Genomic DNA, 144,179 nt, shown 5'->3' on the forward strand with positions numbered 1-144,179 from the left:
AGGCTAGTAAGAAGATGGTCTTACTGAATTAGATCAGAATTGGAAGTGACCTCAGAGATGGTAGGATCATTGATTTAGGAAAAGGAAAGTCTTAAAGATCATATAATCCATCCCCACCCCCATTTTAGAGAAGGATTTGTTTTGTAGAAGTTATATAGGTAGAGACTTGAACCCGAGTCCTCTGATTCCCAATCCAATGGTCTTCCTCTAGTCCAAATCATACCTGAACAAGAATCCTTTGGTTAAAAACCTTAAATGGTTATCCAGATTAAGCTCGAACATGTTTAGTGACAGGTGATTCACTACCTCAGAGTCAGTCCATTACAATTTCAGAAACTTCCCCTCTATCTAGCCACAAGATGACAAGAGGAAGAGATCTGAGAAACTCCCTAGCCCTGCTAGTACCTGGTCAAGAATTTCTCCAACAAAATTCCACACCCCCCAGTAAGCCCAAATCTGACTTCCTATAACTTTCCACTGTATCTATTTCTATCCTCTGGGACCAAACTCAGGTCTAATTCTTCTCCCATGTGACAGTACTTCAAAGACAGCTCTAACATCTCTCCCATCACTTCCCCAAGTTTTCTTTTTTCCAAAGTGTATCAGCAATGCCAGCAAACACTTACACAAAGCTAAACAGCCTTAGTTCTTTCAAACAGTTTTTACACGGCCTAGTTTCTGGTCCCCTCACCATCTTTGTCACCCTCTGGACAAGCTCTAGTTTGTCAGTGCCCTTCTTAAAATGTGGTGTCTGGAACTGAACATGTACTTGAGATGTGGGGGAAGGAGAAGGATGAGTATTCCAGGGACTTGTTCTGCCCAAGTCAAAAGGAAGTCACTTGCTTCATAGAATCTCTGAATTTCGGAGTTAGAAGGGATACCAATCCCATCCGAATCGAATCCAACCCCTCCCCGAAACATGAACCACGTCTCTAACATCCCTGACAAATAGTCAGACTTCCTCAGTAACCCTTGAAGTCCAGAAAGCATCCTCTAGCCTGAGGCTCAGAGAGGAACTGGGGCAGACTGAATCCAGACATCTCAGGGAGTCTGGGAGAGTTGGGCTGTTAAATCATTTGGTGTCCTAGAGGACACCGGGAAGACCTAGGATTACGTTTCTTTTTTGGGTAAGGCTTTATTGATGTGTTTTGTTTTTTGCCCCAATCTAACCATTTGTTCCTCTCCCTCTGCCCATTTAACCCTGTCTCATGGTAACCGTGTCTGAAATGATAGATGACCTTTGGTCCAAAGAAGAGGGAAGTATGTTTTGTCATCAGTTCTCCTGGACCAAAGTTGCTCATTACAATTAATCAGACTTCAGCTACCTTTCAGTCTTGTTTTTCTTTACATTATTATGGTCCTTGTGTGTCCTGGACTGTGGTTCTGCTTAGTTCATTCTATCTTAGTCCTCATGAAACTTCTGGGCTCCATTTGTAAAGTTCCTCTCCCTACTTTTTCCTAGCAGTTCTATAAGACGGATGTAGCCTCTAGAGTCAAGTCAGGCCAACAAGCTTTATTAAGCATCTACTATGTGTCAAGCATTATACCAAAGACTTCTAGAGTAAGTAAACTATAAACTGGAAATACTAGACTAGACAGAAGAAACATGGTATTTTAGATGGTCAGTGAGGTCTAGCTTATAAAGCCATGCATTTCCCTCTTCCCACTTTCTTGCTAGATTTCATCATACTGGTCACTCCCCCATGCCCAACCACATTGTCTCTTTAGTATCAAGTCTACTTAGTTCCCAGGGTTGTGACAGAGGCTATACCCCTCAACTAGAATGTGGTTGGTAGAGAAAATGATCTACAGCCTGCCTTCAGAAAGCATTCCCTGTCCCTAAAACCTTCAATGGCTCCCCATCAGCTTCAAAATCAAGTCCAAGTTCTTTAGCCTGACATTCAAAACCTTTCAAAACAATCTTCATTCATTCATTAAACATCTGCCAAGAGCAAGGTACTATACCAGGTGTAATACAGGATGCAAAGTTGTAAAAAAGACAGTTTCTGTTCTCAGGGAGTGTAGAATCTGCTCATCTGGACATAACTTATTTCTCCAGCCTTATCTCCCAACACTTCCAGGATATACTCAAATACTCTTAAAATAAACTACAAGACACTTTAGAGAATCATCTCACCAAATCCCTTTATTTAGCACATGTAGAAGTGGAGACACAGAACAATGCTTTGGCCAAGGTCACACAGTGAATCACAGGACTAGAATGCAGGTGGCACAGTGCCCACCTTGTGTTCTGACATTGTATTCTCAAATTAGCCCTCTGCCCCAGGAGGGTCAGTATCCTCACTGCCTCATGAATGAATGACCCTCATTTTGCACTCCCCCACTTTTTATAGCATCCTTTCTGAATCTAGCCCACTTATCTGAATCCAAGTTTGGGTAGGGAGAAAGGGGAGAGGATGGGACTCTGGGGTGTGAGTGTGTGTGTGTGGGGGGGTATGTTGTATGCATTATTCTGCTTTTGTTTTTCCAGTGTGCAGCCATGCCATAGCTTTGGCCCCAGTGGAGTCATATACCTGAGAATCCATGTGATTCTGAATCAGAGTTCTTTACCTGAGTTATAAATAGAACTCCCAATGATTGGCCAGGGAGGTGGGGGTGGGATCAGAGGAGCACTCATGCTGCTGGAAGGGGGGGACTCATCAGCTCTGGGACTGGAGGTGACTGCAGCTGAAGGGCTGCTGGGGGCTCCTGGTGGAGGGGGATGGCAGGATGGGTCATTCTGGGGTCACTGGAGGGGAGATAAGAACTGGGGCACTGGTGAAGGGGAGGAGATATTGGTGATATAATTTCCCTTTTTTCCCCCCACCATTGAGTAGTGAAATAGAAATCTTGCTAGATCGAAATAAAGAGTTTTTAAACTACCCTGTCAAGAGACTGGGATGGGAGATAAATGGAAGAAAGTCTTAGACTCTTATCTGCTCCCTCCCTCTGCCACTGACCTTCCCTCCCCTTTCCCATTAGAGCTAGCTTTGAAATTCCTGCTGTATAGGAAGCCCCTTGACTTTCTGGGCTTCCCTCCCATCTCTGAGCTGCACTCAGACAGTCTCACTAACAGGCAGCCAGATCCAGGGCTCTGCCCCAGAGACTGTGCCCCAGAAAATATCCAATGGAAAGAGGTTACATGGCTTGCCACATTCTTCTAGACAGCAGTTTTGGTGAGATCAGAATGAGACAGCTAATGCTTGTGTTCATGTATTTTGTTTCTCTGTGTGTCCACATATCTCAGTATTTTAAAGCCCTCTCTTTCATGGACTTTATGAAAAGGCCCTTAGAGAGTATCTGGTTCAAACTTCTCATTTGATAGAAGAGGAAACTGAGGCCCAGAAAGGGGAAGCCCCATGGTCATATAGCTAGAGAGTTCCAGAGTTGAGATTCTAATCCCTAATCTAACACTTTTCCCACAAAAACAATCACCTACTTCCTTTTATCTCATGCATTTATATCTATCAATGAGGCAATATTATGTAGCAGATAGAGAGCAAAACCTCAGTTCATTTCTTGCTTTCAATGAATATTATCTCTGAGATCATGCTTAATAAATGTTACAGAGTAGGCACCAGTGGCAAAAGTTTCTATACTAGGGATTGCACCATACAAGTGAAATAAGTCATGGGTCTAGACCAAAAACTCTTCATTCAAACCATGTGTTCCTTCATCATCCTTCCATCCTAAGACTGCTAGGTGGACAAAGAATAGACTACTAGACGCAGTGAGTAAAGTGCTGGCCCCGGAGTCAGAAGGACCCGAGTTCAGTTCCGGCCTCAGACATTTAACACATACACACACACACACACACACACACATACACACACAAAACTAGCCGTGTAACCTTGGGCAAGTTACTTAACCCCAATTGCCCTCCAAAAGGGGAAAAAAAAATAGACTACTAGACCTGAAGTCAAGAAGAACCTCTTTCAAGCACAGCCTCAGATACTTGTGAGCTGTGTGGTAGTGGGTAAGTCTTTTAACCTCTGTCTTCCCCAATTTTCTCCTCTATAAAATGGGGATAATAATAGCATCTATCTCCTAGGGTTGCTGGGAACACCAAATGAGATACCTTTTATAAAGTTCCTTGAAAATCCTTAAACACTGTATAAATGCTATTATTATTGAAGTGATTAAACTTAACCTTTTCTCTCCTTGACTTCTCAGACTAACTCTATTCATCTCCAGTCACCCTGATCACCCCCAACACACTCCAGATTCTTCTTTATACATTTACTACAAAATTCAATTCAAAGAGCATTTATTGTCACGTAATATGTTTAAAACAAGTGTTAGAGGTTAGAGGTAGAAAGATAAACACAACATCATTCCTTTCTTCAAGCTTAAATTCTGCAGAAAGTATGCTGCCTAGACACAGATCAGGAAGTTCATTAATTGCCAAACATTTATTAAGCACTGCTATGTGCCAGAACAACAATGTACCAGGTGATGTTCTAGGTGTTGAAGATATCAAGACAAAAAAAGAAAGAAGGTTATACTTTATCATGGAAAGTAATCTACATATATAGGTCTATACAAAATAAGTAGAAAGTAAATGCAAGATTACCTCTACAGCTGGAAGGTAATAGCAGTTAGGGGAGCTGGATCAAGAAAAGCTTCAAGTAGATGATGAAGACTTGAAGAAGGAAGTAAAGGATTCTAAGAGGTAGAAGTGAAGAGGGAGGGTATGAGAACAGCCATTGCAAAGACATGGAATCAGGAGGTGGAGCATGTGTGAGGAACATCCAAAGGACCAGTTAGATTGAACTATACAAGGAAGCTTGGGTGTAAGAGTGGAGAGAAGGGCTAAAGTCAGGCTGTGAAGGTTTAAATGCTAAACCAAGGAGTTTATATTTGATCCTGGAGACAATAGGGAGCCATTGATATTTTTTTCTAGTAGGATTATCAACCTTTTTGGTCTCAGCACCTATTAATTATTGATGACCCCAAAGAGCTTTTGTTTGTGTGGGTTATACTACTGATAGTTACCACATTAGAAATGGAAATGTCTTAGTATTATTATGAAAATAGCTCTGACCACATAGACTCCCTAAAAGGGTCTCAAGTTCCCCCAGAGGGTCTCCATACCACCCTTAGAGAATCTCTAGTGTGGTGACAGGGTCAGACTTGCACTAACGGAAAATCATTTTGTTAGGCAAGAGGAAGATGGATTTTAGTGAGGACAGATTTGAGGAAGGGACACCAAGTAGGAAGCTATTGCAATAATCTAGGTAATAGGTGATGAATATCAGTGATGGTTATATGCAGAGTGGAAAGAGACAAGTAACAAGGATATTGTAGAATTAAAACTGCCAAGATTTTGGTAACCGATGGGTTATTTGGAGTGACTGAATGTACAGAGTCAAGAATAATGCTGAGGTTAAAAGCCTAGGAGATGGTGCAGGCCTGTAGCTGAGGAGAGATCAGTAGTATAGATCTGGGAGTTGTCTGCCTAGAGATGACCTCCATGGAAACTAATGAGGCCACCATGGAAGAAAGTATAGAGAAAAGAGAGAAGAGGGTCCAGGACAGAGTCCTGGAGCACAACTTCCATTAAGGGACACAATTTGGAGGGTGAACTAGCAAATAAGACTGAAAGGGATCTGTCAAAAAGGCAGGAGAACTGGAAGATAACAGTGTCACAAAAATCCAGAGAGGAGAATAGTGAAAGTTTTCAATGTAGAGAGGTCAAGTGGGATGAGGACTGAGGAAAGACTTATCAGTTCTGAGAATTAGGAACACTGGGTACTTTAGAGAGGTCAATTTCAGTGGAATGATGAGGTCAGAAGCCAAACTGAAAAGATTTAAGAAGAGAGTAGAAGGAGAAGAAGTGGAAGCACTTATTGTAAATGGTCTCAAGGCATTTGGAGGAAGCTATGGGGCGATAGCTTAGGGTCTAATAAAATAGCCTATTTTCTTTTGGAGGTTGGGGTGACTTGCCCAGGATCACATAGCTAGTAAGTGTCTAAGGCTGGATTTGAACTCAGGTTCTCCTGACTTCAGGGCCAGTACTCTATCCACTGTGCCACCTAGCTGCCCCAAGTGAAGCTGTTTTAAACATGGGGACACTTACACATGTTCATAAGTATCAGAGAAGGAACCATGAGCCAAGAAAAGATTAAAAATTAGAGAGAGTGGATGACTGAGGTGTTAACCCATTAGAAAAGGTGGGCAAAGATGGGACCAAGACTACATATAAAGGAATCAGCCTTAGCAAGGAGAACAGCATCCTTATTGTCAGAGACTACTGTAAAAAAAAGACAGAAGAGAATGATGTGATGGGAGTTTTGAGATGAAGAAAGTGGGAAAACAGGATGCTAATGGCTTGAGGAACTCCTGAAGAGAGAAATTACTCTTAAGTCAGCAAAGGTCAAGAAGTGATGAAGTTTCCTTTCATAGAAACTTGAGAGTATGAGAGTAAGACTTGAATAAGAGTGGGAGTAGGGTGCCCTCTGACTTTGTAAAGAATAAGACCCCTCCAGTGTGGGCATAGGACAGAGTCATGCTTATGGTAACATCAGGTTGAGTGGGACCCATCCAGTTCCTTTCTTATCAAGATTAGTGTGTCCACTCCTGTGAAAGTGTTCCTCTGTATCATGTGTATGTCTTATCTACCCTATCAGACCTGGAACTCCCTAATATTGGGATCCACATCTTGTTCATACATCCTGGGGCTCCTGCACATTATTCTTTCTCTTGATCTTTCCCTGAGGTGCTATTAAAAGGAATTTGATGGTCATAAGGAGTTGAAATCCTGGGACTTGATTGAAGTGAAATTGGTTATAGGAATCAGAGCTTGAAGGAACCTCCAAGAGATGATCCAGCCCAACCCCTCCATTTTACAGAACATGAAACTAAGGCCAGAGAAGGGAAATTACTGACACAAGTTAATAAGTAAGAACTAGGATTCAAACCAAAGTCCCCAGACTTCATATATAGTGCTCTTTCCATGGTATTACATTCCTTCTACAGCAGCTAAACAAACATTAATGTCATCTCCAAATACAAGGTAGTATATAATTAAGTACTAAATTGGGTGGTTCAGACAATAAGTACTGTAGGAGGCCAATGATGAAATAAAATAAATAGCTTTATTGAGGCACCGAGCCCTAACCCATCCCCCTAATCAGAGACACCAGAATCTCTGCCTCTTGCTTCTCTTTCTCCTCAGAATCACAGATTCTCCAAATGGAGGGTGAAGCCATTTAAGGCCAAACCACACCAAAACCACAGATCTGCTTTATTGTGGGGAAATAGGAAAAGACACAGTTCTTATCCTTGGGGAGCTCCGGGTCTAGCTGAAGAGACACGGGTGCACACATATGAAGCAGACGATGAATCTCGGGCACCGTAACTATAATGATAACTGACATTTATGTAACATCGTGAGGCTTGCCCAGCACTTAACATACATTATCTCATCCTATCTTCACAAGAGGTATCCCTATATCTGTTATGTTATGTAACAGAGAAGATCTGTTCATGGGCATGTGACCAGTAAGTGGTTTTGAAATTAGTTTTGAACCTAGGGCTCTTCTCCAGTGCTCTAGCCTCTGTCCTCTGCCAATGCAGTAACAATAATAATATTTACATAATGCCTTTCAGAGTACAAAATGCTTTCTTCAGAGCAACCAACTTCTTCAACTAGCAGGAAAAACAATGGATTTGGAGTCAGGGAACCTGGGTTTGAACCCTGGCTTTTCTACTTATTAGTTGTGTGACTATGGGAAAGTAACTTCTCTTTTCTGTGCCTCAGTTTCCTGAGCTGTAAAATTAGGAAGTTGGACTAGATGATTGCTAAGGTTACTTAATTGATAATTGCTAAATCCTGTGAAACCTGTGAGGTAGGTAATTTAAATATCATTATCCTCATTTTATAGGTGAAGAAACTGAAACCCAGAATCTCATACCTAGCAAATGGCAGAGCCCTGACTGAAAAGCAAAACAAAAAAAAATCTCCTGACTTCCACTTCAATGTGAAATTCACTTGTGTCAGATCAACCTTTTCCCACCCAATGGAGTTACTGTATCTTTAGAAGATATATGAGTTGAATTTATGATTCACATCTGAATCATGTAAGAACTACCTTATTCTAACTATTCTAGGTCCAATGGAAATGTGAGCTTTTCACTCAGTAAGGTCAACCAAATTTATATGGATCTTGTAACCCTTTGTGAGCCTGGAGGCAAAGATTTGGCTCTGGACAACACAGTTGAATAAACTAAGGCACACAGTTCTTGACCTAGCAAAGTCAAGATAATGTTCACAGTGGAACTTAGAACTTTGATTCCTATCCCCATGACTGATTCCTCAGCATTCCCTATGGCCTCTCTCCCTCAGTGTCCAAGGGGTTTGTTAAGCTCTTGGTGGGTGGGCAAGGGAGGGAAGGAAGTGGTCCTGTGGACTGATGATGAAAAGGACACCATTAGAATGTGAGCTCATTGCAAATCGCAATTGTTTCATTCTTTGTACTTGTATCCCCAGTACCTAGCATAGTCACTAGCACATAGTAGGTATTTAATAAGTACCAACTGATTCATCGATAAAGGTATTAACATTATAGATTTAGAACTGGAAGGGACCTTAGAGAGTAATTAATCCAATCCCTTCACCTTATAGTTGAGGGAATGGAGGATCAAAGGGGTAACCTGACCAAGGTTACATAGGTAGTAAGTGGCAGAGGTAGGTTTTCAACCAAATTCCCTGACTCCAATCTCATAATTTCCCTCATGCACCTATTCTCCTTACCTTGGGTCATTGTGTCTAGTGTCTGACTATTCCCCTACATTTCCTACAGTCTCTACTTGCAACATTCCTCTTACCCTGCCCTTCTCTGGTCCATCTGTTTTCAGTGACTACTTGAATAAAGCATGTGAAAAGAGAAGTTTATAGTCTGCACAGAACATCAGTCTCATTCTATGGATGAGAGATTTATATTTAGAGCTGAAAGAAAAGTTCTAGTTAATTTCCTTTATTTTACAGATGAGGTAGCTGAAGTATCTTGTTTCACACAGGTAGGAAGAGACAGTCAGGATTTGAACTCAGGTCATCTGACAGTGTTGGTTTCACACCCTCACCCCCACCCCACTACACCACACTGCCATCTTTAGCAAGCATAGTGCTTAGTTTGGGCAGACATTCATAAAAATCTCCCAGTGCCTAACACCTCACAGATTTTCCTCCCACCCAGGACTTCCCTTAATTATCGTATGTGTCTATGTGCCATGGAGTGCTGGTGTTTACATATGAATATGTGCAAGTATGTATTTAATTTTCCTTTAGCTAGTGGAAAGTACACTGGATTTGGAATCAGGGAACTTACTACCCACTTTGGGCAAGACGCAAGCACCCAGGACCATAGTTTCCTAATCTGTTCAAAGAGGGGATTGGGCAAGAGTATTTCTAAGGACCCTTTCACTTCTGAATCTGTGCTTCTATGAACTTTTAATGAACAGATTCTTCTCTCTTTCCTTATCATGATTCCTTGTAACCTTGACACATTCTTGAGTTCATGTATATGTGTGTGCGTTGAATGTTATGAGAGTGGGTGAGCTGAAGAAGGTTGTGTCTGAATTTCTCAGCCTCTATACTTACTTTCTCTCTCTATTCCCAAATTTGTCACTTCCTGCATCTTCTCCAGGCTGTTTGTGGAAGGAGTAGGAGTTAGTCAGCAACCTTAAAAGTGACCTGCAAGCTGAGTGAGGCCAGACACTTCCTCTCCTTTCTTGTTCCTCCAAAACCCAAGGACCTTTCACTTGAGTCAGACCTAGAGATGCTTGGACTCTCACATTAAAATGTCACTTCTTTATTTTTGTCTACTCAGTACCTCCTTCCATCTCTCTCTCTTTATAACTGATCTGCAAGCCTGTGTCCTCCCTGCTGGGCCCTGGGCATGTGGGGACTGAGACAGGCCACCTGCCGACCAGCCTTCCTGGAAGAGAATTGCTTGTCTTGGGCTCAGGGTTGGCACCAGGAGCCTAGATCTCCACAGCCCAGCTGGTGTCTCATGCTGTTTCAGGCACCATGAAGAGGAAAGATGGTGACCTCTCAGCTCTGTCTGTTGCTTCCACAGAAAGTCAGAGAGCACATTCTGACCTGAATACCCACAGTGGTGGTCAGGGGTTCTCTGACTTTGTTAAGAATAAGGCCTCTGATATGGAAATGCCCCAGGCTCAGAATCATGTTTATGGTGGAATCAACTTGAATGGACCTGCCCATATGTCCAGTCTTTCTTGTCAAGATCAGTTTGCTTTCTCCTTTCACTCTCCAGGGAAGTATTCAAAGGAAATAGGCATTCAAAGTATTGTGGAGTATTAACCCACAATAGTTGTGGAGTCAGGGTGAGGAGGGAGAGGGAAAAGGAGAAAAATTTGACTAGGCATCTTGCTTTCTGCACATAGATTTCCCCATATTCCATGAAACTTTGTGAAAGTACCCCCCATGAGCCTTAATTTCCATATATGCTGTTGTACTTGGTCAATTTCAAAACATCTGGAGATTGGGTATTTCTAACTCCATAAAATGCCACCCATTCTTTTATCCTGGGATATGACTCTACTTATTGGCAAGTAGAGAGATCGAGATCTATTTTCCTGGGAATCTCTTGGCTTTCTTTTTCCCACCTTTTCTCTTCCAAGCAAGACTAGCTTTTGTGCATAAGCAGAATAAATGGGTGCTTGTTTGGTATAATTTAAGAGGGACCCTATCACTTAACCTCTCTCTCTCTTTCTCTCTCTCTCTCTCTCTCTCTCTCTCTCTCTCTCTCTCTCTCTCTCTCTCTCTCTCTCTCTCTCTTTCTCTCTCTGTCTCTGTCTGTCTGTCTGTCTCTCTCGCACACACACCCTCTATCCTGTTGCCTGAATCATCATCACTAGAAGGTACATTCCTTTGAGTCTTGAAGGCTCTTCAGCCCCCAAGAATCCCATACCAGAAAGCAGATACCCTTAGAAGGAGGCACACCATCATTATCCATTGGTGCTTTAGGGCATTACTTGATAGTCAGATGAACATGTTGGGTTGTGTGGAGGCAGGCAGCAAAATGGAATAAGAAAATTATGGAATAGGAATAAAGTAAAGATCAAGATCATTTATTTAATTTGTTTAGGGAACTCTCAGGACTTCCTCTACCAATTTAACTTGGCACCTTCTCTGCAACTTGCAGCTTTAGAAAGTTGCCTATAACACATAGAGGTTAAAGTCACTTGTCCAACTTGTATGTGTCAGAAGGAGTACTTGAACCTGAATTTTCCTAGCTTTGAGGCCAGCTCTTTTCCCACTGTGGTACTCTAGCCCCCTTATATAAGTTTACAAAACTTTAAGGTTTACAAATTGTTTTATGTGCATTACCTGACTCAACCCTCATAATAGCCTTGTGAGGTATGTAGTGCAAGGTTTTTTATCCTAATTTTATGGGTAAGGAAACTAAATTCAGTAAATTTAAGCGACTTACCCATAATTTTATAGCTAAAGTTTGTCAAGCAGAAATTCTGACTCCAAATTCAGTGCTTTTTCTACTAAAGCATAAGCTAAGGATAGGGTACCAGAAAATGAACAATTCCCATCCCTTCCCTTACCCCTAAGGGGAGAGGTGAAAGAAAAACTTGGTAGCCTTGATTTCCCAGCACTGACCCTGAGAGTCAGAATGATTACAAGTGCTGAGCACTGTGTGCTGTCCACGGTGCTGAAACAGTGTTTAGTTAGCAGCTCCCTGAGCAAGCCTGCCTCACATCCATGGAATGCTGTATTTGTTGAAGGGAAAGGATATGAGACATTCACAGGGACTGACAGAAACTCACTAAACCTTGGTTTGTTCAGCCTTGTTCTAAGGTTTCTTAACAGCTACTGAATGTTTTTAGATTAAGTCAGGAAACTATGCTTACTGGGTCCAATTAAAATTCATACTGTCTAACCTGAACTGGACCTATACTATTGTGCAGTAGACCCTTTTATTCATTACCAACTGACTCTCCTTCACACTCCCACCAGTGACTATTCCTAGACCTTCCTCTCAGGCCCCCAGATCCACCACGCTCCTCTCTCATTTTCAGCAGATAACCTTGCCTCTTAATTTACTGAGAAGACAGAGACTATCTGTTGCAAGCATCCTTATTTCACACCCATGCATCAGAATCTCTCTGTCTTCACTCATCTTTTCCTCTGTTCTCAGAGGATGAAGTGAGTTTCCTTGCCAATCCTAATGTATTTACTTGCACCCTTGATTTTACTTGCTCCTGTCTATTCTGGAAGTGTCTTCCGTTGATCATTACCCATCTTCAATTTCTCATATTCTCCATCCTTCCCTGCTGCCTAAAAACATGGTCAGATCTTCTCTAAGGTTAAAAAATAAATCTTTGACCTTGTCATTCCCTCCAGCTATTATCTCATACCTCTTGTCTCTTTCACTGCCAATCTTCTAGAAGAAAGTGTCACTTTAAACTTCTGCCTCTACTTCATTACAACTCATTCACTTCTCATTCTCTTGTAGTTTTTGAACCTACTGCTCTACTGAAACTGTTCTCTCCAAGGTTTCCTCTTTGGGGTAAAACAGAATGAATTCTTCTCTGTCCTTTCCCTCCTTGAACTTTCTGCAGTGCTTGACCATTCTTTCTTCTGGATACTTTCTCCTATCTCCGTTTCCTTTACTCCTGGTTCTCCTCTTACCTCTCTGATCATGTCTCTTTCAATTATTTTTAATCATCTTTCTAACCTTAACTGTGAGTGCTCCCTATAAGTGAGTCTTCAACTCTCTTTTCTTCTCTTTTTATTATCCACTTTCCCTTGGTAATCTCATCTGTTCTATCTGGGTTCAATTGCTACCTCTACACAGATAACTTTCAAGTTTAGATAATCCAATCCCATTTTTTTCCTCCAAGTTCTCATCTTTCATCTATAGCTGACTGCTGGACAGCTCCTCCTGAGTGAATTGTTTCACTGTCGAATTCAGCATGTCACAACTTAAACTCATCACCCTTCCAAAAATTCCCAACTGCAATAGCTCTCAAAATCTTTCCCTCTTTTATTTACTTAAATTCTCACAACCCTAGAACCAAGCCCTCATCACCTCTAGCTTGGATTGTTGTATGAGCCTTCCTGTGCTCTCCCAGACTCAAGTTTCTTCCCAGATTGTTTTTCACAAATGAACTAGACTATGCTTCACAAAGGCTGCTGAAATAGCATGACTACGCCTTTCTCTTTCTCAAAAACGTAGTGTAGTTCCTTGTTACCTACATTAATACAGATTCCTTAGTTTAATCATTGAATGAACTTTACAATAAGGATCCAATTTATCTTTTTAGCCTTAATTCACATTCCCCACTTTAACAAATAATACTTTCTAGACACATAAGACTACTGGATGTTGACTAATTAAAACAGATAACTCTTAGATAGAGCTAACTATGTGCCAGGCACCATGCTAAGTGCTTTACAATTATTATTTAATTCGGTCCTCACAACAACATGAGATTCTTCACATCCTCAGCACCTCCTATGGTACCTTGTAGGCATAGTAGGTATTGTCCAATTGGATTGAAAATGATCATAGACCAGAGTCCACCCAAAGGTTTCTTGAAGTCCGTGCTTCTCAGCCTCTCTCTTACATTCTACTTCCCACTTTTCCCCTCCACAATTCCTCTTCTCTGGTTTGATTTCTCCACTGTTCCCTGAACCTCACATGCTTATTCTTTACCTTCAAGTTTTTGCTTATTATGCCTCCACTGTCTAGAATGTTTGCTCCCTTATACTACTCTATGTCCACCTATCTAAATTTTTCTTGTTCTGCAAGATTCAGCTCCATTAAACTTCCAGATTACATAGTGATCTTTCCTCCCATGAGATCAAGCACTTTGCATCTTTACCACTCATCTGGAAATTGATCACTTCCTGCTTTGTGACAATTCTTATATTCTTGCCTTCTTTTGTTATTTCATTTTTCAGGCATGTTAATATTATTTTCTTAACTGAGTTATAAGCCCTATAGGAGCAGGGGCTGTATCTTCTTTTGCTTTGTATTCAAAACAGGGTCTTGTGCATAGTAGGCAAACAGTAAATATTGATTTATTGATCAGTTGTTTGGAAAAATGGTAGGCAATTGTTTTTTCTCTCCCTCAAAAATCTGTTCATAAGACCTTTGGGGAAGACCACAGCTCTGCTCAGCAGTTGTGGCTCCACCTCCACTGCCAGTCTTTTTTATCCATCCTTTAAAAATGCTATCCTCAGCAGCAGTAGTGACAGCAGTAATACAAGTATGCTCACCCTGTGCAAAGCATATAAATTGTCACTTGGTGACCTGACTTGAATGGGTTTGAATAGAGCTATCCAATCTAGGAGTCTCTAATAATTTCTGTGAGGTGCAGGGAGCGTTTGTATAGTCCTGCCTGTGTAGTGACTCATGGACTGTGCAGGAATTCTGACAGACATCCTCTGGGAGGGTAATGGTACCAGTGCATCAGCGTGCTAACCACGTTGTTTGTAAACCATCACAGGCACCCCAGCTGGGGCTAAAAATAACCCCGTGGGCATTTGAGCCTCTTCATCAAAAACATTATGTTCGATGCTAGAAAATGGGTATTTTTGCATCATGTAATTTGGTTTTATGAAGACCACGAAATGCAAACATTCTCCTATTAATTACTGTATCGACTTTACTCTGTAATTGAAGGATCTGGAGCTGGGGAAAACAGAGAAACAGGATGGAGTAGTGGCCCTGCCAAATCCTGCCTTCTCTTCCTTTTTCTATCTTTCTCTCTCCCTCCCATCCTCCCCTTTTTCTCTCTCCCTTCCTCCTTCTCCCTCCTACATTGCCTGCTCTTTCTTCCTCTCTTTCTTATTCTTTCTTTCTCTTTCATGTTAATTTTAGAAGCTACCTTAATACTTTTTCTGTACTAGAGTTGCGTAGATATCACAAGGCATATGTGTGGTGGCCTCACTGAAACCTGCATTGTGTCAATGATTCTACCTAGGATAATGTTGAAGACAATCTCTCTCTCTCCCTCTGTGTGTGTGTGTGTGTGTGTGTGAGTGTATACACACACACACACACATATTTATATATGTATATTTGCCTTTATGTTTATGGATTCCTGTATGTATATATGTGCAGGTATATATGCATATGTTAATATGTGTGTGCTCTTATTGGTATATGTATGTGATCATGGATTTTTCCATGTGTGCATGCATGTATTTGTCTTTGTGTGTCCCTGTTTGTATATATATTTGTGTGCAATCATGTCTATGTTCCTGTTTGTTTGTATGTATCATAATATGTATTTTTGGTCTTGTATGCTTGTGATTGTCTTTATATATGTGTATAAATATATGCATACATCTGTGCATGCTAGCACATGGCTTTGTATGTATGTTTATAGGCTAGAATGTGATGTTAGACAGCCTCTTGTGGACTGAGAACATTCCTTTAGGGTTTGCATCTCACTGACAAGGGAAATGGACTGTGATCTCTGAAGGGAGCAGAGGGGAAGTTGAGGAGAGAGCATTGTGGTAAAGTGACAAGCTTACTTGACTTAACAGGTCAGGAGCATTGGCTGCTATTCACAGAAGTGCAGAATTTGGAATTAGAAGGGACCAAGGTTTTGTTTTTCTTTCCTTTTTCATTGTGGGGGGAATAGAAAATAGATTTTTGTTAACTGAAAAAAATAAACTTGAAAAATTTGTGAAAAATGTAAAAGTCATCTTAATGAATTTTTAAAAGAACTGAAAGGGACCCCAGAAGCCACTTAGTCTAATCCATCTCTGAAGAATAATGTCATCTACATCTTGGCTCTGTGAATAACTTAGTGCAAGAGCACTGTCCCTTGAGATAGAGGACCTGGGTTCACAGTCTACCTCTGGTGCTTACTTCCTGCCTATGTGACCTTGTCTAAGTTATTTAATTTCCTTGGGCCTCAGTTTCCTCAACTATCAAATGAGAGTTTGGGGTTGTATGGCCTCAAGACCTTTTCCAGCTCTGGATCTTGGATCCTGTGAACAGTCTTCACTGGATTCACAGTTTTCCACTGGATTCCCTAATCCTCAGTTTCCTCATTTGCAAAATGAGGTAGGAGATAAGATGGTTTCTGAGTTTCTGGCTTTGGAAGTCAGTAGTCAGGAACAAGCATTTATTAACAAGTGCTTACTATGTACCAGGCATTATGCTAAGTGCCAGAGATACAAAGAAAAACAGAAAACAGGGCCTCAAGGAATTCAGCATTCTAATGGAGGAGAAAGCATGCAAATAATGGTGTACATGTAAGATGTATGCAGAGTGGAAGTTAATTTCAGAGGGAAAGGTGCCATATCAGGGCAAGGGTGGGAGTAGGGAATGACAAAGAGGGGCTTCTCCAAGAGGTGAAATCGAAATAAGTCTTGAAGAAATCTAGCAAAGCCAAGAACAGAGGTGAAGAAGGATATCATCCCAGGCATGGGAAGTATGTAGGCAAGGCCTAGGGAGATGGAATGTCTTATGGGAGCAACAGCAAGTAGGCAAATGTAGTTGGATCATAGAATATGTGGAGTGGAATAAGGTATAGCAAGACTAGAAAATGTAGGAAGTGGACAGGTTGTGAAGGGCCTTACATGTCAAATAGAGGGTTTTACACTTGATAGTAGAGAGAATATGGAGGCACTGGAATTACTCAGTTAAGGGAGAAGTAGGTGTCATGGTCAGACTCACTTTGGCAACTGAGTGGAGGGTGGGTTGGAGTAGGAAGAGAGTAGAGGCAAGGAGCCCAACCAGAAGGCTATCACAAGAGTCCAGGTGTGAGAAGATGAAGGACTGGTTTTGGAAGGAGTCATATTACATGTCCTCTCTGTTCCTCATTCCCTCTTCCTACTATTGTAAGATGAATTGTTATAGAAAACCAAACACTAGAAGACTGGTTTTGCCCAACTTTGATTATGGTGGGGTGGGTGGTGGGAGGATCTTGTATGTAGCCAGTTCTTTTCAGGGTCAGAGGGAAAGACACCTTGCTAGTTCTGTAAAGCTCCTTTTTTATTTCTTCCCTGCAACAAGGAGATTCATGATGGCTGAAAGGTTATTTTTTACTGGGGAAAGACATATTAATTTCTCCCAGGCTTAGTACCTTTATAAGCTATTGTGTAACTGTCCAAATTAATAGCATGAGGAAACTGCACCATCATTTCATGCCCTTCACACCAGTGTCCTGGCCCAGAGCCACCTAGCCCTGGCAGGATTTCTAGGGCATGGTTGGGCAAGCCAAGATGCACATAGTTAGAAGTCAGAGCACTTCTCAGGTGCAGCATATGTCCATGTCTGTTGGACCCATGAGCTAGCACTTCAGTCAGAATGTAGACAGAAATACTCAGGATATAGACAGGAAGCCAAGACCTTTGTCTCCTTAAACAGTTTGCTGTGTGAATTTGATTAAACTACTTAGTCTCTGTGCTTCTCCTACAACATGAAGCTAATAATCTATGACAATAGCCTTGGCTTTGGGGTATTGTGAGACAAGTTAGTAGAAGATGGGCTCCATGAGTGTTTTGAACTTTCAGGAAACAATGTTTGTTTGTTGCTTTTTGGGGGGCAGTTGGGGTTAAGTGACTTGCCCAAGGTCACACAGCTAGTTTTTGTGTTAAGTGTCTGAGGCCAGACTTAAACTCAGATCCTCCTGACTCCAGGGCTGGTGCTCCATTCACTGTGCCACCTAGCCGCCCCAACAATGTGTTTTTAATGGAAAAGCAATGTGGTACGATGGAAAGAGCCATGGCCTTGGAATCTGAAGACCCAGATTCAAATCTGGACTCTTCCATTTAATAGCTGTGTGACTATGGGTAAGTCCTTTATCCTCTGCTAGGGATATATAAAAATATAATTGGTTATACATAATATGAGATCAACTCTGCAACAGAGGAAGATTACAGAGTTCTTTACATTGAGATTTGACCAAAAGTATCTCCTCTACTGATGCCTCAAAATTTTACCATCAGTGCTTCATAGTTCAAAGAATAGTAGGATCCTCTAACTCATAACCTCACTATGCTGCATCTTTGAGAGTTTATTACCCAGCCTCTGCTCAAACACTTAGAATAACAGGAAGCTTATTACCTCATGAGGAAGCTTGTTAGATAATCACGTTGTAAAGTCACAGAATCTCAGAAATAGAAGGAACCTAGGAGGATACATTTAAAGTTGTGAGAGACCTTTGAAATTATCTAATCCAACTCTCCATTTAACAGATGAGTAAACTGAGGTTCAGAGAGGTTTAAGTGATACAGGTAATTAAGTGGAAGAGCTGGGATTTGAGCCCATGTCTTGTGACTCCAAATATAGCATTCTTTTTATTAGCATGCAGCATCACACCCATACTTGAACAGAGAAGTCCCATCTACAACACCCCTCAATAATCATTCAGTCATCACTAGAAATCCCCCCGTGATGGGAAGTTTCCTCATATTGGAATTCAACCCATTTTAACCTAGCAAGACCTTTATAGATCCTAATTCTTTTACCCAACATACTGGCTATTTTATTCTCATTCTGACACCTCCAGATGTTAAGAAGTTTGTCTTTTTCCTGACATCAAGCCTCAATCTACTTTTCTGTACCTTCTTCCTACTGTTCCTGATTCTGCCCTCTGGGGCCATGTAGTATGTCTAAATTTTTTTTCACATCACAGCCCAACATACACTTGATGATGACTATCTTGTCCCCACTATGTCTTCTCTTCTTTGGTGCTTTCTTTGCATTGAATCAGAATCTTTGTAGTCAAAATATCCCCTCCTCTTTAGTACATTAGGTTTCCTTGCATAACAGAGCCTCTGAACATGTCAAAGTGTTATATCAACCTTACTGCTTCTAGAGTCTCATCTCACCTCTCTTAGACCCACCCAAGAACCTGGCCAGACTGTGGAAGTCCATCATTGGATCTATCCCTCTGTTTTGTTTGTACTGAGCTCTTTGGATTCCTGTCAATGACCCTACCTGCCCTCCTAGTCATGCTTTTGGGGATATTTTTTTCTGAGATGTTGCCCCAACAACCCTACTTATCGTTTCAAGTTTCCTCATATTGGAATTCAACCCATTTTAACCTAGCAAGACCTTTATAGATCCTAATTCTTTTACCCAACATACTGGCTATTTTATTCAACTTCATGTCATATGCAAATCTGAAAACCATGGCATATGTATTTTCATCTAAATCATGGATAAGAATATTGAACAGACCCCTGAGACACTCCGCTAGAGACTTCCCTCCAAGTCCACTCTGCTAGCCGTCTGCTTCTAGGCTGTGCCAAGTCTTTAGTGTATCTGGAGCCAGTATTCTTAGACCACTCTGCCCTTTTGGTCTGGGACAGGATGACATGGCTCCCAGGACCCTTGCCATATTCTTCTCCCTCTGCTAAATAAGCTTTAGTTTGCCAGCACAACTCTGAAAGTATGATGCCCAGAATAGAAGTTCTGTGCTCCTATACTGCCTTCAGTTTTTTGACATCTACCTTTCCACAGTCCAATTTACAATCAAGGGAATCCTAAATCATATTTTTTCCCATAGGAAAAATTGAGCTAGGTCTTCTTAGGGCAGGCATGGTGATGATGCTGTGGGAAGATCGCTGAGCTTAGGTCCAGAGCTATTATTTACCTGTGTCACTTTGGACAAATTACTTGGTCTCTCACTTTAAAATGCAGACCATTTCCAAGGTAAAGGGGTATAGTGATAGATTGCTGAACTTGAACTCTGGATGATCTGGGTTCATAGTCTTACTTACTAGCTCAGTGACTCTGTGCGAGTCACTTAATCCTTTCTTCCCCGCATTTCCTCATTTGTAAAATGAAAGGATTGGACTCAATGGCTACTAAGATTTTTCCAAATCTAAATTTATCATTATCTATTGTGTATTTATGCATCCGGTTTCTTTTTGGTCCAAACTAATTTGCTATGTGACCTTGACCAAATTACTCTAGACCTCAGTTTTCTTATCTATAAAATTGGAGAGCCAAACTAGACAATAGATAATATTCTTTCCAGATCTAAAATTATTAGATTCTGGAGCAGGTTCCAGGACTACACCCTGCAGTACACCACTAAACCCATCACCAGATTAGGTACTGATCATTTAATTGACTCCCTCTAGGTATGGTTCTTTCAACATCCCTGATTCCACCTTGCCATATTGTTATCCAAACTACAGTTTTCCATATTGTCCACAAGGATATCAGAGAATCATCAGAGGCTAGAGTTGGGACCTCAAATGACCTTCAGTTCCAACCCCTCCCTGAAGTGTGTATCCCTGAATATCATCCCTAACATATGATTATACAGCTTTACCTCAAAGACTTCTAGTGATGAGGAATGGCCTTAGTACTCAGCCAGAACCTTCCAAATCTGGGCAGCTATCACCATTAGGTTCTTTCTTTATGTTGTTAAAATCTACTTCTTTGCCTCTTCTACCCCAATAGACCTTAGTTTTGCCTTCTTGGGTCAAATGTAACATGTTGGATTCTTCTCTGGGACCACCCTTAAATTATTTGAAAGCACAGATCATGAGGTCTTGAACTTTCTTATTTCTAATCTAAAAACTCCAGATTTCTTCAATGAATCCTCACTTAAGATGAAGTCCCTTCAGTCACTTTACTCTGAATTTTTTTCTACCTTGTCAATGCTCCTCTTAAAATGTGCCAGGCAAAACTAAAAACTATGTTATGGCTGTGGTTTGACCAAGGCAGAGTACAGGGGAACTCTTCCCTCCCTTCTTCTAGACATCAACCTTAGGTTAATGAAACCTAAGATTATATGAGGTTTTTTTCTTTTCTGCCTGGGTAATTCACTGACCTTTCAGTCCTCTGAAACACCCACATCTTTATCACCTGACCTGCTTTCTAGATATGTCTTTTCCATCTTGTATTTATACAAGTGATTTTCCTTTAACTCAAGTTCAAGACTTTTCATTTCTCCCTATTAAATTTAATCTAAAGTCCCCTTTCATCATAGCATGGATTCTGAAAGATTAAGCTGTGGACATTCTTATCAAACTGGAAAGAGGCAGCTAGATAGTGTAGTAGATAGTGTGCTGAGCCCAGAGTCAGGAAGACTGGGGTCCAAATCCATCCTCAGATTTTACTAGTTGTGTGACTCAGGACAAGTCACTTAACATCTGTTTGCCTCAGTTTCCTCATCTGTAAATGGGGAAAATAACAACACCTACCCCCCAGGAATGATGTGAGGATCAAATGAGATAATAATTGTAAAGTGGTTGGTATACAGCAAATGCTCTATAAGTGTTCTTCTGAGGATTGGCATAGCTAAGTTCAGAAATGCTTAAGACTCAAAAAATTGGTCATCAGGTCTTGAATTCTTTTAGCTGTAGCAATTCAAGAAGCCATCTACTAAGTTATGGAGGGATTACAGTCTGTAGCAGTAAGAGGGAACACCCGTATCAGTCAAATTGCAGATCTTTTGATGTATTAGATTAAATTTCATCTTTTTGGATTCAATCCATTTTCTAGCTTATCAAGATCTTTTTAGACCTTGATTCTTTTGCCCAACATATTTGCAATTTTACTCAACTTTATTTCATCCACAACTTTGAAAAACTTGTCACCTACACTATCATCCAAATCATTCATGAAAATGTTAAGTAGACACGGGACAAGGACAGAGCCCTATAGCTCTCTACTAGAGACCTCTCTGTAAGTTGATGTCAAACCATTAATAACCATTTGCTAGGTCCAGTTGTCTTACCAGTTCTGAATTCAGTTAACTATAAAATCACATAGTCCATAACTTCCCATCTTTTTTACAAGAGTACTTGAAAGATTTTTTGCCAAATTCTTTGCTGAAATCAGGGTATATTATGTCTGTGACATTCCCTGACTTAAAGAAATGAAGTTAATATGGAATAAATTGTCAGTAATGAGCCCCTGGTGCATTGCAGTGATCACTGCCTCCATTTCTAAAAGCTCACAAATACCCCATTTGTAATCTGTTCCAGGCTTATACCAGGGATTAGCATTCAACTCACTGTTCTATCAATCAGCAAGCATTTATTAAGTGCTTACTATGTGCCAGGCATCATCCTAGGCCCCTTTGGTTTACAAATCAAGTAAGATGCTTCCTGCCAAGAAGGAATTTTTATTCTATTAGAATATAGAATTTAAAATAGTCTGAAGGACTTTTCAAAGTGGATATGTCTGACTGTCATCAGTCACAAAGCATAGATTTAGAGCAGGAAAGGAATGTAAATGTTATTTAGTCTATTCCCCTAATTTTATAGGTAATGCAACTAAGCCCCAGAGAAGTTTAATGACTTGCCCAAGGCCACACAGATAGTGATGTGACTGAACCCATGTCTTCACACTCTAGGTACAATTCTCATTCTGTTACACTACCTACTTCCCTAGCTTTCCCTGTTCTCACCTACTAGTGCCTTCCCTCTGAGATTACCTCCAATTTAGAATATATATATATATATATATATATATATATATATATATATATATACTGTGTATTTAATTGTTTGCATCTTGTCCCTCCCACCATTAGACAGTGAGCTCCTTGAGGGCAGGGACTGTGATTTTTACCTTTCTTTATATTCTCCATGCTTACCACAAGACCTGGCACATAGTAAGCGCTTAATAAGTCCTTGTTGACTGACTTCCATGGAACATCTCCTGTGCTCCATGATACCCCAGAAACAGTGATTCTGCAGTCTTATCCAAATTTGTCTGAGTCAGGCGAACTGAGGAAACTATATGCTCCGTTATCAGTTCCTCACTTAACAAGCAGTTTAGATAATATGTTGACCAGTTTTTGTTACAGCCTTCCCTATCTGAGCATCATTCATAGGATAGAATTCATTGAAATGGCAGCAGTGATCACTGCAATGCACTAGGGGTTCATTAGTAACATATTGTTCCATATCTTGATCTGATAGGGACCACGGAGAGCAACTAATCCTGCTCCTCATTTCACAGATGAGAAAATCGAGGCCCAGGGAATTGAAGGAAATTACCCAAATTCACATAGGTAGTGAGAATAAGACCTGGGATTTAAGCCCAAGTTCTCTGACTGTAGAATCAATACTCTCCACCATATTACTCCAACAAACATTCTCCTTGACTGATAAAAGAGTGATTCTGCCAGATGCTTTTCTAAAAGTGAGACACACAATGTCTGTAACATTTGCCTAACCTACTAGGCTACTTAATCCATCAACAGAGGAAATAAAATTAATCTGACATGACTTCTTTTTTTGAGCTTAGTTCTTTTTTGTGGTGACAAGGAACATGACTTTTAATTTAACCCATACTAGCTCCCATTGATCTCCCTAAGTGCTCACAAACCATCTGTTTAATCATTTCTAGAATCTTCCTTGGGACCAGTGTCAAACTCACCAATCTATAATTTCTGAAATTCCCCTTCCCCCCATTTAGAAAATCGAAGCATATCCAGTTGGATACCTCCCTTACTCCCCATAATTCTTCAGAGATTACTGAGAGTGGTTCAGAGTTCACATTTGCAAATGTTTTCGTTTTTTCTGGGATGCAGTTTCTTTGATTTACTGGTAAAAGCTTATTGAACTTTTAGCACGTCCTTACCTATCTTACATTTGGATTTTCCTTCAACTTTATTTGTGCTGCCCTTCCTAATCAGAAGAGTCTCCTTGATAAGAGAACATGGGGGGGGGGTGAAAGTTGAATGGTTCAGCTTATTCAGCATCACTTTTAACATTGCCATATCCTGAGGTGTATTAGAGCCAGCTCAAACTGAAGCCCATTATTAAACTTTCAGTGTGAGTCCTTATAACTCAGAAATCAGCAAATTCTACAAATTGAGACCTGCTTCATTGATTATCCAGACTTAAGAAAGTGATAGAGAGTGGGGTGGCTAGGTGGCACAGTGAATAGAGCACTGGCCTTGGAGTCAGGAGGACCTGAGTTCAAATCTGACTTCAGATACTTAACACTTACTAGCAGTGTGACCTTGGGCAAGTCACTTAACCCCAATTGCCTTGCCCTCCCGCCTCCAAAAAGCAAAAAAAAAAGTGATAAAGAAAATATTAATACTGTATATTCAAAGTGTGTCACTGGAAGTCACTGGAAGGGCCAATATAGCAATCAGAACCCTGGATAAGGGCACAAAAGGAGCACTTAAAGCAGGAGAAAAAAAGCACAAAAGAGAGGCCAGAGTCTTGATTATACACTCATGGTATCATTCCTGTTGATTAAGGAAGAATCTACCTCAGATATATGAGGTGTTAACTAATAGCCAGACCTCCAGTCATGCCTTGACTGACTTCCTTGCAGCAGAAACATAGCAGTATCAACGGAGAACGAATAGACTTTACAGAGACAGCCTTCTCCCTCACCCCTTCCTGCTCTCCCTCCTCTCTGCTCATTTCCCTGTCCCTGCCTATGGACATCCTGCCCTTAGCCCTTTCTCTGGGATTGGAGAGCCCTGCACCTTTGAATACCCTGTCCTTTGACCTGACTTTCTGGTAATAGTACCAGTTGGTTCTGGGATTAGGGTACTTATAGACCTTCCAGGTGAAGTGGCCACCCAGCTGGGCAGCCAGTCCTCCTTGTGCATATGAAAGATGGCCCCAGGAGCAGTGTAATAGCAAGGTTACCCATGGAAGTGGTTTGGGTTAGAAGCTTAGTGCTGAAGTTGTGGTCAAGGGCAATAATGGGAATAATCAGCCTGAGCCATCACCTGCTCATATCCTTGTTGGTGTCACTGATACCCACCCTGGGAATAGCTCTCCACAGAGGAGAAGGGTCTCTGGAGCCCAGGCCTTTTACCCACTTCCCCAAAATGAATACCATGGATGCTCTCTTCTTTCTCCTTTTTGGACTCAGTGTCCCCATTATCCTTTTCTGTTTGCTCTCCATTACCACCTCCTTCCCTCATACCCACCCTGTATCTGAATCAGGCCTGTTGCCTCCTGGCAACCAGCATAATACATGCTTATTCTCGGCTCTGAGGGCTTTTGTTTCTTTTGTCTGGTCTGTCTTCACCTGTCCCTTCTGCCTCTCCATAGATCTATATCTTTCAAGGGCCAGCTCAAGTGCTACCCTCCCTGATCACACCTGATCTCTCAGCCACACTGAACACTGCCCCCTTCAGCTTCCATAGCTCTCAGACTTTAAAACCCTCATTCTAGTGGTCACTGTTTAAAGGGATGGAGAGTGGACTTCAGATTTTGTTGGTATAAAGAACTCTTTCTATCAATGTAGGTTACTACCTTCTCTGCAGTTTGTAATCTTCAGAAATTTGCCTAGAAAATTGAGAGTTTTAAGTTATTTTCCCAGGGACATACAGCCAAAATGTATCAAGGCTGGCTCTTGAATCAGGTGTGTCTTGAATGTATCAGAGGTGGGTCTTCCTAACTCTGAGACCAGCTTTCTATCCATTAAGTCATCTATTTAATATGATTTTATAATCATTTCTTGTCTGCAACTTCCCTTTCCTGGAGGGCAGGAGCTGCCTCTTCTCTTGTCTCTCTAAATGAGCCGATTACAGGGCTGGGCACACAGTCCCCAGTCAACATAGATTGCTTGGTGTGGGTGGAATTCATTCATTCACATATCAACAGTGTTCCATATTGGACACCCTACAAATTGTTCAGCAAAGCTGATCAGGAAACCCTGGAATCCCCTGGGGGAATTTTGTCCTAAAAACATTCATGGAGTGAGATGATTTTCCCACATTGCCTGGTCTCCCTCCTAGATGCCCCTGTTTGTTTATTTTCACACTAATTCTCTCTGTAGAGAAACAAGCACAACCAAGAAGGGGTCCTGTCAGCATGGGGCTAAGGGGGAAAACTGCCTCTCACTTGTACCTAATTAGGTGCCTTGTCTTATCTAAACTTGGAATCTCAACCAGCCTAGCACAGTGCTCTGCTGAGAGTAGGTACTTATCAAGTTTTTTTGGATCTAATCTAATCAAATTGAATTGAATCAAATTGAATTGAATTGAAAGGTCTCCTGGAAGGGTAAGATTTAAGAAAATGTCAGAAAATGGTAGAGTAGGATCCCTGCAGTCAAGGTGAGGTCCTCTGTGATTCTCTTCTCCTCTCATTGGCTTTGTTGGTGTCTCTCTCTCTTTTTCTATGAATCACCCATAGTTCTCTTGGTATTTTTCTTTCTCCTCCATGTTTATTTCTGTCCTTATTTTGGTGAATGTGCCTTGTTGTATTTCTCTCTCTAGTTGTCTGATCTCTCAGGGTCCCTCCCTAAGTGACCTGTCTCTCACTCTCTGCACAGGTTTTACTGGGACCTAACCATGCTGCTTCTCATGGTGGGGAACCTGATTATCATCCCTGTGGGCATCACCTTCTTCAAGGATGAGAATACCACACCCTGGATTGTCTTCAATGTGGTCTCAGACACTTTCTTCCTCATTGACCTTGTCCTCAACTTCCGGACAGGCATCGTTGTAGAGGACAACACGGAGATAATATTGGACCCTCAAAGGATCAAAATGAAATACCTGAAGAGTTGGTTTGTGGTAGACTTCATCTCCTCCATTCCCGTGGACTACATCTTCCTCATTGTGGAGACACGAATAGACTCTGAGTTCTATAAGACCGCTCGGGCTCTGCGCATTGTACGATTCACCAAGATTCTGAGCCTCCTTCGCCTCTTGCGCCTCTCCCGCCTCATCCGCTACATCCACCAGTGGGAGGAGGTGAGTCAGGGCCCCAAAGAAGCTACCATTTGGCTATCCCAAGCCAACAGAAAGAAAGTGTGATAAGCAAAGGGAACAGTGGGAGAATTTAGACTAGCAGAATGAGACATACAGAGGTATTTTTTTCATTCCTTCATTGGCTATGGAGTCAGAGTAGGTGGGTACCTATGTAACCTTGGGCAAGTAACTTGGCCTCACTAGGTTTCAGTCTGGCTTTCAGTGTCAGAGCAAGGATCTTCAGCACCTTCCTCTGGACAGCTCTAACAATCACCAGTTAGCACAGGAAGTAGGAAGAAGGTGGATCACTGTCCCACAATGAAAAAAAAAAAGACAATATAAGTCTGCCATGTGACCTGGAATACAGATCTTCCTGACTCTGAGGCCAACTCTTTATTCATTATGCCTGCATTTCCTCTTTTCACTGTCATTATTTCATTTAATCTTTATAACAGATTGTTTTCTCCATTTTAAAACTGAAGAAGCTGAGGGTAGGTGACTTGTCCAGGGTCACACAAGTCACTGACCAAGGTCTTCTCATTTTCATCGGATCATAGTGGAAGGGACCTTAAAGGCCATCTAATTCAGTACCTTCATTTTACAAATTGATCGATTAATCAGCAAACATTTATTAAACACTTATTCTGTGCTAGACACTAAATGAGAAATCTAAGACTCAGTGATGCCAAGTGACTTGCCCAAGTTTACAATAGGTAGTGACAGGCCAGATCTGAAGCCAGGTACTCTGACTCCCAAACCAATGATTCTTTCACTGTACCATGTCATTCTCACTTATAAAATACTAATAATCTGACTAGCTAGAAATTATATAACACTTTGTGGTTTACAAAGCACTATATATATATATATATATATGAAATCTCATTTGATCCTTACAACAACCGTGAGAGGTAGGGACTGTTATCCCCATTTTATGGGTAAGGAAACTGAGATTGAAAGAAGTTAAATGATTTCCCCAAGATCAAATGTCTGGGGTAGGATTTGAACCCAGGCCTTCCTGACTCCAGGTATTGTATCCACTATGTCACATAGCTGCCTCTTCTAAAAGAAATGAAGAATAAAGAAAAGTATATAGATGTCTTCATTCAATCCTTTTCTTGATTTTCCTTGAACCTGACTGATTACTTTTTATAAGTTGACCCTTAGGGTTTGGCACCAGCAGCTTCTTGTTTCCCCTTAAAACCATGAAAATCCTCCCGATAATTAAGGGGGGGGGGGGAGTGTACTACAGTCTGCCCAGGCCTCTGGCTAAATGAATAAACCAGGAAGAAAGGAATCAAAGGTTGGAGACATATTTCCTTCACCTTTGAGCCCTCACTGACCATAATGGCTTATTTTCTGCTGTAAAGAAATAGTTATTGTCTACCTCTGTGAGAACATTAGATGGTGAAGCATATTCTTGCATTTTCACTGGGTCCCCAAATCACATAAAGGGAACAGTGGTACCCCTTGTGCACCTTGTATACATACCTCCTCACCACTGTTACCCCATATTACTAATTCCTATCCTTGCCATTATCCTTTGGACCCTCTCCCGCATTCCATTCCTTATCCTATACTTCCATTTCTTTTTTTTTCTTTCCTAATTCTTTCCCTGTCTCTCTAGCTCACTCCCCACTTCTATCTGTATCTATCTCTGTCTTTTTCTGTCTCTGTCTCTTTCTGTGTCTCCATCTGTTCATGTCTCTTGCACACACACACACACACACACACACACACACACAAACACACACACACACTCCTCTCCTTTGGCTTTCCCCCAACAGATAAGTGAATAGTGAATGTTGGGACTTAGGGAGCCTACATTTTATGGGGCCAAGTACCTTCTCCAAGGGGACAGGGGCTCAGGTTCCAATTATTCATAGGACATGGTGAAGGACTCACAGAATGTTCATGCTAGAAAAAAGCCATAGAGGTCACATGATCTAATTTCATTTTTGGGTGATGAGATTGAAGCCCAGAGATATGAAGTGATTTGCCCAAATTCACACAGCTAGTAAGTGACAGACTTGAACAAAGGTCTACTGACTCCAAATTTAGCAATCTTTCCACTTATCATGCTATTCTCTTGCATATCGGTGCCTCTCACCCCACCCATAATTCCTTCCTTCATTGATTAGTCTTACTTGTTCGATAAGGAAAAAAGGGTCAGAGGGAATGGAGTACAGTGCTCTCATGGATTGTGAATTATGTTACCCTGAATTTAGAGGAAGCTCACGAAGCAGCTGGCATTAAGAACTGGTAAGTCCTTCTGAGAAAGCTCCCTGACTCCCTCTAGCAGCCTCTACCTTCCTCCCCATCCGACCTGCTACAGTTTCTACCTTTTATCCCTCCTGTCCCTTCCAGAGGAGGCTCACAGTGAATTAATGTAGAGCTGGGACTTTTGTTTCATATGTGGGAACATTTTGGGAGTGGGTAGAGGGAAACGTGTGTTCAGAGGTACCTGTGAGGGCTAAGCTTCAGTGAAGAGAAGATGCAGGCCCCTATGGGATGACACCAGTTATTGATGTAGAAAAGGACATTTTTGCCTCTGTGAGATGAGGCATTAATGGATGAATGAGTGAATGAGTAAATGAGGGAACAAAAAGGCAATTTATTAAGCACTTTCTCTGTGCCAAGCATTGTGCTAAACACTGGAGAAACTGATAGAAAAGTAACAGCTCCTGCTCTCGGAGATCTCATAGGCCACTTGGGGAGTGACACATGTAGGAGACTTCCGCTTCAGAGAAAATGGAAGAATTCAGAGGTCCAGAGGGTGTAGCTTTGGGGAAGATGGCAAGACTCCAGCACTCTTGGAGTGCACTGAAAGGTTGAGCACTGCCGGGGTGGGGCGGGGGGGGGGGGTAGTCTGGAGGACAATGATAAACAGCACAGATGGTAAGAAAGTCTCAGCAATGCTCCATCTTACTGGAAGGATCATTGTTGGTGACTCCTGGCTCAGTCAAGTGGTGTTGGATGCCATATCTGCTCGGCAAGATGGAGAGGAACTTGACTAGAGGGTCTTAGCCCACTCCTGCTCAGAAAGGGGTATGTGTGGACCTGAGGGCTGGAGTGGAGCAAGGGTTCCCTCCCACACACGTGGGATTGGGGGATGGGTCTCAATGTCCAGCCAAGAAGGGAAAAGAAGAAAGGAGCCTTGGAAGGAAGGGTAGGAAGTGAACACTCCATGGTGAAAGCAACCATTGGGTCTACTAAATGATGATGAAGAAGGGAAAGCCAATATGTATGTATGTATACACATGTACTAACACAGATGGGCATACATATATGTGAACATAGTATTTGATCATGTGTACATACCTGTGCAATAAAGTCCTATTGCACTGTCTGTTGTGCTGTCATGGAGCTGACCTTGGGTTCTTGAAGTCCATTCCAGGAAGGCAGGTTCTGGCAGGTCTGCCATATTGGAAAGGTTTCAAGTACAGGCCAGTGACAGACTATCCATGATAGACAGCACTATCCCAGGACAAGCCTGGCTAACTATGGAGTGGTGCATTACCTGTGGGCTAGTTACTTGGTGATGGATCCTGATTTAGGGCAACACATAAAACAAAGAAAAATACAGAATATAATACAGAAAGATATGATATGATATCATGTCATGTTTATTATATTATATTAATTACATTAATTATATTATATGGAATATAATTTCACAGCATCTCAGAGACAGCAAGGCCTTAGCAACAAGGTGTTCCAACTTATACCTCTTTAATGTAGCTGACAACAAGTCACCCACCTTTTCTTGAAGACTGCCAGAGAAAGGGAACTCATTACTTCCTGACACAGCCCTTTTCACCTCTGGGTAGTTCTAATTCAAGAGTTTGTCATCTTTTTTGCTTCATTGGCCCCTTGAGCAGTCTGATAAATCCTTTGGTCTCCTCAGAATAATGTTTTTAAATGCGCAAAGTGCATAGTCACACAAAGAAAGCCAATAAGGTTAAATATAGCGATCAAAATATTTTTATAGTTCACGTATCCCAGATTAGGGACTCTTGTTCTAATTGTTGGGAAGTTCTTCCTGACCTCTGTCCCCATGTAGTCCCTTTTTGTCTGCAATGACTGTGCCAGTTGGTAGGCAGGGGGAAAGAACTTATTAAGAATGTCATGGATTTTAGACCATTTAAGTATGAGGTCCTCATCCAATGGTCAGTGAGGTCACAGACTGCCATAAGACCTAAATCCCATCCATGCTGATGTTCTCACCATAAACAGAACCCCATGATAAAATAAGAAGCAACAGCTAACTGGAAGGATGGCTTCCAGGTTCTCCTTGAAGAGACAAAGACATTTATTAAGTTGGCTTTATCTAAAGGCAAAAAAGAAATAAGATTTCCTGGGACATTTGGTCATCTTGTATTTGTAGGACTCATAACAAGCAAAACAACAAAAAAAGACCAGCATGAAAATAACTGCAGTTGATAAGCAATATCTGTCCCAGAGGATTAGATGGTGGAGAAGAACTTACTAGAACTCTCCAAATTAAATCATTGTATATCTTAATACTCAGTGACTTCATTGTAGAAATGACCGTAGGGGACATAGCAAAAAAAAAAAAAAAGAAGAAGTTGAGAAATATGGTTCAGCAGTAAGAAACAAGAGAGGCCAAGAGGCCCAAGACTCTTAGATTACCCAGAAGCTTTGTATGATGATTTTATTCTTTTTTTTTGCCTTTTGGAGGGCAATTGGGGTTAAGTAACTTGCCCAAAGTTACACGGCTAGTATTTTTGTGTGGGTGTTAAGTGTCTGAGGCCGGAACTGAACTCGGGTCCTCCTGACTCCGTGGCTGGTGCTTTACTCACTGTGCCACCTAGCCGCCCCGATTTTTTTTTCTTAAAAAAGAGTCAGGTTGTCCTGGATTTTGAAAACACCAAAATTTAAAAAAAAATCACAAAAAGATGAAATCGATTCTGTTTTGACAGACAGAAGTGACTGGTTACTGACTGATTTTCAAACCAGTTGTCTGCGGTTGCCTACACCACCAACTTGTTAAAGCACAGATAAATCAAAATGAAAGGGAAAAATAAAAATGAGAGGATATAATGGCAAATTAGGGAAACTACAACTTGACCATCAAGATGTTGGGAAATGGATAAATTAACAAACACAAATGGGAATTATCGCCATTTCCTAAGGATATTTGTCTGGTGTAAATGAGGAGGGCCAAAGGTCCTGGAAACTGACTGAGCCAGTTCACAAAGGAAATCCTTAACAAATGGCAGCCAAGAGCAAGAATAAATTAGATTGCAATATAAATGTATTTGTATAATTTCATGGACAGTAATGGTGGGAGATTATTGCTTTATTAAACAGCGAGAAGCAGTGTCCAAGTAGTTCCTAAATTACCCCCTGCTTTCCAGCCATCATCTTCATCCTCATCCACCTTTCACCAAACTTGGACCTTTCCCATGAGACACTGGGCTTTGAGTGACACCTCACCTTGCCTAGAACTCCTCCTCTTTCCTAGCAAACTTCCAATTATACTGCTAGATACTTACTGACTTCCCTTTTATATATTGTCTTTTTTCCCTTAAAACATATATTCCCTTCTTAAGGGAAGGGATTATTTTTCCTGATTGCATTTATATTTCCAGTGCTGAGCACAGTGGCTGTCCCATAGTAAGCACTTAATAGGTGCAACAGTGGATAGAATTCTGGCCCTAGTTTCAGAAAAACCAGAGTTCAAATATGGCCTCAGACACTTACTAGCTGTTTGGCCCTGGGCAAGTCACTTTACCCTGTTTGCCTCAGTTTCCTCATCTGTAAAATGAACTGGAGAAAGAAATGGCAAACCACTCCACTATCTTTTCCAAGAAAACCCCAAAAGAGGTCTCAAAGAATCAGACACAACTGAAATGGCTGAACAAAGAAATACCTAATAAATATATTAGCATTCAAGTTTGCAGAAAACTTGCTGAGAGATCTATCTCATCAAAATTTTCTGAGGGGCATTTAAACTTGAAGAAGAGCTGACAGGCAGAAAATGGGAACAATCTCTAAGGATTCATATAACTTTTTTTTTTCATCAATAGCTGTGGAGTCATCACTTTGGGGCTCCTGATGTTGCTTATACAGGAAGTAGAGGCAGGAGAGAGGAAGCTTAGAACTTAGCCTTATCTTAGATCTCATTATTATGCTAAAAAAAAAGTGACTGGAAGAATCACAATAACTATTGCCCCAAATTTCCACTTTCTAATCTCTGTAAAAATTTTGAGAAAAATCTGCACATGCATTGAGGGTATCCTCAATAAAGGTGGACAAAAGGAGAGTGCAGCCTTTCACAAATGATTGGCCATAGGATACTGAAAGATAGAGAGGTTGCAGGATTAAGCTGCACTCATTGTTTATTGATTAATAAAAAAAACATTTGATTTTGTAGGAAAAACAGGTCCCTTAGAGGCTCTTCTCCAATAGGATAGTTCTCATGCATGTCAAAATCAGCAGATTCCTTGTGAAAGGCAAAGATATTTGACAACTTTCTGATTACAAATGTCAAGTAAGACGTAAAACAAGGGACATCTTCCTAAGAGTGTGATTGGCACTCACTCTAACCACCATGCCACCCTGCTTCTTGTCTCTTCCAGTTGGAATTTTTGGTGGGTCTATGATTCTGTGAGGCTGGTGGGGAGCCTCTCCTTGTGGTTCTCGAGGGGGCTCTGAGCCCTTCTAGGCAGGCCAGTTGTGTCCTCCCCTTCTGCGATGGGCCTAAGCTCTCCGTGGAGTTTCTGCCTGTTTTGGAGGCTCTTACGTGGCCAGGGATTGACAGCTCACTGGAGTCCTGGTGATTACATCTATTGCCTCTCCCTTATCTCCACAGCGGCCAGCCACTCTTTCCTCGGCAGAAATTACATTGCCTGAGCCTGGATTGCTCTTCACAGAGTTCTTTGTCACCTCGTGCTCTGCTGGGTGATGGCCAATTGATGCTGATGCTTCCACGATTAGTGCTAGCGTCTCTCTGAGCTCTGCTGCTGGCCCTCGGGGATGAAGGAAGGGCTTCCTCTCCCCCACTCCCTGTTACCACTGGGGCCTCTCCTCTAACTTCAGCCCTGCAATGGACAGCCTCAGCTCAGTTTGTGTAGGGCTTCTTCCCTCTCCTCCCTGAACACCTGGGTTCCCAGACACCCTCGTCTACAACCTGCCACTGGTTTTGCTGATAATATCTATTTATTGATTGTGTGATCTTGGATGAGTCCTTGACTCAGTTTCCTTTGCTATACAGGATCTCTAAGATCTTTCTTTTATTTTTTTTAAAATGTTTGCCTTTTGGAGGGGGGAAGGTAGGGCAATTGGGGTTAAGTGACTTGCCCAAGGTCACATAGCTAGTTTTTGTGTTAAGTGTCTGAGGCCAGATTTGAACTCAGGTCCTCCTGACTCCAGGGCCAGAGATCTATTCACTGTACCACCTAGCCACCTCATCTCTTCTAACATTCTATGACTTTTTTAGTTATGATTTCACTGGTTTAGGGAGCTTCCTGGGAAAAAACTCCCTCAATGCAGATCAGCGATGCAGATCTGTAAACTTTTAGTCTTTGAAAGTAGCCTACTGCATTGAGGAATTAAGTGACTTGCCCAGGGTCACACAGCCAGTCTATGCCCAGGGTAGGAGTTGAACCCAGATCTTCTGACTTTGAAGGCAGCTTCCTCTGCACTACACTATTCTTCTCAAAATTCTGTGATAATGTATGTAAAAGCACTTCAAGTAACATATAAATGCAGCCTTTTTTGTGGCAATGTACAGAGAATGAAGACCTGTGGTTTCATGGGTATAGGGAACTCCGGGTGAGAAAACTCTCTTCCCAGATATAATTTTGCAACTTTTCTGCAATGTATAGTCCTAGAGAGCATAGTCAGGCAGTCAATAAATATTTATTAATCACCTACTATGTGCCAGACACTATGCTAAGCACCAGGATACAGAGACAAAAGGCAGCTCACAGTCTAATGTGGGAGACAATGAGCAAACAGATCTGGCCAGCAAACTGTAGACAGTGTTCAGTGTTTTTTGGTACTTTCAGTATAAATAGGAAATAATTACACCAAGGAGAGCACTAGAATTAAGAGGGGCTGGGAAAGACTTCTTGAAGAAGACAGCTCCTTGAAGGAAGCCAGGGAAGCTAGTAGGTAGGATGAGAAGGGATGGAAGGAGGGACAGCCAGAGAAGCAAGGAAACCTGTGTCACTGGATCAGAGTAGATGGAAGTGGTGTGTGTGTGTGTGTGTGTGTAGTATAGTGTACAGTTTGTGTCTGTAGTGGGGGGGTAGTGTATGTGTGTATAGTGTGTAGCATGTGTGTCTGTAGTGGAGGTAGTATGTGTGTGTGTACTGTGTAGTGTGTGTGTCTATAGTGGGGATAGTGTGTGTGTGGTGTGTCTGTAGTGGGGGGTAGTGTGTGTGTAGTTTACAATGTGTGTCTAGTGTGTCTGTAGTGGGGGGCAGTGTATGTGTGTATAGGGTATAGTGTATAGTGTGTGTCTGTAGTGGGGGGGTACTCTGTGTGTGTAGTGTGTGTGTGTGTGTGTGTGTGTGTGTGTGTGTGTGTAATGTGTAGTGTGTTATGGTCTGAGAAGATTGGACAGATCTGAGAGCCTAGGTTAAGAAGGGCTTTGAATGCTAACCAGACGGTTTTGTATTTGATCCTAGAGGTGATAAGGGACTGCTGTGGTTTACTGAGTAGGGGGATAACACAAAAAAATCTGTGCTCTGGTGAGTGACCAGAGGATGGGGTGGGGTAGGGAGAGCTCTGTAGCAGGCAGACCCACCAGCAGGCTATTGTAATAGCACAGGTGTGGGCAGCTCTGCCTTCTCATGTGTTACTGGCTAAGAATAACAGGTGAGACTTGTCCCAGGAGTATTTATTTGATCACAAAGGACTCTTGGAGACTAAAATTTCTTCAAGAACCAAAGAAATTAATTTCTAATGATGGAATTTTGGGTGTCATGGTTGTCATTGGGGAGCAAGATTTGGAGATAGGGGGTCCTTTCTTTTGTCCTTCAAGTTCACATCTGGCACTGGACATTCCACAGGACCCCCAGCCTCAGGCCTTTGACTTCTGCTTTTACTAGTACTTCTCCTGAGCTGAAGGGGTTACCTCTTTGGGAATTCCAGGGCACCTGAGCTACCCCAGAACTCAGGGTCTCTTGAGTAGCAGGGAATCATTGAATGCTTCTCCCTCCTTTTCCCTCCCCTCCTCAGGTGCCCTCATCTCCCCTCTCCTCCCTGCTTCTTGCACTCCCTCTGTATTGGCAAGCTCTCCATGCTCGGGATGCTCTGGAGTCATGTGACATGGGGTAGGAGTGGGCGGAGGATGGAGTCTGGGATAGCACTTGCCTCCCTGTCTTTGTCCTGGAGTGATCTAGGTCAGCTTCTTTTCTTCACTGCCTATCCCCGGCAAAGTTCCCTTTCCTCCCTCCAAGGGTGTGAGCTTGTTAGAGGCTATTAATGGAAGCTGCCAATTGTCCCCCTTTGGAAGCTCCTGCTGCCCTGCCCCCGTCCCCAGCAGGTGGCTGTTAGACTTCTCCTCTCCTTCTTCCTTGTGGTATAGTGGAAGAGGTCCTTACACGGGGAGTCAGCAGGCCTGAGGCTAGTCCAGGCTCTGCCACTGAGGCTTTGGGCCAATGCTGTCCCCTCATCACTTCAGTTATCTCCTGGATTAATTGAAAGGATGGGCCTGATTTCTAGGTTGCTTACCATTGCATCTCTAAAGTCTTCCGATTTTTGTCAATCAGTAGTGGCTCATCTCTGCTGAGTAAGTGAAGGGATCTTATGTGTGGTGAGAAGAGGAACTTGAATTGACGATTGTTCTGTCCCTCAGGAATGGATACTTGTCTATCCAGTCTCTGGGCTGGTCCTCTCTCTCAGAACAGTCAGTTGACCCTCATCAGAAGATGCAATCAATCAGTCAATAAACCTTTATGACATGGCTACTACATGCCAGGTCCTGGAGATGACAAAACTGAAAGGCTCCCTCTCCCCTCCCCTCCCCCAGTACCAGCAGCAAAGATCCATGATTCCAAACAAGTCTTTGAGGACTAGGAACTGAAATTTCGGGCTCCTTGGGGAGGGGTTTCCAGGACTTGCTAACACTCTATATGATTGAATTCAACAAATGTGTATCACATGTCTGCTATTTGCCAGACACTAGGGGTTTTTTATATCAAACTTGTGATTTTATTGGTGTGGGGAGCTCCCAGTGAGGGACTTCCTCCATCAGTGCTAGTTGGCATCTTCTCCACAGTTAAGTCTTAGAGGGATGCCGGGAGCTTCAGGGGGCACTGAGAGCTTTAGGTATCTTGCCCCAGTTCACATAGACAATATGTATCAGAGACAGGATTTGAACTCAGGGTCAAGGCTGGCTCTCTATCCACAATGCCACTCTACCACTGGGTGATACACACAAACGTCCCTGCCCTCGACGTGCTCACTGGACATCTCTAGGAGGCAGAGCTAGTGGGAAGGAGGCAAAGTATAATCAAAGCCTCCAAAAGTTGGAAGGGGCCTCAACCCTGTATCTGACTATGACTCTCCTCCATAATATTGTCATCAGGTTGTTGTGTAGCCTCTGTGTGAAGACCTTCAGTGACAGGAATTGTGTACTCATTGAGGCAATTCATTCCTCTTTCCATTGGCTATATCATCTTTACCATATATATCATCTTTTTGGCCATACTGAAATGGGCATTCCTTTAACTTGCCACAATGTTCCTCATCCTACCTTTTGGAGTCAAATTGAATGAGTCTGATCCTCCTTCCATGTAACAAGTCTTCAGATGCTTGGAGGCACCTATCATGCCTGCCCTGTTTTCTCCTCTCTTAGCCAAACACTACTAGTCACTTCTGCTGATACACCATGGTCCCCAGTTCCTTCACTGCCCTGCTTAGCATGCTGTGGCTATATCCCAGCCTGTCGTCCTCCCCTACCCCAGCCCAGAAGGCAGCATTTCGACCAGCCTGAGACTAAATCCTGGGACTTAGATGGGACCTTCCATCTCCAAGCTACTTTCGGGGATATGAGTTTGCCACTCATTTCTTGAAAGTGCTCTGTTTAATACAGAAGTTTAGTTCTAAAAACAAGCCTCTTCCTCATTGCCTTAGCAGTGGGTTATAGTAGAAAGAGTTCTGGGCTTGGCATCCAAAAGCCTCATGCAATCCTGACTTCAGCCCTTTTGGATCAACCTTGGGCAAGTCTCTTAACTTTTTCATATCTTGGTTTCCTCATCTGTAAAATGGAGCTTAATAGCATTCATTCTACCTCACTGGGATTTTGTGAAAAGCCCTCTATAAAATGTGAGATCTTGTTATTACTACTTGCCAATTAAGTCAAAGTAGGTCCTGGGGAATAGGAGTTGCTGTCTCTAGAGAGTTGGCTTAGGACCATCCAGGCACCAGGAACTCCAGCCCTCTGTCTGAAGTTGGGATTGCAGAGGGGAAGGGAATGGGTATAACTAAACAATGATCTTCAAAGCCGAAGCTGGGCTTGAAGAGAACAGGCATGATTTCCCTCCACACTACTCCTCCCAAGTGGACACATAGCGTTTGCTTGAAGCCCTCCAATGAAATGGAACGTTGTTTCTATGGAAGTTATTTCTAAACTCTTTGGGATGGGTCTACTTCTTAAGAAGTTTTCTGGACGCCCAGCCTAGAGATACCTCTTTGAAAATTGCCATTGTTTCTGTGGGTAGACACCAAAATGCTTCTGGGGCTGGACATGGCCAGAGGTCCAGATGTCCAATAGGAGGGTGGTAAGGGCCATGAGGGGGCCAAGGTCCTCCCCTAGAAGTAATCTTGCTGTGCTGGGCATGAAATTCTGTTTCTAGCCAATCAGAGAGATGTCTCCTATCTCAGCCACCACCATAAAAAGCAGGTTTTAATGAAGTATAAAGAGTAGGGCAAATATTTGCCAAGTACAGCTGACACACAAGCCTTCTGGTGCCTGGGTCCACAGGGGGCATTGCCTGAGGGTTTGCATCTTCTCCTGGCAACAAGGAGCCAAGCACTCGGCAACGGTGCCTGTCATTCTGTTAGGGGATTGCTGTGAGCATCTTCTGGTCAACCCCACCAGAGACACATTCTTCCTAAGTTCACATCAGCCCTGTCTTTGTCCTTCCCAGGAATTGATAACCCAAGGCTGTCTCTGTCTCACTATGACGTTCAGGCTCACCATTATCACCCTCACCTTGATCAGTGTCAGTATCATCATAATCAATGACTCTCAGCACCTTCATCACCCCTTACATGCACCTTTTTGTATGTTGTCTACCCCAATAAAAGGTGACCTCCTTGTGGGCAGGGACTGTGTTTTTTCTTTCTTTGTCTATCTGGCACCTAGAACAATGTTGCTGTGATTCATCAATCATTTTTCCATCATACCTGACTCTCCTTGATCTCATTTTCTTGGCAAAGATACTGGAATGGTTTTCCATTTCCTTCTCCAGATCATTTTTCAGATGAGGAAACTGAGACAAACAGGGTTAAGAGACCTGCCCAGAGTTACACAGCTAATGAGCATCTGAGGCTGGATTTGAACTCGTGAAGATGAGTCTTTCTGATTCCAAGTCCAGTGCTCTATCCACTGCACCACCTAGCTGCCCTACCTAGCACAAGACTGTCACCTTTAACTCATCTGGATATTTGTCTCCTCCTTTGTTCTCTCTCATCTGGCTCCTTCCTGCCTTGACACCTACAAACAAGACCAGGGGTCACCCATTCTTAAAAAAAAATTCACTTACTCATGCTATCCCCTCAAGCTTTTACCTTTTCCTTTTCTTTTTCATAAACTCCTCAAAACTCCTAGAAGAGTCATCTGCACTTATCTCCATCATCTCACCTCCCACTCCTCAATCCCTTGTAGTCTGGTATGTGAGCACTTCACTGAAACTGCACTCTCCAAAGTTACCAACCACTCAAGTGCTAAATCCCATGGATTTTTCTCAGCCCCAATCCTACTTGACTTCTCCACAGCTTTGACACTATTGATCATGCCTTCCTCTTGGATATTTAATGGGCTCTTGAATTCTGTAACACTGCTTTCTTCTTATACCTGTCTGAATACTTCTCAGTTGACCAAGATGGATCATTATCAATGTCTCAGTCTTTAAGTGTGGGAGTACCAAACAGCTATGTCCCTAGGCCTTCTTTCTTCCCTGTATAAACTCTTTCTCAATGATCTCATCAGCTCCCAGAGGTTTAAATATCATCTCTAAGCAGATGACTTGCAAATCAATATCTCTAACCCTCATCTCTTTCCTGAGCTTCAGTCCCCATTGCCAGCTGCCTACTGGATGGGCATTTGAAACTTAACATGTCCTTAATAGAATTCTTCATCTTCCCTTTTATGAACACCTTTTTCTTAAGTTTTCCTATACCTATTTTTAAATGAAATTTTATCTATATGTTTTTACAAAACTTTATTTCCTACTGTGCCTCCTTTTCTCCCTCCCAGATATCCCTTATTATGCAGAAGAGAAAAGGAGAAAGAAGAAGGTGTGGCCAAGTAACACAGCAAGTAAGAGCACTGGCTCCAGTGTCGGGAAGACCTGGAGATCGAATCCCAGGCTCAGACACATAGCACCCACCCAGAAACACCTGGCCATGTAACCTTGAGCAAGTTACTAAACCCCGATTGCTTTAAAAAAAAAAGAAGAAGAAAGAAGAAATCAGCAAAAAATAACCATCATATCAAAATAAGTCTACTCTTACATGTAGTATTCCATACCCATGACTTTCCCTCTTTGAAAAGAGGTGGGGGAAGTTTTTTCTCATATCGCTTTTGGAGGCCAGGCTTGGTCATTATAGTTGTAAAACATTTAAATTGTTGTTGCTGCTGTTCTTTCCACTTAGATTATTGTAGTTATTGTGTGTTTTTCCAGGTTCTGCATACTTCACTTCTCCTCCATTCATGTCTTCCTCTGTTTCTCTGTATTTTTCTGTTTCTTTTTCAAAATAAATTTTTACAGTTATCTTTTGTTCTTACATTGCCATGTTTTTCCCAAGCATCCCTCTGTCACCAGAGTGCCATCTGATAATATGATTAGAGGGGAGAAAAGAGAAAGTGAAAGAATAGGAAAAACAATTACCAAATTGATCAATACATCAAAAAAAAGTAAAAATATATACAGTAATCTACACCTGTGGACCTCCTGCCTCTGTAAAGGAGAGGGGTAAAATGGACTTCTCATATCACTTCTTTGGGGCCATTAACATTCACTTTTGATCATTTTCTAGTGGTTGTTCTCTTTATTTATATGGTTGCTAATAATTTGTATTTTTGGCTCTTATTTTACTCTGCATCAGTTCTTGTAAGTCTGTACTTCTCTGTAGTGATCATATTTAAAATTTCTTAAAGTACAGTAATATTATATTACGTTAATATACTATACTTGTTTAGCCATTTTGTAACCTTTAGGATTATGCTCATATTCTAAGTCTTTTCTGCCATAAAAAGTTATGCTTTCTTTTTGTTGTATTGGGGGGGTATATATTTGGCAGTGAAATCTCTGTGTCAGAGAGTATGGACATTTTAATCCCTCCTTGTGCATGATTCTAAAGTCCTTTCCAGAATGGTTGGAAAAATTCACAGCTCTACCAATAATGCTTTAGGATGCTTAGCTTTCTACACCTCCAATATTAACTATTCTCATTTTTTTGTGTGTGTGTGCCTATTTTCTGAGTGGAAGGTGAAACCTCAGGGCTGTTTTGATTAGCATTTTTTGAATGAGTGATTTGGAGCACTCCATGTAGTTGTTAATAGTGTACCTTTCTTCTTTTGAGAACTGTCCATATCCTCTGATCTATTGAAGAATGGATTTTGGTTTATTTCTGTTAGTTGACTATATATTTTGGATATCAGACCCTCATCAGAGATACATGATACAAAGATTTACCCCCAACTGGGCGATTTTCTTCTTATGCTAGTGCTATTAACTTCATTTATGCAAAAGCTTTTTATTTTCATGTAATTAAAATTAACTTGTATTTCACATAATTTGATTACAATGTAATCGAAACCTCAACCTTAGATTATCCCACTATCTGCCTCCTTCCCTCCTATTCATATGCTGATGAATGGGCCAGGAGAAGAACATGAAACTCTGATTACTGAGTCCACTACAAAATCGTTAGCTATTTAAACTGGACTGTCACTGCTGCAAGAGAAATATTCATTGATTTGTTGTTCCAAACCTTCTTATCTCTTCTCAAGTCTTTCCTATGGGTACCCTTTACCCATACCTTCCCAGTTAAGGTCACTAAAAAAATATTGAGGCTCCCTTCTCCTCTCCTTTTCATCTCATATCCTTCAAACACCTCCCCCCACACCACTTCACTTCAGTCTTGATAAGGAGATGGCCCTTATCCTTACCAAAGCCAATACCTCTACGTTTACCTTGATCCCAATCCTCCTGACTTCAGCAAATTGCACCATCATCGTCATCCCCATTCTGTTTCTTATTTTCATTATATCCTTACCCTTTGTCTCCTTTTCTACCTTCTACATACATGCCTATATCTCCCTCATTCTTAACCTTCATTAGGTCCTGCTGCTCCCTCCCCCGTAATGGCTAAATTTCTTCAGAAAGCTGTCCACATTCCAGTGCCTTTATTTCTTTTCATCTCACTGGCAAATCCAATGGCCTTTTATCAGACCTGATCCTTCTTAATCTCTTTGCAATATTTGACACTGTTGATCACCATTTTCCTCCTGGAAACTCTTGTCCTTTATAGGTTTTTTTGAATGTCTTCTCTTCTGGTTCACCCACCTATCAGACTATTCTTCAGCTTACTTTGATGGTTCTTCATCCAGTCATGCCCAGTAACTATGGGTTTCTCCTCTCCCCACCCCCCCATCCCCACCAAGGCTCTGCACTGGGCCCTCTTCACTATCTCTGTAAATCTATACTATCTTTTTTAGTGGTCTCATCAGTTCCAATGGGTATAATGGTCATTTTTATAAAGATGATTCCCAGATCTAGAGTTCCAGCCCTAGTCTCTCTCCTGAGTTCCCATCCCTCATAATCAACTGCTTTTTGGACATCTCTATTTAGATGTCTCATAGGCATTTCAAATTTAATGAGTCCATAGCAGAATCCATTATCTTTCCCCATAAAATTTTTCCTCTTATAAACTTCCCTATGATTATTCAGGGCACCACAATTCTACCAGTGATCCAGGCTTGAGACATTTTCTTACTTGACTCCTTACTCTCATTAACCTTACAAATCCAATCTACTTCCAAAACTCCCTCACAACACCTCTTATATATGTTTCCTTCTTTCTCCATATTCAGTCACCATCTTAGTTCTGGCCCCTATCACCTCTCATGTCAATTGCTGTAATAGCCATCCACCTGGTCTCCTTTCCTCAAGTCTCTCCATGCTCCTGCCCATCAGTTCCCGATGCATATATCTGATCATGTCACCTCCTGACTCAAGGAGCTCTTGTAGCTCTCTATGACATACATCCAAGAGCAAGTATAAACTCTTGTTTAGTGTTCAAAGCTTTTCAAAGCCCAGCCTCTTTTCATATTCCCAGTTTTCTCCTAGGCTGTGCTCTAGTCCCTCAGGCTCATAACCTGGGAGCCATCCTGGAGCCTCATAACCTGGGAGCCTCACTTTCTCTCACTCCTTCTCTCCATATCCTGCACTCCTCACTCTCACTTCCCCTATCCAATCTGTTGCCAAGGCCTGCTGATTTCACCTTAGTAATATCTCTTAAATATACCCCTTTCTCTTCTCTGACACTGATACCCCTCTGATGCAGACCCCCATTACCTCACACCTGAACTACTATAATGGCCTGATTAAGCCTGGTTCTGCCTGCCTCAATTCTCTTCCCCACTCCAATCCATCCTCCATTCAGCCGATAGTGATTCTCCTAAAATGCAGGTCTGATCATGTCATCCCCCTATTCATTAAACTTCACTGGCTCCCCATTGCCTCCAGGATCAAATACAAAATACTCTGTTTGACCTTCAAAGCCTTTCATAGCCTAACCCTCTCCCACCTTTCTAGTCTTCCTACACCTTACTGCCAGCCAGTAACATTTACCTCCTGGCTATTCCACAAAGAAGACCCTCCATCACTTGACTCCAGGTATTTTCCCTGGTTGTCCCCCAGGTCTGAAATCTTCTCCTTCCTAATCTCTACCTCCTCACTAAAATCCCATTTTTTACAGGAAGTCTTTCTCAACCCCTCTTAATTCTAGTGCCTTCCCTCCTATTCATTTCCTATATTTCCTATTTATCCCATATATAACTTGTTAGTATGTGTTTGCTTGTCTCCCACATTAAACTGTGGGCTCTTTGAAGGCAGGCAATGGGTTTTGATTTTTTTTTGCCTCTTTTTGTATCCCCAGTGCTTAGTATAATGGCTGACATATTATAGAAGCTTAATAAATATTTATTGGTGACTGATTTTTACACATTCAGTCTTCAAGGTCAATGCCTTTGGCTTGTATGAACATGATGTTTTTGTTTCCTTTTTCTTCTCTTCCAGGTTTTCCTCCACTTAGTTAAAAAATTTTTATTTTTTGCTTTTTGGGGGGCAATTGAGGTTAAGTGACTTGCCTAAGGTCACATGGCTAGTTTTTTTGTGTGTGTGTCTGAGGCCGAATTTGAACTCAGGTCCTCCTGACTCCAGGGCCAGTGCTCTATTCACTGTGCCACCTAGCCATCCCTTACTTAGTATTTTTATAATCCAAATTTGTTAATCTCTTTTGCATCTGGGGAGAAAGTCTTTCTGTGTCATCAATTATTTTTCCCCTGATTTCTAATTGAGTTTTTTTATTTCTGTTTTGAGAATCATAAATTCTGACATATATTTATTCCTAATTTCTTCTCTTATGAATTTCTTTCTATTTTGAACCATTCTGAAATTTCTTGTTTTTTTCATTCTCTCCTGGAATTCTACAGAATTCTGTGTTTTTTCAGACATTGGTTCAATTTTCTTTTGTTTCATAATATTTGTTAAGAGAGCTTTCTGATCTCTTTGGGGATTTAGTACTCATCCTTCTAGCTTTAGGATCTTCTCTGTTGGTTTGTCTGCTTGTGCTCTGAATTTTTAGTGAATTTTATTCATCTTGAAATCTTTAGTATTTATCCCTTTCCCCTAATATGTCCCCATCACTTATTTTTTCGGTCCCTCCCCCTTGTACTGGTTGGTAAACTTTCCCTACTTTCTGTCCTCACACTTCCTGTAAAGCTGCCTCCTCTTCTTCCTAAGCTACTAGGCTTAGGCTTCACTGACCATGTTCCTTTATGGAACCAGGCTTGACCTCAGGTGTCACTCTAGGTAGAGCACTGGACTGGGAAGCTAGGAGACATGAGTTAAATCCCTTCTCAGACACTCACTTGAGTGATCCTTGGCAGCTCATTTGGCCTTTGTCTGCCTCACTTTCCTTTGTCGATATGTAAAGATTTTTACCTCCTCAGGGTTCTTTCCTTTATTATTCTATGGATTTGCTGTAATTGACCTGTAGCTGGGACACAAATCCCCTTGGGGAGGGAAGGGCTCAGAATTAGTAGGGACTGGGGAAAGTGTCCAGTCTACCATCTTCCCCTGACTGTCCTCTGTAGCCCTCAAGGGCACTGCTAACTTTCCAGTCACCCTGATTTGAAACCTTGGCATCATCCTGGACTCTTCCCCCTCCCTCAGCCCCTATATCCAATGAGTTTTCAAATCTTTTCAACTTTACCACCAGCACAACTCTCTCTGTCCTTTCTCTTTACATACTTGGCCCCTAGCCACCTCCTGTTTGGATCCTTGCAATAGCCTCTTAATTAGGGAAGGGAGTAAGCATTTCTTAAGCACCTACTATTCACCAGGTACAGGGTAAGTGCTTTACAAATATCATCCCTGTGATTCTCACAATAATCTTGTGAAATAGTTGCTATATCATTCTCATTTTACAGTTGAGGAAACTGAGGCAAACAGGTTAAATGACTTGCCTAGGGTCACATACCTAGTAAGTAGAGAAAGCTAGATTTGAAGTCAAGTCTTTTCTGACTCCGGGTTTGTGCTCTAGCCATTGTGCTGCCTAGCTGCCCATCTCCCTTCTCCTATCTACACAGCTGCCCAAAATAGTCTCCCTTGAGCATGAGTGAGAATGTCTCTTTCCCTTGCTTAAGAGCCTTCTGGGGCTCCCTATTGCCCCTAGGTTATACTCCAAGTCCCTTAGGTTGGTATTTAAAATCTTGTTCCAGCCTACCTTTCTAGGTCAATTACATGTTATTCCCCTTTCTTGCCCTCTGAATTCCACCAAAATGACCTACTTGCTATTCTCTGGACTTAGGATCCCATTTCCTGCCACTGTGTTTGTGCACAAGCTATTTCTTCTCTCCTTCACTCCACTCTCCCTTGCCTAGGATGCACTCCCTTTGCACCTCCACATCCCAGAATCCCTGGCTTCCTTCCGGGCTCATCTTATGTGCTTCATCCCATTGGAAACTTTTTCTGATCCCCTTCATTGTTAGGATTCTTTCCCTTCTCAAATTACCTTGTATTTGATCATCCTGGTTACCTATTATGTCGCTCCAGTAGAATGGAAACTCCTTGAGCACAGTGGCTACTTCATGCCTAGTGCTTCCATCTTTTATAAATTGAATTTGTTGAATAAGCATCATGATCCTTATTACCATCATCATCTCTGTCAACAAAGAAACACTGGGTTTGGATTCAGAAGCCCCGAGTTCAAATTCTGGCTCAGCCACTTACCATCTTCTTGTCCATAGTTCAGTCTATTCTCCCATCTAAGACTCAGTTTCCTTATCTAGAAAATGAAAAGGTTGGACTGAATGAACTAAATGTCTCTTACATCTAGAAAATTCTGTGCTCCTTGTTATGACCTTCACAACTATCAGCAATACCAGTATATCAAGAGGTACCATGGTATGGGGGGGGGGACCCTGGATCTGGGTTCAAATCCTGGTTCTGTGATTTTTTATTTGTGTGACCTTGAGAAGGCCCCCTGACCCCTCCAGGCTTCAGTTTCCTCCTCTGTAAACCCAGGAAATTGGACTTAATGGTCTCCAAGGTCTCTTCCAGTCCTCAAATCTATGATACTCTGATGCCTTCACAATCAGTAGTTGTTTTGCTTTAGTCCTTATTATGTGTTCAGTACTTGGTGCAGTAGATAAAGTACTGGCCCTGGAGTCAGGATATGAGTTCAAATCTGGCCTCAGACACTTAGTAGCAATGTGACCCTGGGCAAGTCACTTAAGCCTGTTTGCCTCAGTTTCCTCATCTGTAAAATGAACTGGAGAAGGAAATGACAGACTACTCCAGTATCTTTGCCAAGAAAACCCCAACAGGTCATGAAGAGTCAGACAAGACTGAAATGACTGAACAACAAAACTATACTCAGGCCTGGGGTAAATGTAAGAGAACAATGAGACAAGCTCCCTACACTCAGACAACTATATATGAAATGGGGAAGAACCAAGCACCAAGCTGTATGTTTTAGTTTATCAGCACAGTAGGCAAAGGGGAGCCACTGTAGGTCCTTGAGTGAGTGAGGAATGAAGATAAAAACTGGATCAGGAAGGTTAATATGGCCGTTGAGTGCAGGATCAATTGGAGAGATGAGACAAGATAGCAGAAAGCCAGAAGCATTTGACTGCTCAATGGGACAGTGAGTGACCAGAATCAGGATCCCCAGCTGTTTCCTTTTTCATCCCCGTCTGCCTCAGTTTCCTTCTCCTGGATGCTGACTTCAGGCTTCCCAAGGGCCACCTTGCCCATTCTTCTCTTCACACCTCCCCACCCCCCTACACAGTAAGATTGCTATCTTCCTTCTAAACCTAGATTGCCCAAAATGTGTGTGTGTGTGTGTGTGTGTGTGTGTGTGTGTGTGTGCCATCTTTGTGGGGAAGTAGTTCCCCAAAGCAAACATGGTGCCCATCCCCTGGTGCCTCCCCCTTGCATCAGTTTTAGGCTTGTCAGGGGTGAAGAGGTAACGGCATTCTCGGAGAGATGGCCAAGAGACAGGTCAGGACCTGTGGCCAGTGTTCCAGAGTGAGGTTGGACTTAGAGATTTCTATTGGGGAAGAGTCCTTTTAAAAAGGGCTCTTGGGGAAATCATTGCTGCCCCCATTATGCAGTTTCTTTATTTTCAGGGCCAGGCATTGTGTAGCATTCACCAGTAGCACCTGGTGTTTGCCCTGAAAACACTTGTAGAGGACATACAGATGGCTGCATTCTAATGACCGTCTCTCATTGAAGGAGGACAGAAATAGACAAAATGAATTATTTACATTGTCAATAAGTGAGGCCCAGAGCAAAATACCACCCCCCCCCCCCAAGAACACAATTTGTGTTCAAGTCTCCTCTCTCCGGTCTCCCCTTGCTCATCAATCACTGGGGTGGGGTTGAGGGTTTTGTTTTTCTTCTGGCTTTACTTGGGTAGGGGTGTGTGTGTGTGTGTGTGTGTGTGTGTGTGTGTGTGTGTGTAAGAGACAGTCTTCTGGGACTGCTATAATATCTGAATCAACAGAGACAACATGGTACAGAGGGAAGATCCCTAATTTGTAGTCTGAAGACCAGGATTCATAAGAGGATGAGACCGGAGAGCACTAAAATTCCTTCCAGCTCTAAACTCTGATTTATCTGATCTCACATCCAGAGCAGTGGCATGAGGGGTGTGTGCACGGGTCCCAGGGGGACAATGCTAGTGCATCGTGGGCCTTGAGCTACCTGAAACAACAGGAAACTTAGGGACAGAGGCAGGAGGGTTGCCACCTTCCTTCTCCTTCTATTTCTTTGCCCAGGTCCTCCCAGAGTCTTGTTGAGTGATGGTGGGGATGGGGGGTCCCTGCTGTGCTGGGAGTCACCAACCCAGTCAGGAAATGTTAGTCATTAAAATGCCTTCCCATGGTGCTATACTGGAACTCTCCAGCCTGTCTCTTTTCCCCACCACAGGGGACAGCAGCTGCCCTGGAAATCCCTGGAGTGGGCTCTCCTTCTCTAGCTCAGTAAGCGATGGCTCTGAATTCACCTGGACTCTCTGAGTCGTTTATCCCCTTCCCATCTCGGAAATCAGCAGATACACATTGCAGATGCCTATCACACAAGGGCACCTTTAATTAGATCATATAGGAACAAGGCTACTGGGCTTTCAGTATGCTATGGGCTTCCTCAAAATCTCCCCACCACAGACCCTCCCCTCTTGCCAGACACAGGGGTCCCTATCTCCCTAGCTCATAAGAGAGCGATCAGTCCCCAGCAGGCCCCTCCAGGAGTAATAAAGCCCATGAAAGGTCCTTGGAAGCAGTAGGCCAGATGTCTGAGACAAGATCCCAGGGAAAGCCTGAGGGGACTCTGCCAGGTTGATCTTTCCTAGAGAGAGGGAGATGCAGGGACCTGAGCTCTGGACCCTCAGGGGATAGACTAGATCAGCCATGCAAAGGGGAAACATTGAGAGAAAGAACACTGTCCTGTCCTCATGCTCTCTGGCAATGCCTCTAATGATCTCTATAGTGGTTTAAAGAACACAGAATGTGACTGGGAGTTAAGATGCCTGGGTTCTTGGTATCATGGATCTAGAACTTGAAGGAACTTTAGCTCAGAGAGCATCTAGTCCAACTCTCATTTTCTTGTGTAAACTGAGGCCCAGAGAGATGACATCACTTGCCGAAGGTCACATGAATAGTAAGCATGGGAGGTAGGATTCATCCCGTCTCTGCCTCTCACTCTTTGGATGACCTTGGGTAAGACTCTCTTCCTCTCTGGCTTCAGTTTCCTCATCTGAGGAGGGTGTTGAACTAGATCATGTGCATACCTGTCAGGAGATACAAAAGACTTGGTAAGAGGAGATTTTGATTTGATTTTTTTTTTGGCTTTTTGGAGGGCAGTTGGGGTTAAGTGACTTGCCCAAGGTCACAGGGATAGGAAGTGTATCAAGTGTCTGAGGCCAGATTTGAACTCAGGTCTTCCTGACTCCAGGGCCAGTGTGCCACCTAGCTGCCCCTTGATTTGATTTTTAAAAACTGATTTCCAATCACTGAAATTAGAGTTTTTTGGTGTGTCCTTTGAATAGCAAGTCCCATTTTTATTATTATTTTTGAAAACTTATTTTTCCTCCTTTTATTCATATGTGCATCTAGAATTAATTTCCTTTTAGATCAAATGGAAAGTACAGGATGAAAGTCAAGGTGGATGGGGGCCTGAAAAGTTTGGGCATTCAGGGAGTAGGTGATCTCTGATGCACCTCACAACTCTGGGTATCTATCTGTGGTTCTGTACGTTCTTGATTGACCCTGTTCAAACCCTCAAGTCCTAAGGAGGAGGGTGTGTGTGTGTGTGTGTGTGTGTGTGTGTGTGTGTGTGAAAGAGAGAGAGACAGAGACAGAGACAGAGAGACAGAGACATAGAGAGAGATAGAAACAGAGAATGAGACAGAGAATGAGGGATCAAGAGAAGGGGAGGGAAGGAGAAAGAGGAGAGCTAGAGAAAGAAAGTATTAGAATTAGGAGAAAGAATGAGAGAGAGAGAGGGAGAGACAGAGACAAAGAGGGAGAGAGATAGAGAGAGCGCCCCTCCTCAGGGATGTCAGGTTCTAGGTGGGTTTGGAATTCAAGAACATAGTCCATTTCCAGGGCTCCATTGGAGAATTAGCAGCCACCGCCTCCCTCCCATCCTCCCCAGCACAAGCACATATGTGTACCTCAAGGCCGTCTTACAGGTAAGTCCCTAACCTGCAATACCATGTGGCTGCTGCCCATATGGCCCTCCTGCCTGTGCCCAGCTGTCTTCGCAGTGGCCGGGGAAGCATTGCCAGCTTGCTAGGCATAGCAATGAGTGTGACATCTCTACATCCTAGCCTTTGATGGCTTAGAGGTCTCCTAGGGGTACCAGAGCCCCTCCTCCCTCCTTCCTGGCCATCAGTCTGGCTTCAAAAGAACCTTTGTGTTGTTTCCCCCCCTTGCATTGTCAGCTCAGGGAGGGTATGGGGGGACTGAGGAGAAGTTAGGTGGCATTCTGGGGATTTGGAAAAGGTTTGTCTTAGAATGGAGACAGAAGAACCTTGGCCCTGAAAGTGCAGATGGACAGCAGAACAGAGAAGCTTACATACTAACACTTCCTATTTCTGTAGCTCTTTAAATCAGAGGAAGCATCATCCTTCTAAGGGTCCTGTGAGAAAAGTAGGATGAGTATTTGGGGGGAATTGGGCCCCAACGTCACCAGTGCAGAGAGCTCTGGGGGAGGAACTTCCTCTGCCAAAGCAGAACTGTACCTTTTCTGTAATTTTGCCTGAGATGCTGAGACATCAAGTGACTGCCCTGGGTCACCCAGGGTATACTCACAAATGTTTAACAGCCAGCTCTGTACATTAAACACCCTTTTAAGTTTAATCTGAATCATTCACATTTTTCCCCATCACTTTCTCAAATCTAGGCAATCAACAAGACAATAAATCAAGCCATAATTTAATCTGTAATTGTTGATTTCCAAGGTGTAAATGATCATGTTAAAATTTTTAACAACCAGTTTTCCTTTTGAGCTGGCTCCAACCCACCCCTGTAACAGCCAATATATGTCACAGAAATGGAACTCAAGACCACATCATCCTGAGGCCAGTTCTCTATCCACTATACCTTGCTGCAAGTGTTATTTTCATCCCAATTTTATAGGGGAAGGAACTAAAACACAGAAATGAAATAACTTGCTCAGTACCACACAGAGAATAAATGTTGTAGACCAGATCAGAACTCGTATCTTCTGCCTTCAACACCAAAATTCTCTTCACCCCAACTCATTGCCTTTCACATTCATGACTTATTCTGTCTTAGTCCTATAGATTCAGAGAAAGAGACATAGCTCTTACCCTAGAGAAGCTGCCAAATTCAGTGGGAAAGATGGGGCTTCTGCCTCCAGAAAGGCTCTAGTTTGTTGGGATGGGCAGGATGTACACTAGACTTAAGAGGTCTTACAAAACCATCATGGCACAAATTTGTGTTGGGATGGGTCAGTGTAAATCGAGTCTCTCCCAAGTCTCTCTCTCCCTCCAGAGGAGCCAGTCAGAGTGTGTGGGCTATGGGGAAGTGGGAAGTTCTAGGAGCCACAGTGAGCTTTGCTCTAGGCTCCTTCATGTCTGTATCATCACCAGTCCCTTCTGGCCCAGCAGTAATACCAGAAGAAGACCCAGTGATGCAGCTCTTCAACTTCAGGCAGTTATGAATTACTCTGTTTATAGATTGTTGATTGCAAGTCTGCAGGCCTCTCTGTGCTGGGAACTAGGAACCCAGAGGCTGAGGTGTGGTTGAAAGAAGGGACCTAAATGGGAGTAAGGTGCTGAGGTTGGGCTTTAAAAATGTAGACTTTGCTGCCAATCTTGTGGCCACCTCTATAAAAGGCCTGATATGGGTTACTCTAATCTGGGGTCTTTGGGACTCATTTGGATGGAGGGAGCTAGTTAAGGGAAGGGTTTCTCCTGAAGGAATAGATGAGTCTAGGCTGGAGAGAGTGGTGGAGGGGCCATAGTGGTCAAAGTATGGGAGGGGAGAGGGAAGACAGAGACCTCTTCCACCTAGAATGTAAGCTTCTTGAGGACAGGGACTCTTTCATTTTTGCCATTTTATCTTCAATTTTCAAAAAAGGGAGAAAAAAGAGTTTGTAAACTATAAGTCAGTGAGCTTGACTTAAATTCCTGGGAAAATACTGGAAGGATCATTAAAAGGATGGTTGGTCAACATCTAGAAAGGGAAGCAGTGATTCCACAGAATCATGATGGCTTCATCAAGAGTGGTTCGTGCTAGAATTTACCCTTTCCCTTTTTGACAGCATTACTGAGCTAACAGATAAGAGAAATGCCATGGACATTTCTTAACCTAGATTTTAGGATGGCTTTTGGTAATTAAATTCAATTTGATAAACATTTATTAAGCATCTACTTATGTGCCAGGCGCTGTCCTGAGTACTGTTCTTGTGGGAGATAAAGGAGAGATGTGAACTGTTATAATTATAATTAGATGGATTCAGAAATGGATGAATGACCAGATTCAAGGAGTAATTGTCAATAGTTCAATGTCATAAATGTTTAATTTAAGTATTTAATGTGGTGGTGGTGGTGGTGGAGTGTCTAATGCTGTTCCTCAGGGATCTGTGCTTTGTGCTTGACCTGTTTTTATGACTTGGAGACAGTGACTTGGATAGATGTATAGATGGCATTCTCATAAAATCTGCAGATGACACAAGTCTGGGAGGGACAGCTAACACAATGGATGAAAAAGTAAGGAATCACAAAGGCCTTGACCAAATAGAGCATTGGACTAAATCTAATAAGATGAAACAGTGGGGATAAATGTAAAGTCTTGCACATGGGCACAAAAAATCAACTTCACAAGGATAAGGTGGTGGTAAGGGCATAGCTAGATGATAGTTTGTCTGAAAAAAGATCTGGGGGTTTTCATAACGTGCACATAACCTGTGCAATGTAACAACCCCAATAGCTAATGAGATCTTAAACTGCCTTAAGTAGGGCAAAGCTTCTAGGAATAAGGAGAGAGTCTTACTGTGCTTGGACCTCATCAGACCTCATCTGGAATATCAGGTTCAGTTTTTGGGTCACAGTTTAAGGACATTGACAAGGTGGGGTGTGTCCTGAGGAAGGTAGCCTGGAAGGTGAAGCACCTTGAGTTCATGTTCCTTGAAAATCAGTTGTAGGAGCTTGGAATGTTGAGCTGAAAAAGAGAAGACTTGGAGGGAATCTGATGGCAGTCTTTAAGTGTTTGAAGGGTGGTCCTGAGCAGGAGAGATAATTCTTGTTCTGTTTGGTCTCGAGAGAAAAGAACCAGGATCAAGCCAGAAATCACAAAGAGGAAATTTAGGCTGGATGACCAGGAAAACTTCTTAGAAATGAGAGCTCTCCAACAATAGAATGAATGACTTACATGGGTTCCCCTTCCTTGGAGGTCTTCAGTCAGAGGCTAGATGACCAATAGTTGGCTATTTTAAAGTAAGGATTACTTTTGTGTCTGGGTTGAACTCCATGGCCTCTACCATCTTTCCAATTTTCAAGAGCCATGATTCTGTAATCATTGCATACCTCTGTGTGTCTGCAGTTAGCTGCAGTGCTCATTTGCAGACTTTCCCATTTTCGTGTGTGTGTTTTGTCACCCTTATTGGATTCATAAAGACCACATTTCTTCCCCCTGAATCCCCCACAGCTCAGCTGAGTCAAGGGTATAAGGCAACTCAAACAGCATTACAAGGTGACTAACTGATGAAAATTTGGGGAAATTTGGAACCTCTATGAAAAAAATTGATATCTTTGGTTTTTATATAACCTTCATTTCTGAATATATTACTCCTCCCCTCCAAAAAAAGAGACATCTTTTGTAATCAAGAATAAAAGAGGAAGAAAAAGTCCTTCAAAACCAACCGGCATATTAACTAAGCCTGACATCCATCGTCCCCTGCCTCTGCAGAAAATGGAGGAAAAGTGCATTTTCTCATCTGTCTTCAGGAAAATTTAGTTATTAGAATTATGCAATGCTTAGCTTTACCTTTGTGGGGTGGGGGAGGTGGAAATCTCACTTCAATTAAAAATTCTACTGAGAACATTCAGAGATATGTTCCTTCTCTGAGCTTTCATCTTTCCCATTTGTGGCACTGGGGAGAGTGAGTCCCTGCTGCCTTAGGGTAACGTTGAGGACCTAGTCCACAGGTCAGTGAGAAGCAGCTGGAAGTGACAGGTGAAATTCTCGAGGTCCTGGGCTCATGAATCCTTCCCCTTTGCCCCTGTTAACATGGAGGGTGAGGGGAGGATATTTACAATCATTTAAAGTCCATTCTCCTAGTTGTCCTGCACAAGAGAGTGTTTCCTCTTCTTGTCATTATCAAGCATCTATTTAGTGTCTACTTGCTGCCAGCCTTTGTGCTAGGTGCTAGGATTACAAAGACAAAAAGAAGGAAAAACCCTTACCCTCAAAGAGCTTACGTTCTGATCTACTATCCCCATCAAACAGAGGCTCCAAATGGTCAGACAGCTTGCCCAAGGTCACATAGCAGAACTGAGACCAGCATGACCCACTTGGGTTTCTGCCAGAGCTAGAGGAATGAGGAACTGAATGATACTTGGGTGCCCAGGGCTTAGAGACCAGTGCCTCTCACCACCCTTGCCTGCATCTCCAGTCCCTCTTAACCACAAAGGAGAAAGAGCATGGAGTGGGGACAGCCTGAACCACTTAAGGAATGGATTCATTCAGAAGTTTGTGATCCAATTAAAGGGAGATTAAATTAAGTGAGAAGCACTCATTCCATTCCCTCTAGAACATTAACCCTTCCAGATGCATGGTAGGGACGTGCAGAGGAGCTGGGTTGCATTATCCTAAGGCCTGACATTAACTATGTAGAGGGGGAAAGAGAGGGAGAGATGGAAGAAAGTAATTTATTTTAGAATCTCAGAGCTGGAAGGGATCTCAGAGGCTGTCATTTTACAGGGCAAAAAGAGATTAAAAAATGTTACATGACTTCAGTAAGATCACATGCAACAAGTCAGAGTCAGAGGGAGCCAGGACTGCAAGCCAGGGTTTCTGACTCTGGGCTCAATTCCCTGACCAATTTTCTCCATGCTTTTTTGTCCTACAGGGAGGGAAGCTGAAAGCACTTTCACCAACTACACTGATGAGGCCCCTAGAATTGATCTCTCAAAGTCCCTCTTAGAGTACTTCCCAGCCCTATATTTCTTGCATGGCAAAAGAAGCCAAGCTGGTGCATGGAGTGGGAGGGAAGCCAGGTAGCCCAAAGAGTGGAAAGAAAATTGGGGTGGAGTGGCCAGAGTGATCCCTGTCTCTAGAGCTCACAGGGTCTCCTTCTTTGCACAGGACACTGTATCTCCAGCCTCTTTGCCTTTGCATTGACTGTCTCCTCTGCCTGGAATGCCCTCCCTCCTCACCTCCACCTCAGAATCCCTGACTTCTGTCAACATGCCTTATGCAGGAGTTCTTTCCCAGGTTGCTAAGTTGCGAGAGCCCTCCCCTCCAAGCTTCCTCACATCTACTCTGTATGTATCTTGTATGCACAGAGTTGTGGGCATGGTGTCTGCCCCATCTGAACATAAGCTTCCTGAAGACAGGGGCTTAGCACTGTGCCTCTCATTCATCTCCAAATTCAGAGGGTCTGTTTTCTTTTGTGTCCTGACTTGCTGAACTGGGAACATAATGTCAGTATCTATTCCTGTTTCAATTCCATTTGATTCCATATATGACAAACAGTTTGCTGTCAAAGAGGTGGAAACAGTCTTATGTTGAGGGTTCAATTTATAAATATGAATTGGCATGGGAAGGGGAGAGGCTTGAGGCATGGGGAGTGATTAAGAGGATCACACTAATACAGACAGGAGGTGATGTGAGCCTGAGCTAATCTGATGGTCATATGAGGGGAGACCCTAAATACAGAAAATATTATAAAGATAGAAAAGGCAAGATTTGGCAACTGATTGGATTTGTGGAGTGAAGGAGAATGAGGACTCTAGGGTAACACCTAGGTAAGAATCTGGGAGGCCAGAAGAATGGTGGTACCCTGGCCAGAAATAGGGCAGCTGGGTATGAGGGTAGATTTGGGGCATTCTCTCTCCTTCACGATGAGTCTGAAATGCCTTTTTGTACATGTGGACTGGTATGAGAATTATGAACATTTTCTCCATCACTTTCTTTTGTCTAGACAATCAACAAAACAATCAAGTCCTGATTTATAGTATTTGCTGGTTTCTAAGATAAATGCTCACGCTGAACAATCTAGCAATGGGCTAAGAGATGGCTCCAGTATAGCCTTGGGAGATGCCTTTCAAAGCCAGCATTCCATGACTCTGATTTGTCAGAGAAGGCTTTTCAGAGGAGATGAGGAAATAAGCTGGGTCTTGAAAGAGGGGTAGAATTCGGGAAGGATTAGGGATGGGGTGGGGGGAGAAGGGAAGGGATTACATGAGGAAAGATTTAGAAGTAGTAATGAGGAGTGTGTGTGTTGGAGTAAAAGTACGGTAGGTATGTGAAGAGAGAGAGGGGAGAATGGTAAGAAAAGCAACCTGGCTAGAGAGTGGGGCACTGAGAGGTGGAGGGGACCTTACAGGTCATCAGATCCCAACGCTCAAGCTGAATCTAGCCCTCAGAGACCACCTGATCCAAATCCCCCATTTTACAGAGGAGAAAACTGAAACACATGGAGTGTCACTGACTTGTCCTAGGTTATACAGATAGTACGTTTGGGGGTCAGAATTTGAATCCAAGTCATCTGGTTCCAGAGCCAGTGTCCTTTCCAATGTGATCACATTGCCTCTCTACATCACCTAGTGAAACCTTTCATTTTTATAGATGGGAAAACTGAGGCCAAAGAAAGAAACTCACTTACCCTTGGTCACACAGGTAGTAAGTGACAAAGCTGAGATTTGAACTCAGGTCCTCCCACTTCAAACCCAGCATTCTTTCCCTGCACCACACTGATCTTTGGAGAAAAGTTCCCAACAGTAGGGAGTGTTCTGTTTCTGTCTTTGGGTCCCCAGAATATGAAATGTAATAATGGACATTTCATAAATGCTTTTTAATTGAATTACTGTGAAATTTCCTGACCTGATGATGATGATAGCTAGCACTTAGATAAAATTTTAAGGTTTGCAAAGTACATATGTTATATTTCAGCTTATCTTCCCAACAGTCTTGTAAGGTCAGTGTTATTTTTATACCCATTTTATAGGTGAGGAAATTGAGACTGTGAAAAGTTAAATGACTTAGGGCCATACAACTAGTAAATGTCTGAGACAAGATTAAACTCGAGACTAGCTGATTTTAAGTCCAGTGCTCTATCCCCTGTGGCACCCAGCTGCCCAGGGAATTTTGTGCCAGTGGAGAAGCTCAGAGACTGGGGAAAATTTAGGGATGAGAAAGAAGGACTGAGTGAAGAGTTCTGGAGAGGGCCCAGGGTTTCTCCCTTCCAAAGCTTCATTTTTGTCCTGCAAGACTGATCACTTGGAATTCTCTCCAGCAGGCCAGAGCAAATCATTCAGACATATTCAGTTGCTTGATGGGCACAGTGCAGGTATATGATATGCCTGTAGGCATAAGCATACCCAGCCAGCTTCCCATCCTCTAGTGTCATCTGAACCTACCCTGTAGTTGGTGACTTATTTCCCACTCCTCAAAACTCCACACAAGCAGACAGTAACTTGGCAGGCTGAGGGGAGAAGGGGAGAGGAAAGGATGTCCAGGCTTTTCATTCTGTGCAGCACCATGGACAGAGATCACAAGGGCTCAGCCCTCATTAATGTGACTGGTCTGAGGCACGAAGGACTGATGTCAAATTAGATTCTGTAAATATTTATTGTGTGCGAGACATTGTAATAGGCACTGGGGATACAAGGGAAAAATGAAACAGTTCCTATCTTCATGGAGCTTTTAGTCTAATGGTGGGATCATTGCTAAGGCAGGAGGAAGTCAATCTGTCAAAGGATGTTGGTCCAGATATCTTGGGAACACTGGGTACACCAGGGGTTTAGGGCAATTTATCTATGCAGTCAGGATCACAACATTGACCTCCTGCCAGTCTGTCTACTTTCACTGGGTCACAGGCTGATCCCCTAAACCTGGACATAGATGGAGCCCTGCCCTGGCCCATGACAAGTGAACAAAAATGTCCCTTCATGAAATAGTGGGGATTGTTCAGCTTTTAATGTATTAATATGACCTTGGGAAAGTCATTAAAGTATGTCTGTGACTCAGTTTCCTCATCTGAAAAATGGGAGCAGTAAAAGTAACTCCCCATTCACACTGACTACTATAGCTAGACAGTGAGGCTAAGGGTTAGAATCTGTTTCTTAGAGATAGACATGTTATGTTGTTGTTCATTTGTTTTTCAGCCATGTTCAACTCTTTGTAACCCCATTTGGGGTTTTCTTGGCAAAGATATCAGAGTGGTTTATCATTTTCTTCTCCAACTCATTTTGCAGTTGAGGAACTCAGGCAAATAAGGTGAAGTGACTTGCCTAGGGTCACACAGCTATTAAATGTCAGAGGCTGGATTTGAACTCAGAAAGATGAGTCTTCCTCACTTCAGTCTTGATCCACAGCACCACCTAGTTGTCCCCAAGAATGAACATAAGGAAGAGCATTTCCTTACGCCTTCTTATTTATTCCTGTCTTTTCAATCTCCATTCTTAAAACTGATACTAACCAAGGACTTTTGGATCTGAAAATGCAGATTCTTTTAGGAAAATCTTCAGATAGGTATGACCCCTGTGGAGGTAAATAGAGTCATCATAAGCATTCTCAGGACTGCTTAAAGCAGTGGTGTGTAATGTTAATGGGATTTAAGATCTTCCCTTCCCATTAAGAGGACTCACACAGAGCCCATTAAGGGAAGCTTGCTTAGGGGAGGCTTGCTAGTAGGAAGGCTTTCACACCTTTTGCTAATTTCTACTTAGGCACTGAGTCAAGAGGGTTGTGATGCCTTCTGGCTCTGAGAAGTGTATATATATATATACTCTGAGTTGGTATTTTGTTTTGGGGGCTCACTTATGAGAAGGATATTGTGATTCCCTGGTCAAGATTCTGAGTAACCATATGTTTAGAGCTCCCCAAATGCTCAGATGTAAAGGCTCTCTCAATCCAAGGAGTCAGAACCCTATCTGTTGGTGTTATTTCTCTGCTTGTATTTTCTCTGAAGTTCAGGGTACTGAATTTTACCTTGACCTAGTGAATGTAATTAAAAATGACTCCTGACCCCTTAAACAGCTAGCTTTCCTAGTAAAGCAGATCTAAGAACCTGTGCTAGCAGCTGTCCTGGGCATGCCAGTGTGGTTGTCACTACATGGCATCATGATCAAAGAGACTTTCTGGGGCTCCATATTGCCTTAGAAAACATTAACCTTATCTATGTTCTATCATACTTTTATTTATTTTGTTACATATTTCCCAATTTCAGTGAATTTGGTTCTTATCCCATTCCTGTGTTGCAGCCTGCCAGAGCAGTGTTTGACGTGTCTGGTGTCAGTGATATGTTGGAACCAGCTCCAGCTTGCCTTGGGCAAACACTACAAATCAGGACTTTGTTTATTATTTTGTTGATTGTCCAGACTCAAGAAACCGGTGGAGAAAGTGTGAATAATACTGATTAAACTTAAGTGTGTCCTTCCCTCATTCCTCTTCCCATCCCAACCCCCAGAGCTGGTTGTTAAATATTTGTGGATGGTGGTGATGTTAGTTATTTAAAACCTGAATCACTGATTAGAATGAATTTCCCATAAAGGGATACTGTTAAAGACAGGAAGCCAGGGAAGAGGGCAGAGAAGAACAAGGAATATGGACTCAGAATTGTTTAAACTCAGTTTATCTCCTTGTCACTAGTAGTTCTGGGAAAAGGTCTAGCTCTGGAAGGATTTTTAAGCTAAAGACCAAAGTTCATTCATTCATTCAACAAGAATGTATTAAATGCCTACCGTGTGCTTAGGACTATGCTAGGTGGTAGGAATACAAACACCAATGAAATCATCCTTGCTGTTAAGGATTATACATTATGTTGAGGGAAACATCATAGATACAGATAACTAAATACAACACACATACAAAATTAATACAAAGGATTTGGGGGAAGCACTAATAACTGGGGGTGGGGGGTGAGTGTCAGGAAAAGCCTTGTGTATAAGGTGATGCTGGAGATGAAGGTTGAAGGTAGCTGGATATCCCAAGAGACAGAAGGGAGGCTAATGACCCATCCTCTCCAAAGGCATGGAGGGAGAATGACAAGTAAGTCAGTTCAGCTGGACTGTCCAGTGTGGAAAGGGGAGAAATGGGCAATAAGGCTAGAGTAGTGGGATAGAGTCAGCTCATAACAGGTTTTAAATGCCTAGATGAAGAGTTTATATTTGATCCTAGAGCCAGGGGACCTGCTGGAATTTCTTAAGCAGAGGACTGACATGGTCATACTTGGACTTCCAGAAAATCCCTTTGGCAGCTGTGGGGAGGGTAGATTGGAGTGAGGGCAGACTTGGGCAAAGAGACCAATTAGGATACATTTGGAATAATTGAGGGGAGAGTTGATGAGGACCTGAATTAGGGTGGTAGCCATGTGAGTAGAGAGAAGGGAATGGATTCAAGAGTCTTGTGGAATTTGGGGATCTCTTATTAGTCAAGAACTCTTCTCCCTCCTCATTCTCTTCCTAGAAAGGAAGGCATGTAGGTACCATGGGCCCAGTGGGGACCCAGGGTCTCTGCTTTGTGTATATTTTTCCTAAAGCAGGGGTCAGCCCATGACCAGATGTTTGGGCTCTGCAGTGGGGCCTCCTTCTCTTCTGACTCCCAGGCACAGGATTCTTATCCGGGTACTTTTTTGTTCTTTAGACTGTCTCAGGGTTATTAGGAAGCCCAGGCTCTATCACTTTCTTCTTATCTGGAGTTGTCCCAACCTAAGCTCTCATGGACACCTATAAGGCTGCTCACAGATAGTTGATGTTCACAAAGAACTTCTTCATCCTTATCACTGTAAGGATCCAAGCCTGGGAACAGGAACTTTGTCTCCTCCTTTTCCTGTCTCTCTCCTAGCATTGGCTAGGATCATGGGATCAAAAAGTTAGGGCTCAAAGGGACTTTAGAGCTCATTTGCTCACCTAGTACAGCCTCTTTCCTTTAAAAATGAGGAAAGTGAAGCCCCCAAAAGAGAAGTGACTGCCCCAAGGTCATACAGGTAGCAAGTGGCAGAGCTAGCACTTGAACTCAGATCCTCTGGCTCTGGATTCTAGCATGGAGCTAGGTCCATGGAAGGTCTATATACTTAAGGGTATCTTTTTCCAGTGCCTCCATGCTCCATTCTCAACTTCCTACTTGGCCCTCCCATCCAGTTCTCTTGCCCATGGGTACCGAGTTCCTCATCAGTGATAATCTGCCATATCTGTCCCATCATGGTCCCTCCAGCCAACCTCACACCATACCATTTAGTGTGACTTCTGTCCCTTTTCTTAATTTTTCCTCCACTTTTTTTTCTGAAAACAATAATCAAACCAACATTGCTATTCTTAGAAAGGAGTACTGCATGTGGAAAGGACATGCCAATCTATTACCCTATTGACCGCATATCATCCTTGGAACTTCCCACCCCAAAACATTCCTCCTTGACCAGCATCATCATATATGTGATGTCTTCTTCTTGGAGTGACTCTCTTCCTTTTTATATTTGTATACCCCATACATAGTAAGCTCTTAATAATGACCTTTCATGGATGGGTAGATGGATACTTGGATGGATGGATACATGGATGGATACTTGGATGGATGGATAGTCTGATTGACACCTTCCTAGTAAGCTGAGCTCCATGCTCTAGTGGGGTTTGCTGCACTGATATTCTCACCCTTCTTGCCTCCTTCTTCTTTCCTTTCTCAAGGCTGGGTTGATGGGCAAGAGGACATAATATTTTCAGAACCTGAGCTCCCTTCTCTACCATATTGGTTTTATGTATCTTCCCCATGAGTATAACTAGAAATTCTTAACTTCCCATGTATTTGTGAAAAACTTTCTGTTCTGTCTGGGTTCCCCTAATAGCTTGCACTAAACTTTAGGAAAATTTACAAGGAAGGGAAAGTTTGGATATTAGCTTTGGAATTTGATTAACTGAGCTCTCCTTGACCCAGTAAGTAGAATAACATAATGTTGGAAAGGATCTCAGAGGCCATCTAGTCCAAACCCTTATCTGAAAAAAGAATCCCTGACACTCTCTCTGAGAAAGGGTCTAGATCCTTCTTGAAGACTCACTTCCTCCCAATGCAGTTCATTCCACTTTTGGATGATTTTAATTGTTGAAAGTTATTCCTTATCTTAAGCTGAAGTCTGGTTTAATGCTAGTGACTTCTCTCTGACCTTATCTCCAAGTTATCTCATATATATGCACATATATATATATATATATATATCTTGCTTATACATGGTTATTTTTATGTTATCTCCTTCATTAGACTGTGAGTTCCTTGAGAGCAGAGGGACTGTTTTTTCCTTTCTTTGAGGACCAAAGACATCGATGGTGATGTCTTGACTTGCATGTGAATTGGATTTAAGTGAGGCAGAGTTGCACAAAGTCATCAGCCTTACTTTCTCTTCCTGAGTTATCAAAATCCAGTGTCAGGACAAAAACCAAGATGACTGGCAATGGCCCAGGATGCAGTAGGTGACATCACCTTTTAGACAGAGCAGACCCAGGATGCAGTGGGTGACCACATCGCCTTCTAGAATAGAGCAGACCCTGGGAGATGAGCCCAGACAGAAGGTGGGCTCTTATCTAAGTTTTCTAAACTGTTAGCAAACTCCAAATCCTTCTACTTACCTGGGATTATAACCTCAGTCCATCGTTTCTGTAGCTTTCCCTAACCTGAGTGGCTTATAGACCTCTGGAGAGATTGGACCTCATGTATCATGTCCAGGGCATTCTCTCCAGGAAGCAGCTAGTCCTTGTTCCAAAACCTTGCAGAAAGACAGCTTGGGTCAGGGAAATATGGGGTATACCATGGAGAGAATATTGGCCTCTGAGTTCAGGCCCCAGCTCTGACATTTGTTAGCTATGTAAAAAATTAGTTAACTCCTTTGAGCTTCAGTTTTCTCTTCTATAAAATGAGGATAATAATACATATCACTTGTTATATGGAAAGCTCTTTGTAAAGTATAAGGTTCTATAGATATGTAAGCTACGATTGCTCTCAGGTCAGGGAAATGGGAGTAGCTCAGGCCTTGGGAACTGGGACATAAGATAAAAGGGTAGTAGTACTTGAGCTAGTATTTCGTCCTCTTCCCCGCCCCCATCCCCAGTAAGGTGGGATACGACTCTGCGGTGGCCAGTAAGTCACTTCTGCTACTTTCAGGCATTTCATTCTCCAGGCCAAAGCTTACGCTTTCATTCACAGTAGAGAGCAGGGCCTCCTTCCCCTGATTCATCCCCTCCACCTTTCTCTTCCTCTAAAGGGGGCTGGGCAGGGGTGGGTTTTTGGATCAGGGAAGAAAATGCCTCCACTCAGGAGGGATAGCTTTTGTGTCCCTCCAGGCCAGAAGTAAGGTTGGGATTTTCCAGGGCCTTGAACCAAGCCCTCTGGGCCTTATTCCTTCACTCGTGATCCTCTATCACCATGATAACTCATGTTAGATGTCTATTGGGGATATCCCTGTTCACAGGAGGTGAGGGAACTGAAAGGACACATTGGATCCAATAATGATGGATGCAGTCACTTCTGGGCCCTGCTTCAGGAAATTGGGTCCCTAACCCAGGAATCTCCATGGCTCACAGGCCACAGCTAAAGCCCTCTCCCCATCCCCCAATCTGATAGATTGGTCAAAGTTGTCTCCCTAGGGAGACATATTTGGGGGAAAACATCTCTTACTCCCTTCTAGCCCTAACCAAAGTTGACAAGAGAGAGTGATGACCAGAATGGGATATCTGAATCCTATACAAAGTCCCCAGAACAACCTCAGTCCCTAGTAAGATCTAAACTCCCTCAGTGAATGTAAACTTCCTCCCAGTAGAAGTTAGTCTCTTCTCCCCCAAATAAAACATATGCTCCCACAGTAGAACATGGTGAAGTAAGTGAACAGTGAATGTAAGCTTCTCTAGTACAGAGATTGTTTTATTTTTGTCTCTGTATTCCCAGGGCCTTACTTGTGGTAAGCAATAATTAATGTTTGATGAGTTGAATTAACTCACTTGAGGCCTCTGGTCCACTTTGGCCTGTCTCCTCACTGTTCTTTCCATCCAGCAGGCTCACTTAAACCATGGCATTTCTGTTTGTACCATCATACATGTGCTACCCTATCCCTCTCCCCTCCACCCCAGAATGTCCATCCCCTTTAATTAAATTTGGCAATTCAACAAACATTTATTAGGTATCTATTATGTACTGCAACTCTATGCTAGGTGCCAGAGCAGATCCTTTGGTATCAAAGATGTTTTCATGATCTCATCAACATGAGTCCTTCTCTATCAATATGGGTTGCAAATCCATCCACGCCTTCTCCTCTTGTGTAATTCTTATTCATGTCTTTACATAAAGCCTTCCATAGAAGGCTTGCCTAGCACCCTAGAGGCCTTCCTCTGGGCTCTTGCATCCCTTGAGAATGCTAATGTAGGGCTATGCATATGTTATCCTTCCCTTTACACATATAACCTAACTCCTATTTCATGATTACCAACAGTGATTGGGAGAGATACAAAAATTCAAGAAACGGTCTTTGTTCTTGTACAGCATATACTCTAGTAGGAGATTGTGTCACATGCATAATTTCCTCAAAAACTTTTCAAAGACTGTCATCCTGTTGACTTGGACATTCCCACCAGTGGTACAGATGGCGATCCATCCATGCCTGCCCATCCTGTGTGACTCTCGTCCTTGTCCTCCCATAAGTCTTCCACAGGCATCCACCCAACATGGCAGCCTTCATCATTTTCTCCTGACATCCTGAGGGTACAACACTTGGCTGTGCCCCTGTCAGCCCTCACTTTCACCAACCCATTTTTTCTTCCTACCATACACTTTCTTGAGGACATTTTTTACTCCTGTTCTTTGAAGTTCCCTTTTGGCTATTTGTTGCAGCCTGTTGCCACCCACTCTGGGTCTCTCTATTGATTGCCTTCTGTGTGACATTCATTTTTACCTCTTTGGAGTCTGTGACCTTCTACATAGCCATACAGCAACACCGGGAGAATTGTGGCATTACAAAGATGAACCCCCGTTTCCATGGGAAACTACACAAATAACTGTATCTCAAAAATAGGACAAGATAAGTACATAGAAAAGGTACAAAGTGTTATGTGATGACAGAGGAAAGAAGAATCATTTCTGACTGGGGCCATCAGGGAAGTTCTTATGAGGGACACGATAATAGAAGGGTAATGATTCTTTAGGCAGAGACATTGAAAAAGGGCATTATTCCGGGCATGGGAAACATGTTCAGCAAAAGCACAGAGATGGAAAACCATGGGACCATGTACAAGGGAAGATGAGCAGTCCAGTTCTGTTGGAAAGTGGAATATGTTGTGAGAGGAATATGTCTCAATTTGACTCCTTTCCAATGTCCAGGGCTTAATTCAATTCCATTCAACTAACCATTTCACTGTTTGTTCATGACCCCATGCAGAGTACTGTTGTCATTGTTCAGACGTTTCAGTCGTTTCAGTCGGGTCCCACTCTCCATGACCCCATTTGGTTTTTCTTGGCAAAGACACTGCCATTTCCTTCTCCAACACAAAGAACAGTGGTCTCAGCTCACATTCCTTCTCCTCCAGGAAGCCACACCTGACTACTTGAAGGCCACGGTGACTTTTCCTTCTCTGGCGTCCTGTGTCTGAATCACACACTACTGGCCTTGCCCTCTCATTGTGTCATGTGGGGAGGTTTTGTTTCCTTTCTAGACCAGCAGCTCTTGAAGGGGAAGGCATTAGTATTTATCTTCTCCTGTTTGTCCCCCTCCCAGCACAGCTTCACACAGGGCTGGGCTAACAGACCTATCAATAAGCTATTGGAGGCTGATGGATTTCTTGTGACCAGCTAATCATGAAAGTCACACAGTATGGGGCAGCTAGGTGGTGCAGTGAATAGAGCACTAGCCCTGGAGTCAGGAGGACCTGAGTTCAAATCCGGCCTCAGACACTTAACACTTACTAGTCATGTGACCTTGGGCAAATCACTTAACCCCAATTGCCCTGCCTTCCCCCCTCCAAAAGAAAAAGCAAAAAAAAAGAAAGTCACGCAATAAAACCTTACTAATGGCTCACATTTCTCTAATGCTTTAAGGTTTACGAAACACTTTCCCTCACGAGGGAAGGGAAGAAGCATTTTTAGGGGCTGCTCTATGCTGGGCACTGTGCTAAGCCCTTTTTACACTGATTATCTCGTATGATTCTCACAATGAGCTGGGAGGCAGGTGCTGTTATTATTCTCCCCATTTTACAGTTAAGGAAACTGAAGCAGACAGAGGTCAAGTGACTTGCCCAGTCAAGGTCACGCAACTTATAAATGTCTGAGGCTGGATTTGAACTCCAGTCTTTCTAACCCAAGCCTCAGTGCTCTCTCCACTGAGTCACATAATTGCCTCACTAGGAGCCTGTGGGTTAGGTTATACAAGTACTTGTATCAACACTTTACAGAAGAGGGAACTGAGGTTCAGAAAGGTGAGGAGATAGTGCAGTGCGGTAGAAAGATCTTAGGATCTGAAATAAGATGCATGTTCGAATCCTGACCGTTATTAAACTATCTATGTGATTCTAGGCAGACTTACCCAAAGTCACGAATGGTAAAAGTGGGAGTCCATGCTTACAGTGTGACCCTGGGCAAGTCACTTAACATCTGCCTGCCTCAGTTTCCTCAGCTGTAAAATTGGGATATTTGTAAAGTGCTTAGCACAATAACTTGCATTTAGTAGGTGTTTAATAAATGCTTGTTCTCCTTCCCTCAAGACTTGAACTGTCTCCCAACCACCTCAGTCCCTGTCCTACAAGAGTTAAGAGAGACCTTAGACCTCCCTCCCCTTATTTTACACTCAGGGAAACTGAGGCACAGATAGGCAAACACACAGCTAGAATGAGATAGAGGCTGTAACTACAGTTCAGATCTTTCTGCTTCCCGGGTCGGTTTTCTTTCCAGTGTCCCATGTGATCATCTCACAATTCCTGTCTCATTTCCCTACAGCCCCACCCCTATCTTCCTTCTTCTTCTTTAAAGCAAGGAGACAGGCCAGATGCAGTCCTCCTTTTTCTAGGCTATACTCAACCTTGATTGGACAATACTCATCCCCTTACTACAGTTACCCTAGACTGCTTACTGGTCTGAGCCTCGACATACCCTTCCTTTCCCATAGCTCACCCAAGATTGAAGCTAAGATTTTTCCAAAGAGCCTTCTTAACATTTTTTTCCAATCAAAATTTATTCCACAAACATTTATTGTTGACCTACTCTTTCCGAGGCACCATGTTAACTAGACACATACACACCAAAGAGGAAAAAAAACCTTGAAAAAATACAGACTCTAGCCTCAAGGAATTTCCTGGCTGGTTGGAGGGAAGGACTATGGCATGTATCCACGGGGATCATCAAGAAAGGCTTCTCATAGGAACTGATATTTAAGCTGAAACTTGAAAGAAGCTAAGGATTATGAGAAGTGGAGGTGAGGAGATGTCTCCTAAACCATTCAGACTTAGGAGACACCCTGTTCCAAGACATGGAGACAGCAGACGTAAAGCAGAGTTTGAGAAACAGGAAATAGACTATTTTGGATAGAATGTGGAGTGTATGAAGGGGAACCAGACCTTGTCCACACATAATCAGGGTCATATCTCTAGGACTGAGAACCGAAAAAGAAGACCTAAGGAAGCATCTAATCTACAATCCCCCCATTTTACAGAGGACTAACCTAAGCCCCAGAAAGAGAGTGAGTTTTCTAATTTCACATACTGAGTGAGTATCAGAGGCCATAGTCCCAGACTGTTATATATTAAGAAGGAAAAAGGTACATACAATGAGGCAGTCTCTTTTCTTGAGCAGTGTGGGAGGGAAGGGGAGAGAATAAACATGTTTTGAGTGCCAGGCATTGTGTTAAGCATTTCACAAATATTATCTCATTTGATCCTTACAATAGCCCTGTGAGGTAGGGGCTATTCTTAATCTGCCATTTTACAATTGAGGAAATGGAGGCAAACAGAGGTTGAGTGACTTACCCAGGGTTACATAGCTACTATCCGATGATGAATTCGAATTCAGCTCTTCCTGATTCCAGGACCAGTACTGTAGCCACTGTACCATCTCGCTTTCTAGGATTATCAATTTGGCAGCTATGTGGAAGATGAATTGGAGAGGAGAGAGGCTGGATGTGGGCAGATCAATTAGGGAAAAGGAAAATGGCCCTCAGTTCCAGGAGCAGAAGTTATGATTCATTCATTGTATTAGAGTATGATTTCTCCATGATAATGGGATTTCTGTGAAACTGGATGCTTTATATTAAGAGGCTATTGCAGGAGCCCAAGGGAGAAGTAATGAGAGTCACTAGGGTGGTGACTACGTAAGTCAAGAGAAGTAGATGGATGTAAGAGATATTTGTGCAGATAGACTGACTGAACCTTGGTGGCCAATTGAACACGGGGGTAGTGAGGGCAGTGTTGAAGATAATTCCTAAGTTTCAAATTTAGGTGAAGGTGAAGGTGATGGTATCCCAGATAGAAATAGGGGAATTAGAAGGAGGAAGAGGAGATTTAGGAGGAAACGTAATAGTTCTGTTTTGGGCTGTTGAGTTTGTGATGACTATGGGGCACCTATGTAGAGATGTCCACATCTAACCTCTCTCTCCTCCAAACCATCTTCTACATAACTGACAAATTGGTAGTCCTAAAGCACACTGCTGAGAAATGAGATGGCGGCTGTGAGCAAACCTTCATTACCTGCACTTTTCTCCTTACTACAACCCGGTCTAGGGCTGTGGTCTCTGATCCTTATCAGGTGTGTGACCTTAAGTAATTCATTTCTCCTGGACTCAGAAAAAGGGACTGAAGAGATCTATAGATTTAGAAGTTGCCTACCTGGAATTTGAACTTACAGATGCTAGCTAGATACCCAAAAGAAAGAGTATAGACATAGGAGAGTGTCAAAGGAAAATCAGTGGCTTATGGCTGATCATAGGAGCTGGGACCTGATGGTCATATAATGGACAGGTTGGACAAGTAGGAAGAGAACCAGCAGAGAGTGGGTGGTGCTAAGGACTGGGGATACAAATAGAAGAACCCACGTGCAACTTCAAGTCTGTGGAAAGACCTAGTAGGGTCCAGCTTCAGGGCAGATGGGAGGGGCATCTTAGGATGTACTCACAGGTCTGATAGCAGTGCCTGGAGAGTCTGGAGGGTGTAGGGACAAGGCAGGCAGGCAGACCTGGTGTAGCCACATTTTTCTGAGAAGATTCTAGTTGGTGACACTCTGTTCTTCCCTAAGCTCTTGCATATTCCTACATGGGATTGGCAGCATGACTATTCTCCCAGTGTGTGACTGAGGCAGAATGAAGGCAAAGGTATGGAGGTTTTTGAAATGGGGTGCCAGAGCATTTGAGGGGACCTCAACATGGAGCTTAAAGTGGGATTTGACTGCTTTCAAGTATTACATATCATATCATACAATTGTATATTCCCACTAGAACCAAGGGGGGGAACATTTCTTCACACTTCCTCTCCCTTCCCCCTTTCCTGAAATTTCCACCATTACTGCATCCATCTATACTTGTTGAAAGTCCCTGCCTCCCCACCCACACCAACCTCTCTCTGTCATTTAGTCCTGACTCTGGTACTGAGGGGAGGGAGGCATATGGTGTTTTACCTGGGTTTTCTGGTCATAGCTCACATTGGCCTGTGTATTGTTGAAAAGGCATTGAAAGGTAACAACATGGGGTAGATAGGGAACTGGGTTTGGAGTCAGGAAGACCTACATTTAAATCCTACCTCAGGCACTTACTAGTTGTGTGATCTTTGCAAGTCGTATAACCTCTTTGTGCCTCATTTTCCTCATCTGCAAAATGAAGGGGTTGTACTCAATCATCTCTAATATCTCTTCCAGCTCTGACTCTATATTCCTATGACATAATCCAGTAGAACATGACCTCCTTGAGGGCAGGGGCTGCCTGGTTGATGTTGGGCAAGATACTTCCTTTCTTTGGTCATTAGTTCCTTCGTCTATAAAAAGGGGCTGGGGGCTTTGGAATCTATGAGGTTCCTATCAGCTATAAATCTATGAAATTATGATCCTATGGAAAATTTGGGACTTCTCTGGTGTGGAATCTCCTGCACTAGGAATCCACCAGATCAAAGCCCATTTATAAGCAGATAACAAAGCACCTATTACTTCCCTACACCAATATAACCCTACATGGGTCCAGTCCCTATTCCTCTCTTTAGAGGGGTCACCTAGGGTTCAATAAGTGACCGGCCACGGTCACATAGCAAGAAAATGGGCTTTCAACCCAGGCCGTCCTGGATCTGACAACAGAACTCACCACCCTGAACACACAGCAGGCACTTAATAAATGTCTAATTAAATTGTGTGTTGAAACAGACTGAAAGCTTCTGACAAGCAGGAATTTGGTTTAATTTTCATTCTCGATTCCCAAGGGACTTGTGCTCCTCCCGTGAGCTCACCAGCGATTTGCAGACAAATTGAGAAAAACCTTAGAAGTTGAAAAAGCATGATCTATATCTTCCCCTGGCCCCCTGGTACCCCTATGCACAGAGACTCTGAGTAGCCTGGAGTGATGGAAACCAAGAGCTAGAAGGGTCTGTCTAGGTCGGGGGTTCTTGACTGGGATCCCTGGGCGCCCAGGGTAGATTTCAAAGGATTCAAAGTTGGATGGGAAAAAATAGCATCTTTCTTTACCTGTAACTGAAATTTAGCATTTCATTTACTCACTTAAAAATATTCTTCTGAAATGTATAATGTGAAAGTATTTACAGATCCTATACTTGACTGTATGCCTCCATGGGGGGAAGGGGGCAGGAGGGGGACAAAATGTGAAACTCAAGGAATTGTGGAATTGAATCCTGTAAACTGAAAAGAAACAAACAGATTAATTAAAAAATATATTCTTCTGAGAAGGGGTCCACAGGCTTCATCAGATGCCAAAGGGGTCTCTGACAAAAAGAGCATTAAGAACTCTCCAGCCTTCCCATTTCACAGAGGAGGAAACTATGGCCCAGAAAATGCAAAGGCTTTAAGGGTTACTGGGAGAATTGGCAGGGCCCAACTTAGATCTTCTGACTTTGAGCCCCCTAGGAAGGGGCAGAGCTGGGGAAAACCCAGGGCATAGAATCTCCAGCATGGGAAAGGGCTGCAGAAGGACATCTACTCCACCAGCACCCCCACTCTACAGAAGAGGAAACTGATGCCTAGAAAAGACAAGTGATTTGCCCAATCACAGAGTTGCTAAGTGGCTGGGGCAGGATTCAAATTCAGGGCCTGCCGCTGCAAGCTCAGCTCCCTTTCCATCTCACTAATCTTGTCTCAATTATCCGTGTTCCTGTCTCATTTTCTCTGTTCATGTGTAAACTCTTTCAAAACCAGGGCCCTGTGGGTTTTCCTCTTTGAATCCCCAGCCCTAACATAACGCCTGGGGCATGGCAGACACTAAGTAAATTCTAACTGAATTGGATCCTGGCTGGGGACTCTCAACTGGACGACATAACTCCCAGGTCCTGACTGCTTGGCTACCTCTGCCCCGTCCCCATCCCTCGGACCCCTCCCCTATCCACACGCTGGGCAGAACCGGGCTGCAGTATATTTAGCCTTGGGAGAGCGCCCAGCCACCTCTGACAGCATCCCAAAGGCAAAGAGTTATTTTTAGAGAAGTAACCACAGCTGCTAACAAATCCATGTCCTTGTGTGACTGGCCCTGGAGTCCATGGTGGGGAGTGGGGGGAGGGGCGGACTGGCTCCCTGGAGGTGGGGGAGGGGGAAGAGCCAGGTGTCTTCAAGTCTGGGTGTTTGAGGAGAGGCGGTGGGACATTGACTGGAGTTGGAGGGATCAGATCCAGCCCTTCAAACTTGTGCATCCTGGGGCAAGTTCCTTAACAAAGCCCTCACCTGGAAAACGACTGGGTTGGACTATTAAGCACCTACTATGTTCCAGGCTCTGTGTTAAATGCTGTGAACACAAGGAAACGTATAAACCTGGATGGCCTCTGAGGCCTCTTCTAGCTCTGAATCTAGGAACCCTAAAACTTTCCACCTTTATAGATCTGTTTTCACCTGCTAAATGAGGAAATTGGATGTGTTGGTCTCTGCTCTAGATCTCAAACCAGCATCTGGGTTCAAATCCCACCTTTGACACTTACTGCCTGTATGACCTTGGGCAAGGCGCTCAACTTCCCCGTGCCTCTCTATGTGAGGACGGTTTGGGGGTGATTCTGGGCTTCTTGGTGACATTGGGCACTCCCAGTGGGCTGGACCTGTTTCCTCTTCTCCCTTCCAGCCACAACATTCCTCAGGGTAAGGCTAGGCACCCAGTGGGGCTCAGTAAAATCCTTATTCACTGTGATAGAGATTTCTTAGGCCTGAGGGAGTGAGAAGGAGGTTCAAGGAATATCAGCATGTGAAGGTGGTCAGCGTGTGAGGGAGCAGGGGATGGGACAAAGTAGGGCAAGAGGGAATATGGAGGGAGGGTGTACCTGAGCTCAGAGGGGACCAGAACCTTGGCTCTAGGCAGAACCCAGGCACCAAGCAGAGACTTTTTCTACTGTGGTGGAATGTATGTAAATTAAATGCAAATCACATGCAAATGCACAGTCAACACGTTGGGAGCTGTTTGGGATCTTTCCTGACCAGGCAAGGCTAGGCTTTTCCCAGGCTGCTCTTTAACTGTCTTCTTGTGGTCCCACGGGCAGATCTTCCACATGACCTATGATCTGGCCAGCGCCGTCGTCCGGATCGTGAACCTCATTGGGATGATGCTTCTGCTTTGTCACTGGGACGGCTGCCTCCAGTTCCTGGTGCCCATGCTGCAGGACTTTCCTGGGGATTGCTGGGTGTCCCTCAATCGCATGGTGGTAAGTCCAGGGCCTTCACGCACTGGGGGCCTCTTCCTGGGGATGTGACCTGGCTCACAGAATCACTGGATCACAAAGGTTTTTTAAGAGTTGGGAGAAACCTCAGGAGCCATCTAGTCCGATCTCCACCTGAACAAAGCCTGATATTTATCCAGAAATTTATGGTTTGCAAAGTGCTTTACTTACATCTTCTCACTGGACCCTCACAGCTTTGTGAGTTAGGTGTCATTATCGTTCCAATTTTTCAGATGAAGAAACTAAGACCGAGAAGGTAAGTCACTTGCCTAGAGTCACAGAGCTGGGAAATGTCCAAGGTAATATTTGAACTCGGACTCACACTCAACTGCCTAGTGGGGAGGGGAAAAAAACCCATCAAAATCAATGAATCATTCAGTCAATCAATAAACATTTATTGTATTACACTGTCCCCAGTAAGTGACCATTTGCCTTGGCCTATGTTTAAAGACATTCAATGAGGGTTGAGTGACCCATAGCCTGTCCCCTTTTAACTTGGGCACATCTCTAATTGTGGGGTAGCTTTATCTGATATCAAGCTGCACTGTACTTCCCTAGGGCCAAACAGATTAAACCTAGTCCCTCTTCCATATTCCTTAAAATACGTACCCCAACGCCCCTTCCAGTCTTGTCGTTTTCTAAATAAAAGCTCCCAGTTCCTTCACCTGCTCCTTTTAGGACCTGGACTGAAGACCTTTCAGCACCCTGGTGTTCTTCCTTTGCACATTGTCCGGCTTGTCAGTCAATGTGGTTCCTGAGCTGTGGCACTGGCCCTGCCTCCTCCTGCCTACTTCAGGGCCTTTGTGGCACCCCATCTCTTCAGTGCTGAATTCACTATGCCCTCCAAGCCCAAAGCAGAACCCTAGATTCTAAAGCAAGAAAGGCAGCCTTAGAGGTCAGTCAGCCCAATCCCCTTATTTAACAGAGAAAGAAACTGAGGCAGGGCAAGAATGAGTACCTGGTCACCCAGTAAGCCTGTGGCAGCACAATCTCCTCCTTCAGGATCCAGAGTTCTTAGCATTACATACTCTAGGACTTCAGTTCTTCCTTTCTCTGGGCCTCCCCACTGGGGAGTCTAGGATATTAATCTGGCCCCATACAGGGCCACATCTTCATTCGGTTTCCATATTGGCAGACAAGGTCCTGACCAGACATCCCCTGGGTTCACAGCCCCACTCCCAAGATACTTGAGCCTGACACCCCAAACTGATAATAATACAATGGCAGAGCAGAGCCATAACTAGGAATTATGACACCTCAGGCAGCCTCAGGGCATAGAATAGTAGAAAGTGGGTATAATGATGGGAGCATTCTCTGTCCTCCCGGGAGAAAAAAAAAGACCCAGTGGAGGAAAGGACCCTTAGGGGGTGTCAGCTTGGGAGGGGTCCCATTGAGCAGCAGCACTTGGGACCCTGAGGCTGAGTGCAAGGCTGTCTGTTGCCATAGTGAGGAAGCATCCTATCCCCAGATCTGACAAAGCCACGTTCACTCCATGCTTGTTCTGACCCTATTGGAAAGATTTCATATTTTTTTTTCACAGTGCTTTCACATTCAACATTTTATATGATTCTCACAGAACCCCTTAGGGCAGGGAATCTTCAGCGAGGCTCCTACCAACTTGTTTTTTAAAATATTTTTGGGTAAATTTCAAAACAACTTGTTTCCTTTGTAATCCTTTTTGTTTTATTTTCAGTATTTAAAGATATTATTTGGAGGAGTCTGTAGACTTAACCAGGCTTCCAGAGGGTCGTTGTCATAGAGGGAGCTGGAATACTTATTATCCCCATTTTACAGGGGAGATAACTGAGGCTTTAAAAAGGTTACATAGTTTCTCTAAGACTGCAGAGCCAGTTTTGGTGAAACCTGGACCAGAACCTGGCAGAGTTTCTGGTCCAGTGTTCTGAGCTTGGTCACTTAGCCTCCAAGTACAGATAAACACCACTTTGACAAAACCACTTAATATAAATTTTACTGGGGAAAAAAAAAAGAAGATAAATTATGGGTATTCCCCAGACCCACAGCCTCCCTGCAGGGTTCCTGGGAGCTTGGTGATCCGACTACATTTTCAACCCTCGGGAGCCTAGAGGGCTTCAGATCATGACTCCTAAGTGTGAATAAAATGGGGAGAGCATGAACGCCTCCCCCGCCCCAATTTGGCGTCGCCGTTGGGGAAAATTAAATCCCACTTGCTAAATTCCACTTTCCAGAGTCTCTGATTAGGTCTAAAGGCAAATCCCCAGTTCCGAGGGGGAGGAGAAAAACCTTTGAAAGACCGTGAAAAAGACCGGGAGGCATATTCAGCATCAAACAGTCTCCTTACAAAACAGCCTTTTGATGAGCTAAGTGTAAATGAATCAGAAACATATGAATTGAATTTCCCTTGAATCCCCTCGAGGCTCTGGCAATTAAGAAAGGAAGCAGCTGGCCCTGGGAGACCAGGAGTTGGTTCTGCCTGGTTGGGACTGGAGCAGCCCACCCTGGCAGCCTTACACCACCTGTCTGTCTGATGGCTGGGCCCCAAAGGCTAGGCCTGGTCAGCTCTGGCTGCCAGGAGATCTGGCTTCTTCCTTCAGATCAAACTTAGACCCACTTAAATGGCCCTGAGCAAGTGGCTTCTTACCACTCTCTCTTGGCCTCAGTTTCCACATGTATCAAATGGATGCACATCTTGCCCCTCCCTGCTTCAATCAAGTAGAAAGCCCAATAATAAGATCATGGATGTACAGCTGGAAGGAACCTCAGAGGCCATCTCCCCTCATTTTACAGGTCAGGAACGTGAGGTCCAGGAAGGATAAGAGACTTGGCCAAGGTCACATATGTAGTAACTGTTAGAGGCAGGATTTGAACCCAGGATCTCTGACTTCAGAGCCAGAGCTATTTTCCCTAAACCAAGCTGCCTTCAATCAAACATGGAGATGGTTTGTGTCCATGAGAGACAAGGCATCCTGTCAGCCTATGGCATTCTCATCCTAAGAATGTCACTACTCCATCCAGATTATACAAAGAGGGCTTATATATTTATCCCCAGAGACGTGGGCTTTCAGTAGTTGGTTATGGGCTGGGAGTTATCTGTGCCCCTATACTTTGTCCTCTCTATAACCAAGTTACCTCATTTATTCAAATTCAGTAAACATTTGTTAAGCACCTACTGTGTGACATGGACTGTGCTGGACACCTTAGATGCAAAGACAAAAAAGGCAGGGCCTCTGCATTCTACTGGTGAGGGACACACAGATAAGAAAAGCTTTCTGCCTCATCAGACATCCAGGCTCTTTGGACCACCAGAAGACTCTTTGCTATTTCATTGTGCCAGTACTTCAGTCACTCATATGTGGTCAAAAGAAGCCCCCCACTTGGTGGATTGAAACCAGGCAGGAAATATTGCAAATGCTCTGAAGTGGGGGAAAAGACTCCTCCATCACACATGCCTGGAAACGAACCCAATCCAAACTTTGATTTGCTTACTGGCAATGCCAACTGAGCCCTGAGGAGGGTAAGGGGCCTGGAGGCTACTCTTGGATACCAACAGAGCCACTCCTCTCTGTAGCATGACTGGCCCACCTTCTTCTTCATTCTTACATCTCTCTGATGCTATCCTGAATGCCACTTCTCTTAAGGAATTCTTCCTTTAAGTAACACCCTGTAGTCTGACCTTGCCATTTGCCTCTGAATTACATACAACTTTAATTCTTCAGAGAGTCACATGAATCGCCACAGAACGTCACTGAAGACTGCTGATGTTAAAAAGATGACCCTTTCTCCCAGAAGAAACTTGGGATTGTGGAAAGTACCATATATGTCAGTTGACTCTCCTCCTTCTCTGGCTCATCACCACAGGGCCAGATGCTTGGTGACAAATTCTTTGGCCGTGGTAACCCTTGAATCAAATTCTAATTGAATGTCAACTAGATATTCGCCTATATGGAAATCTATAAATCTGAGGGGTGGGACAGGACCTGGAGGTGAAATGCCTGGTAAAAAGCATTTGGGTGAGGGTTAAAGGAGAAATAAACAGAGGCCATGTTATGGTGAGGGCACCTGCACACCTCCAGATGAATGGGGGAATTGGATAAAGAGTTCCTAACAGATCACAAAAATTTTGATATGGCAAAATGAAATTGTGTGTGCAGTGAGGGGATCGGGGGATGGGGGAAGGGAGCAGTGCTTTGACTTGCTCTATATCTGTAAAGCAGATACAGCTGATAAATCCTTGACTTGCTTTGCTGATAATTCCATCCTTCAGAAGGTGGAGAAAGCAAAGTGGGGGACTGCTATTCTTGAAGTGATTGTGACCAATGAGGACAAATTGGTTGGTAAAACAGACATGACGGGAGCCTTGGGAGGCTGTGACCATGGGATGGATATTAGAGTGGCTTGTGACTGATAGCTAAGGGAACACCCTGCATACCCTAGACTTTGAGAGAGTGGATTTCACAGTTCAGAGCTGAGAGGTCAGATCCCAATGACCTGTGGCTATAAAAGGGCAGTTGGCTGGTCTGCCATGGCTGTGGAATGGACACACCTTCCTTACCCTCAGCACCCAGGATCCTTTGCTCAGGTACCATCTCCTGGAGGCCTCCCTAGATCTCCCTAGTGATTAATGTTCTCTGCATCCTCTGTTTTCACATTGTATCAGTAGAATATAAGCTACGTGAAGAGAGGGACTGTTTTTCATTGTTTTTTGTGACTGCATTCCCAATGCCTAGCCAAGTGACTCACACACAGTAGGCACTCAGTAAATGGCTGTTGATTTGCTTTGAACTAAATTGGCTCTAGAGGAAAGGGAGTTTTCCAAGGACGTCCTTACCATTATACAGTCACACAACTGATTCTAATAAGGAGGAAAAAGGGAAGACCCATACAGCTGTGCAGGAAGCTTATCCATAAACTCATATATTTAAAGGATAATCCCAGAAACGGAAGAGAGGCAGGCAGATGGAGGATGGATACAGAAAAAAGTCAAGGTCCTACAAGAAAACTGCCAAGCTAAAACCCATTATGAGAATATGCTTATCATAAATGCTAAAGATAACGAAAGTCACTTTTTGGAAAATTGGGGGCAAGAGAATACCTTCTTACTGACAGAGAAAAAGTAGAATGATGAAGTCTTATGCTGTTTCTCTTTTCTCTGTCAAGGAGAATAACTTTCAGGCTAGTAAGGATGGGAGGAGACTGAAGATTTTCAGGGAACTGAAATGTGACATAAGGAAGAGGAAGAGAAGAAACTGCACCTGGTCCTTAGACCTGGACAAAGTTAGTCCAGGCTTTGAATACCAAAATATCTGTAAATGTTAATGCTGAATTTCTGTCAGTGATAATTGAGGAATTGTGGGAGATAGGAGAGGGGCCTGAAGACTGGAAAAAGGCAAATATCGTTCTAGTTTTTGTGTTGTCATTCCAGTGTCTGACTTCCTGTGAACCCATTTTGGCATTTTCTTGACAAAAATACTGGAGTGATTTGCTATTTCCAGATGAGGAAACTGAGGCAAGCAGGGTGAAGTGACTTGCCCAGGGTATCACAGCTATTAAGTGTCTGAGGCTAGATTTGAACTCAAGAAGATGAGTCTGCCTGACTTCTATTCACTATATCACCTCACTGCCTGTTACAGTTTTTAGGAGGTAGATATTTCAAAGTATAGGTCAGTGTGCTTGATTTTGATTCCAGAAAAATGTTAGAGACTGATCAAGAGCAAATCTCATTGTTGCCTTTTGAAGACGATATATATACACCCAGAGACTGCCATAGAGTGTACCTGTACCTTAGTAAAACTTTTTATAGATTTATCATGATATTCCTGTGGACAAGATGGGAAGGCATGGACTAAATGCAGATCAGCACTGGTTACATGACAAGACCCAAAGATTGTTGACTGAAGGATTATTGTCAACTTGGAGAGAAGTCTCTAGCGCCGTGCTTCAAGGCTCTGTATTCCATCCCCAATTCTGTCCAGTATTTTAATAAATTATTCAGGTGAGAGGATTCTTAGTAAGTGTGTAGAAGACAGGAATCTAGGAGGAATAGTTAGACCATTCCATGATAGAACTGGTATCTAAAAAGATCTTGACATGCTAGGAGAGTGGGCTAAAGATAATATGAAATTTAATTGGGGGTATACGTGGATTCAACAACCAACTGTAATGGGATGAGGGAAATGCATTGAAAAAGGAGTTCACATGAGAAAGACCTGGGGGTTCTAGTGGACCATAGGTTTATTGGAGTCAATCATGGGATACGACCTTAGACTGCAGTAGTGCAGGGAGGTGGCAACCCTGCCAGATAATGTATGGAGTATTGTGTTTAGTTCAAGACACCTTGTGTTAGAGGGGATATTGAAACCATGTCCAGAAAAGGGTAGTAACTGGGACCGTGGAGGAACTGGAGATCGTGCCCTGTGAGGATGGGCTGAAGGAAGAGAATGTTTAGTCAAAGGAGAGAAATCTAGGAGGCAAGTTGCATAATCATTGCCTTTTAGGTATTTGAAGAACTGTTATGGAGACTGTCTTATGCAAGTGCCTCAGGAAGTGCCTAGAGGTACCTACTATGTACCAGGCACTGGCTAAGCATTTACAAACATATGGCAGTTAGGTGTCAGAGTGGGTAAAATGCTGGACCTGGACCCAGGAATATCTGAGTTCAAATCCTACCTCAGATACTTACTAGCTGTGTGACCCTGGGCAAGTCACTTAACCTCCATCTGACTCAGCTTCTTCATCTGCTAGGCACCATGCTGAGCACTTTGCAAACATCTTGTTTGAGCTTCACAACAACTCAGGAAGGTAGATGCTATTTTTATCCTCATTTTGCAGTTGAGGAAACTGAGGCAGACAGAAGTTAAATGACTTGCCCAGGATCATAGCTACTAAGTGTCTGAGGCTGGATTTGAATTCAGTTCTTCCTACCTCAAGGCCAGTTCCTGTACTCCCTACTCATCTCCACCTCACAGAGCCCTCTCTTCTTCAAGACACAAGTCAAGTACCACATTCCATGGGAAGCCTCTAATAATTCCTCCTCCCCTTCCCACACAGCTGCTAGTGTCCTCCCTCTCTAACTACCTTAACCTTGACTTTATTCCCCTTACATTTATTCTGTATCCTTATAAATGTCTTTGCTGTGTTCCCCCCACCCCTTTTCCAGGCTCCCAGACTGTAAGCTTACAAGTAAAAATTGCTTCCTTTCCTGTCTGACACACAGTAGGTGCTTATTAAATGTATGTTGATGGATTAATTGATTGAAATCAGAGAGAGGCAGATTCTGGCTCAAGTAACAATCTCTTCACAATGAGAACTATTCAAAAAAGCAGCAGGGTGTCTTAAGGAGTGGTTAAGTGGGGAGTTCAGGCAGAGGTTGGAATGCCACTTTTCAGGGAGTCTACAGAGGGATGGACCAGATGATCTCGAGGTGCCTCCTTCCCAGCTCTAAGAATCTGTGGTCACTGTGGCTCTGATCTAACAATGAGACTCAATGGGTTTCAGTTTGTAGAAGGGTATTTAAATGGTCAATTTCCTGGTGTATAATCTAATTGATATTGATTACTTATAGATATTGTCATAATCCCGTTAAATTTTCAAGGGGGACTTTTGATATAATGATCTCCAGGCTATCATTTCAGCCGTCCCCTTCCCCCCCCCCGCCCCAGTCCACTCCATTTTGCAAAAGAGGAAACTGAGGCTGAGATATTAAGTTTCCAAATATCAAGTTCAGTGAGAGATACCTGAACTGGGAGGTAGGCTCTGAGTGGAGAGAGTGATTAGGCAAACCCCAAGTCACCAAGGGAGGAGAGAAGGTCAAAAGCCTTCATTTGGAATCTAACCAGTGAGCTGGGTTGAATGCTGCCTTTACAGAAAGAATGGCCCAGATCGTGCTCCTGCCGGGTCTTCTTGTCTGAGATGGAAGCTCTGCTGGGAAATAGACAATTTGGGGGAATCAAAGTGCAAAAAAAGTCATGGGATTGTCCCCATTTTATGTTTCTAACTCAGACAGAGCTTTGCCTCTTACCAGGCATATGACCTCACTCCAACAGCCTGGGCTGCATTGGCTGGGACAGAACAAAAACTGTTTGTTATTGCCATCATTACACAGCAAACCACATGGTTCTTGAGACATTTAACGCTTTCCCTCCCCCAGCCCCCAAACCCATCCCTACTCCTGACCCTTTGGAAGATAACTACCTCCTTTGTCATTTGAGAATTTGAGGTTTTTTTAAGTTTTAATTGATTTTTTAAAATGTAATTGTCACTTTCCAATGACTCTTCTCCTTTCCATTGCCCCCCCCTCCCCATCCCCTCTCCATTTAACAGAACCCTCCTGATCTATCTATGGTGGAGTAAACAAATCAGCCTGCTGGCCACATCTGATGGGGTACTCCTGACGCACAAGAGAGAAAATTCAATCCAGCTGGGTTTAGTCTCAGCCAAGAGATTTTCCCGGGGAACACAGGCACAGAATGGCCATAATTAACATACTACCATTATCCCTTCCCCATCATGACTTTCCCCATTATGGTTTCAATATATGGAGGGTCAGCATAAGAAATTAAATGGGAATTTGGGGGGTGTTTTGTGGAATTCACAGAAAACATGTGACACAGAAAACAGTAAAAGACACAGAAAGAGTTTAGAATTTCAGAAGTACATAAAATAAATGTATAGTATTGTATAGTATAAATGTATTTTATATTTTAATTCCATAATAATTCAGACTTCTTCTCTGGTACAAAGGGAGGTCCAAACAATTTTAAGCAGGTTTTCCAGATCACCAGGATGCTGCACCCCTAACTCCCATGATATGGAAGGGATAACTCTAAATGAAAGTTTTGAAGGTGGGCAGGCAAATATAGACTGTAGCCTTGGTCAGACAAAGCTCATGGCTAGAATAAGCAGTGGGAAGGTCAGCAGCATTCAGGAAGAATGCACCCATAACCCACCCCCTTTCCCCAGAGAGGAGAGAGGCAGGAGCTCCTTTCATTCTGTGCAAATCCCAGTTGCTCACCACAAGGCAAAGTTCTAAAACTTTCATAGCTGTTTCTCTTTACATTCTAGTGGTTAACATGTGAATTTCCCTTCCTTCCCTCTGCATCAGTTCATATGAATCTTCCCTGGGAGGTTTCCCATGCTCTTTCCTTTGGTTTGGACTCTGTTACTTCAACCCTAAACCAGGTGCCTTGTTCTGTGGGAGTGGAAGATAATGACTGTCTGTCATTCTGTCTTTCTGTCTGTCTGTCTCCAGAATGACTCGTGGGGAAAGCAGTACTCCTATGCCTTGTTCAAGGCCATGAGCCACATGCTCTGCATAGGTTATGGGAAGCAGGCACCAATGGGCATGTCGGATGTCTGGCTCACCATGCTTAGCATGATTGTGGGTGCCACCTGCTACGCCATGTTCATCGGCCATGCTACAGCCCTCATCCAGTCACTGGACTCCTCACGGCGCCAATACCAGGAGAAGGTAAGTCTGAGAGGGGCTCCTGGGCTCAGCAAGAGCTCTCCTGGATAGTCCTTGGGTGGCTGACAAGATAATGATGTTAACAGCTCAACTCCCAGTAATGTTTCACAATCTACAAAGTAGTAGTAATCTCACCACCACCTTGTGAGATGATGGGAACTAGCCCTGTTTTTTCAGATGGGGAAGGAACCCAAGAGTCAGAAATGTGAGGGCTAGTAAACAAGGACCTGGGGTTTTAGCCTGGGTGTCCTGAATCCAAAACTAGTGTTTCTACTGATGACCATGTGATCTGTCATGCCCTACTGCTTTTTGGCATAAGTAGTATTGACTTACTTCTAATACCAGCAGGATTCCTTGGTACATGGTGCCCCAGGCATTCTGGGGAAAATCTGGGGTAACCCATTCATTGACCTTTTCCTGGGATGGGAGAGAAGGAGTCAGTTTCTCAATTCTGAACCTCCATGCCCCAGGTGCTATGAGAGAGTCACCTTAAGGGAGCTCATGGTCTAATTGGGAGAATGATGTGCACACACAGTAAAGAGTGGGCAGTGCAGGGCAGGTGAAGACATTCTACTCTAGGATCTCAGAGGAGGAGAGGGGTAAGCTGTGGCTGGAAGGATGGCCAGGGTGTGAGTAAGTGGAAGGAAGGAGATAGGGCACAAAAGACTTAAGGATTAGCATGTGAAGAGGAACGGCTCTCACTGTGGAAAGGAGACAGAGACAACAGATCCCTTAGATGAAAAGGACATGGTAGAGATCCATATGGGCTGAGTCTGAGATGATGCTGGAAAGGGGGAACTGGGTTGTGAGGGACTGAGAATTCTAAGCCAAGAAGTTTGGGCTTTGTTCTGAAGGCAGGAGATTAGGAGAGTGAATTATGTAAGTACTGTGGCACGAATTAGCCTGACATCATGTGAATAGTGGCTTGGAAGGGTAAAGGGAGCCTGAAGGCAGGGGACCCAGGCTTACACAGATTGAGCCCTGATTGCCATCCCCAACTCTGACCACAAATCGAAGGTGTGGGAAGCGATGGTATTCTAGGGTATGGCATGGTGGGAATGGATGTAGAAAGGGGAATGGATCTAAGAAATGTCCTGAAGAAAAAACCAGGACCTGGTGCTGATTGAATGCAGAGATGAGGGAGAGAGAGAGTGAAGGGTCAAAGGGAACTCGGGAGCCCGAGTGACTCTAAGGGGCTGAGCCTCAGACAGTCTGAAGGCGTGGTCTACTGGACTGGGCAAACTCAGGGACACATTTAGATCCCCATGACATGCCACATGGCATAAAACTTCAACTAAGTCCTTGATGTGCAACTGAAACATAGTCCTTGCCTTCATAGAGCTTATACTCTAACAGGGAGATGTGACGGAGATTCCTGGAGCTAGAATCCAGGGTAATATGTGTATGATAAGAAGGAAAAGCAGAGGTAGAGAGGTAAGAGTTCCCATGTGTGGAAAGGACATGGTAGAGCTCCGCATGGGCTGAGTCTGAGATGATGCTGGAAAGGGAGAACTGGGGTGACATGTACAGAGTAAAGTCTGAAAGGGCTGGACAGCAGGCCCACAACTCTGAATAACTGGACAAACACACCATAGATGGGGTTAATGGCAGAGGGAGGGCTGACCAGGAAAGGCCGCCTGAATCGAGTCCATTTGACCTGAGCCTTGAAGAAAGCCAAGAAAGGCAGGAGGGTGAGGTGAGGAAGAGGAGCATTTCAGGCGTGGGGGACAATAGAAATGCAAAGAGTAGGGAAACGGAGGGTCTTGTGGGAGGAAGATGAGTGTCGCTAGATTGGGGAGCTCCTAGAAGGGGGCAAAGATATTGGAAGTGCTGGAAGAGTGTGAAGGGCTTTGAATGCCAGGCATAGGACTTTATAGCTGATCCTGGAGGTAATAGGGGGTCAGATTTAGAGATGGAAGGGCAAATCTCTCGTGTCACAGATGAGGAAACACCCCCAGAGTGGTTGTGACATGTCTGAATTCACACAGGGTTTAAGTTGCTGAGCCAGGATTCAAACTCAGGTCCTTTGCCTTCAAATCCCATGCTCCTTTGACTATACCACACTGACTCCAAGGTTGGAAGAATGCTTAGAGCCAAGTTGTAGAGAATCTTGAACATATAGGTCCATATGCACACGTGTCAAAGTCCTTCATACAGAGATATAGAAATAGTTTGTGATGGGTGCACATCCCTTCTCTCTCCAGGATGCCCCCAGCTAGAGAAGCCTCTCAGAATAGAGGGATTGGGGCCAATGGAAAGTTGCAGCCTCAGTAACAGCTAGTCCAGCAGAGAAGCCTGCCCAATGAGCTCCAGCCCTCACTCTCAGCCATGCCTGCTTCTCCCGAGGCCCAGGTGACTGTCTGCCCTGGTGACGGCTACATTAATATTCATGGACAATTATTACTCAGATCCCTCACCTTCCTCTCTCCCAACCTTGACCTGCCCCAGCCGAGGACTGAATGGGAACTGAAGCTTCTGCAGTTATAGAAAGGGCCTTGGTAGAGGGGGCACTAACTCAGCCCCGCTGTGTACGTACCGCCTGCTTCAGCTACGGTTCCAGGAGGTAGATAGAATTCAGAGGAGGGAGAGACTATGGATGGAGGTGGTCAGGGAAGGTTTCTTAAAAGAGTAGAACTTGATCAGGTTCACTAGGCCTTCAGTGGGCTGAGGATGGGGTCATCCTGTAGGCCCTCCAGACCTTGGTTTACAGGAGGCAGAAGGCCTCTGGGTCTTCTCCTTCTAGTGCTTGGGACATAGTAGGCTCCATATAAATATTTGTTCCCTTCTCTTTTCTTTTTTAATACCCTCCTGCCTGACCTGACCTGTGCCTGTCACAATGCTAAACCTACTGTCTCTTTCAGTACAACTTAGCCTAGGACCTACTCCCCAGCACTGACCCTATCACTGTCCATTTTTTTTCCCAAGCCATCTTGGGTTGAACCCCCTGGGCAGCTACTTGTTCAGTTCCGGGGACCCAGGACACTAGATATCGGCAGCTCCTTTGCCCTAGTCTGGCCACAAGGACTGGGAAATGACCAGGGTAGCACCAACAAGCCTAGGCTCTCTGCCCCCTCCCACTCCTTTTCCCTACTCCCATCTCCCTGTTTTTTCCTCTTGGTTCAGATCCAGCTTCATCACTACTTTGCCTGTCTGTGAAATGGGTGTACATATTATCTGACAGTGTGCAGGCCTTTAGGATTATGGAAGAAGGCAGGGAGAAGGCCCTAACTAACCTTCAGTAAAGTGTCTGTTAAAAGAAACGATTTATTACCCCACCAGTTTCCCAACTGATGCAAAACATTGACAATCACAGGCAACAGGTGAGTCTGTGACGGGTATTACAGATTAATCTGAGGCCAGGATTAGAGGTTGTTGTTTGGTCAAAATTGGAGTTGGTCTGTGAAAGAATCAAGGGTCAGTCAGGCTGTGGGCAAAGTTATGACTCAAGATGGGATTAGGTCTAAGGATCCTTCTGTGACTGGGGTTAGAGAGCCATCAGATGGGGCCAAGATCAAGGGTCAGTCTATGGTCACTGTTAGGGGCAGGAGTATTCTGGAGTCAGCTCCCAGGGCTGATTGTTCAATTTTCAGTGACAGCATTTACACCTCAGAAATCAGCAAATACCACCAATCAGGGCTTGGGTCATCGTTTTGTTGATTGTCTAGACTTAAAAAAGAGATGAGGAAAATGTTAATAACACTTTTCAGTCTGTTGTGTGTATGTCCCGTCTCCTCCCCCCATCTGATTGTTAAACATTTACCACTATGTCCCTAGTTAGGGTCAGGCTGGATTAGAACTAGAGGTAGACCTGTCTGGGTAATTTAGGGTCAGTATGTGACTGGGCTGGAGACTCTTTGTTGCTACAGCTGGGGGCTGGGATCAGGGGTCTGCCCAGGGCTGACCAACAGCATTACAGCTTTTCTCTGTATGACACCATTTACCCCAAATGTGGCTCGTACCCATGACCTTGGCCTTCTTAGCTCTAAGAACACATGGCAGTAGGACTCCAGAGAGTGCAAACAGTCTGGTGCCAGCTGTCTGTGAGGGAGGGTGTTTATACCCACACACGTGGGGACATATCTTTCCCCCATATGTCTCGCTTGCTTTCCTCACACACAGACACACAGCCCTCAAATACACACACACACACACACACACACACTAATGCAGCATTCAGGTTCACATGTTCACATGCATACATGTACTATGTTCTCACAGACAAAGCCAGAGGAGAAAAGCCAGTTTTGAGACATACGACACTAAGTCCTTCTGCTTATGTCCCCATCTAATTAATGGATGTGGAAGGCTGGATGGGCCAAGATCCCTGTCACATCACCAGGGGCTTTTTATCCCAGTAATCAGAGCCTCGTAACTCTCATGGCTGTGATTCTTTGTGGTAGGAGGAGGGCAGGACTGGGCACTGACCATTAGGTGACCTTGGATAACTCACCTCTCTCGTCTTGGCCTCATTTTCAGCTATAAAACAAATGGGTTGGAGTATAGGAGCTACCAAGTCCCTTCCAACTCTGAATTTATGACCTATGTTCCTGCCGATAACAAAATGCTTGTTGCTATTATAATGATCACAATTAATTGTACGGTGCAAGAAGTAACGAGGGTATTACATCAGTAGAGACTTCTAGGACGAAATACAAATTCCTCTGCTTTGTCCTTAGAGCCCGTCACCATTTGGCTCCGAGTGACCGTCCCATAATCATTCCTTGCCACTGCCTCCACCACCCCCTTGTTTGAGCCTCAGTTTACCCCATATCCCGCCTCAGTGTAACTGGCTCCCGTGTCGGCCTCAGGGAACTCCTGGACTCAGCTCCAATGTCACCTCCTTCAGGGGACCAGTCCAGGGCTGCTGATGCCCCCTCTCCTACCCAGCCCCCACTCCCTGAAACTCTCTGCTTTTGTCTCATGTAGTTTTCATTATTTCCCTCCTTGTTCTTAAGCTCCCTGAAGGCAAGGACTGTTTTGGTTTCTGGTCAGTGCCAGGACCGATTGCTTATTCAATGTTTGTCGAATGAATGAGTGAATTAATTAAGCAACCATGTAATTAGCAGACCCTGATGGCACATTCATGACCTGGTCTGATGGTGAGATCGGAATCTATGGGGTACGATGGCCCTGTGAGCATCTATGGGGCTTTGCCTTGGGAGCATGTGTGAAGAGACAGGGCCCTCAGCTGGGAGGAGACCAAGGAGATCCTCTTCCAAGTGGGATTTCCATTTTCTTCCTTGCCTGCTTACTGTCTTACTTAGCCTAGGCTTCCCTGCTCTCGGATGGAATATGATGGCCCTTGACCACTGAAACCCTTTCATTCCCGAATCCCGTGGGCTCTGATTCTCTCAATTAGATTAGAAACCTAGGGCTCAGAGCCGGAAGAGACCTTGGGGATCCCGGAGACTGACCCTCTTGTTTTACACATAAGGAAAACAAAGTTCAGAGAAAGGATATGACTTGCTCAAGGTCATACAAATAAAAAGACCATGTTGGGATTTGAACTTGGGTCTCGGGGTTAGGACTCAGGAGGGGACTTCCTACCCATACTCCATACTCTTGCCACAGCACTACTGCCCTGTCCCACTAACACCCTCCTCATCTAAACAAGAACGACCCCTACTCTCTCTTCTGTGGCCCCCTGAGGAAGAAGGGGGGTTTTCAGAAGAAATGTATTGACCCTGGATGGAATGGAGACTCATTTTTGAGAGCATTGAAAGAGCTTTGACTTTCTGGATTTGGAGGAAATGGGTCTGAGCTCTTATCTCAGCTTTGCTACTTTCTGCTGTGAGACCTTGGACAGGTTACTCCCTGGGCCTCGGTTTCCTCATCTGTAAAATGATGGAGCTGGATTAGATGTGCTTTGAGGTTCCCACCAGCTTAATGCTTAAAATCCCAGAATCGGGACTCTGAAATACACTGGATCCAGTCATAGTCCAGTTATGACGCCCAGGCCTCACATCAGGGTCTGACCTGCCTCTGGAGACCTTTAGATGGAGAGGGACCTGCCCATGTCCTCTCCCTGGCCTCATCTCCCACCCACTCTCTGCCTCCTCTTCCAGTTCCCCGTGGTTACCCTTCCTGAGGCCAGTGCTTTTCTGAGCTGTCTGTCTTCCAGAGGGGCCAGCCTCTGCCTCCCTGGGAGAGGCGCAGCTCCAGACTCTACCACCAGGCCGGGCTCAATGAGAACCTGCCAGCTTCACAACATGGGGCACCAGGTCATAGTGAGGGAGCCCGTCATTGCTTTCTCCATCAGGGCAGAAGAAAGGACCTGAAGCCACTTGGCCAACCTATCTCTGAGCAAGAATCCCCACTAAAATATCTTGGGCAAACATTCATCCAGGATTTACCTGGAAACCCCAAGTGACGGGGAGCTCACTACCTGATGAGGCAACCCATGCACTTGTGAGTTGGATCATAGAATCTGGAGTGGGAAGGGACTTTGAGGCCACCATTCATTTTACTGATGAGGGAAACTGAGGCCTAGGGAGGGCAGAAGAGGCCTCCCTGTCGCCCACCTTGTGACCTCTGCCCCTTCTCTCTCCTGCCCAGTACAAGCAAGTGGAGCAGTACATGTCCTTCCACAAGCTCCCACCTGACACGCGGCAGCGCATCCACGACTACTATGAGCACCGCTACCAGGGCAAGATGTTTGATGAGGAGAGCATCCTGGGCGAGCTGAGTGAACCCCTACGGGAGGTGAGCAGAGCCCCACTCCCCTACACAGGCAGGGGTGGGGGAGGGCAGGAAGCCCTCATGCTACCAGGCTCTGCTTTTGTGCTGGGCCCTGATTATCTCCTTCCCCTCTTCCCCTTCTTTCATCTCCCCCCCGCCTCAACTTTCTGGTCTTGCCTGGCCCACTCTGTACTTCTTCCTGGATTTCCTGGTCCTGCCCTTCTCTCCTCGCCTTTGCCCTGGCTGGCTGAATAGGAGATTATCAACTTTAACTGCCGGAAGCTGGTGGCCTCGATGCCCCTGTTTGCCAACGCAGACCCCAACTTTGTGACATCAATGCTGACGAAACTGCGCTTCGAGGTTTTCCAGCCGGCTGACTACATCATTCGAGAAGGCACCATTGGCAAAAAGATGTATTTCATTCAGCATGGTGTGGTCAGCGTCCTCACCAAGGGTAACAAAGAGACCAAACTGGCAGATGGCTCCTACTTTGGAGGTAAGATGAGGCTTTGCCTCCCCCGCCCCAATGTAGGGCCTGCCAAGGCCTGAGCTTGAAAAGCAAACCCCTTACACTCTTCTCTGGACCATCAGAAGGTGCTCTGTGGAGCTAAAGGCTGATAACCCTTGGGAGTGGGAGTAGAGAGGTGGGAAACAGGCAGCTGGGATCTCAGCCACAGCCCAGGATGGGGAGAGTCAGAGTGACAAGGGTCACATTAAGGCAGGGCCAGAGAGCAGAAATGGAAGGGGGGGAAGTGCAGGGCTGATCATCTGGGCTAGACAGAATTAATACCAACACTTCCTATTTTAAAAATAATTTAACTAAATAATGTTTTCAATCAACAAATATTAATTTTCTCTCCCTTCCACCTCTTCGTTACCCACTGAATAAAGAGAAGAAAAACATAACTCTTGCAATCAATATGTCAAGCCCCAAAAAACTTCCTGTGTTGGCCATGGCTGAAAATACATGTCTTATCCTGCACCCTGAGCTTAGCGTCCCTTCTCTGTCAGGAGAAGGGCAGCCTGGGTCCTCTGGAGTCATAGTTGGTCATTGCATTGTTCTTGAGTCTTTCAAAGTTGTTTATCTTTACATAATTGCTGTTATTATATAAATTGTGCTTCTGGTCCTACTCACTTCACCCTGCATAAGTTCATGAAAGTCTTCCCAGGTTTCTCCGAAACCATCTTCCTTATCATTTTTTACATTGAATCAAATTCATATAATTTGTTCAACCATTCCCCAGTTGATGTGTACCCCTTAGATTCTAGTTTTTTGCCAGTTCCAAAGGAGCAAATAGAAATATGTTTTGTACATATGGGTCTTTTTCCTCTTTCTTTGATCCCTTTGGGACATATACATAGTGGTGGCATTGCTGGGTCAAAGGAGATGCACCATTTAGTAACTTTCCAGGTATAGTTATAAATTGCCTTCTGGGAAAAGTGCACTAATCCACAGCTCCACCAACCATACCTGGATGTGCCTGTTTTCCCTCAGTCCCTCCAGCAATCGTCATTTGGTCGGTCATTGCATTGGTCAGAGATCTTATAAACCAGAACTTCAACCAAGGCTTCGTTTTAAGGTTGTCTCAAATTGGAACTGCTGAAGGATCTTTGCCTCAGTTTTCTGCATCTAAGTCTTGTGTCTCCATCATTTTTTTTGTCTTGTCTCTACCTTGTAGAGATATGCCTGCTGACCCGAGGGCGGCGCACAGCCAGCGTCCGGGCCGACACCTATTGCCGCTTGTATTCCTTGTCTGTGGACAACTTCAATGAGGTTCTGGAGGAGTATCCCATGATGCGTCGGGCATTTGAGACTGTGGCCTTGGACCGACTGGATCGCATTGGTGAGTGGTGGGGGTAGAGGAGCCCTGTTGTAGATGGGGATGATGCAGTCAACTCTCCTTGTTTTATAGAAGGAAGAACTAAGGCTCAGACAGACTTAAGCACTTGCTCCAGGTCACATGCTGGAAGGTCGTCCAGAGCCTGGCTTTGCCAATTCCCAGCATAGAGCATTGGTCTGTGATTCTTGGGAATCTCAGCTCTCTCCTCCTCTGCTCCCCAGTCACCTTGCACCTCCTTTGGGTATGCCCATGTACATCTATGCTGTCTCACCCAGTCGAGTGAAAGCTCCTAAGGGCAGGCTTGTAACTTCGGCCTTTGTCCACCCAGTTCCTGCGCACAGTAGGTGGCTCATAGCGGACATTTAATCTATGTTTGTTGATTGGTTGATTGTGATTGTCCTTCCTTCCTTCCTTCTGCTCCCTCCAGGTAAGAAAAACTCCATCCTTCTGCACAAAGTCCAACACGACCTTAACTCAGGAGTCTTTAACTACCAGGAGAACGAGATAATCCAGCAGATTGTGCAACATGATCGAGAAATGGCTCACTGTGCACACCACGTCCAGTCCGCTGCAGCCTCCACGCCCACTCCAGTCATCTGGACCCCTCTGATCCAGGCTCCCCTGCAGGCAGCTGCTGCTACCACTTCTGTGGCCATCGCTCTCACCCACCACCCCCGCCTCCCTGCCGCCATCTTCCGACCCCCGACTGGTGCCAGCTCTGGGCTGGGCTCACTGGGTCCTGGACAGACTCCAAGGCACCTGAAGCGTCTCCACTCCCTGATCCCGTCTGCACTGGGTTCCCCCGCCAGCACCCCATCCCAGCTGGATACGCCCTCCTCATCCTCTTTCCACATCCAGCAACTGGCTGGTTTCTCAGCCCCAGCAGGGCTGGGACCCTTCTCTTCAGCTAGCTCTCCGCCTGCTGGTCCTGGACCACCACCTCCAGGAGCCTGTGGCTCCCCACTTGAGACCGCCTCAGCAGCGCCCACCACTCCAGCCGCCACTGGCTTTGGCCACTTCCAGAAGGCTTCAGGCGGCTCCCTCTCCTCCTCTGATTCCCCATTGCTCACCCCACTCCCCAGTCGCACCCGGTCCCCTCCAGGCACCCAGCCATTGGCTGGGGCTGCAGGGGGCCTGGGGCTCCTAGAACATTTCTTGCCACCTCCAGCCTCTTCGGGCTCCCCATCCTCTAGCCCAGGTCAGCTGGTTCAACCCCCTGGAGCCTCTTCCCCAGCCTCTGTCCCACCAAGTGCATTAGGGACATCACCAATGCAGCCAGAGAGGCTGCCCTTTGCCATGGGGGCATCTGGGGGGGTGTCCTCTATGGCCTTCACACCCAGAGGCCTCAGCCCTCCCAGTCAGAGCCCAGGCCCAGGGAGAACTTTTCAATGTGCCCCACCCCGGGCATCAGGTTCCCATGGCTCCCTGCTTCTGCCCCCTGCCTCCAGTCCCCCACCACAGATCCCCCAGCGCCGGGGCACCCCACCTCTTGCTCCAGGCCGCCTCACACAGGACCTCAAGCTCATTTCAGCCTCTCAACCAGCCCTCCCTCAGGATGGGGCTCAGACGCTGCTCCGGGGCTCCCCTCACTCCTCAGGGGAGTCTGTGGCTGCCTTCCCACCCTTCCGGGGTGGGAGCGGGGGTTTTGGACCCCTCGGGAGACCCTTTGGTACAGGCCCAGCCCAGAGGGTCACCTTGCCTCGGCAGACGTCCTCAGGTTCTTTGCCCCCACCCCCACCATTGTTTGGGGCTGAAGCTGCCTCTACTGGGGGACCCTCCCTGACTGCTGCCCCCCGGGGCCGAGAATCTACAGGGCTGGTGGGTGCCCCAGAGCCACCTGTCCGCTCCAAACTGCCTTCTAACCTATGAACTTGGGCTCTCACTCTCGCCCCTGACCTTTTATTTTATCCTTCTTTCTTTCTTCAGGTTTAACTGTGATTAGGAAAATAATAACAATAATAATTATAACAACCCCCCCTACACACACACAACACACACACACACTCACAAAACAGCCCAGGACAGGAAAGCGCCAGACATTCCTAGAGCTGTAGATTTGGGGGTCACTTGCTTTTATAGATTCTTTTACCACTTGAGGAAAGGAGGGAGGGAGGGGCTGAGAGCCCCAGAGGGAGTGCTGAGGGATGGGGGGGGGGGTAATAATGAATAGTGTGATGATTTTCCTAAGGACAGTAAAGCGGGGGGGGGGGGGGTGAGGGACCCCGAGGGAGCGAGGGGGGGGGGGGGGGGGGGGAGTCAGGTATGTCCTGGGGAGCCAGATGCGGCCAGGGGTGGGAATGGCCAAGGGAAAGGGTTTCCTTGAGAAAATGTACCCCCCCCCTTCCTTGTTTTAGATTAGTGGGTGTCCGTGGCCCCTGATCAGAAGGACCTGAGCTCCAGAGGCTGAAGAGTGTCCCATTCCCTGCCCAGCCTTAACTCCAGCCTCAGCCTCCTCCCTCTTGTCATGGGGAAGGGTCTGATAGAGTTGGGGAGGGGGAGTTCCAACTGGAGCTAGGGTCAAGGTTGGCCAGCCTAGCAATTTTCTACCATGAGCCTAATGAGCTATAGATATGTATATGTATGTATGTATGTATGTATGAAGTGTACATGTATAACCACATAGCGCCCTGTATAGCCATGTAGATATTGACGAAAACAGACACTCGCTGTAGTTTTAACCCAACAGTGCCTGGCAGCCCAGGCCATAGTGTACATAGGGCCTCTTGGCCCCCATGCCCAGCTTTGTACAGCCCTTCCTTCCCCAGAGCTGATGGCCCCAGGGCAGCATCCCTTCTCAGCCTCAGGGCAGGGACTTCTCCAGCTGGGATAGAGTAGAGTTACCTCCACTGACATCTCAGCAGGGTCCCCCTACCTAACCCTAAGCCCTTCTCACCCTCACCTCATGTAATAGAAAGTCCACTCTCTGGGGAGTCAGAAAACCTGGGTCTCAATCCCAGCTCTGCCAGTGACTTCCTGGGTGGGGGGGACCTGGGCTAAGTTCTTTCCCCTTTCTGAGGCTCAGTTTCCTTATCTCTCAAATAAGGGGGTTGAACTAGTTGGTCCCTAAGGGTCTCCCCAACTCCAATATTCTAAGATTCTTCTCTCAAGGCCCCCTGTGCCCCAGTTTTATAGTGGGGGATTGTTATTTCCTGGGGACAGGGCTCCCGGATGGATGGACTTCAGTGTCTAGCCTTGCTCCCCAGCAGCCTCTTGCCTGCCTGCCTCAATGAGGCAGAAACCTCCCAGCTAAAAGCACAGTCCCTCTCTGAGAAAGGAGAAATGGATAAAGAGCTGGAGGGTCTAAGTGGACCACTCCACACTCAGGCCCTTTAAGGGTCAGGATCCCAGAGTGTCTCCTGCCCCATGTCAGTCACCATCCTAAGTCCCAGGGAACTGTATTATAGGGTTGGGCTGTCCATCTCTCAGCAGCATCTGTCTGGGGCTTGTGGGGGGGGGGGGGGCTGCTGTCACTTGGTGGCCAAGGTTGGACTGATAGTGACTGCAAACAGTCTCCCCTGGCTATATGGCTCCCCTCCAGCAGCTTCCTTTCAATTCTGCACATCACCTATTTGCCTAACCTTGGGCTAGGTACTATGGGGAAGACACTCCCTGTCCTCAGGAAACTCAAAGTCAAGTGTGAGTGATGATACACAGAAAACTCAATACCAAAATAAGGCAGTAGTTACAAAGGCCAAATGAAGGGTGAAGACAGTAAGTATATTGGGGGGGGGTAGGGACAGGAAGGTCATTGCAGACTAGGACGGTGACCAAAGGCTTCCAAGGGAGAAGTGGGAAGGGGGCTTCCACTGGCCTAGGAAGAGTGAGGATAGGAGGGATATATCCGACATGGTAGAATGGTGAGCCAAGGCAATGGGTGATTGCGGAACCATGAGGAAACCCAACGGGCTGAAGTTGGTGAGTTTTGGAGAATCCCTTGAGAAAAGAATGGGGGGGGGTGTCAGATTTCTGAGATGTTCGAATGCCACGCTGAGGAATCTGTGCTTTAACCTAAATCCTGGGTCATAGAATGTTAGAATGAGAAGGAAATCTGGACAGAATTCTGTCCAATCCCCCTCATTTTACAGATGAGGAGACAAAGGTAACTTGCCCAAATTCATTTGCAGAACTAGTCAGTGGCCGAATTCAGGTCAGGTCTAGAATTCAGGTCACTTGACTCACACTGTCCCAAAGGCAGTGGGGAGCCATTGTAGATTCTGGAGTAGGGGACATTATGGAAATAGTGTAGACCTTGCCCTGATTTGGAGTGAGAAGAATTGGGGCAAGGGGAGAGGGGGTAGGCTTCTCTGGTAATGCTGCCGCCTATCCTGTGTCCTCCCAAGAAGGGGCAGAAGTCACATGTCAAGACTTTTCCTGGAGTGCTAGAGATTCCAGCACTCCTGCCACCTCACCCTGCCTCCCATTCCTGTGGAATCAGGTCAGGTGACCCTGACTCTGTCCATGGTGCAGCAGTGGGGAGATTGTAGGTGCTTAATAAATGGTTTTTTTGACTGATTGATTGATTGTGGGGGAAGCTAACAAGAGTGCCAGGTGGGACATTTGCTGCTCTCTCTGGGTTCCATGCTAAGGTGAGTTTGTGAAGCAGCCTTTAGCAAAGAGATGGCCTCTGAGACCCTCTTAGTCCCTTATTCAGCCTTACCCTGTAAGAGGTTCACACTGAGACTGGGAGGGATTCTTGGTAAGGGAATTTGAACCTTTTAGTCAAGGCTATGAAGGAAAGAAGGGGAGCTCCGAACTGGGGTGATGGGCTGGGAGATGGGAGAGATTGAGTTATTCCCGGGGAGCATTGGAATGACCTGGGGGAAATACAGAGTTCTAGACCCAAGATTTTTGAGGTCAGGCTGTCTCCGAAGAAAGACAGTCATCTAAATCAAAATCGTTAGAGTAGCTTGGCTTCCTATCAGGAGTTAGAAAGGGGGTTTGGAGAAGGGGCTGGCAAACTAGGGTTGCCCCCCACAGCAATGCATTCATTTAAAATGTAGGCATCCCCAGGGTTCTGAGCGCCCTGGCAGGAGATCTAGACGAAGAGGGAGGGAGAGTAAATGAGACAGAAAGAAACAGCGCAGGACAACGGGCTGGAAGGGCCCCCCAGCCTCTCTCTTAAGGCTTTTAGCCCTGTCCCCAACGATAACCCACTTATGCTGGGGGGATTGGTGGGGGAGGGATTCTCCATTCGCTCAGCTGGCCTGGTGGGTGGGGAAGGAGAGGCCAGCTGGTCTTTTTAAAATTTTTTTTTATTTTTAGGAAATCAGTCATACAATGGCTCAGCCCAGCCTAAGACAGTCTGATTCAGAACGATCTGTCTTTGGCAATGCCTTCCCCTCTGGGCCCTGCTCTGGTATTCCAGGCCCCAGGGCCCTGCTCCTGCTGTGCCAGAAGGAAAGTATCTGATTGGCTAGTTTGCTGTTGTTGTCAGTGACCTTTCCACGCTTTTTTTGGGGGGGGGGGGAGGAGGGGAATATTATCCCTGCCCCCCATTCAGTGAAGGGCCGGCCCGTGGCTGAGGGATTAGCTGTCTCCTGCTTGGCCCCAGAGGGCAAAGCCTAGAGAGCCACGCCTGGGCGGAAGAGACACCCAGGGAGATGTCAGGTCTAGTAAGAATGGGGCTAGGTTTAGATAGGTCCATGAACGCCGCACAGTCCACCTTGTGACATTGGGAGTTTCTATTAGCGGAAGGCTTCGAAGGCAGTGGATGAGCCCGTCTGGAGCGAGTGCCGGGTGGGTGTGCTGACAGAGCGGGGTTGGCAGGAATCACCTAGGAGTCCCCTTCCGGCTCAGATTCGGTGGTCCTGGGTGTGCAGCAGCCCTCCCGCTCCCACCCACCGCTACCCTGCGGGTGGGCGCGGGATGATTGCAGCCCCGTGGGCTCTTAGAACAGACACCAGAAATCAAGACTCTAATGGTGGGTTTTCAGGCGCAGGATCTGTCGGTGTGGGGAGGTGGGATTTTTCTGGGGTGGGGTGGGAGGGAGAGAGGGTGCATTCCCTGTGCTCTCAAAATCATGCCGCTAAGAGAGGCTTCCGAGTACTCTGTCTACGAGCAGGGCCGGTGCCCCTAATGGGGAGGGCGGGAGAGGCCAGTGTGGACGAGCACTCGTCCGTGCCGTAGGTCTCTTAAGTGAACCTCCAGTAAAGCGAGGTGAGGCTCCTCCCTCCTCTGCTGGGACTGTGGGTGGAGGGGTGCTCGAGGTGAGCCTCGGACCCCCTCCGGTCCCTGGCACTCCACAGGGAGCAATCGGGCTCCCACTCATGGAGGGCTTGTGGTGGAAAAGCTCGGGCTGGGGGAGGGGTGCTGTGGGGCCCCTGGACGCCCCATCTTCATCTCCTTCCCCCAGCCACCCACACTCCGGGCACCGTCCCTTCTCCCCGCAGAGCTGGCCATTTTGGAATCTTCCACTTTTAAAAACAGAAAAACGGTGAATGCACCGGATTGTATATTTTATTTAAATAAAACAAAAACTTTCAGCAGCCGCCTCTCACTTGGGGGTCCTTTCTTGGAAGCAAAGGGGTGGGTTGAGGGTGGGCCGACGCAGACTGTAAAACGGGCCAGGGGAGAGGCACGAGGGGCCAGGCTGCAGCAGGAGGTTGGCTTCAGTCTTAGAAGTAGGGACTCACCTGCTCAGCCTGGTACCGGAGCGTGACTAGCCGTGGGATACGGTCTGGTGATCTAACCACCGACAGGGGCTCTCCCTCTCCCAGCGTAGCCAATGGTCCCGTGATTGGTAAGCCCCAGGACCTTTCCTCAGTTCGCCTCCTCGGGGACTTTCCTGCAGTTTTTCAGCTGTGAACTACCCCCTTCTTCCGGGACACTCCCTGGTTCTCTTCCCAGTCTTCCCATCCCTTCTCAGTCTGCTTTGCTGGTTCGTCCTTTTCCAGCCACCTAGTGAGGGTGTTCTCCAAAGCTGAACCCCATTCTCTTCTCCCTTGGTCGTCCTTGGGGTTGCTATGAATTCAGCTGTTACCTTTCCGCAGATAACTTCCCAAATCTGTATATGCAGCTCTAATCTGCCCCCAGCTCTAGCCCTACTTTTCCAGGGATCTTTAGGGCACCTCCACCCCGCTGACCTGTCAGAACCTTCATCTCAGCATCTCCAGAATGGAGCTCATTATCTCCCCCGACCCAGGCACAGGCCTTCTAGGTTCATGTCTGAACTATGACAGTCGCTTTCTAGTTCATATGGTTTCTCCCTATGCCGAATCATTCTCCACTCAGATGTCAATTTAATCTTCCTCAAGTGTAGGTCTAGCGTCTTATCTACTTATTCAAAAGAATTCCATTGGCTCTCCCAGAATCAAATATAAAATCCTCCGTTTGGGTTTTTAAAGCCCTCCATAATCTGGTCCATAACTTTTCCAGTCTTCCTATGTCTTAAGCTCCCCACTCCCCACAAATACTCTGCAATTCATTGACCCTGGCCTCCTTGCTGCATTTCACACATGCCTCAGGACCTTCCATCTTCTGACTACTAGAGCAATTTTCATCACTCACCCCCATGCCCAGAACTCTCCCCTTTCTCATCCATGCCTCCCGACCCTCTGACTTCTGATCTCAGCTAAACCCCACTTTCTGGGAGTTATCTTTCCTAGACATCCTTAATATATTTCTGTCCCTCTGAGGTTACCTCCAATTCATTCAGTCTTAAAGTACCTGGTTGTTTGTGCCTTGTCTTCAGAGTTAGATTGTAAGGTACTGGAGAGTAGAACCACCCCTCTTCTTTGCAGCCTTAATGCAGTGACTGGCACATAGTAGGAACTTAATTTATGCTTGTTTACTCCATCCTATACCTATCCCTTCTTCCATCCTCCATATTTCTGCTCATGGCACCACTATCCTACCAGTCACCCACATTGGAAACCTCATAGTCATATTTGAGAGATTCTTTTGTCTCCCTCACACCCCATATTTTGTACACTGGGCACTTCTTAGGCATCTGTCCTTCCATTCACATAGACACCGTAGTTGAGCTTACCAGCACCTCTTAGCTGTGCTGTGGTAATGACTTCCAAAATGGCACCCTCCTTGGCATCCTTGGTTGAGGTTATGAATCCCTCTTAGCTGTGCTATGGTAACAACGTTCCAAAATGGCACCATCCTTGGTTGAGGTTACCAGCACCTCTTAGCTATACTGTGGTAATGAATTTTGGAAGTCATTTCCATAGAACAGCTAAGTCTCTCCCTTACTGCCCCTAATAACCTTTCTAATACACACGACTGACTGCATCATCCCTTCTTCCAAAATAGAAATGGCTCCCAGCAGTCTCTAGAATAAACTCTTTAGCCTGGCACTTAAGACCCGCCACAGGCTGCCTCCAAGTGACCTTGCCTACCTTATTTCAGTCTGCCCCAGCTAGACTGGACCACTAGCTGCACCTGACATGATTTCTCACACTACCAGGCATTTGGAAACACGTCGATCTTTCAGAATAAGTTGGATTTTTAAAGCTTGCAAAGTACTTTTTATTTAAGCCTCATAACAACCCTGCAAGGCATTATTTCTCCCCATTTTACAGATGACAGAGACCAGGGAAATTAAGTGAGATGTCTCTGGTCATATAGCTAGTAATGGAGGCAAGCTTTGAGCCCAATTCTTCCTGTATGTTAATAATAATAATAACAGCAATAACAATTACAAGCAGCATTCATGTAGAGCTTACTTTGTGCCAGGCACTGTGCCAAGCACTTTTTAATTATTATATTCACAATAACCCTGGGAAGCAGGTGCTTTTATTATCCCTATTTAACAGATAAGAAAATTGAGACAAATGGGTTAAGTGACTTGCCCAGAGTCACACAACTAGTGTGTGAGATCAGATTTGAACTCAGATCTTCCTGACTCCACTAAGGTATATGAGACTCAACTCAAGTGCCATCTTCTCTGTGTAATTTTCCCTTATTCCCCCACCCCCCACTGAAAAAGTGTTCTTTTGCCTAAATTTTCTAAAGCATTTAGTCTTTCCCCCTTCCAAAAAACTTTATTAAAATTAATTTTATATATTTTACCTTTCATTTATTTTAAAATTTCGAGTTCTAAAGTCTCTCCCTACCTCCCACCCTCTACCCCACCTACTGAGAAGAAAGCAATGTGATCTCAATTATACATGTGAAATAATGCAAAACATATTTTCATAGTAGCCATATTTTTTAAAAAATGAAAAAAGTGAGAAAATTACTCTGATTTGCACTCAGAGTTCTTCAGTTCTCTCTCTGGATATGGATAGCATTTTTTTAATCATGAGTTCTTTGAAATTATCTTGTATCATTGCATTGATTAGAGTAACTACATCTTTTACAGTTGATCATCATTACAACATTGCCATTATGCACACAATGATCTCCCAGTTTTTCTCATTTCACTTTGCATCAGTTCAAAAATCTAGGTTTTTCTTGTAGCACAATAGTCTCCCATCACAATCATGTGCAATACCTTGTTCAGCCATTCCTCAGTTGATAAGCATCCCTTTGATTTCCAACTCTTTGACACTACAAAAGAGATGCTGCAAATATTTTTGTACATGTGGGTCTTTTTCCTTTTTCTTTAATTTCTTTGGGATACAAACCTAGCAGTCATGTTGCTGGATGAAAAGCCATGCACAGTTTTATAGCCCTTTGGGGATAGTTTCAAATTCTTCTCCAGAATGATTAGATCAGTTCACAACTCCATCAACAGTACATTGGTGTCCAAATTTTCCCCCATCCCCTCCAGCACTTGTAATTTCTGATCAGGATGAGGTGGTACCTCAGAGTTGTTTTAATTTGTATTTTTCTAATCAGTAGTGATTTAGAGCATTTTTTCATATGACCATAGAGAGCTTTGATTTCTTTTTCTGAAAACTGCCTGTTCATATTCTTTGACCATTTATCAATTGGGGAATGGCTCTTATTTTTTATAAATTTACTCAATTCTGTACTCAGTATAGAATAGAATTGAGAAATGGGGTCTTTATCAGAGAAACTGAGCATTTAGTCTTGAGCTCTCCTTTGTCCCCATCATTCTTTGCTTTATATTATGGTTATTTATGTATATGTCTATCCATCCTAGAAAATAGAAGTTTTTTAAAGGTAGAGATTGTTTTTTTATCTTTATACTTTTTGAAGAAATGTCTTGTGGCTATATGTGTATACACACATATACATATATATGTAGTTATATATTATTTGTCCATCACTTAAACTTAATAAATATTTATTGAATGTTCAATGAATGAATGAATTAACATTCCCATAGTTAAGCTCAACCAGGCAGACCAAGATTCCAGCTCTTTGTCTCTGGCCCCTTTCTATCGCTCCCATGAGACTATGAGCACTTTCAGAATTTTTAACTTTTTTTGTATCCCTAGTGGCTGACAGGGTACCTGGCACATCATAGGGATTTAAGAAATTCTAGCAGACTAATTGGTAATTGACTGTCTCTTATATGGGGCACAGCATAGATGTGTTTCCTGCCCCGAAACAAACAAAGCTCAGTCAGGAGTCATTCCTGATTTCTAGTCCTCTGTTTACAAAGAGGATGACCCAGAAAGGTTGGTATTCCTCAAGGTCAGCCACAGAGAATTAAATTTGACTTGAGACTGCAACATTTGCCCCCGTACCTGACTTTTGGCAACTTTTTTTTTTTCTTTTTGGAGGGCAATTGGTGTTAAGTGACTTGCCCAAGATCACATGGCTAGTTTTTGTGTTAAGTGTCTGAGGCCGGATTTGTACTCAGGTCCTCCTGACTCCAGGGCCAGTGCTCTATTCACTGCACCACCTAGCCGCCCCTTTGGCAACTTTTTTGAACCAAGGTGGGGGGACTATAAAAGAGACAGAGACAAACAAAAGCAGAGGCAGTGACAGAAACATAGAGACACAGAGATAGAGACAGACAGATGATGTAGAGTGGTCTCTGTCATCTAGTGTCCTAGTGGGGTGATAAGAGTCCTGGAATGGGATTACTGAATTCTTCTCCCAGATCTGCTCTCTTATGAGTTCTGTTGGGTTGCTCATCACTTTTCCTTTCCTTCCCTGGGCCTTAGTTTCCTCCTCTATAAAATGAAGAGATTGAATTAATCAACCATCTTGCCAACCAAAGTCCTCTGTCACTCTCTCTAGAGTTATGAGTGTACAGTGGCGTGGGAAAGATAACTGATCTTTCTGGGAAATGGCTATATTATTGCCTCAGGTCTTGAATAGACATGCTTCTAATGAAGAAGAAAAGGGGAATTCCTTTAAATGCTAATGCATAAGAAACTTAGATTTTTTAAAAAAGACATATTGAGGACAAGCATGAAAGCCAGGGCAAGTAACTAAGAATGAATACAAGAATAGCATAGTCCTATGGGGTTCTTGGAAACAGTAAAGGTCAGAATAAGCTGAGGTCACCAAGGATGCAAAGAACAACAAAAAGGGTTTTTACTGGGGGTAAAATCAAAATCAAAACAAGAGAAGATCTGCAGCCTGGGAACATTGGGATAATGAAGCAAACAACAGAGAACATGGGAAACTTCACTATTTCTTTTGCTTATGTTTTCTCCATCAAAGAGAATAATCTTTGGATTGGGAAGATCAAACGGTCATGCCTCTGACCCTGAGTTATTTAACCATTTTATCAATAACTTGAATGAAGGCCTAGCTGATATGTCTTGTCATATTTGCTGATGCCACAAAGCTGGCATGGGGGAGGGGATGGCTGCTACATTGGATGACAAGATGCAAATAGATCTTGACAGATTAAACTATGGGCCAAATTGGATGAGATGAAATTTAGTAGATATAAATGTGAAGTTATACATTTGGGTTCAAAAAATCAACTGCATAAGTACAAGACACGACTAGCTGTCAATTCACATGGAAAAATAAAGTATTGAATCACCAGCTCGATAGAAATTGGCAATACACCATGACTATCTACAAAGGCCTAAGTTTAAGCTGAATTGAGAAGCAGTGTTCAGAGAGGGGAAATGATAGACTCATCTGTTTTGGTCAGCTCACGTCTGAAATACTGGATTCTGTTCCTAGTGCTATATTATAGGGATGCTCTCATCCAGCTAGAGGATGTCCAGAGAAGTCTTAATACAGTGGAGAAAAGATTGCTGTGTCCAACCGATCAATAAATATTTACTAAGTACCAAGGACAGCTAGATGGTGCAGTCTGAGTATAGCACCTAAAGTCAAGAAAATCTGAGTTCAAATCCAGCCTCAGACTAGAACCAGCTGTGTGACTCTGGGCAAGCCGTTAACTTCGTTTGCCTCAATTTCCTTATCTGTAAAATGGAGATAATAATAATAGTGCCTACCTCCCAGCATTCTTGTGTGAATCAAAAGAGATAATATTTGTAAAGCATTTAGCACAGTTCTTAGTGCATAGTAGGTACTTTATGTTAATTATGACTATGATGATAATAAAAATAACAGCTTTTATACTATGTTTTAAAATTTGCTAAGTTATTTATAAATATCATCTTGCATGTAAATACACACGTACATATTTACACAGCTATATACATATCTATAGACGTGAACACATGCTAGGCACAGATGGGGGAGATGCTGCCTCTTCAGAGGAAGCACCTGCTGGTCTTCTAGGTGCCGTGGAAACAGAGAGGATGGTGGCCAACAATTCCCTGCTGAGGGGTATTTGAAGCAGCCATTTGTCAGTCATATTCTAATAATAATCTTGGTCATAGGCTTCCCAGGTTGAGTATCCGGGACTTGTTGAAGACCCTCTCAGCGCTCAACTGTGACCTACTTCTGGTGATTTAGAAGATTCAAGTGAGGCATCTGGGAGAACTCTGAATGCCATGCCTAAGGATTAGGAAGTCTGGGCATGCAACTGACAACTTGTGGGGACACATGGTTGGTATCTTTATTGTCATGACCGGCTGGAGGCAAATACTGCAGCAGAGAGAAGGCTTAAAGTACCTTGAAGCGCTTGGCCAGGAATGGAGGGCACCTAACTGACAAATCCCCAAATATCTCAGTGCTTCTGAAATCCCCTCTGTGTGGGTGTTCCCTTTAGTAATATAGAACACAATTTGTCCATGTGTAACCTCTGGGTGTAATCCTTGTCTATGCATTCTCTACATTAGTTTAAGGAAGGAGTTCTTAACCTGACTGCTGTGAACTGGGTTGTTTCTTTTTTTTTTTAGTTTGTGTATTTTAATAGCCATTGTCCTTGTTCAGTCATTTCAATCATGACCGACTCTTTGTTACCCCATTTGGGGTTTTCTTGGCAAAGATCCTGGAGTGGTTTGCCATTTCCTTCTCCAACTCATTTCATAGACAAGGAAACTGAGGCAAACAGCGTTAAATGACTTGCCCAGGGTCACATAGCTAGTAAGTGTAAGAGGCCAGATTTGAACTCGGGTCTTCCAGACTCCAGGCCTGGCACTCTGTCCACTTCACCACCTAGTTTCCTTTGTAGTCCCATGTGTTTTATTTTATGCCTTTAAAAAACATTTTGCAAAGGCGCCTATAGTTTTCACCAGACTGTCGAAGAGATTCGTGATTCCATAGAAGTTAGGAACTTCTGGCTATGTAAGGGCTGACAAAAATGTATTTGCTTGCAGGTAGTCTGACAAATCTAATCAGAAGGCTTTAAGGTGGACAGGAACAGAGAAGGAGAAGCAAGGTGATACAGTGGATAGAACTGGGAATCAGAAAGACCTGAGTTCAGGTCTAGCCCCAGGCACTTAACTAGCTCTGTGACCCTGGGCGAATGACAATCTCCATCTACTTCAATTTCCTCATCTGTAAAATGCAGATAGTAATAACACCTTCTCCTCTCCCCCATTGTGGTGAAGATCAAATGAGATAATATCTGCAAAGAACTTCCCAAACCTTAGCACACCACAAATGCTGAGGATGACTGTCCCCCAGACTTGATACTGTACGCTACAATGTTGGACTGATAGCAGTTCAGGGCAACAAAATTCCAGAGAGGAGGCAGCCGCCCTGGACTCCCTGGCCTCACATCTTGCTGTAAAAATGCACAGAGTATGGGGATTAATCAAGGAGAATTCCAGGTCCTGGCACAAGGAAGCAAACTTGACCTCAGAGGTATAGCTGAGGTCATTGTGATGGGATTCAGGGCTGGAATGTAGCGCTGGACAGGTATCACTTATTCTAAAGGAACAGGGCATCTGTATGTGTGGAGTGGTGGAGAGAGTAATGGGGGTAATTAGCAGAGCTGGAACCACTCCAGGAAAATGAGACTTGTCCCAGGGTACCAATATCCTAGGAGGTGGTTTCCTCTGCAGGGAGGTAGAGATCTGCTTACCTCACATGTGGACCATTGCAACTGCCTGGCCTTCCCACCCTTAGTCTCTCCCTACTCCATTCTATCCTGCACTTATTTGTCAAACTGATTTTTCTAAAGTCTGATCTGACCATTTCACAGCCACCCCCTCCCCCCCCAAAACACCCCCATACCCACCTCTCCTCCACTCAATAATTTCTAGTAACTGCCTACTACTTCTAGGATCAAATATAAAATTTTTCTGGCATTCAAAGTCCTTTTTGACCTACCTCTACATGCTCAGCAATCCGGTGATATTGGTCTTTCCTGGTAAGACTCTCCTGACTCCTGGTATTCTCACTGGCTGTCCCTCTTGTCTGGAATTCTCGCCGTCCTCATCTTGACCTCTTGGCTTCCTTCAGGTCCCAGCTAAAATCTTGCTTTCCACAGGAAGCCTTTCCCCACCCCCTTTATTCTAGCCCTTTACCTCTGGTGATTAAATCCAGTTTACCCTTGTTTATATCTTGTTTGTATGTAATTGTGTGTTGTCACTGTGTGCTCCTCGACAGCAGGGACTGGATTTTGTCTTTCTTTTAATCTCCAGCTGTTAACACAGTGCCTGGCACATCATAGGTGCTTGATAAATGTTTATTGACTGACTGACTGACTGACTGCCATCCTCATATCTCACCTCGAAGTTCTCTGCCAGTCCACACTGCTCCCAGCACTATGCAATGGCCCGCCGCCATGATATCCAATATCCTTCTTTCTGGTCTGCCTTTTCCCTTAACTCCCAAATGGACAAGGGCAAAAGCATCACCTCTTGGTGCAAACATACTCTGACGTCACAGTTGGTTCTTTCTAAAATTCCCTAAGTGAAAATATTTCTAGTTATGCTAGTGAGTAGTAATGCATATTTAGAAGACATCCTCACCTTAGGAAACCTGGGAAGTGGGGGTGGGGTGGGGAGGAAGTATGGTGGAGCACATTTGAATAAAGGTTATTGAAGCCAAACACTAACAAAATATCACTATCAGAGCAATCCAAGAAGTTCAGGAAACTAACCCCAAGCCTAGCACAGAAGCAGGTGCATAGCCATGATGGAAGACTTCAATTATCTGGAGAGTGGCTGAAGCTTTCTCTCTGCCAATAGCAGAGCAGTTACTAATTTCCCCACTTGCACTAATGATAATTTCATCCTTTAAAAGGTGGAGGAGACAATCAGGAGAAATTCTATTCTGGAGGATGCTCACCAGCAGTAAGGGAACTGGCATTGAGGTGGAAATGATGGGACCTTGGGGGAAAAGGATCACTTCATCTTAGAATCTGGAACAGAGGAGGCTGAACATCACCATACCCGAGTCCTGGGTTTGAGGAGAGCTCATGGCAAAGGCTAGAGAATATCAAATTCTACAGGAAAAGGCAGCCCCCCCTGGAGGGATGGGAAGCACTTGAGAACAACATTCTGAAGACACAAATAGAAACCCTTCAGATGAGAAGGAAAAGCTGTGGGGAGGGACGGGGAAGCCTTGTCAGAAGGAACTGCACAGGAATACACAGGAAGCTGGGCCACTGGCTTAGATTTTTAAGATGTCTACAAAAGACAGAAATACAGGCAGAGAATGAAGGATGGGTCAATGCAAAAGCCTGGCATGATTCTGTTGGAGCAGGGCCAGAAGGGCTAAAGTCAGGATGAACCCAGCAGCTGAAGAAATCTCAGGGCAACAAAGAGGGTGGAGTTTTGCTGTGGGTATTGTTGGATTTTTTAGAGGCATATTGAAAGAAAGAGTAGGAATAAAGAAGAGAAAGGACAGTTGCTTCAGGTGGATGCAACAGTGATAACAGGCAACAGAGAGAAGGCAGAACTACTCCACTCTTATTTTGCTTGTTTTCTCTGCCAAGGAGAATATCCTTTGAAATGGATAGGATACAAAAAGGAAGAGTCATAGGGTGGTGAGACCTACATCAAGTAGGGAGAGATGGTAAGAGAGCATTTGGCTAACCTTAACAAGTTCAAGTCACCAGGCACAGTTGAACATCTTCGGTGCCAAAAAACTGGAGCGGGGCACATAATTGAACTACACAGTTAGTGATCTTTGAAGGATGGCAGAAAATGGGAGAGATGCTTCAGATGTGGGGGCAGGAACATAACTGACTCAAATTTCACAGAAAAGAGGAAAAGACTTAGCATTATAAATCAGTGAGCACAATTTTGATTCCTGGCAAAATTCTAGAATGATGATTAATGACTAATAAAGGAAAAAGTGATTCCTAAGTCAACACAGATTTATCAAGAAGAGGGGTGAGCGTGGAAGGGTGCACAAGGGTTTAGGAGAAAGGCCAGTTTGTTTGGCTGGGGATGAGAGGAGTCACTAGGTAGGGGAAGATGTAGAAAAGATGTCATAGCTAGCCCTGAATTTTGGGTCTATTCTCAAGGGCAGCCGGGTTTGGGGCTGCAGACAGAGAGATGGACCCAGAGAAGGGATTCACTGCCTGTTTGGGAAGAGGCAGGGTTGCCAGCTCAGGCAAGGGTCCTGTGTTCTTGTTCTATATTCCATTTGATTCAGTGTGAATCCTGTCCCATTAATACTAATAACAAAAAACTATTAAATGCCTTTTGGGCATCTGCTTTTCTAGCACTTTCAGAGTCCTTCTCCTGGGAACTAGATCTTCTGAAATATGTCACCTTATTACATGGAGATGCTACGGAATTTTCTGGTTGTCCTGGGTTGGAGCTAGGATGATGATGATGATGATGGTGATGATGATGGTAATGATGATGGTGATGATGATTGTGGTGGTGATGATAGCTAGCCTTTATACTGTACACTTTTACAAAGTGCTTTACATTATCACATCATTATCAGATGTGATCTTCATAATAACCTTGGGAGAAAAGTACTTTTATTATCCCCACTTTACAGATGAGGAAAATGAAGCATACAAAAATTAAGTGACACGCTCAGAGTCAAACAGCTATTGAGAGTCTGAGGCAGGATTTGAACTCAGATCTCTCTTGACTCCAAGTCAAGTGCTTATCTCCATTGTGTCTAGCTGCCTAATTTCAGTATGAGTTGCTGGGTAAGGTGGTTAGGCTCCATCGTGTTTGCTGGGGGACAACAACAGGTGAGATGGGGTGGGATTAAAGGGGAAAGTGGAATGTAAATTAGTGAGGACAGTATAACAGAAAGTAAAGATTGTGATTTCTTCAAGAAACCCTTCTGACTTATTCATATTCATATGTGTGATTCCCTTCCTTCCAAATAAGGCCCCAAATCTAGCTAACTTTATGTATTGCTTTAAATTTTGAAAAGTGTTTTACAAATATTATTTCATTTTATTCTCACAACAATTTTGGGATAAAGGATACTATTATTCCCATTTTACATATGAGAACACAGTAAACAGTCATTGTGACTTGCCCAGAGTTACATAGCTTGTAAATGTCTGAGGCAAGATTTAAACTCATGTCTTCCTGTCTCCAGAGGTAATTTAGTCCAATCCTTTCATTTTACAGATGAGGAAACTGAGACCCAAAGATGTTAGTTGACTTGCCCAAGGTCACATGGGTTAAATAGAGAGGGGACTTGAACTCAGCTCTTCTAACTCCAAGTGCAGGACTCCTTCTCTCTTGTACCATGCTACTGCTGCCATGACTCAGGAGTCTTCTCTGTGGGCATGTCTCACCTCTGATTGAGCACTTCTAGTGACTGGAATCTCCCTTTCTCCTTTCCTCCCAAGGTTGCCTGTTCTGTTATCATTGGATAGTCCTAATTCAGCAAACCATTTCAGTATTTACTAAACATAATATTTGAATGTGTGCAAGGCACTAAGCTGGGCACTGGGATATAATGGAGCTAAAACCCTGCCTTTACAGTCTGATGGAGAGTGGGGGGGGGAGGGAGGAATATGAATGGATATGTGCAAATCACTGTGATGCAAGGGAGGGGGAGATAAATGAAGAGAAGGGACTCCAATGCCTTGGTTGTGCTTAGGCCCCCTTTGGGGGAGTCTTGGCCTCTGACAGATTGCCTCTGCAAGTTCTGAGCCCTCTTTTGCTAATGTCAGTCCTGGCATCCTGGGGATGGATGGGGTTCATTCATTCTGGGGTTCATTCCTGTCATCCCTCTGCCTCTGGTTTATCCCCAACCCACCTTCATCCTTGCATCTCTTAGCATCATGGCAACAGCTGCTGTTACAGGAAGTTATCCTAGTGACCTGGCCTGAGCTGCTCCTGCCTCAGTGGCATAAATCAGAATAAATCACCATGAAGAGAAGCCCTGACTCTACCTGGTGTTTTTTTTCTCTGAATGCAAAGGGAAAGCAGATGTTTTCAGGGATTCTCTGAGGGCATGAGGGAGCCTGGGCTTCTGCTTGGGGATGGCCTTTGCCTCATGCTGAATCCCACTCTTCAGTGCTCAGGCCCCAGGTAACTGCTGTTGCTGGGCACCCTTGGCGGATCATCCCTCCATTTTTCCCAGCTGAGATCCAGTCACAGGTTTAATGTGGGGGCAAAAAGAGAAAAGGAGGCCTCAGAGAAGGGTGAAAAAAATATTCCCCGGGAAAAAAAAACCACGAGCTCTGAAAGGGGAAAGCCCTCCCTCCCCTCCTCCCCACCTCTAGCGACCTCTCTAGCTCCCCAGACGGTCCCCATCACTGAGCAGTCAGTGGATGCTGTTACCATGGAAACCAGGCCCAGGAGTCCTGTTGCTATGCTGGCTGCCACACAGACGCGTCCCCATGACAACTGCCCCTGGCGGCCTGGGTCAGGCCAGTGCCTGCTTCTTGGAAGACACGCTTTTATGTCGCTCCTGTGGCCCAGAGGAGGGAGAGCCCTGCAGCTTAGAAAGAAGGAGAGTGAGCGCCAGAGATGAGCCTTGGTGTGTGAGGGTGGGAGTAGGGGGAGAGCTGTGGTGTGGGGATGCCATGAAGGAATCCCACCCCTCCCCCTTCCCCAAGCTCAGGCTGAGAACAAGTCTGGAACCCTCCTTGTGGGGAAGCCCCTCAGGCACTGTCTTTGGGTCAGGCCTGCCCTTAGAAGGTGCTGACCACTGCCAGGGAGGGGCAGGCAGAGGAGAAGGTAGAACAGAGAGACGCTGGGCCCAAAGCTCAGCGACTGGGCTCGGAGAAGTCAGCCAAAGTCCATTGTCTCCTGCCTGAGGACAGCGGCCTTTGAGAGGGATTCACTGCCCCAGTGTCGTGGCCTTCCATTCTGCAGGACCACAGAACGTTAGTGATGGAGTCTAGGCCCCTTCCTCATCTTAAACAGGTTCAGGGCTGGCATGTCACTTAGCCAAGGTTACACAGAGAAATAAGTGCCAAAGCCTAGAGCTGGACCCGGGCCTTCTGCCTCTTAAGGCCAGTGCTCGTAAACAGTGCAACTAGCACAATATGGTCATGGGTCCATGGACAGTTGAGATCCAGAAGAATGATAGGAGGAAGGGCACTGCAGAGTGGTGGGAGGGTCAGGGGGAAGATGAGTTCGGATTAGGCCTTGGGCCTCTGACCTTGGTTGGCTTTGCTAGGCGCACCTTGGAAGCCACCTGAAGCGCACCACAGAAGCCACTTGTCTTCTGCCTCAGGGTTGTTCTTGGGTTTTAGGCTTCCCTAACCGTGAATCCTGTCCCCAGTTATCCTATCCTCTTTGTCTCCACACACACTTAGCTTCTAAGAACCAACGTCCCTGATTCCCAATTACTTTCCTCCCTTTTCCTACCACTGACCCTGTAACAAGATGTTCCAGTCTGGCATTTGTCCCCTCTCTCCCTTCCCTTCTCTGCATCTAACTGACTCCAAACAATAAGGGTGTATTTTCCAGGGCTTATTCACAAGAAAGAAGAGAAGTCAATAATCACTTATTAAGCATTTACCATGTGCCAAGCCCTGGGCTAAGTGCTGAGGAGGAGGATTACAAATTCAAGCAAAAAGAGATGGACCCTGTCCTCAAGGGCATCCCAATGGGGGAGATGGGACACACAAAAGGGAAGTGGAAAGTAGAGGCAGAGGCAGCCATGGCATCAGGGCAAAGTCCAGAGAATGGTGGACGACTGGTCTGGCCCTTCCTCCAGATTCTGGGAAGAACTCTCCATGGGGAGAAAGGGCTTATCAGGGAGAGGGAAGGTGCAACTGAAGCATGGTGGTTAAGTTCAGAACCATCTGGGTAAGCTCCTTAAGGTCATCACTTTAGAACTGGAAAGGACCTGAGAGATGCCCATTTTACAGAAGAGGAAACTAAGGTCCCGGGAAATGAATCAATTTACCTAAAGTTACAGAGTGTGTGAAATTCAAGTCTCTTCCCACTCCAGAGAGTACATGGCATAGTCAGGAACCCAGATGCTCTGCTTCTAAGTCCAGGATACCTTCTGATGTACCACACATTTTATGTACATAAATAAAAATTATACTGCCCCTGATGGGATGACACCTAATTTTTTTAAACCCAATCTTCTGGCTAAGTTTCCCAGGGCCTAGCTTTCCTCTCATAATGCTCTAGGCCTGGAACTTCGGCTATCTCACCCATTGCCCCACATCCTGTCCCATAGTATTGTCTAAGCAGAATCCAGCCAGTGTACCTCGGAATTAACTCATGTCCATCCTTAGCTCATTCAAAGTTATGGGTTTTTGACCCTTTCCCTCCTCCTACTGCCCATCAAAAAATGCTAAGAAACTATAAACAGTTTCCACTACTCAAAGAGGATCTCTGATCTTACTATTATTCTCTGTAGTCACACGACCCTACATTTTCTTCTATAATTTTAGTCTTTTAAAAATTGTTTTGGGGCAGATAGGTGGCTCAATGAATAGAGCACCAGCCCTGGAGTCAGGAAGACCTGAGTTCAAATCCAACCTCAGATACTTAACACTTACTATCTGTGTGACCTTGGGCAAGTCACTTAACCCCAATTACCCTGCCTTCCCTCCTCCAAAAAGACAAATTTTTTTTTAATTTTTAATATTTCTTGTCTCACAGGTCTTCTATTTGGTCCATTCTAATTTTCAGGGATTTTGTTGCCTGGGTGGGGTTTTGTATCTCTTGAAACAAGCTTTTTCCCTTTCCAATTCTTTCCTGTTTCCCTGTTTTTTTTTTCTTTCAATACTCTCATTTCATTAACAAAAACATTTTTAGTTCTTTAAAAAAATTCTCACTTCATTTTTCCCCTCTAGGAATTCTAGTTGAGTCTGTACCCAAGTCATGTTTTTCTTTGGGACTTTGCTTATAGATGTTTTGGAGTCATTATCTTTTTCTCGGTTTGTGTCTTGAATATCACTGCCACTCTAATATTTTTTTATGATGGGATTCTTTTTTTGTTTTCTTTCCTGACTTCAGATTTCATGTTAGGGATGGTCTCTTTGCATGTCTGGAGGGAAGATCTGGGATTGTCCTATTACTGCTTTTTGGGGGGAGATTGTGTTATTCCAGGATCTTAGTGATATCTCAGGCTGGGGATCTGTAAATTTCCATTGTTCTGATTCAGGGCAAAGTCTGATTGCTAACCCCTGGTCTGAGCTCTGCAAATGCCTGATGTGGGTATGGGTCTGACACACAACTGACCACTTTCAGTGAGCCTTGGGTCTGAGAAATAGAATTGCAGGCTCCCCCTTGATCCAGGGTTGCTGCCCTGGTGATTACTCTGCAGGCTTCAGACTAGGTTACATTCTGGAAGTGACCCTCTTCTGCTATTGGGGTCAGAACCACACAACTGCTTTGTGCTCCTAGCTTGGCACACTAGTGTCTGCAACGCTGTTCTGTACCCCACCATAATACCCTGCATACAAATTCCCTGTTCAGTCCACCCTAGATCTATGACCTAGAATTGAGTAATGGGCAATAAAGCTGCCAGATGGCACCCATTCCCATCACAGTGCCCAGGTATGGGACATCCTGTTGCCCTGGTGTACAGCCTCTCCCTGGGCACTGGAGGTCTCCATACAACCCTTTGCTCCTGCCCAGACCCCTTCTCCAATGACCACAGACCTCTCTGTCTATCTTTCTATGATAACCTGAAAATGGCTAGAAAAATGACTCACTATAACTTTTTTGTGGATTTTCTTGTTGGGTCTGGGAGGGAAGCTCATTGGACTGCTTCTTATGGCTCTGCCATCTTGGCTCCACCTCCAGATTAGTCTGCCAACTGGTCTCCTTGGCTCAAGTCTCTCCCCACTCTAGTCCAGTCCAACAAAGCTGCCAAAGTGGTTTTCTTTAAGTTGAGCTCTGACCACATCTCTCTTCTACCCAATTCCAGTGATTTCTATTGCCTCTGGAATAGAAATAGAAACTCCTCTGTTTAACTCTTCACAACCTGGTCTAATTGGTCTTTCCAGTCTTTGCCCCACCCACCCCCACACTCTGTGATCCATCCCAACTGGCCCCTGTATTCTTCATACAGCACCCATCTCTGTCTCTGTGCCTTTGAACTGGTCAGCCCATTTGCCTCCCTTCAGGGCCCTCTGAGAATTCTCCGCTTCCCTCAAGACTCAACCCAAGCTCTTCCTTCCACATAGAATAGTCCCTATCTCCCCAACTGCTAGTGCCCTTCCTCTCTACTTACCTTGTATTTATTTGCATTTATTCTCTATCTGCCTATCTATGTACTTCTTGTAGGTGGACTCCTTGGGGAAAGAGATTGTGCATTTGCTGACTCCAGCTCCCAGCATAGTGCCTGGAACATAGCACGCGATTAATCCATGCTTGTTGTTTGATTGATACAGATTGCAGCCCATCCCTTCCCAGCCCTTCTGTGGGCCCCATCCTGGGTCCCTGTACAAGTTTTCTGTAGGGAGTCCACCTGAGATTAGAGGACCCTTCCAGGCACATGCTTGGGGGACGCACAAGCCCGACCCTCGGCCGGCCCTCGATCTTGCTGCAGCCTCTGTCGTTTCTTGGTCTTGATTCTCTGATGACATCCTTCAGGCTCCTGCTTCTAGACCATTTCTCATTTCTGAAGTGTCGAATCCCGTTCATAGTGACCATTTGCTTCTCCATTGCTCTTTGGACCATCCTCACCTTCAGTCTTTGGGAAACAGTGTTATACGGACTCTCACTCACATTGTGGAATTACCAACAGGATGGGCTTTTGTTTGGGGGCAGAGACTTAGACAACTTCCTAAAGTCAGTCCATCCCATTCTCCTATCACCTCATATCCCAAGATATTTCACCTTGGAGGGGCACCTGGGTGGTTCAGGTTCAGGGCCTGGAGTCATGGAGATCTGAGTTCAAATCTAGCCTTCTACACTTACTAGCTAGTGTGACCACGGGCAAGTCATTTAACCCAGTTTGCCTCAGTTTCCTCATCTGTAACATGATCTGGAGAAGGAAATGGCAGTCTCTTTGCCAAGAATACCCCCAGTGGGATCAAGGAGAGTCAGTCACAACTGACGTTGGCACACAGATTACCCCCAAAGCTCACAAAAACCGAACTCCCTCATCACACTATGCTATTTCAAAGTTGGAGATATGTAAGGATGCAAGCACCAGCATTCCTGGGAGACTGAAGCTTTGGGAGGTAGACTAGATATCCCCAGGTTCAGAGATTTAAAAAGGAAAATTGACTCAAGAGGCATGAGATGTTTAGGAGAATAAAATTCTTGGTACTTGTTTATTAATTAAGATTTTAATGGGACATAGATATCTAAAAAGGACAAAAGGAATGGAAGTGGGAGAGGGCGTGGGCAAAGGGAAAGCTGGAGATGGGTCTTGAAGAATGTTAACAAAGAGATGGGGGTATGGAGCCATTCCAAGCGTGTGTGTGTGTGTGTGTGTGTGTGTGTGTGTGTGTGTGTGGTGAACAAAGACCTGGAGATGGAAGGGTCAGGGCAAGGGGGCAAGGGTAGGATGGGAGAGGTTCCATATCACTAAGACATAGAAACTGTGAAGGGGGAGCAATAGAGTCCAAGCCTATAAAGGGAGGCTTGTCAACAGATGATGCCAGGTCTTGGATGCAAGAATCCGTTTATGCATCAGACAATGGGGAGTTACAGAAGGTTTCTGGGTAGAGGAGTAACCTGATTAGAGCAATGCATTTAGAAGATGATTTTGGCAGCTGTGTGAAGAATAGATTAGAGGGAGGATAGACTGGAGGCAGGAATCCTTAGGGATGGTCATAGCTGGTCTGATCTCAGTCTTTCATGGTTAACATTCTCACCCTGTCACACCCGCCCCATTCCAGGGTTTCTGAACCCCAGGTTATCACTGTTTAAAAACTGTTCTCCACACCCCCCACCACCACCACTGCTAAGTCCCCCCCCCCCCCAACATTCCACTCCTTCTTCTGCCCTGCTCCTTGGAATGCCTGCTCCATAGGTAATTGGAATATCTGCTCTCTTCTCAATCCTTCCATTTTCTTGTGCTCAGAGAGATCTGGCTCCCTCCTGATAATAGTAGTTATAAATAGCTAACATTTATATAGTACTTTAAGCACCACAAAGTATGTTACAAATATTAGCTCTTTTTATCCTCAAGATGACCCTGGGAAGTAGGCTATTATAATTATTATTTTCATTTTACAGATGAGGAAATGGAGGCAGACAGAGGTTAAGTGCCTTACCCAGGGTCACACAACTACAAAGTGTTTGAGGTCAAATTTGAACTCCGGTCTTCCTGACTCCAGGCCCCGCCCTCTGTCCATGGTACCATCTTTGTTGTTGTTGTTCATTGGTATCCAACTCTGCATGATGGCCCATAGCACAGCAGTACTTTCCATGAGGTTTTCTAAGATAATGGAGTAGTTTGCCATTTCCTTCTCCAGCAGATTAAGGAAAACAGAGGTTAAGTACTTGCCCAGGGTTTCACAGTTAGTAAGTGTCTGAGGGCAGATTTGAACTCAGGTCTTCTGACTCCACGGCTGGCCCTCTACTGACGGAGTCACTTAGCTGCCTCCATGGTACCATCTGGCTGCTTACAAAGACAAAGACAAAAACCAGCTCCTGAGCTCAAAGAGCTAACCTTCCACCAGAATGTGGAATGTGCGTTTCCTTTGAATGTTGGATGGGCTTACTATGGCTGTGTGGGACTTGAATCGGTCCCGAAAACGTCCCTGGCTAGTGACACTTCAGACTTGGCATTTGGCTACCTCTGCCTATGATTTGCTGGCAATGAATTGCTTATTGCTTATTCGGGCCAATCTGCTTTCCAGTGGCTGGCTCCTGATAATCTCTTTCACAGCACGTTTGCCTCAATGGCCCTACACTTCCTGCACCAATCTGAAGGCATGTCAAAGTTTCCTTAGTGGCTGTCCTCACATCATTGTATGTCATAGTTGAAGGTGAAAGGGCCCACAGAGGACTTGGTGGGCTGGAAGCCACAGCTTGGAGTTAGGCATGTCTCCAAAGCCGATTCTTGTGGTGGGGGCAGGCTGGGTTCCATGTTGGGTGGGGGCACCTCGGGAGTGGCAGCTCCCTCCCCTTGGCATTGTTTTCTTCCCTGCCCTTTTCAGGTCAGTCCTTGGGGTATGAGTTAAAAATAAGTTCATTACCATCATAGGCTGGAAACTCCTAAAGAGAAGCTCTCTGGGCATAAGCCCAGCTTGGACTCAAGGAAGTCAGCTTGTCAAATGTCTAGTCCCTGAGGACTTTTTGATGGTGGCTCTAGCCCAAAGGGCAGGCCTTGCCCTTTTGCCCGTTCTTTGGACTGATGGAGGCTCATTCATTAGAGAGTGACCTGATGGTGACTGTACCACACTAGTGACGATGTCCCCAGATGCCTGGGGACCAACTCCTTAACCCTGAGGAGAGTTTGACTGATTATAATTAATAGTACAGTAAAGCCAGTTGGAACCTCAGTATCACTGTTACAAGGGCAGCTAGGTGATGCCTGCCCTAGAGTCAGGGTTCAAATCTGGCCTCAGACATTTACTAGATGTGTGACCTTGGGCAGGTCACTTCACCCTGTTTCCTCATCTGTAAAATAAGCTGGAGAAGGAAATGGCAAACCACTTCAGTATCTTTGCCAAGAAAACTGGGTCATGGAGAGTCAGACATGACTAAACAACTCCATATCACAATTATGAATTAAACTAATACTAAATAAAAGGATCTTATCCAGTTGTATTTCCCACTACAGTTCTTCCGTCCTGTCCAGGATGCGCTCCTTACTGCTCTCTGTTCATCAGGCACATTCCCACCACTGTACTTTGCTCATGCTGTTCTCCCACCTAAAACAACCTTCTCTTTCTCCCCAGCTCCTGCCCACTCTTCAAGGTCCAGCTCTGATGTGACATTTATAGCTGGAACTCCAGATTACAGAACTTTGTTATAGCCAATCAATTAATACCAATTAAAAAACATTCTATATTAAGCACTCACTATGTGCCAGGTACAATGTTGAGCTCTGCAGATAGATACAAAGCCATAAGTGAAACTGTTCCACATGCCTAAGTCTTTGTTCCTCCCCACCCCTGCCCCTGCTACCATCAGACTGTGAGCCCCGCAAGGCCAGAGGCAGCAGAGCGAGTATGGGCCTGGACACATTGGTTCTAGATAAAGACTTGTCGACTGACAGTAGCACGTTAGGTTTGTTAGGTGAGAGGTAGACTGTGAATTCCCTGAAGGGAGGGCCTTTGATTTTTGTTCTGTCTCATAGTTCTTTTCGTAGTGCCTCACACAGAGTAGTCATTTAATAAATGTTTTTTGGATTGATAGAGGTGGTAGAGCATGTTGAGAAAACACCGTCCAAGGACATGTGACAGTTGGCAAGTGTGATAACCGCGGAGTTCTGGATTTGGGGGCGTTCACATATTAGTCCTGCTCAACCCATGGTGATCGTGTGCCTGAAAAATGAAGAAGTGACAATAGGTAAGTTCAATGTGTCTCTTAGCTCTTAAGGTTACGATCCTAAGTCATTTAACCCGAGTCTTGTGTAAAATGGGAACCCTGATACTCACATCACTTCCCTTATAGGGCTGTTGCAAGACATGTATGTACACTGTAAAAGGCTATTGGCATAAATGCTTGTAATGTCCCCAGACACATGAAGAATCAAGCTGTTCATCTTGTAAGTGGAGTTCAAATTATTTCCCCTCCAAACGCATTATCTTATACTTGTCAGTCACAGAGTACATTTGTCTTTATCTCAGCCTCCCAAGACAGATTTTCCTCTATTTTTTCCCTATTGGCATCTGGCTGCTCAGAGGACTGAACATCTCTGAGATTTCACTTTTTTCCTACTACATAAGTACATAAGAATGGCCACATTGGGCTGAACTTAGTGGTTCAGGTAACTCAGACTCCTCTGGGCATCAGTGGCTTTACAGGATATGTTGTGGTTGGGCCTGGCGGTATTCCTGACATCCCTTGAAAGCTTGGCCAAGGATGTTCTTGTTAGTGGATATTCATGATTTTTGTCATTCATCAATTTGATGAAAATTTTTTGGAACAACATTCTCTTATCCTTCACCACTGACAACGCTTTTTGCAATCTCCTTGGATTTGGAGACAGAAGAACCCTGTTTGATTCTTGCTAGTGCCTGGGCCTCTTTCCTTATCTAGAAAATGATTTCCAGGGTCACATCTAGCTCTAAATTCTCTGGGACAGTGAATTTACCAAGGTTCTTGTCCACATGAATTTTCTTAGGTACAAGTTTCCAAAAAAGATCTTTCCTACTCTGAACCTCCATCCTAATATTTTGGGATTTGGTAAATCACTTCATTTGCCTTATCCAGTGGCTTCCCATTGCTTCCAGGAGCAAATACAAAATCCTATGTTTGGTATTCAAAACCCTTCATAACCTAGCCCCCTTCTACCTTTCTGGTCTCCTCACCCCTTATTCCCCAGTGACAGAGGCCTTCTAGCTATTCCACAAACAAGCCACTCCATCTCAACTCTGGACTTTCTCTCTGGCTGTTCACCATGTCTGTAATGCTTTCCCTCATCGGCTCTAACTACTGACCTCAATGGCTTCCTTTAAGTCCCCACTAAAATCCTGCCTTTTCTAGAAAACTTTCCCCAACCCCTCAATTCCAGTACCTCCTTTCAATGATTTCTTTTCTATCCTGTATCCATGTGTTTGCATGTTGTATCCCCCATTTGATTGTGCGAGCCTCGAGGGCAGAAACTCACATTTGCCTCTTTGCACATCCCTAGAGCTTGGAATGGAGTAGGTGCTTAATAAATATTTGTTGAATTGAAATCCAATATATTACCAATTTCAATCAAGTTCCTTCAGAGCATTTGCCTTCCTGGGCCAAATAATCTCAATCTTTTCAGCTCTTTTGCAGTTATCAGTCTTCTTCCCTTCCCTTGTGAACTATATCCTTCTCTGAATTTCCTCTAGTTCCCATAAACCTTGAAATTTCAGCAGTTAGGACTGACCACAAGATTCTAGGGGCAAATATATCACAATTTTATCTATAGGTAAGAAAATATTTGGGGGGGGTGGTTATTTCCAAAACCCTTCTCTCCCAGGGAATTTATAAAAAATGGTCTCTGTTTCTCTATGAGATTCTTTAACTTTAGTTTCCTAAGCTTTCCCATTAAAAAAATTCCTCTAATCTCATGCTGATGATTTAAAAAAAAATAGTCTGGTGTGGCTCTTTGAAAGTATAGCCAGATTGCCATCTAAATAGATTACTCTTCCTGTCAAAATGGGGATATATGTGTGCTGGAAGAAAGTTAGGTGGGTCAGTGAGGCATGATTTCCCTTTGTTTAGATTTATTTCATTGAACTCTATAATGAACACAGTATCACTCTGCTATTCTACATGCAAGTATCTTCAAGGACTAAATTAATTGTACAGGTGGAAATACTCAGACCCCCTGGTCCACACTGGCTCCGTATTTCTACTTTATATTAGTTTGGGGAAGTACCACCCTGGTAGTGAGCTTAGGAGGTCAATTGTGGAGGTCCTTGTAGCCTGGTCTTTCAGTCACATCAGTTCTGCCTCATGGATGTGTTTATAAGGTATTTCAACTCCTGTTTTCACTGGTGTGGGTACTTAGTCAATGGGGGCCCTCTGAATTTAGCTAGGTAGGTCCTATGTTAACACACAGTTCATCAGCTTCCCACCATGATAGGACCTACTCAGTGGTTCAGGTCTGTTGGTATAGCCTTTGAGATGCCAGGTTTTCCTCTGTTGAAGAGGGTAAATGATGGATGCCTTTAAGTATTTAAAAGACTGTAACATGGAAGAGGGCCTAGATTTATTTTTCTTGAAGTTGTGAAACACATTTAGGCTTGGAGAAAGAAAGAACTTCCTCATGTTAAGCTATCCTAAATGGCGTGGGCTGACTTAAGAAGTCATTTTCTTCTCCGGGGAGGTTTTCAGGTACAGGCTGGGTCCACCATTTGCCAGGTATACACAAAAGAGGATTCTTGTTCAGATAAAGAATGGTGTACTAGATGGCTGCTTAGGTCACTTTTTTTTTTGCTTTTTGCAGTTGGGGTTAAGTGACTTGCCCAAGGTCACACGGCTAGTTTTTGTGTGTGTGTGTGTGTGTGTGTGTGTGTTTCTGTGTGTGTTAAGTGTCTGAGGCCTGATTTGAACTCAGGTTCTCCTGACTCCCGTGACCTCTTAGGTCACTTCTAATTCTGAGATTCAGAGATACCATGCTGAAGTGTTTAAGAAGTAGGACTTCATTGTCAAACAGAAATTCTTCATAGTTCAGGCTCCAAATGGAAATGGAATTCTATATTGATCAAGACAACCTCTGATTCTAGTATCTTTAAAAAATGCGAAGGGATCTCTGATGCTGTTTCATTTTCCATTGAAAACAACAACAACAAACAAAGGCAGCAATAATGTAGGTTCCTGGTCATACTTGGGGAAAGCCTGCCAGTGTTTACAGGATTCTCCTGGGGCAGACTGAACAGGACATAGGAGCAGCCCTATGCCTGTCTCCATTGTGCTCCAGCCTCCCCATCATGCCTACAGTAACCTCGTCGATGCCCCAGCCTCTGCAAGGCTGTAATAAAAACACCAATATACCACGTGTGTGCGTGATTAAATTTGTCCTCTGCTACTAGTTGGGGGTCTCTTTCTCAGAACAGTAGTGGCCCTAGTCAGAACACGTTTACATGGACTTCCATCCCTGGTCAACTTCCTCATTTTGGTTGCTAGACTTTAAGCTGCCCTCTAGGGTTCACATTATGATGCTCATGTGAATTGTGTCCAGACTTATTCTACCCTGACCCTCCCAACACAGGTGTCATGGGGGAAACTTTCCTCATTCACACTCATCTCACAATTATCTTCCAGGGGAAAGCTAGCTCTGGTGCCTAACTACCAGAAACCAAAGGAAGCGATGGGAGTATTGACCTAGGAAGCAATCTTAAAAATGACCCAATCCTACGTCTTCATTTGACAGATTAGTAAACCGGGTTCCCAGAGGGGTTGTGACTTGCCTGGGTCATTTAAGTTGTCTATGTCACAGAGCCAAGATTGGAACCTGGGTCCTCTGATTCCAACACAACACTCTTTCTACTACACCATTTCACAAAACCCAAGGAAGTGTCACCAGCCAGTCTGGGCTAGGGTTAAATTCAAAAGGGATAATAGGCTAGCTCTGGGTTCAGGGGCCACTTGTTTCCAGAAGCAAAGATAATCAGAACAACAAGAAATGAAGCCAAGATGGCAGAGGTAAGCTCTCTGGGCGTGTCTGCTCAAAGCAGGGCTTAGAAGGGACCAGCTAAACACCCCAGGGCCAGGTGCACAGAGTGAAGTCTCTGATGAGATCTAAAAATACCTCTCTCCTTCCCTCTCCGGCCGCCTCTGCCAGCTGCTGATGTATGGTCGAGGCTGCCCTCTTGTGGCTTTAGTTGGCTGGACAAGTGGTGATAGTCAAGCTAGAAAGGTCTTATTGCACTCACTATCTTTTCTCCTGTGTCAGGAGTCAGATTCTTCTCTGCTCAGTCCCTGCACCTGGGCAAGATCAGCTCTGTCTTTATCCCCTACCCAGATAGCTCCCATCTTTCCGATCCAGGATTCTTGGACGGAAAGAAAGATCTCCTCTATCAAACAGCCAGACATACTTGGTTTGGGGCTGTGGACTGAGCCAGCATCACACATCTGCCACTCAGATGACTTAGCCCGGGGTAGCCAGAGAACAGAACAGCTTTGGCCTCTGGACAAATATCCCCACTGAAAAGCAGCTTAAACCCAAGGTGCTGTTTCCTCTTGGTGGGTTCACTTCTCTTGCATTAAGGGAGACTGAGAGCGTTCAGGGTTTGCTCTAGCAAGAGGTGACTTTGGTCGCTCCGTTTCTAAAGCTGGGGGGGAAGGACAGCTGGCAAAATTCCTCAAGGAAATTTTCTTTCTAACCGTCGAACCTACATTGACTTGGAAACTGCAGCAGGGCAGGGGAGTTCAGCTCGCTGGGGGACGCTGGGGTTTGGGGTCACAGGACAGACCTGGCGTCGGCTCTGGCTTTGCCACTGACTACCTGTGTGACCTCAGCTAAGTCACATTCTTTCTGGTCTGTCTCCTCATCTGTAAAATAAGCAGGTTTGGAACTCAATGACCTGTGGGGTCTCTTCCAGATCTGGCTATAACGAAAATGATAGGGAAATTCTGAAGCAAGAGCAGTCACAAATAGGTATCTACTACGAGGGACACACCAGTTGTTTGTTAAGAGGAATGAGAGAAATTTTAAAAAGAACAAACTTTCTGACCAGACTAGAATTTGATTGGATAAAAAAGTGTATTGGATTTCCAATACTAAATAATAAACATGAAATTGTTTTTTAAAAAAGCCATGGAGTATACAGCATGTTCGACAGAAAAGCCAAAAAAAAAAAAAAAAAAGGAAGAAAGCGTGTACAGAAAGGAAGAATTCTACATAGTCCTTCAGCTTCTCCTACATCAGATTAATAAATCAATATACAGGTTTGTTCCAAATTGTTCGGAAGAAAGCTGCCATCCCATAGCTTAACGATCACTCTAGAAGATATACAATATTTCAGGTCCAAAATCACAGGATAATGTAAGAAAATGTATTAAGGGGTGAAAAAATGTAATACACAGTGTATATTAACTAGAATAAAATGCTTTTCATTTTCTTGTATAACCTTTAAAAAAAAACCCAACTTTGAACAGTTGTTTAAAAAATAAGCCATCATTGAAAAATACCCCCCAACCCAATCCCCTTCCCAATTTCATGGCAATATCAACAGTCCCAAGGGGTATACAACAGTACAGCAATATTCACAAGGAGCCACCAACTTGGAATACGGGGCGTACATTTCTTGGGCAAAAGGTAAGACATTTTTGCAAGGTAAACACCACTGCCCTCCCCTGCTCTCACTGGAGTAAAGAGGGCTACGTGTTATTTCCAAGGTACCTTCTAGCTTACTGCTATTCCTGAATATTGTCAATGGACTGTGGGGCCAGGTGGTTCAGAGATGGGAGTTCCAATGCTGTACTTTTCATTGGCTCAGCATAATAAAGAGTTCGTCATTTAGAAAAGTGCACAAAAATCCAGAAAATGAGAAAAAAACAATCTTTTTACAAGGAATTTTAAAACCCAAGCTAGCCTGTAGCTAGGTGTGGCAGTGCTCTGGGGTCCCACTGGGTAGTGGGCTGACCTGCATGGGCGATGCTCACTGGCTATCTTGGATTCTTGGCCCTTATCTTTAGGCCCCTGGGTTAGTTAACAGGGCAGAAATCTACTCACCCACCACCCTCATTCCTACTTGATTAAATAAGCCTCAGCTTATTTATGAGGCCCGCAGGTGAGGGTGAGGAATGGGGGAGAGGAGAGGAGATGAAGGAGGGAGGGCAGTGCTGCTGAGGTCAGCCCCAGCTTGTGGGGCAAGCTGCTGGGGCTCCCTCTTTTCCCTCTCCTCTCCACCCCTTCACTCCAGATACTCAGTGAGACTTCACTCAGTATTTACTTTCCAAATACATTCTTCACAAAAAACTTTCATCAACTTGTTTTCCTTGGAACAAAAGACTGCAATACAGCTGACAAGGATGTTTCATTGAGAAACATCAATTTTCGGGGGGAAGGCTTTACTCTGTAGCCCAGCTCTTCTCCAGCTAGGAATCCTGGCTAAATGCTGGGTCGATGGGAACTTGGGAGAGGAAGGATTGTCCCAGGCCTGCTGCTGCCTTCAGCTCTGATCTCTTCAGGCTCTCCCTTCCCCAGCCCACACAGCAGAAGTGTGCGGATTGTAGCTCTGCTGGCCGGTGTGAGAGCTGGCTTCTTAAAAGACCCTCACTGTCATCGTCTGGCAGCCTGGAATAAAAGGAAGAGGCCCCATGCTCAGCATCACAGCCCGAGCGGGACGGGACCTCGGAGCTCGTTTACTCCAACCCTCTCATTCAGAGATGAAGGACATTTCTAGAAATCTGCTGTCAGATTTGGCAGGCATGTAAAGCGTTGCTAGGATGCTGGAAACCCTCCCAGTGCATTATCTTACTGCTGCTCACTTCCCCAGCTTGGAAATGCAGCCACCTTGGTCTTCAGCTATTTCCTGATGAGGAGTTCTCGGCTGAAAGAAGAGTCTCCAAGCACGTGTGACCATGATGGCAAAGCAGCCTGAATCCAAAGGCTGGCCACGCGTGAAGAGCATCTATTAACCAAATTCAAATGAAACTGACTGCAAATGAATAACAAGAGGCTGTCATGTGACAAGGAAGGACACTAAGAACGCTTCCAGATTCTGCACAAGAACTGAGACAATCATGGGACCTCCCCCCCCCCCCCCTGGCCCTTCGGCTCCCTCCACTTCTTCCCACCCTCCCTGATCCCACCCTCCCCCAATACCGAAACTGCACAAAAAGGGACAAACAAATCTTTCAATGTTACATTTCATTCAAATAGATCTGTAATCTCACAGTGATGAGAGGAGAAAGTCAGGCCTTTAATAATTATAATAAAAAAATAATAATAATAAAAAAGCTTACAAATAGCAATGCAACATCCCTCCCACTGGCCCCCCTCCCTCCCGCGTGATGCACTGACTGTTGGCAGAGGACATAGTACTCAGAATAAAAAATAAACTCAGAACCCCTAGAACAAGCCACACTGTCGATGATTTTCCATACACAAGAGAAACAAGCAGTCAAATGCCAGGCCAGGCTGTGGAAAACAACACTCTAATTTTTCTTTCTTTTTTGGATTACATAAAAGGCTTTTCCTTTAAAAAAAAAAAGATAAAATAAGAAACAAATAAAATTGTACACAAACGCCAATGTCCAACACTCAATAAAGGTGGTGCGGTCGCAGCACTGAGATGAAACCTGGTGGGAATCTCAGCACAGATACCACCCGTGGCCTTTCCCCAGGGCGCTCCGTGGTGGCGGAAGGTGCCCACTCCATGCGGGGTCAGAGGCAGAGGGCTGCGAGCTGCCCCGACCGTGACTTCATCCACGACGACAGCGCAGGTGGTCGGTCATCTTGTGAACTGGCACCAGCGCTGAGGCGCCGGCTGGCTTTCATCCTCGACCCCTACACTCTCGTGCGCTGTCCTCTCACTCTGTACAATTCCTTGTTTTCCAAGGCCAAGTCCCAAGACTTAGGGGATGGGGTTTGGAGTCACGTCTTGTGAAGGCGGTCATGCTGTTGTGATGGCGTTAAGATCCTTCATGAGTCCTTCCAGGTGGGCCATCTCTTTGGTCAGCTCATCCGGTTCATAGCTCTGTGGAAAAGGTCACTGAGTTAGTGTGTGGGTCAAGCAATCAAGAGGCCTACATAAAGCCCCAACAATGTGCCAAGTGCAGGGATACGGATTAACGGACCCATTAAAATGCAGTTACTTCTCACCAGGCGCTCCCTATGGTGGGGGTATAACAACAAAAGCAAGTCTCTGTCCTCAAAGAGCATGCATTCCACTGGGAGAAATCACATGTTCACAGATAAGTAAATTATACAAAATAAATACACAGTCACGTCTGGGGCGAAGGAGGGGAGCACCCAGTGCTGAGGGCCCCTCAGAAGGGAGGAGGGAGTGCCTTTCAGGGAAGGGGGGCAGATGTGTATTCAAAGGTCTACAAATAGGGGATGGATGGGAGAGCAGCAAGAAGGCCAGTTCTGACAGACCACGGGCTAATGTGCATTAAGTCTGGAAAGAAGGGTTGGAGGCAGCTTGTGAAGGTCTTTAAAGGTGAACAAAGGAGCTGCATTTGTCTTAGAGACAAGAGGAATCAGGGGAGCTGCCTGAACAGGAAGTAATATAGTCAGCCGTGCTTCAGGAAGGAGGAGGATGGCAGCTGAGTGAGAGGTGATGGGCTGAGACTTGGGTTTAGGCTAAAACTCAGATGGATGGAAAGAAGGGATGGTGGAAACACAAAGACTTGCCAATGGATTGGACGTGAGGGGCAGAAGAGAGAAGTCACTCAAGCCCGCCTGAAGTCTAGCTTGACAAGGAGCCTCCTACCCAGGGCAAACAGAACAAAAGCTGCTGCTTTTATGTTTGTATTCTCCCTCTCTGACCCCCCCCCCCCATTAATTTTTATTGATAATGTCCAATTGTACCGGTTATTTTGTAAAGAAGATTTTAGGAAAATGTCACAAACCTGAAGACAAGCAACAAAAACCAATTCCTCACGAAGAGCTCTGCCGATCAGAATCATAGCAGATAAGCTCCTCCTACACTGGTCTGGGGAGGCGAAACCTCCCTTTCCTCAACAAGCTGAAAAATCCCACCCCCTGGGCTCACATGCTGGGGGGGACCCTGGACACCAGCTCTAGAGTCTCTGTGGTGGGGGGAGCGCAGACCGCCCAGCCCTGGCGAGGGGCTTCCTTTTCTTTGACTCATCTCATTGTTTTGATAACCATAAACTGTCCACAAAGTTTCTGCATCACTATGGGCAAAATAAGAGAAACTTTTCTATTAAACAATCAAAATTATTTTCTGGCCCCCTTCACTAATGAAAATGGACTGAATCAAATGGGCATTCTGCCTGAGGGGACTAAAAGAAAACCCAAATCCTGCCACTGCTCTTATGCTGCCTTGGCAGAAGCAAGAGAGAAAAGCCAGCTGAGTGACAGTGAGATCCCTCACAGGATTCTGGAGCTGCACGCACGCTTCTCCTTAAGTGTGGATAGAGCATGCCTAGGGTCATATTCAAGGCCAATATTCCTGTTGGGAATGATGTGGAGACAGTGACATTCCAACCCAATAACTGATGTACATAGGTTTATGGTGAGTGGAAATTTGTTTTTTGTCTGGTCAGTTCTATCAATTGACAAGAACAAAACTCTCTTGGACATTTGTCTCTAAATGCTGCACCCCATAGCTAATCCCCATCTGGGGTGAGGCCTGCAGGAGAGCAATGGGAAATGCAGGAGGCTAAAAGATGTTTGTCAGTGCTCCAAACAGTGGTGGAGACCCGATCCTGCAGGGCTATGTCTCCACCACTGGAGAGACCCTGGCTGAGTCACGTAACCTCTCTCTGCTCCAGCTCCCCCCTCACCTCCAGCTGGACATCTATAATCCTCTAAGACAGGATGGGAATAACTAAAAGCCAAGTGGCACCGCTGGGCGGGGACAACACTCCCACCAGGTGAATGGGACTCGCTTCCTAACACAGTCAGCAGATTAACAAGACCTGCCTCCCTAAGCCACTGCCAGGAAGGGGTGTCCAGCCCTGTGGCCTCTCTCCTGAGCTCTAGTCTCACACAGGACACCTCCCACGGCATAGCCAGTTGTTGGGTTGTGCCAGTTGTGTGGCCGCCTCCTCATGACCCCATCTAGGGTTCTCTTGGCAGAGACACTGCAGGGGTTTACTATTTCCTTCTCCAGCTCATCTTGTAGACGAGGAAACTGAGGCAAACAGGGTGAAATGACTTGGCTAGGGCTGCCCAGCTACTAAGTCTATGAGGCTGGATCTGAACTCATGAGGATGAGTTCCTTCCTTCAAGCCCAGGCTCTATTCCCTTCACTAGCTTGCTGCCCCTGTAGCATGTCCTGCAGGTATCTCATCATTAACATTTCCACAACTGAACTCATTAGCTTTCCCCAGAAACATACTAATTTCTGCCAAAGGCAGCCAGGTATGTCCAGGCTCCTTGCACTCCCTGACCTCATACACGCACATGCATCTACATGATGCACACACACACTGTACCAGCCCCTCTTGTCTGGATGATGGGGAAGGTCACACTCCCTGCCTCTAGCCTCCCCTCCCATTCATCCTTCCCATGGCTGCATTTCCCGGAGGTGATCATGGCCCTCCACTTAAACTCCAGCCACTGCCTTATTTTCCCTCAGATCAAACACAAACTCTTGCCTGGCATCTCAGGTCCTCCCTCCAACGTGGCCCCCTTCCTGTCCTCTCAGAGCAGCCCCACCTACCTCCCTGAGGGTCCTCTCTGGGCCCTGTCTCTCCTATCTCTGGGCTGTGGCTGGAAGGCATTCCTTCCTCACCTTGGCCTCAGTCTTCAGGTCTCCGGGCTCCACCTCCTCAAAAAGGACCTCATATTTATTGTGAACATATTCATGAACATTCATGCTCTCGCCCCCTGAGCAGAGCCTGGTACATACAGGGGCTTCAGGAAATGCCTGCTGGCTGGCTGAAAGAGTGATCAGCATTTCCCTGGCAGGCTGTGGGTTTTCAACATCAGCAGTCACAGCCCTGAAACTCAAAGCTTGGAAGCCATTCTGGAGCCATCTGCGTTTACCAGAAAGTCCTGATGGCACATGCTTTGGTGTCCTGTGCTTCTGTACTCGTTTTAAGGAATGCTGAGCTGAGAGCAGCTGAGACACCAACAGTCAAAGGCAGGAGCCCCAGAACAGAACACAAGGCCCAGCACTTGAGGCCTTCCTGTTCCCTGCCTGTTCTGTGAACTGCAAGCTCAGGCACAGCCACATTCCTCCCAGTTCACAAAGGGATGTGAAGCCAGACTCAAGAATGAAGGAGGATGACCAAGATGACCACATGAAGACCAGAGGGAAAGGAGCTGACAGAAAGGACGGGACGGGAGTGTCCAAAGGCCAACTGCTAGAATGCTGTGGCACCTCGGTCCAAACCCAGCCAGGACAGCCCCAAACCGAGCTGGGAGCTGCTCGCGAGCTTTGTGTGCGGGCAGTGCTCCTGGGAAGCTTGGTCAGGACTGGCACAGGCCACGACACTGTCCACTTACACTCTCTGAGTCGTCCAGCATCCTAGTGGTCTCCTGCACGTCGGGGGCACTGGGAACGATCACTGGCATGGGAGGCCGGCTTCTCCCCAACGTCCCGATAGACGCTGTCTTCACCGAGTGAAGGTGATGGTTAGGAGCTGAGAAGGAAAGTATGCCCTGTCAAGAATGGGCCTAGCCACAGGCTCTGAGTGACCGCAGGCCACCACTCATTCACTTAGCAGGGGGGCAGGTGGTTTCCATCGCTCTCTGAGGCACAGACACCAGGAATGATGGGGATTCTGAGGCCAGAAGGGGTCAGAGAATAATACTGATGGAGCCGTACAGACTCCAAGAAGGGAGGGGAGAAGGGAACCGAGGCCTCCTCTAGACGGTCAGCCTGCATTGGCTCTGAGCCTCCCTACTCACCTTGCTGGGACAGTAATGGCGTGCTCGGTAAGGTGGGGTCATAGGTGGGGGGCCCTGGGGACGGCACTGCTGGCACAGCAAAGCTCTTCAGTGGGTGAGAGGGGCGGACGTGGGCTGTGGGAAGGCTGGGGCCAGAGCCTTCTTCCTGGGCACCAGTCAAATAAGAGGAGCCGGCGGCCCCCTCTGGGTCTGGATGGTCAGCACAGCATGTCTGAGATGAGGAAGCTGGCAAGGTGTCCGTGCTGGGGGTGTTCCGAACTGATTCTATGCCAAAGGAAGGAGAAACGTTAGTGGTTCTTGAGTCCAGGAGGGTGTTAAAGCTTAGGTTTAGGCCCCTTTTAAGGCAGGGGTCAGTCAGACCATTCGGGCTGACACTTCTTCCAAGGGAACTGATTTTCAACAATGGTGACATTAAGGATGAACTGCTCTAAAAAAAATCCTAGCAGCATGAAGATCCGTCCCTATTGCCTTTTCTATTTAACCAATATTTTATAAGTTCAATTCAATAAACACTCATTAAGTATCTCTGTGTCCTACAAGGCACCAGGAAAGATACTGAGCACACTGGGGTGAGAGAAGATCTAACATTGCCCCTGAAGGAGCTTGTGCTCATTCTAGGAGGGGTACATGAAGCCAATCCATAAATAACTACGATAAACATCATAGCAGAACGAGTGCACGAGAAAAGTCCAAATGGGGTGAAATGAAACATTTATGAAAGGGAAGACCACTCAGGGCTGGCAGATCAGGAAGATTTTATGGAAGAAGAGATAGGGAAGGGGGGACCCCAGACAGGGAGAGTGTACAAAAGCAAGGAAGTGAGAAAGGCAGGGACAAGGGAGGGAACCAGTAATAGAGTGGTGTGACAGGCTAGAAAGGCAGGCTGGAGCCAGGCTGTGGAGTCCAGAATGAGAGACTCTCAGCAGGTAATGGGGAGCCATGGTCAAGAAGTGACCCTGTCAGATCTGGGCCGTCAGGATGCTGCTGCAGTCATACCAGCAAGAGACAGGAGAGCCGGAAATAGGGCAGCAGCAGGGGGAGTGCAAAGGAGGAGGCAGATGCAAGAGGTGGATGTATCATGTGTATGGAAGTGGGACGGCGTCACCAGTGGGGAGGAGGGAGCTGGAAAGAGGGCAAGGTGGGTGGTGCTTTGGACACGCTGAGTGTGAGACAAGCACAAGGCACCCAGGTCATGGTGTCCAGCAGGCAGCGGCAATGAGGGATTTTCAGGGTAGATGCAGGAACCATTTGCATCAGGATCCTGTCAAGGAGTCACTTCTCTGACATGTGCCTGACTACACAAGTGTAGTTGAAAGGTGATCACTAACACCATGGAGGGGATAAGGTCAAGGAATGAGAAAGAAAGTATAGAGAGGACCAAGGACAGAGTCTTGGGGAATGTCTCTGCTTTAGGGACCATGGGAATGCAAAACTGAAAAAGAAAACAGAAGTTTTTCTGAAGTACTCTGAAATAAGCAAATGGGGAAAAAGAGGTAAGGAAAGCCTACACAAAGAAGGCTCCTGATAATCCATATCACTCATATATATAAAAGTTAATGATTCCCAATTCTCCCTAATTGTTTTACAGTCTTGGGTGACAATTTGTGTGCTTTATTCTACCCACTTTTACTTACCAAGCTCTTGTGAGGTGCCTAGAGTCCCCAGCCCTCACTTAGGAGTTGGGAGGCATCAAAGGGAGAAAACATGGCCATAGTCACTGACATAGTCACAGAGATCTGGACAAGACTACCATGCTCCTAGGCAAGAGCACCTGAGTGAGCCACAGAGCTGGAAAGGCCCTACGAGGCTGCTGAGGTTGTCCTACTTGGACAGGAATCAGGACTCTCCTTTGGCTTGAAGATAGCTAGTGAGGGGGAACTCAGAGCCTTTCAAGTCAGACCATCCAACTTTGGGCAGCTCAGACTGTCAGGAAGCTTTTCTTGAGATCTGTTCTACTCTCATTGATCCTCCTTCTGCCCTTTGCTTTCCCTAATGGAATCCTCCTTCCATATGACAAGCCCTTCAGCACACCTGAAGATAGCAGCCACATGCCCTGAGCCTTCTGGTCTGCAGGGGGACCCCGGGCACAGCGACTCCCAGGGCCATCTCCGAATCTCTGGATGCCCTTCTGCCATGTCTCCTCCAGGCCCACTCACCACTCAGTGGGCTGTAGGCTGCTCTTGCTGTCCCTATTGATCCTTCTGTGCTTCCAACCCTTGGTGTCCCTTTAAACCTCAAGCCTCTCCTTTATATTTTAGTTAAAATGAACCAAATAAAGGCCTTTTATTAAACATCATGGGCTAGTCTGACTCTGTGCTGCTGAATGTACTGGCCCATCCTAGGGACTAGGATAGCAGCACAGACAGCATGTTCATAAAATCTGGGGATTACACACACAAAGCTGGCAAGGACAGTTAGATATTTGGACAGACAAGAAAACTCAGTGGGGATCAATATAAAATCTTAGGGTCATAGATTCAGGGCTCTATCTGAGGCTGACTCTATCTTTCATTTTGTCTAAGAGGAGACAGAGGCCCAGGGTCACATGGAGTAAGAGGCAGAGCCAGAATTTTCACTCAGGTCTCAACGGTCCTTTCCCTCTGTTTCCTTAGCTTAGACCTCAATTAAGTTCTTTTTCCTAGATAATATATTCCCATTTAATCTGTGTTACAGATTTTCAGGGTGAAGCTTAAACCGAGAAGGCCGAGTTTTCTAGCCAAGTTTTATCAAATGAGATAACATGCTTTGTAAACCTTAGAGTGGTACATAAATGTTGGCTATCATTATTGTTGTAAAAGAACAGATACAAGTGGTTCACAAAGTCAATCTAATAATCAGGGAGAGGTGGGGGAAGGGGAGGGGCTTAGTGCTGGGTTGTCTATACTAGTCCATGAGGTGCCAGGAGGCCCTGGCTCATTGAAAGACACCTTGCTCTTTTCCTGGGGTCCAGACCTGCTGGGGGCAGCAGCACTCATCTTGCTAATGTAGGGAGGGGGAACACAGGTATCAAACGCCTCTGAGGCCAGTCCAAGTCATATTAAAATTTAACAAATTAAATAAAAATACAATAAATCATGGATGACACTAAAGTAATTTTCTAAGTTAATATGTGGTCCATGGTTTGGTGGCCCCTGTTTCTATCTGAGCTGGCATGGATACAGCCAGTCAGACTCTTATGGATGGGGTGCCCCTGTCTACTAGAAAACCGCACCTGCTTCCCTTCATGTTGTATCTCAGTGGAGCCACATGGCACCAACTACAGACAGTTCTTTACTCACAGAAGCAAAGGCACTGAAAGCTACAATAAAACAAGGCCCCACATTCGCCTCCAGAGCAGCTCAGAGTCACACCTCAGAACCAAGGGGCTTCCGGAGAGAGATGGGGGAGCTGTGGTGAGGCAGCGAGGTGGACAACTCCAGTGCTAACAGCAAGGCATGGTTGCCACAGCTGGGGGGCACAGTGGGCACAGTGCCGGGCCTGGCACCAGGGAGATCGGAGTTCAGAGCAGGCCTCAGATACTTCTTAGCTGGGTAGCCCTGGTCGAGTCACTTATGTTTGCCTTGGTTTCCTCAACTGTAAAAAGTGAGGTCACAATAGTGCCTATTTCCACGGTTGTGATAAGAACAGAATGAGATATCTGCAAGGACTCAGCATGCTCCCTGGCCCAGAGGAGGCCTTCACGAAGAAAGCAAACATGACACTAGGCAATATTAAGAGGGCCCCAGCTGTGACCTTCAATCATAGGCAGAAGCATATTTTCAGATCTTAAAAAGGACACAGAGAATATGCTGGAGAGTGTTTAGAGGGGGACAAGGTGAGGGTGAAGGGCCTCGATTTCACCCCATCTAATGAAGTGGGGATATGCTCGGGTTAGAGCAGAAAAGACTCATTGCAGTGCTCTCAGCCTGGTCAGGTTGCTGGTCAGCAGGGCTCTAGCCTAGTCCTGCTTAGCCTCAGGGCAGAGCAAGGAGCCAGGGGAAGAAAAGGCCAAGAAGCAACTTTAGGCATGACATCAGAACAGTCACCTAAGAACAAGTGGGGAATCCCAGGAGATGACAGACTCTTCTTCCCTGCTCCCCCCACTCCATGCCCTCCAACAAACCCAGGCTGGATGCCTGCTGGATCAGCTGCAGAACAGGCTTCTGTCTAGGCATGGGCTAGACTGGACAGCCCTGGAGGCCCCTTCCTCTTAGAAGGCCTTATGATGCTGACGTTTAGGCTTAAAGAAAAGCTAGAAACCCTTTGAAAAATTGACTGTAAAGTAATATTCAGTAAATCCCCTCTTACATAGGCTTAGCATATCAGGGACAGATAACCATAACCACACTGATGCACAAGCATAAGTTCCAGAAAGATGAATGTGATTGTGAAAAGTGTGGATTTTTGTACATCAGAACCCACTTCTCACTTGCTTTCTCTTGATTTCTAGCTGATTTCCACTGGCTCCTACTCTACCAGTTACTTTCTTTTGCCTCTGAAAGCTACTGTGTCTAAGTTATTTAACTACATTAAAGAGCTGCCACTTTAAAAGCCACTGAAACAAATTCTTTTCTCAAGTAAAGAATCCTTTTGAAAGCAAACTATTCTAATTTTTCTGTTTGGTAAATGGATCCTCATGTGCTCAATTCTCTTCCTGTTTTCTAGTATTCTTATATTCTTGTGATTAACGCTAAGTGAGTTTCAGATGAAGAGATGCCTTGGCACACAGACACACGGATAAAGGAGATTCCATCCCAAGAGGTGCAATTACCAAGGAAAACATCCCTGGAGCAGTGGGACCTTTAACCCACTGTCTGCTCTTCCTTCAGGACTATTCTAATCACACTATTCTTTGCTAAATACTCTGCATGTATCTTCTATATAAATATTGTGTTCATGTTGTCTCCTCGATAGACTAAGCTCTCTGTACACAGGGGCTGTTTTCTGCTTTCTCTGTGTATCCCTAGAGTTTAGCATGGTGCCTGGTACACAGTAAGCACTTAATACATGCATGCCAGTTGATTTCCAAGCTGAGATGTTGTTAGTACATGGTGCAAGGCTTTCTGACTCCTTTGGGTTGCATGGCCCCGGGTTCAAGTCAGCCCAAGACTGGAGCCTAATCCCTCCACACAAAGGCGAGGTGTAGACATGAAAGAGAAGAGTGTCCTCACTGCTGCTGCCTAAGACTGCCTGCCTGCCCCCCACCCACCCCCAGATAAGCCTGGCATTCTTGATGTTCTCACAGATGGCAAGACAACTTCAAGAACTGAATTCCAAGGAAGACACAGTTTACTATGTTACTTAATCCTACTAAACCAACATTACAATTGTCTAAAAGGAAAAACACCTCCAATTTGTAAATATTAGGTAACTATTAAATATGTTCTTTCCTTCCAATTTTTCATGAATTCAGAGGAGAAATAAACAATGGAAGAAACTATTGAATACAGATGCAAGCTTATGACCTTACAAAAGTGAGGTTATTGATTAAAATCACATACCTTACAACAAACACTCAAAACAGGGGAGAAGAACTAGAGGTGAATTTTAGAAACAAAAAAGAATCAGTTTAGGAAAATCTTAGTTTCACTCTTAGCATGCACTCTGCTCGGCTACAATGAAGGGTGAAGAAAGCTCCCCAAACCCATGACTAAACTGTGACTTCTGAAATTCTTGAGCATTTTATTTCCCCCAATTCTTTGCAGACGGATTCTCGCTGGGCCTCAACACTCGTCTCTCACCTGTAGAATTAGCCCTGTCTGAATGGGACAAGGATGTGCCAATGGGCCATGGGCTGCCCTGAAGGTAGAGATGGCTGCGGGTCGGAGAAGCGAGGCTGCTGGAGTGGAAATGATGGTGAGGGTTATCGAGGGAATGGATGGGATGGGCACTAATCACGGCTGTGGATGAACACAAGACAGAAAAATGCTTAACATACCTGCACAGACACACATACATCACAACAACATTACAACCAGCCACTTCCCTCCCACGTGCAATCCAACAATTCAAGGTCCTATGAAAAGGGATAGTCATCTAATGATTTGCATTTATTTTTATGTCATCATATTTCCTTTGTTGAAAACTACTTGTAATACAAATACTAATTTAGCTGTTTGTCACATAATGCAAAGGTATATAAAAATAGAAATTCTTCCTTCATGAAAATTATTAAACCACTGTGCTATTTTCTGGCTGATGAGCAACACACTGGCTAAATCTCAGCTGAATGTATGAACGGACAGTGGTCCATTTGTAACATATATGAAATGGTGTAATGTGGTACCTGACGTGTAACCCAAGAGGCTCCTTCTATTGCCAACAACTTAACAAGCAATCCCAAGTAGTGGCAATTCACAGGAAGAAATGAGAATCTCTAGGTTTAATTTAAAGACATTACTGTTTTGAGGTTTGACTGGAATCTTTCCTCATTTGCCTTATGGGAGCTTGCAATGAATTAGCCACTTTGGATAAAGAATCCAAATTTCTAGTTTAGGGGAATTTCATGTACTTTTGAGAAAATGAATATAATTCTTAGTAAAAGATTTTTCTATATATGAACCAGGCTCTGTAAAAGTGAGCCAAATACTCAAGAGAAAGAATAGTCATTATGAAATTTTAAAATTCACTTTCTCAAAATGGGCAGCTAAACAACAACCATATAAAGGGAATGACTAAGAACAAAATGACCAACTTGGTCAGCAAAAATATTTTTTCTTTCTTTTCACAGAATTTAAACTACAAATATAAAGCATCCTTTTTTTTCTTTGTATAAGGACTCTGTGATCACTGTGATTAAGCTTAATTACCTTTCTCAGACTTAAGAAAATGACTTGTCTTCAGGGTAGTGCTTAGGGAGTTGTTGGGTCTCCATTTCTAATACTTATTCAGGTAAAAACAAGTTAAAATGGCCATCAAGGGCAACCTTGAAGAGGAACAATAGTTAAAGAATTGTAGTATATATAGTCTGAGGGTGAGTGAGTAGAGGGGACAGCCCTATACCCCAGCTTTGGGGCTGCTGGGGAAGGCTTAGGTCTGGTCCATTAGACCTTAGGTTTAGAAGGCCATCTTTAGCTCCTTCCCCGCCCCAATTCCAAATCCTTACCTAGAAGTCTAGCTGCCAGCCACAGGGCAGGAGTCCCCATAGTTTGGAATGCTGGATTTGCTCCAATCAAACTATCTAAGAGAAGTTGCCTAGAGCAGTGGAGCTGGCTCCAGACCTGCCTCTGCCATGTCCTTGCTGGGTGACCCTGGACAAACGTCAGGGCCCCGGGCACCTCCCTAAGAGTGGGTGCTGATCCGCACTGTTGGAAGGAATCACCCAGGGAGTTCTTGCACCAATGAAATCACAGGTTTTAGAAAAAATTAAAAGGCCATCTAAGAGGAAGACACAGACCAAAGACTGCAGCTCAGTTTGGACCCTGTGCTTTTCTTTTAAATTAAATACACATTTCAGGGATCGGGATGTACACTAAAGAATAAAAGCCTCTAAAAGTCACAGGGACAGAGCAGCAGGGGAGCCGGAAGGCAGTGTCATTCCCTGAAACTCTCTTCTTTAAGAGCTGGGCCCAAGAACACTGGAATTTATCATCAGTGGCAAAGAAATGTTGCTTTCCTTCCAAAGCATTAGCAAGAAGAAGACACAGGGATAATTCCATGGACTTGTCATTGGAAGGCTCAGGTTCAAAGTCTTGTGGTTATTGAGACACCTCACAAAAGGCAAAGCTCATTTCCAATAACTCTCTTCTTTCACAGGGTATTTCTGTGATCTTAGCCCCTACCTAACCACCATGTTATACCATGTTACCTGTAACAGCTGCTGTATTCTAGAGGAGCCAGGTCAGCTGAATTGTTAGCACTCAATAGTACTCAGACTCCTGAGGTCAGCCTTTGAGAGGACCCCACTTCACTAGTGGTCAGGAAGAATAAGTGCTTCCTGGTTTAAGATGAAGCATGGCACGGCAGGATTCTCAAAACTCAATGACAACAGGGACAATAATTAGATTATTGCCATAAGGATTATTGAATCAACAGGGATGACTCATATCTACTCTTTCCCTTTACCCAACAGTAAAGTATAAGAATTAAATCAGCAGACTTTATACTTAAGCATGTTATTTCTCTCCCCAAATAATCAAAGAATAAAGCTGACCACCTTTTCCCAACATAAATCAATTAGGAACAAATCTGGAAATAAGGATGATCACTACTTTATTTTTTAAAGGAAACACTAGGGTGTGTGTGTGTGTGTGTGTGTGTGTGTGTGTGTGTGTGTATGTGTGTGTGTGTGTGTGTGTGTGTGTGTGTAAATAATGAATTACCATTTGAATCAAAACCAAAAGAAACTGAAATTTATTGATAAATTGCTTCTGAAGATGTAATGAATGACGTGAAAAAAGGGACATGTCAATGGTTGTGGGGTACCAGTGAAAGGCAAGTCCTCGTACTTTCTCTGGCTAGATGTTGGACTGCCAAAGACAATTTACTTCTCTTCACTTCCACATAGAACACTTTTGTAGGTTCTAGTAGATAGCTTTTCTTGAAGAGAAACTGATAGCTAATGTACAGACTCTCATTCAGGCTAAGCAAGTTTTTAGGATCTAGCATCAGACATATTTACATGTAGATAGGAGGAACTTTTTAATGAGCTTATTGAGGAACAGGGTGAGAATGACTTTCTTATTACTGGGAGAAGGATAATTCATGATTATTCAATTAAAATGGTTTCCCCATGCCTTTAGAATGGGTACTCCATGCCACAGTAAAAAAGTTATTTTTCTCAAAATTAAGAACCTTACTGCTTCTAAAATAATAAAATATTCTTAAGAAGCTTATTGGTATTTAGCAGATATTTGGAAGGCTAACCTCTGTTTAAAAAAACCCAAACAAACAAAACAACCCTTGCGTTCATGTATGCTGATCCACTTTTTATATTTCCCCATCATGTGCTTCTTGAGTGGCTGGTCAGGTCTGCTTTTAATGTGGACAGTCTCTTCCTCTGAGGCTGTGTCCTCATGTGTCCTCACTACATAAGAAAGGATGATTACCTCAGTGGTTTTTAAACCCTTGATTTAAAAATTCCAGGTGAGCAATGCTTGCTTACAAAACACTATCAACTTTAGACTCTTGGCAGGTCTTTAATTGGCAGGTGGTTAACATTCTTGCCTTAAGCTCTCATAATTAAATTTATTAATGAACATTGATGTTATGGTAAAATTAAGTTAGGTACTGATACATAGCTCTTTCCAAATCTAGCAACACACCTTATGAGTTAACAGAATATTCTCAACTTACGCTGGGGTGGCTGAGAGTCAAAAGGCATCATCATTTTTGGTCTCATTCCTCGCCTTCCAGCCAGTGTAGACATACTATCCTCTGACTCGTGCCCTAAACACCAAAGAGTAAAGTTAGTTACAATCTAGTAGTCAGCTCAGTAGTACAACTTAGAAGTTTGATTAGAAATTATTTTAGTGATGAACCAAGAAACATGGACAACACTGGTTAGTTACATTGATGAACAAAGTGGCTTTCAAAATAATGCTGAAATAAAATGTCAACGAATGAGAGAAACTCAAGATAGCCCTCTCTGAAAAACAAGTGGCACCGAGGAACACCACATTCTCTTCCACTGGCTAGAAGACTGATTACATGGTTCTATACAAGTATGCTTATGCGCTTTGAAAATAGGGCCTTCACAGAATGGATCACTCTTGGGTCAAAACATTCTAGCTGAATCTTAGGAGAAGTGATGGAGAAGACATGAGAATGTGTTATGGGTATTGAATGATCTTTTCCTTTCAGTAAGTTTGGTGAGATCAATCTTGTTAAACAAAGTGGGCAGGGAAGCTCACTCCCTGCTGGCTCATCATTCATAACAAGTTAGTCCCAAGACCACCTATGGAAATGTTCTGTAACCACATAGATTTTATGGAATCAATTTTTCAAACATTGCCAAACCAAAACAAACAAACAAACCCCAAAACCACCTATAAAGAGTTGAAGACAATTTTAATAAAAACCTATAATGTTCATACAAGGGAAAAAATTTTTCACTAAAAAAATAATACCTCTATATGAATTTCGTCTTTGATGGATATTGCTGTCCATGGAATTATCAACAGGGGTAATGTCTTGGGAGTTTCGTGGGATTGGGGTATCAGTCATGATTGGGTTCGGGTCTGGAGACTTATCGATGGGTTTTAACTCCAGCCTCTCATGATGGATCCAAAGGTCAGGAGGTTTGACATCTTTGGAATTTCCTTTGTATTTATGTGAGCCATTCACAGATTTGCAGGCAGCTCTTTTCCTATGGTAGAAAAATAAAAGTATAACTAAACAAGCAATCAAAACTCCTTATAACATTTTTCTGTCAACAACAAAAAGATCAGATTCCTATATATAATGTGTAAACACAAAATCTGATCATTTAAGATAGGCAACAAATAGGAACTGGCTGTTGGAGTGGAAAAGTTTACATTATAGAGAGAAGTGAAAATTCCAGATCAGAATTTGTGTTAGATGGAAAAATGTTTCAGTGGATGTAGAGAATGGAAAGGAATATGGAAATGACCTAAAATTCTATAAGGGATAAAGGATTGGAAGCACTTAAGAATGAACTTGTAAAATTACACAAGGAAACACTTAGAATAACGAGGAAAAAGAAGGATATGAATTTATTGGCTAGTTTATATTTTCAAAGTCTGTGTTCAGCAGACAGAAGAAAAGGCAGGTGAAAGGAGAAAAGATATAAAAGTAGCATACAGCTGTGAGAAGTGGAGACAAACACACTGCTGATGGAGCTGTGAACTGACCTAAGACATAAAACAACTGGAAATTAATTTGTCCCCTCTGACCCTCTGATTCCGCTTTTTTTTTTGGAGGGCAATTGTGGTTAAGTGACTTGCCCAAGGTCACATGACTAGTTTTTGTGTTAAGTGTTTGAGGCCGTATTTGAATTCAGGTCCTCCTGACTCCAGAGCCAGTACTCTATTTATTCATTGCGCCACCTAGCCACCCCTATCTGATTCCACTTCTGGGAATGAACCCCAAGGAAGCAAAAGCTTCATATATAACAATACACTCATGGCAGCGCTCTTTGTAGGAGCAAAACACTGGAAACAAAACGTAATGCGATGACTGGGAAATGGCCGGTCAGCCTGTGGTGGGAGAGCGGAAGACTAGTGTGCTCATACCCTGCAAGAGAGGAAGTTGGGAAGGCTGCTGTGAGCTGATGCAGAACCAGGAGAAAGACGCGCACAGTGAACACTAGAGTGTAAAGGGAAACACAGCAAAGAGACAGCGGGATCCAGACGGTTCAGGATGTTGAGTCTGGTCTCAGAGAGCTGGGGATGGCCCCCTTCATCCTGCAGTGACTGCTGTCTGCACTGTCACTGTCAGCGTTAGTGGCCATATGGCTTCTTAGTCCAGCATGGGAGTGTGCGCTGTGCGTTTGTGTCTGTTGGCGGGGGGAGGGGGAGTGGATGAGAAGGGACGACAGTTTAAAAACCAAAATCTATCACTGAAACCTTTTAAAGAAGCATGAATGGCAGTGTCAGCAGTGCGAAGGCTCAGAATGTGCTGAGTGAGGAGGCTGAAGAAGGGTAAGTCAGATGAAAGGCATCACGGGCACTACGGACTCAGTGAGAAGAGACCTCGGGTGACGCCAAGTCAAACCTCCTTGCTCTACAGATAAGAAGACTGAGGCACAGACAGGCTAAGAGGCGTGCTCAAGGTCACAGAACCAGTGTCTGCAGCAGAACTTGAACTTGGGTCTTCTCAACTCCAATCCAGGCCACTTCTCTAAAAAGGCACAAGGCTTTTTTACTTTTTTAAAGTGATAATAAGGAAAAGCTAATCGAAAGGGGTGCCAGACAATTTACGAATGTGGCTGTGATGGTGATGTAGAAGCAGGACTAGGTAACTCTCATTTTACTTCTGTCTTCTCTGCTAAGAATGACCATCTCTAGACTGGAAAAGGCTGAACATAAATGGCGACTGGGGAGTTAGAGCCCAAGATAACCAGGGTGGACACAAGAAGGCAAATGGCTGTGCTTATCTTGGAGTCACCAAACCCAGACCAATGGCTTCCAAGGATACTAAACTGTTCGATAAGCCTGCTGGGCCATTGTCACGACTGGTGAAGAGCAAATGCCTCTGTTTTCCAAAAGGGTAAAAACAGTGGAGCCTATGCACTAGAGGCCAGTAAGCTGATCACAGGCTACAGTTTCCATGCAACTGGCTGGGGATTAGAATTGTTCTGCTTGGCTCCAGAACATAGGCTTAGGAGGAATGGGTATAAAGAAGCAAATTTCTGGTTGATGTAAGAAAAACCTCCTAATTGTCAGGACTAACCAAAAGTGGAATAACAGGTGCTCTGGAAAATAACAGGCTCACCTTCGCTAAAAGTCTTTGAGCAATTGGTATGGTTTCGAGCAGACTGCCTCTGGATTTCCTTCTGAGATTTTGCAACCCATTTTTAACACAGGGGGTACAAGTGAGCTGGGTCTACAGATTCATCATATATATTTGCTACCTAGTCTTTTTTAAAATTATGAGCTTAACATCAAAAAACCCATTATTTTCATACACAAAGTAGAACAGAAAAATAAGATTATGTGTGAAACCACAAACCTCTATCATGTACACCTTACTTTGAAAAATTATATATAACAAATTGAATATATTATTTGCAAAGCTGTCTGGCTTTTATGTTTTCTTCTGTTTTCTTTGGTGCATTTAAAAATGCTTTTAATAATCCTCTTTTCTTTGGGAGGCAACATTATAAGTAGAAACATCTTCTTTCTGCCTGTCACTGTCTTCGGACCACTATCTATAGTACTTAGTCTTTTACTAAATACTTTCTAACCTATAGGTTGTGTGCATGATGTCCAGTTTATCTATTTTTTTTAAAAGCATGATGGATATGCCTATCTGATTTTAGGTTTGAGGTAAAAAATGGAGCTCAATATTTTAAATATTGGCAATGGAATTACAGTAAATGTTAAGTTTATAGGGACAGATTAATCAGTCACCAAATGTAGAAGATAATCTCCTGAAGAAAGCGCTTAAAGTGGAAAGAAGTTTAATTTTAAAAACTTTAACAAAATGGAGAAAATGAGAGATAGCTATCAGAATATATGTCAAAGGAGACCAAGAAAAAGCGAGTATTCTCTCTTGGAAAATGATTCTAAGACTAGGAAGAAAAGAGAAAGGTGCAGAGGCAAAAAACAAAGAAAAAAACACAATGACATTCAAAATAATAACTCAGAAAAAAAATTACATGAAGCTACCAGTAACCATTTGTGGGGCTTCTAAAAACAGAAAGCACATCCTCTAAAATTTTGATTCACATTGACTGAGCACATTAAAGAAATCATGACCCTTCCTGCAGGCTCCCAGAAAAGGTCCCCTGGGCCAGAGCTGTCCTAATAATCATTAAGAAGAAACTGTTTTTAAACATTTCTGGTACTTTTAAGTAGCACACACAGAATGACTAAAAGAGGATGCTTGGGCAGTAGGCTTAGGCACGTCAAGGTCTTGGGTGGAAGGTTAAAGACTTAGGCTGATGGCTGTAAGGTTAGATAACTGCAATCCAAAGTGAAGGTGATTGAAAAAAAGATTCTCTATAGAACCAATCTCTTTCTAAGAGAGGGACCCAAATGACCAGGTCATTATCCTGAAACACCCCAAACATTTCATGGTTCTTGTTGATAAGCACTCTCCCACCTTTTAAATTTCCTCTTCCCAATCTTACTTCAGGTCCTAAAATTACACAGTAAGCCACTGAAAGCATCATTTACCATGATATCTAGCCAATAATTTATAACTGATGCTAATTATATATAACTTTTATTTGTTAACACAAGTAGTTCTTCCAAATATATATATATTTACTTTCTGGAGGGAGGAAGGCAGGGCAATTGGGGTTAAGTGACTTGCCCAAGGTAACATGGCTAGTTTTGTGTTAAGTACCTGAGGCCAGATTTGAACTCAGGTCCTCCTCACTTGAGGGCCAGTGCTCTATTCACTGTGCCACCTAGATGCCCCTCTTTAAAAATATTTTAAACATTGTTGGTGGAGTCGTGAACTGATCCAACCATTCTGGAGAGCAATTTGGAACTGTGCCCAAAGGTCTATAAAAATGTGCATACCCTTTGGCCCAGCAATACCACTTCTGGGCTGTATCCCAGAGAGATCATGCACGTGGGAAAAGGACCCATATGTACAAAAATATTTATAGCATCTCTTTTTGTGGTGGCAAAGAATTAGAAATCAAGGGGATGCCCATCAATTGGGGAATGGCTAAACAAGTTGTGGTATATGAATGTAATGGAATACTACTGTGCTATAAGAAATGAGGAGCAGACAGACTTGATAATAACCTGGAGAGACTTATATAA

The 144,179-nt window shown here is 44.5% G+C and overlaps 2 protein-coding genes across 3 annotated transcripts in view; one reads left to right on the forward strand and one right to left on the reverse strand.

Annotated features, from left to right (window-relative positions):
- The first annotated feature begins 26,252 nt into the window (after positions 1-26,252).
- Positions 26,253-93,143, forward strand: HCN4 (hyperpolarization activated cyclic nucleotide gated potassium channel 4). Its single transcript, XM_069071521.1, has 7 exons — positions 26,253-26,649; positions 73,012-73,173; positions 82,415-82,633; positions 89,186-89,332; positions 89,564-89,804; positions 90,988-91,152; positions 91,577-93,143. Exons 1-7 carry the CDS (start codon positions 26,257-26,259, stop codon positions 93,016-93,018), a joined length of 2,769 nt encoding a protein of 922 aa, XP_068927622.1. The 5' UTR covers positions 26,253-26,256; the 3' UTR covers positions 93,019-93,143.
- A 29,847-nt stretch (positions 93,144-122,990) lies between these two features.
- The window catches only part of NEO1 (neogenin 1), a 279,673-nt gene continuing 258,484 nt past the window's right edge, over positions 122,991-144,179 (reverse strand). For both annotated transcript variants that reach the window (XM_069071219.1, XM_069071217.1), the window contains exons 23-28: positions 139,848-140,086; positions 139,075-139,167; positions 135,522-135,680; positions 129,802-130,065; positions 129,397-129,533; positions 122,991-125,950 (exon numbers count right to left, since the gene is read on the reverse strand). In XM_069071219.1, coding sequence (XP_068927320.1) covers positions 125,867-125,950; positions 129,397-129,533; positions 129,802-130,065; positions 135,522-135,680; positions 139,075-139,167; positions 139,848-140,086 — 976 coding nt within the window. In that variant the 3' untranslated portion in view covers positions 122,991-125,866. The remainder of the gene's footprint in view (positions 125,951-129,396; positions 129,534-129,801; positions 130,066-135,521; positions 135,681-139,074; positions 139,168-139,847; positions 140,087-144,179) is intronic.

This window comes from Petaurus breviceps, unplaced genomic scaffold (assembly GCF_028583685.1).
Source record: "Petaurus breviceps papuanus isolate PSGF00001 unplaced genomic scaffold, PetGlider_PUasm1.0 90825, whole genome shotgun sequence".
Lineage (NCBI taxonomy): Eukaryota > Metazoa > Chordata > Mammalia > Diprotodontia > Petauridae > Petaurus > Petaurus breviceps.

Excerpts from the sequence above, each read along its gene's own strand:
- HCN4 (XM_069071521.1), top strand. The coding sequence starts at position 26,257 with ATGGTGGGGAACCTGATTATCATCCCTGTGGGCATCACCTTCTTCAAG. Across the intron at positions 89,805-90,987 it reads AGATGGCTCCTACTTTGGAG|AGATATGCCTGCTGACCCGA; the intron begins GTAAGATGAGGC and ends TCTACCTTGTAG. Across the intron at positions 91,153-91,576 it reads GGACCGACTGGATCGCATTG|GTAAGAAAAACTCCATCCTT; the intron begins GTGAGTGGTGGG and ends TGCTCCCTCCAG.